We start from the raw sequence: 144,179 nt of genomic DNA on the forward strand, positions 1-144,179 counted from the left end.
TAAAATAAAATTAAAATTAAATAAAAAAATAAAATAAATAAAATTATTATTATTATTATTATTATTATTATTATTATTATTATTATTATTATTATTATTATTATTATTATTAGCTACTTAACAAAATACTAACTGCTTATGACAGATGTACCTACTTAGAAAAATAAACATCTTGCCGATAGTCTCGGCATCTATGGTCGAAGCAGAGAACTTTTCAGACCACCCTTGTACTTTACACTGTGTATGGAATTTTTGTACTGAACAGAAAATGTAATAATATGTTTTCATTGTACAATACTCTATATGATGATTTTAAAAAAATATTATTATTAAAAAAATTCCTAACTTATATAGTATGCGTATTTACATAAGAATGTACTTTGTACTCTACAAAAACTGTTAACATAACATGCGAAGTGTATAAGTGAAAATATTCACTATGATATCACTTCGTCAAAGGTAAACAAAAATAAACTATGTTATCATATTATTTGTCTGTGTAGCTGTAAACTATAACTGCAAACCGATACTGTGATGGTGATTATTATGCTATATGAATTGCACATTGTGCAATTTATAAGGATAATAATTGGAGTCTGACGAGCCTCCATACCTCAGTCAGTATAGACAAAGCCGTTTGGTCGGAAAGGCCTGGGTTCGATTCCCGTTAGTGACGTGAGGACCCTTTATCTTGTCTCTTTTGATGAAAGGTGAGTTAGCCGGTCTCATACTGAGGTAGGGGATTTTTTTCACCCAGAAATTGGGTTTTTCGTCCGTCAGAACAGGCAAATCGGCCTGTGAACACCCGTATCTACAAACATGGGATGGGAGCTGACCACCTTATCTTTGCGATACGAATGCGATTAAATGAATAAAAAATCCTCCTCTTTTACCCACAAGGTAAAAGAGGAAGAAAGAATAATAATAAGAGGTGCAGTCTGACAGAAACACCTGGAAGAAATGACAGTATTGTAGCCTAAATTTTATTGAATATGCATAAAATGTTTAAGAGTTAATAAAGTGTTAAAAATCTGTCATAATTACCATTCATGTAATGACTAACATTAATAAGTATTAGTTACTAATAATAATTATTAATTACCAATATTAATGGTTATTCATATTGGTAATTAATAATTACCAATATGAATAATTACTCTATAGTTTCGTCATATTAAAACTAATATAAATAAAAGTAATTATTGATATTATTTGTTTATATTTATATATATCTCAGTGGAAGTGGCGCTTCCATCCTCTGCGCTAGGTCGCCCGAAGATAGACTTAAGTTGAACTCTAATCGCCGACTTGAGGAACTTTTTCTTCTACCAGTTCCCGAGTTAGTCGATCTCTGGTACGGGCAAGCAGTTTTTTATCCAGAAACTCGGGTTTTTTGGTTTGGGTTTCACATATGCATCTTCTGTTAAAGATGGTAATCTCCGATATTCATAATTACTTAATTAAAGATACAAGTAATTGTTTGTTAAATAGGGATAAGAAGGGTGCTTAAAAGAAGAATCTCAGAAGTCAAATGGCACAGAGTGAAATCCCTTTTTAAGGACCTTTTTTTATTCAACCTACTTAACTGTGTGATCCATGTTTACTTTTGAACAGGAACGTTTTGTCTTTTGTAATGATGTAAAACTAATTAGAATAGCAAGTTATCTAACGCCTCTGTACGTCATTCAGTTCTGACGAAGTTCCTTGGTTCGAAGGGCCTATGTTTCAATCCCGTTTATGGAAGCAAAGAATATTATTTATCAGGAATTTGTAACGGTTAAGTGGGCCTGATAAAATGTGGAATCTCAGGTTTTCATTCCACAACCAATCAAATCGGCATATGGTTTACCTCATATTTAATAGGAAAGATTTTTAAAGAGGTTAATAAATTATTATTATTACAATTTGTCACATGATGGATACTGGATTTAAGTTGAAGAATCATATTGCTACGTCAACAAGTAAATCACAGTAGCTTGTTTGGAAATCCCTCCCCGATTACCTGTGTACGAGACAGGCTACCTCCCATTTAATGAAAAGAACATATCAGGTTTGTTTGAGTCCTATACGGGATTCGAACCCAAGATCTTTTCAAGCAATGGCAAAATATTGCATAATTCTAATGTCTGTGCTGTGGAGATCAGTCGGTTAAAACACACACACCATTTTCTGGTGATTCTATCAGTACATCTTCAAAATTTATATTTTACTCTGAGCGGGACTTTCTACATATTATAAATAGTCGTATTTTATCATAGATTAATCTAATCTCTCATAAATAAAGAAAATCAGAAGAATAACAATTTGCATATATAACAATAATAATAATAGTGTAGATGCATAATACAATTACATTCAGTGATCTAAGACCAACGACCAAATCATTGATTGGAGATTAAATTTCAGCACCTTAGTGGTATTATCGTATCATTGACATCCTTAAATCCTCTCACAAACAGTATTAACACAGAAGTAAGAAATAAATGAGGTGGTATATCCTTATATGGGTTTCGCATAAGCTTGCCCTGAAGGATGTTGAGTAGGTGGATACCTTGTGGGTGGATAGGACGGACCCTGCTGGAACGAGATGTTGCTTTGATAGATTGGTAGCTGAGTCGATGTTCTGATACCTAATACCACACCCGGGATTCTTCTTTTGTAGAAACAACAATAACAGCAAAGGCCAATTAGAAGAGCAACGGAAGTAATGCTTGCTATGAAAATGCCAACAATAACTCGTGCTGCAAGACTAGCACGATAATCTGAAAGAAAATGAGTTTTAGTGTAGTTGAGTATGAATTACATTAATAATAATGAGTCATTAATAAAATTACAATACTTTTTTCAAAAATCTTATGCAAGTAAGTTCTGGATATAATTTCTAAATATATATATAACTTCTGTGTATAGCTCTCTATGTATGTATATCTTCTGTGTCTGACGTATATATATATAACTATGTATGTGTAACTTCTGTGTATGGCGTATATGTATAGCTTCAATATGTATAACTACTGTGTATGACGTATAACTTCTGTGTATGACGTATAACTTCTGTGTATGACGTATATGTATAATTTTCTTCTTCTTTGGCACGACAGCCCCATGTAAGGCCTTGGTCTCCCTTTTTGGATTTCATAACTTCTATGTATGCATGACGTATGATGTATATATAACGTCCGTGTATGAAACATATACAACCAACGTCTCTTAGATACGTTTTATCGACTTTAGGAATCACACTATGATACAAAAAAAGCTCATACCCATGTTCTGAATGCAAATTGTTACTGTCAAGGAAGACAAATTTCTTAACTGTTCTTTGTTGTAATGAGTGAATGATCAACTATTATTAAATGCACTCTCTAGTTTCTGTTACTTATTCTTGGCTTGAAATAGATTTTTTAATGAATGCTCTTATTAAAATACATCTTTACGTGGATAATTCTTTATAAACTTAGAAACCAACTAATTCATCGGATTATTTTTACATCCATTAAAATTCGACCAGTAAATTCTTTCAGTTTGGGTTTCCGTTTGCTTTTGTTTCATAGAACTCCTAAAGCAACTAAAGCTAAAGTACCTCTCTTGATTCTATGTTTTGCCTCTTTCGCTTGAAGAAAAAAGGTTCAGTTTTAGAAAGAAATACTTCTCACTTCCAGGTGAAACTGGATAACTAATCTCAGTTGTATGGAAGCCGTTAAAAAGAGTTTTTCCTCTTGTAATTTTGAAAGGATGCGATTCGAATCCAAGTTCTGTTTAGCAGTGCTATGGAGGTGCGGTTTTTGTGTGTGCGTGAGGGGGGGGGGTGCGTGCGTATACGTACCATAGTTTTCATTTGATAGAAGAGCCTTCAATTTGGCAACAGTCCATGAAAGCATTCACAGATCTTAATTTCTTGTAGTTCCTTGAAGTCAAACCTATTCTACGTTGTGTCAAATGTAAAAGCTTCAGCTCATTACGTCAATGCAGGCACTCTGTCCATCGCTTTCTTAGTCTACGAATTGGTCGTTTTGTATTTGGTTTCTAGTCTCTTGCTAGGTTAACTATCCTTTTTGGGTCAGTCCTATTAACACGTGATTCCATTCCAGTATTGTGTTTATTATCCTTGCATTTTTGGGTTGTAATTGTGATTCTTCTTGGGATTTTTTGCTTTATCAAATTTTGTTTTATTATTTATCCGTATTGTTCCGTATAGTTGAATTTAAATACTCGGATATTTTACTAGTCTTCAGGGATTTAATTGTTCTTTTACTTCATCCTGTGTTATATTTTCACTGTTTACAGTTATTCCTATGTATTTAAATTTCATTATTTAAAGATAACGGGCTTCCCCCTCCCTTCCCCACAGACGAGTTTTAATTTATAATTAAAACCCGATGGATTTCTCCGTAATCGCTATTTTTCGGGCAATTTCCTCTCGTAGAACATAAAGCACTCGAACGAAGGTACTCATTTACAGACCCAGAAAACAATGCTGATCACATGAAAAGTGCTGCCATCGCCAAAAGAATTGAGTAAGCAATATAACATAATTAAGACAGAGGGCGCTCTGAGTAGTTAATGGTAGCAATGACAAACTCCGATTTATACGGTCATGTAAAGAGCTGAATAAGTATGTAGTTGTCAATCAAGTTAGCACAATCTAATCAGTCACAGTTCAAGAGCCGATTCGTTTTAAGTGGTGTTTCCGAATCGATTTGAGTCCACATTTCTACAAAATTCATGCTCATATATGTTGGTTAGAAAGAGAGTGTGTTCTCTCTCTCTCTCTCTCTCTCTCTCCATGACCAACGAAGCCTGTAAAAACTTTGCTAATACAAATTGATATTCTCACATAAACTGAAAGAAAAAGTTTTAAAAATATAAAAAAAAATAAATAGAATCATAAAATTGTTTAAGAAAATTTCTCAGCCCACCCACTATACTGATTTGCTGTAGGTTTACAGTTTTCATGAGTAGAAGACGCATAACATTACTTCATATATTACTGATTACCATTTTACTCAGTTGAATCTATAAGCACTGTATTACAAGTGCTATAATAAGCATTGAAATAATAATAACAACAACAATAGTAATAATAATAGGTTATTTCTGAAGGAAAAAGGAATCATCTTAAATTTAATACAGAACACTTACCGTATTGGCACCACTCTCCGTAGTATGGATAGACACATTCGCATTTATTGAAGAAATTGCTTGTACCTCCATTCAAGCAAGATGGAATACAGCAACCTAAATAACAACATGTGCATATGAAAACGGAGGTAAAGACGGTATGTTTTAAATGGATAAAAAAGCAAAGAAATATAAGAATGGTTTAAAAAATAAGATAAAACATACTGCTAGTAAAAACTGATAAGCAGAAGTGTAGAACATGATGCGTTTTCTACATGTTAAGGAAGCTGCACCGGCAGAAATTGAAAGCTAATTCTTAGATGAGTACACAGCAAAATCAATGTTGGGATTTTGTTCATAGAACAGATCAAGATAATCGGCCAGTTGTTCAAATTCCAGTGGAACATCTGAGAGAATTGAGACCATCTACCGTGTACATGATGATTCCATTCTCTTCTCTTTTTTTTGGGGGGGGGGGGGCATCGGAGGAGCATTGGCTTTGCAAACGATGTGCAACATAATGCTATTTTTACCACCTAAATACACTTTACGCTATTTTGTTTTAAATTATATTTTAATTTTAATATTTTATTATTTGAAACCTCAGCATATGTTAACTAAAATAAATTTAAACGTCAATTTTTTTTAATAGAAAGATAACCTCTGCTGTTAAGAGCAAATGTCTTGATTCAGTAAGTTATTAATAAATTAATTTAAATAAAAAGAAAATTAATGAATATTGTATTGGAATAACATTAAAATAGACTTACCAGATGCCCGCATTATAAGGAGCATTACTTGCAGAAAAAGGCTCAAGCATATCGTCTTATACATCGTTTATCGAATACTTTTCTGGGAAAAAAAAGAGAGAGAGACTAAATCTACACAAATTAGTAGATCATTTCAGGATCACATCATGATAAAACCCATGAATGAAGGCACGTGTTCGTCCAACAGCTATAGCTATTTTTAACTCTGATTATTCGTGTAAAGATTACTAATTGGACAAGCATAGTTCAGCACCCATTCTTGTGATTGTTGAATAGATGAAGTACTAGACATCTGTATATTATTTTAAAAGTCATAAAAATATAAAATTTAATTATTTTATATTTAAATATAATTAATAAAATATAATTTAAAAAATTATAATTTTAAAATCCGATTATTAAATATGAATAAAATTAAGTAATTTATTTTTTATCATATTAATACCCCACATGAAAGATTATAAACCTAATGTATATTAGTATTGTAGATGTACTGCAGATGGGATGATTTGAAATTCTCTTTTCTAGCGATATTGAACTTTGGAAGCTTCTACAGAGCTTCAATTCAATAAAATAAGATAAGATTGGTTGCAACCATGTTTGGTCACTCTCAAACTGTGTTATTTCAATATCATTTCTCAATATCATTGAGAAATGATATTGCTTCGTCCTTCCTTTATCATGACGAAGCATGATAAAGGAAGGATTCATTCCTCTGATTCATCCTTTATAATTTTCAGTGTGCTAACGAATAACACAAGCATCCCTAGCTGCACCATAATAGATAATTTGCTTTTGTCACAATCTCTACTCCAGTACAATGACGTTTTTTTTTTTTTCCATTTCACTATGATAGTTTCCGAACTGCAGGTTGTACCTTCTCTTGTGTTAGAAAATGATTTATTCTATTCTACCTTTTTATAATATAATATTTTTAATAATATGCAAAATATAATAATAATTACTATAAAATAATAAGTAAAATATAATGTGATATTATAATGTTCAGATTTATTATATTACTCTTTAACCATATTTAAAATTTCATTAATAATTTAATATACTAATTTAAATTTACTATGTAGTTTAGATAAGAGTGAAGTTCCAGAAAGAGAGGATATGAGGGATTCATTCAATCCAATACCCTTGGAGGGTAATGGATTACAATGCTGTAGCCAATGAAGTTCTAACTATTGCTGTTACCCTCCTGTTATGATCAGAGCTTTAATAGCTCAATAACACCTTATCCCCACACTGTCCTCTACAGATAACGGGGAAGATGAAAAGCATTCTTGCTTCGCCCCTTTAAGCCAGTCCTTATAAGGACTATATAAGAGGATATGAGTCCTTTTTAGGACTTCCAGGGTAACGAATGGCAATGCTGTAGCCAATGAAGTTTTAACTGAGGTTCGTCTATTGCCGTTACCCAGCCATGACTAGAGCTTTTTTAGCTCAATAACATCCCACCCACACAGATTTTATTCATTCAGATGACGGGATAAAGAGTCAAGGACTCAGTCCATCTCCCAGTTCTTTTAAGAACTTTAAGACATAAGAGGGGAAGAAAGAAGGTAAGATGGCGGCTCGCGTGTTAGTGTTTCGTGTCGTGTTTTTTGATGGTGAATTGTGAATTTGACTGATAAGTTTTTAGAGATTTATGCCTATTCTTTAGTAATATTAGTTATTTGCTGCTGCCATAAACAGGCATTTTATTTTCCATACTGGTTTATCCAGGTAAGTGAACTGACTTCACAAAGGCGATACGCTAGGCCTACTACCATTAGTATCGCCATTGTTGTTGTACTTTAACATCTTATTGCTGGTTGACACGCCTATGCTTGATATTGCAGGCAGTCCTTTGCGGCTGCGGGATATTTTACAAAAATTTTGCTGGCAGGTCTTCAGACCTGCGGGATATTTTATTAACGCACATACGAAGTTAAATCGATATGAGCGTACCTGACCTAGATGTATTCACTACTTTGCTCGATAAAGAGCCAGCTCTTGAACTCATTGATAAACTCCAAAAGAAGTTCAAGCTGACGTGGCCTACTAGTATGATTGACCCCGACACTATTATCGAGTCACTCGATAAAAAGCTAGCACTCAGTTTCATTAAAAAGCTCCTCAAAAAGTTTGAACGGGATTGGCCCGGCTACTTAAATTTGTATTCCTCACCTGAAGTCGATGCTGAGGAAAATGAAGACTCCCTTCAAATGGAGGAAAAACTCAATTTAGTTGTCTCTACCTCTAATCCTTCTGATCAAGAAGAGAAAAATTCTTGCTGCTGAGTCAACAAATGTTGTTGGTATGGACGAGGATGTTCCCATTTCAGATCCCTCTGTTTCCCCCAATGAAAATGTGCCACCGATTATCCTAAGGGAAAAGCAGAGATGGTCATCTCTCAGAACCATCATGGCTAATTCACAGATTCGTTACACGTCTGCTAAAAATTCAGACGAGGGAATACGAATCCAGCCCACCACGGTGGCTGACTATAGAAATCTTACAAAGGAACTGGACACTAGAGGAACCCAATATCACACATTTGCACTTGCCTCCGAAAAAAATCTGAAAGTAGTCTTACGTGGAGTCTCCGAGGATATTGACACAGATGAAATAGTTGCTGACCTTAACCTACAGGAACTACCCCCCATAAAGGTTACTAGAATGTTTAGATCAAATAAGACACCTATGCCTTTAGTTTTAGTAGAAATTCATAACATTTACAAAGACATTTATAATTTAAAATCAATCTGTGGACTCAAAATCACTCCAGAACCATTGAGAAAGAAATCATCTTCTGGGCAGTGCCACCGATGCAAAAAATTTGGCCATGCCCAGAAGCTATGCAAAGCTCAGTTCAAATGCCTAAAATGTGGCGAGAATCACCCCACAAACACCTGCGCCAAGCCAAAATCCACCCTGGCTAAGTGCGCTAATTGTGGGGGTCCTCACCCAGCTAATTATAGAGGGTGTATACTTCACCCCAAAAACAGATGGAATGATACAAGTCATCAATCTACCTCGTCATCTAGTGCGAGAGTTCCTGAAGCTCAGGCTACTCAGTTCTCCAAGAGTGAATACATGACAACAGGTGCTCGCCCATCATTAACTGAGCCCCTTAAGAAAACGAATCTTCAACATCAAGTAAGAACATATGCTGATGTGGCCCGCTCCAATCAGATAGTACAAACCCAGAACCGGAATAATCCACACTCAAATCTATCAGATGTTATCACCTCTTCTCTTGCAAACATGCTGCAGGATTTCAGCAACTCAAATCCATCCTTAAGTGTCACAAAAAGATTCCTACAGCAAACCCAATCCATATTATCGGCACTCTCTGATGCATAGGAAAAAAATCGTCCCAAACTCTCTTAGGATTATCGGTTGGAATGCCAACGGTATAAAAAACAAACTGTTAGAAATCCAGGAATTTAATAATAGATGCAACCCAGATATACTGCTAATTAATGAAACTCACCTGAGGCCTGCTGACACCCTGAAAATCAGAGGGTATCAGATTTACAGAAACGACAGGCTTGGGTATAGAGGTGGAGGTTCAGCCACCCTTATCAAAAACTATATCAATCATCACTCAATAACCAAACCTACTACCACCAACCTCGAAATCACAGGAATCAATGTTCTCACAAACTCAATTGGAAACCTCAAAATTTTTTCTGCATACAACCCTCCATTAAAGACATTATTGACCTCAGATCTGGATGCCATCCTTGGAGTAAAAGGACCGGTCATCATTGCTGGAGACCCCAATGCAAAGCATCCTGCTTGGAACAGTAAATCTACTAACAAAAATGGTCGCATCATTTCTAGCTACACAGGATTAAACCATGCTGTTGTGGCTGGACCTACCGAACCAACTCATCTCAGTACATCTGGCACTGCTGATATCCTGGATATAGCCATTCTGCAAGACATTAAACTACAGTACAGCCTTACATCACTAAATGAGCTGTCGTCGAATCACAACCCAATTCTACTGCAATTGGGAGAACAAGAATGCCTGTCTCCTCCTTCTCGTTCAGGCATATCGTGGGAGAGATTGTCTAAAGCACTTCGGGATCAAATTGGACCCGTTCCTCACATGTGCACACCAGAAGATGTGGAATCTACATTGACTAGCCTCACCGAACAGATTAAGTCCGCTATAATGGTTGCAACCTTCCAGAAACCTGTTCCCAAGCCTGATCGTTTGCCTCAGGACATTATGGACCTGATCGGAGAGAAGAGCAGAGCTAGGAAGAGATTTCATAACACTCGCGCACCTCAGGATAAGACAGTGCTTAACAGATTGAATGGAGCAGTAAGAGGTGCACTTAAAACACATAGAAACGAAGTTTGGGATAAAAAGTTAGCCTCTCACCTATTGATCACTCTATCTGGGGCCCACTGAGAAACATCAAAAATAACAACAGATCCCTCCCCCCTATAATCTCAAACCAGGGCCTAGTCCACACAGATGCAGATAAGGCAGAAGCCATACTTAAAAATCTTGAGGATCAGTGCAAACCTTCTTATAACAACATTGATTTCAATCATCTGTACAAAATCCACAGACAGGTTAGGCATGCACTAAACCTCCCGGACACCAGTGCCGATCATATTGCACCTGCATCACCTGTTGAATTATATGATATTATTAAAAAACTTAAGAACAATAAAGCTCCTGGACCAGACAGCATCTCAAACAGGGTGATCAAGCTGCTGCCTCGAAAAGCTATAGTGCATCTGACCAGTATAATAAATGCAATCTTAAGACTTCACTATTTTCCTTCCACCTGGAAAATGGCTGATGTGATTCCTATACATAAGCCAGGCAAAGACCCACACCTACCGCAGAATTATCGTCCAATCAGTCTCATCTCCAATCTGGGTAAGGTTGCAGAGAAGGTCATCCTCTCACGACTCCAAACCTCAGTAAATGACCTAAACATCCTCCCTAAAGAACAGTTTGGATTTCGACAACACCACAGTACTACCCAGCAAATCCACAGAATTGTGGAATATATCACCACCAGCTACAACTGGCGCCAGTGCACAGGAGCTGTATTCCTAGACCTATCTAAAGCATTTGACAAAATCTGGCATTTTGGACTCCTGCACAAACTTATCTCAGCCGGTATCTCACTAAAAATGGTTCATCTAATCCGTTCATATCTTCCGAATAGATCAATGCAAGTTAATATAAACGGTACTACATCGTCCCAGCGCCATATCTTTGCTGGAGTGCCGCAGGGATCTCTACTGGCTCCATTGCTGTTTTCTGTATACATGTCAGACATCCCGCACAATCCGATGACTTCCATTTTAGCAATGTATGCGGATGATACGGCAATACTAACCAGATCTCTCAAACCCCACTTCGTTACCAGAAAGCTTCAAGAAAATCTTCTAAAGCTGGAGGGTTGGTTCTCCAAGTGGAGATTGGAAGTCAACCCCCTGAAAAGCTCAGCGGTTCTCTTCTCAAAAAGGCCAATGTCTCCTGCAGGAGATGTATTACTATTCAATACTAAAATTCCATGGCAGAAAGAAACAAATTACCTCGTGTGATTCTCGACAAAAAGCTATCTTTCAACCAATATATCAAGTCTGCATGTGCAAAAGCATCTAAAGCCATAGCTCAGATCTACCCGCTAATTAATAGAAATAGCAAACTCAGCAACAGAATCAAATTGCAGCTATACCAGATGTCGATTCGTCTTACAATCACCTATGCCTCTCCAGCCTGGAGCCACACCTCTAATACTAACATTATTAAGATACAGCGAGTGCAGAACAAGTGCTTGAGAATGATTTTGAACGCCCCGTGGTATGTTAGAAACAGCCAACTCCACAGAGACACAAATATTCCCTATATTCTCTCTTATCTACAATCCTTAGCTTCCAAATTTTTTCTAAAGACGTCCACACATCCCAACGATTTGGTTCAACAAGCTGCAGCATACGAGCCAACGGACATATTTAAATATAGAAGACAAAAATCTATATTAGCCTCCTATAGCGATACATAATCTCCATGCCCATTCAGGGCGAGCAAACCGCTCGTAAATTTTACCCTCACTGTAACCACGACAGATAGCGGGGCATATGAAAAGCATTTTGCTTCACCCTTAAAGAATAAATGTCAATTGTCAATTGTCAGACATAAGAGGTGAAGGTGGGAATCAATCGACCGTGAGATGCGGTGACTGATTCATTAATGCCCTTGGGGGGTAATGGATGGCAACAATGCAATGCTGTACCAATGAAGTTTAACTGAGGTTCGGCTGTTGCTGTTACCCCCTTGGGCGATGAGTTTTTGAGTTCGCTCTCTTAAGGTTTTTGCCTTAAGGGAGCACTTTGAGTCTCCGGGGAGAGTGTTCTCCGGCAGGGCCCGCTGAGGGGCTTTGTCGGTGAATTATTTTCTTTGGAATTTGAGCGGTTCCGCTCGGTGGCCGGGAAGCCCGTCACTGAGTGGAACCAACGCTGAGATTAGGACGGTCTTTCGCTCACTACGGAGTGGCCTAGAGATCGTCCGATTTTTTGAGATTTCACCTTTACTTACATAGTCGGTGATTGATTTTATATGAGATGCCCATATAGGGTAACGGATGGCAATGCTGAACCAATGAAGTTTAACTGAGGTTCGGCTGTTGCTGTTATCCTGGGTTAATGAGTTCGCTCTCTTAGGTTTTGCCCTAAGGGAGCACTTTGAGTCTCCGGGGAAAGTGTTCTCCGGCACGGCCCGCTGAGGGGTACTTGCCGGTGAATTATTTTCCTCGGAATATGAGCGGTTCTGCTCAGTGGTCGGGGAGCCCGTCACTGAGTGGCACCAACGCTGAGATTAGAACGGTCTTTCGCCCACTATGGGGTGGCCTAGAGATCGTCCGTATTTTTGAGATTTCACCTTTACTTACATAGTCGGTGATTGATTTTCAATCCAATACCCTTGGAGGGTAATGGATAGCAATGCTGTAGCCAATGAAGTTCTAAGTGAGGCTCGGCTATTGCTGTTACCCTCCTGCCATGATCAGATCTTTAATTAATAGCTCAATAACACCTTATCCCTACACTGTCCTCTACAGATAACGGGGAATATGAAAAGCATTCTTGCTTCGCCCCTTTAAGCCAGTCCTTATAAGGACTATAAGACATAAGAGGTGGATATGAAGATCGAATAGGATCAATCGACCGTGAGATGCGGTGATTGATTCATTCAATCCAATACCCTTGGAGGGTAATGGATGGCAATGCTGTAGCCAATATAGTTCTAACTGAGGCTCGGCTATTGCTGTTACCCTCCTGCCATGATCAGAGCTTTAATAGCCCAATAACACCTTATCCCTACACTGTCCTCTACAGATAACGGGGAAGATGAAAAGCTTCACCCCTCGATGTACATTTTATAGTCCTTATAAGGACTATAAGACATAAGAGGTGTGGATTTTTGATGCATCCAATACCCTTGGATGGTAATGGATGGCAATGCTGTAGCCAATGAAGTTCTAAGTGAGGCTCGACCATTGCTGTTACCCTCCTGTCATGATCAGAGCTTTAATAGCTCAATAACACCTTATCCCCACACTGTCCTCTACAGATAACGGGGAAGATGAAAAGCATTCTTGCTTCGCCCCTTTAAGCCAGTCCTTATAAGGATAAGACATGAGACACTTCAAAGTGAAATGTTTGTGCTTTTATGTTGAGTTCTGTAGCCAAGTTTTCAAACGAATAAATTTCAAATATCCTGTATTAAAAAGTTTAGCGATGCTGAATCCTGAAATCTGCAAATCAGACTGTTTTTACAGTATAATGCCACTTGCTGTAAATTTTCCTGATGTTATTGAAGAAAATAATTATGAAGAACTCGATAGAGAATGGCAACTATTGAAGACTGTAGAAGCATTGAAAAAAGGTTAAGAATTCATGGTTTTTTGGAATAAAGTTTTTGAATTGAAAAATGCCGTAGGAGAAAAAACTGTTTCCTACTTTAACAACATTAGTTAAAGCCGCCGTACTGTGCATCCCTCATTCATCAGCAGCAACTGAAAGAATATTTTCAGCAGTGACAATAAATAAAAATAAAATAAGAAATAAACTACAAACTCCCTTGATGAATGCTTTTGACAAAAGAAAAATTGAAACATTCATCAGCTACAGAATCTACTGTTTCTGAAGAGTTAATTAATTTAGCAAAATCTGTTTAAAATAATGAATAAATACTTCCATTGTTTTTATTGTGAGTTCGAACCCTTGTATATATATATAAATAGCATATTAAATAACTGAAAATTTAATATTACATTATTGACATAAAATGTTACATAAAAATCTACTTTTTTTTTCAGATTTAGTACCTTTTTCCTGCATATGCTGGTACAAATATGTTTTTGCTGGGTGGTCACCCTGATTAGCACATGAACTATATTTTCGATTCTGGAAAGTATGACGCCATCTTTTAAATATTATAAATTGATTGTAGCTTTTAGCTGTCACCTAAGTGATTTTCAGACTCGTTTTTCTTCTTTGCCAGAACAAAAACTGAAACTACAGGAATCAGTTGCCCTACCAGGGTACGACTGATCAAGTATACTGTTAAATTCCTAAGAACAATAAGCCTTACTTTCAGTTTTATAGTTTGATTACCGAATTTTACGATCGCTTAAATACCTGGTATTTAAGCGATCGGAATTATTCTGATGCCATAGACTGTATCCCTGATAAACGTCTACTACTTCCGAGCTTATTCCAAATAGTTCTGTTTTAACGTTTGCAATTATAACAACAAATATACACACTCACATAAAACAAGTTATAGTCCAGCAGCTTCTCCACAGCGCTCCCTTCAATAAATAATTTTTCGTATTGTCCAAGTCCAGATTTTATAATTGTCAGAGGAGACCGAATAAATAAAACAGTGTAGGACATGTTATTTTTTTTATCAGAGATTTTGATATATTAGATAGATGATATATTGAATTCCTATTATTTATTTATTACTAATTTGATAAATCAGCAATAAATAAATTTGACAATTTAGAGGAAATAGAAACAATTAACGTCGAAGGAGGAAATGATACGCCAAATATGCTGTTGTTAATGAGTAAATAAAACGTTAAGTACAAAAAACAGACAGGTCCTTATAGTCCTTATAAGGACTGGCTTAAAGGGGTGAAGCAAGAATGCTTTTCATCTTCCCCGTTATCTGTAGAGGACAATGTAGGGATAAGGTGGTATTGAGCTATTAAAGCCCTGATCATGGCAAGAGGGTAACAGCAATAGAGCCGAGCCTCAAAACTTCACTGGCTGCAGCATTGCCATCCATTACCCTCCAAGGGTATTAACCACCGCATTTCCAGATTTTCTCTTCTTTTTTTTTCAGACAGGTATGCTGAGCATTAATATATCAAGTTTCAGTTTCATTATAATAAAATGGTGTATAAAAATAAATTGTAAAATATTAAAATTATTTAAACTGAAATAAGTTTTAATAAAATTTTGCACTTTATTATACTTGTAGCAATGTACAGTATAAATATTTTTCAATTCTATTTAAAGAATATCTGTATTTCAAGTTTATATCTCAAATCCCTTCAAATTCGCTTTGCCGTTAAGTTTCTTCTGTACATTTATATTAGTTCGTAATGATTTTCTTCCTCTTCCTCAACAGTTTACTGGAGGAGGAGGTAATCTGTTACACCACAAGAAGCTCTTTCAAAAGCTTCTTGTGGTGTAACAGATTCAGATTCATTCAGCTACTTAGGTCCATCATTAGCACATCCATCTATTGTGCTCGTTCGGAGTTTTCCTACAAGATTTTCTTCTCAATTTGTCGATAACTGTTTGACTGTCTGCTCTCTAAACCTGACCAAATCCCTCGGTTCTCTTACTTCTTATAAATGATAGAACATTGGGTCTTTGAAATGGATAATTTTAACTATCTTGTTGACTCCTAGATAGTTAAAAGTATCTATTTTTTCAAAGATATAATTATTAGCCGCCAGGTTCGATCAGTCCCGATGGATCCTTGAAGAATTGAACACATATTTAGACTCTTTCATCTTTGATGACAAAATTCATAAGATAATTTACCTTAATTAAAATAGATGTTGTTTGTTTCTTGTATCCAATAAGCCCGACTAACTATCACAAGTAAGATAAAAATTTCAGCTATAACAGAAATTAAGAGAAAGCAAAAAGGAACTAAACGTACATCCAAATTTACTCTGGTGTTCCTAGAGAAGAGTCCGTTGTGGAATAATGCTTATGTTCCATAATTATTTAAACGACAATATAGAAAACTATATATGTAACAATCAAAGAATATTACAGGCTCGAATACAACTAAATTAAAAATACCTAAATACCAGTTTATGCTATTATTGTTATCCTATTGAAGACAATGAGGAAGAACGTAATGAATTCTACAATATGCTATAAGATCTCTGGAACAAGGCAGATAAAATGATTACATATCCGTTCTTGGAGACCTTAATGCCAGAATTGGAGACATCCCTATTTATGATTGTGTAGGAAACCATGGAGAACATGTATGCAATAGGAACGGAAAAAATTAATTGATTTTTCACTATTTAATAGTTCAAAAATAACAAATTCATTCTCTAAACATAAAGACTGCCATAAATATACTTGGTTAGCATGTGATTCGCAGACAATTATAGATTATGTAATAGCTAATAAAAAAACTTTCAAAATTCATTCTGGGTACAAGAGTATACCGAGGTTGTGAATCAGAAACGGACCAATTTCTTCTTGTTTCAAACCTAAGATTCCAACCTCAGTGGTTAATAAGAAAAGCCCAATCATGTAAACATAAAACCTTTATTAAGATTGGCCTTTTAAATGATCCTAGCATTAAATGCTCTATAAAAAATAATTAATGAAAAAATAGAAAATATAAACTTAGGCGTACCTAAACATATTATTGATTATTCTAAGTCATTTGACATAGCTAACCATAATCAACTTTTTGAGATGTTAATAAATGATTGAGTTCCTCACCACCTAATCAAAGAGATCCATGATACATATAGAAACAACATGATTGCAGTAAAAGTTAATGGAAGAATCTCTGACTGGAAACCTATAAACAGAGGAGTAAGGCAATGCTATAGCCTCTCTTCACACTCTATATGAATTCTATAGTAAGACATTGTAGACTCGCAGTACATGGTTATAACCCAATTAACAAACGCTAAAATATATATAATACTGTTTGAAGACTATCAGACTATACTTTCACCCTCTGAAACTGATCTGCAATACTCTATCCATCATCTTCATTTAATAGTAAAAAATTAATATGGAAATTTGAAAAGAGAAAACAAAAGTACTTGCCTTTAAGGGAAGAGAACCAATAAGAAGTAAAATCTCTTTGGATAATACCATTACAAGAAATAGACATAGAAATAAAAATTACAAATTTCAGTAGAGCTTTAAATATTATAAATCACGTTTTTAAACTCTCGAAGGTGAGAAGAACCGGAGGATCCACCTTGTTAGATCATAGAAAAATAAAGAAATCATAACAGAAATGAATGAACAACCAATAATAGAATATATCCACAACTGTTGATCTTTACATCTATAGAAAACAGCGCAGACAATGGTTGAATCACCAAACAAATCCTTGAATGCAAACCCGTGGGGAAAAGATCAGTTGGAAGACAACATAAAAGATGTTGATAAGATCGTAACAAACCCCGAGGCTTAATACAAGATGAAGAAGAAGAAGATGATGATGTTGTTGTTGTTTGTATGACATCCTAAGGGGGTCTCCAAGTACCCGTTGATTTCCATTCTCTTTATTTAGGTCTGTAGTGACGTTTTGCAATGCTAAGTTGTATAATATAGACAAAGCGATGGAAAAATTCATTACAAATTCACAAAATATATTGCATTGAAGATACGGATAACTTCTTTTCAGATAAGCCTGTTTACTTTTTTATGAAAGTATTTATTGTTTACGAGCCAGGTACGTAAGCGAACATTGTTAGTATACTTGTGTGATATCTTCATAAATGATTCAGATTTAAATATTGAATTAAACTCTCTCTCTGTATCCATCTGTCTATCTACTTATCTAATAGTAAGATTGATACGAATGAAGGGAGACCACACAAACATTCGAAACTCACGTCCAATCTCACTAGAGATGGCAAAATCATTTCCAAAAGATCAGTATATGATAACCTCCATCTAATCGATAGATGAATTCGTTTTATTAAAATTAAAACGAATATAGATTAGTATTATTTGTTTATATTTTTTATCAAACTGTGTTTTAACATACACGGGCGTAAAAATAATCAACTGTATTTAAAAGACAGCATATTTTTAAAAAAGTGAATTGATGTAGTAAAAACTATCGGAGCTATGTTTCTCACTATTTTCTAAACAAATTATCTTGTTATCCAAAGATATCATCTTCTACATCCAGACACACTAAAATTGCAGCTATCACGGAAGTTAATACAACACAATATCCATGATTTCACCTCGATGCTGATCTAAAAGGCGTGATAGCTTTATAAACTATTTGCAAACCAAACTATGAAAACTAATAGACAAACTGTATATAGATTGTATCTTCAAAATGTATTAAGGACATTTCCTACAATGCATTATGTGAGGACATTTTAGTGACGCAGTAAAACACGTGTGTTCTGTACAGACTGCCATGACACATTACAATCGCTGCAATATAAAATGATAAAATTGATTCTCTAAGAACCGTGGGAAGATAGGACATTCATATGGGCGACAAAGATATACACCCAAAGATTTAAGATAAACCACTTTTGCCATTATATAATTAGTGCAGTGGCATCGGTATTCAGGTAGTTTCATCACAACTTTAATCTTGATTGCAGAAGAACTAGAACAGCATAGTTTATAATATAACAACACCGCAATCAACAAATACTTCACTATAGAAAAACTACCAGGAGCTTTTTGGATATCCAATGTAATAAATAAACTGTAATTCGATATGAGGACACCTTATGATCTATAGTAAGCTGAAAAGGGCATTACGGAGATATTTTAGAAAAATTACTACCATCAATGAGTTTCTCCAAGAACAGCAACACAATGCTATATGCCTTTATTCCCACTGTATTTCCTACAGTTGTGTTAGAATACTCTCAGAAAATGTGAAATAAAGGTATTGAAAATAAATGGTTCACATCTATGGTCATGATCATGTACATTATTAGCAAACCATCTCCAAGATGATGCGAAGAATTTTATATTTTTGAAAAGAATGCAATACTGTTAGTAAAGTCAAACAAAAAATTCTTCCCTGTAGTACAGTTTGTGCAATCTTTTCTAACGATCCTCCGATATATCTTTATTTTTTCATGCATAAGCATATAAAAAAAAAACAAAATTTAAACCATTTCTGCATAACGAGATCATGCTAAAATACTTAACGTGTTTACTCATATTTCTCCATACCAAACGCAATAATCTAAAATACAGATCTGAGTTTACAATATCTCTGTACATGTGAATCATCATTGTAATAATGCCTTCTAAAAACATGTGCAGCCTTACCAAACATTTTATCATGCACCTAAAGATATTTGGATGGAAACATCGTAGCAGTTTCAGATCTGTAAAGGAACTTAACAATATCTGGCCACTGTTTTGCTATTGTAAAAGATATTGTTAATTTCCATTGTTAAGTTCTTTTGGTAATACATATGGCTAGATACTGTTAATTTTTTAGATATTGTTAAAGATATTGTTAGTTTCTACTGTTAAGTTCTTTTGGTAATACCTGTGGCCAGGTATGGTTAACTTTTTCGATATTGTGATATTGTTAAATTCTACTGATAACTTATTTTGGTAATACGTGTGGCCAGGTATAGTTAATTTTTTGATATTGTTAAAGATATTGTTAATTTATTCTGTTAAGTTATTTTGGTAATACCTGTGGCCAGGTATAATTAATTTTTTAGATCTTGTCAAAGATATTGTTAGTTTCTACTGTTGTTCTTTTGTTAATACATATAGCCAGATATTGTTACTTTTTTAGATATTGTTAAAGATAATGTTAAGTTCTTTTGGTAATACCTGTGGTCAAATATTGTTATTTTTTTAGATATTGTTAAGTTCTTTTGGTATCTGACTAGATATTGTAAATTTTTTAGATATTGTTAAATTATATAGTTAAGTTCTTTAGTCCAGATACTGCTGTGGCCAGATCTTGTTAATTTTTTGGATATTGTTAAAGATATTGTTAAGTTATTTTGCAGTTGCCAGATATTGTTAATTTTTTAGATATTGTTAAAGCTATTGTTAATTTTTTTAGATATTGTTAAAGATTTTGTTAAATTCTACCGTTAAGTTCTTTTGATAATACCTCTGGCCAGGTATGACTAATTGTTAATAGAAATTAACAATTAATATCGTTAAATTTTATTGTTAGATATTATGATATTAAGTTCTTTCGTTATTACCATTATTATATTTATTAGTAGTTTTTATAATTATTAGTTTCCTCAGATGATGGCCGAATTGCTACCACACATAATAGAAGGAATGTTTGAAATTCATAATCTCCATTTAGTGCCTTTTAATCCGGTTTTATCGTGAAACCTTAATACACCCATGAATATGAATTTTGCAGTTCCGTAAAATCCAATATTGTATGCAAGTATACCAACAAGAGCTCAGACCAAGCTATGTTTTGTTTGCAGAATCTCTACCAAATTGGACGATGCATAAATTACTCTGAAGACTTCTAGCGGATTTTGTCTTTTGAAATTCATGAGCACTATCCAACCGTAGTTCATCTCACAGTTCATCTCGAAAATAACGCACTCAGCATAGTGGACACAATATTAATAGCTTTTTTTAAGCAGTGCATTGAAGATACTTTTCTCCAAACAACGACCTCTAAGGGTGTTTGGGAAAAAGTATCTTTGGGGAAAATAACGTGGACGGTTATCCTTGTGTGAAAAGAACCATGCTCTAGGTCATGTTTATAGTGTACATCCCATTAATGCTGAATGGTTTTATTTACGAATGCTCTTCATGCGTGGGAGAGGACCAAAATCAGTGAGCGACCTGAGAACAGTAAATGTTGTAGTACATACGACATACCGGAATACATGAGGCTTTGAATTTAATGGAAGATGATTCCAATGGTCCGATTGTCTCGTCTATGCAATAATTTCAATCTCACCGTCATCTTTGTGCGTTTTGTTATCTGTAACGCGTTATCTGACTCGCTATCGCTATGATCAACTTACAAAAATCATTTTTCAGAAGATATCTTACACCAAGAATGTTTTACTCATACTCAGGCTCACTTTAATGAAGCAATATATGTAATGAGGCGTTACTGAGACTTGATTCAATTGTTAAGTCAATAAGTGACAAAAGGGTTAAAGATTTCAGTTTTCCGATACCGAACATTCCTTTGCCTCTAGATACAGATTTTTTCCAGGAAACCTCGTACACTTTCAGTGAACTTCGGGATTTATTAAGTCGGCACGAACAATTACTAACTTCCGATCAAGCTGAAAGTTTTCACAATTTTTTAACAAGCTATGAAAATCTTGGATGCTCCAGGTGGTACTGGGAAAATGTTTTTATTGAAAATGTTATTATCGAAGTTGAGAATCCAAGGGAAAATCGCTCTGGCTGCGGCATTCTCGAGTATTGCAGCTACTCTATTGCAAAGTGGTCGAACTGCTCATTCCACTTTCAAAGTACCACTTACCATTTTCCCATAGAATTTTTAAAATATGTGTTCCTATTATGTTACACCGAATATTACCAACCTTGTGAAACTGTGAACTATAATTGCAAACGGTTACTGTGATTATGCTATATGAATTGCCCATTGTGTAAATTATAAGGATATTAATTGGAGTCTGACTGAACTACCTGTAAGAAATTACAGCATTATATCCCTAAGTTTTATAAAATACGCATGTAATTTTAAGAGGTAATAAAATGTTAAAAATCTGTCATAATTACCATTAATATAATTACTCATATTAATAACTACTATTTACTACTAATAATAATGAATAATCACTAATATTAATAGTTATTCATTACTAGTACTAATAATTACCCTATAGTTTCGTAACTTTAGAAATGATATAAATAAAACTAATTATTATTATTTGTTTAGTTCAGTGGAAGTGGCACATACATCCTCTGCGCTAGGTCGCCCGAAGACAGACTTAAGTTCAAGTCTAGTCGCCGACTGGAGGAACTTTTTCTCAGCTTATCTTTGAATGGTTCCCGAGTTAGTCGATCTCTCTCTGACATGAGAAACAAAAGTGGGTTTTTTCTCCAAGGAATTCAAGAAAGTCGACCTCTAGAACCCACATTATTTCAGACAGTAACATATCCTGTTAGGTTTATGTACCAAGAGATCGCAGCACTTGTTTGCTGATCCCTTCATTGGTGGTCGCTTAAAATTAGTGATTGGTCATGGGCCAGCTATCTCTGATTGGCTACCGTTGGAGATGATTGAACTGTCCACTCAGTCTCCAAAAAAAAGCTAGATAAGGTTGAAAGGCCTCACCTACTCCCTATAAGGGAATACAAGGCGTTTGCGGATTTATTATTTTATTTTTATTTATTTTGTTTCTTATATATATATATATAATATATATATATATATATAACTGAAATATAAACAATTCAATTTGTTAACAATTTGTGAACTTTATGTGAATGGCTACTAAGAATATTGTTCGTACATCGGATATGAAGTAGCTTAGTTATATTTCACTAAGTCTTCGACTGGGTTCCACATATGCAGCTGCTGTTAAAGATGAAATTCTTGGGTATCCATAATTATTTAATTAAAGATATAAGTGTTTGATAAGTACAGGTAAGAAGAGTGCTTAAAAGAAGAATCTTGGCAGTCAAATTGCGCAGAGCGAAATCCCAAGATCTTAAGAACCTTTTTACTCAACCTATTTTAACTCAGATCTATGTTCATTCTTTAATAGGAAAAATTTTGTCTTTTGAAATGATGTAAAACTGATTAAAATAGTAAGTTATCTAACGATTCTGTAGATCATTCAGTTCCGATGAAGCTCTTTGATCGAAGGACCTGCCTTTGAATCCCGTTTATGGATGCAAAGAATATTTGACCCGAATTTTCAATAGGTAGGTGGGTCTTATAAAACGTGGAGGAAGGACTTTTCCATCCGAATCCCTGACATTTCATTGCGAAACCAGGCAATGTGGCAAATGATTTACATTATTATTATGGGAAGAGTTTTTGAAGGGGCTAATAAATTAATATTATTAAAATTTGGGACTCATGATGGATCCTCCATTTAAGTTCATTAATCATATGACTAAGTCAACTAGTAAATCACAGTAGCTTGTGACGAAATCCCTCCCCGATTACCTGTGTGCGAGAAAGACTAACTTCCATTCAATGAAAAGAACATATGAGTTTTGTTTGAGTCCTCTAGGCGGTTCGAACCCAGGGTCTTTTCGAGCAAATGCAAAATATTGTATCTTTTAGTGTCTGCGCTGTTGAGATCAGTTAACACACACACACACACATAAATTTTCTGGGAATTCGATCAGTACATTTTCAAAATTTATTTTTTATTCTGAGCAGGAATTTCTACATGTTATAAATAGTCATAGTTTATCATAGATTAATCTAATCTCTCATAAATAAAGAAAATCAGAAGAATAACAATTTGCATATATAACAATAATAATAATAATAGTGCAGATAGATTATGCTCATTCACTCAGTAATCTAAGAATAACCACCAAATTGTTGATTGGCAATTAAGATTCAACACCTTAATGATATTATCGTATCATTGATGTTCTTAAATCCTCTGAGAAAGAGCAGTATTAACATAGAAGTAAGAAATAAATCCAGTGGTATATCCTTATATTGGTTTTGCATAAGCTTGCCCTGAAGGATACTGAGTAGGTGGATACATCGTGGGTGGATACGACGGACCCTGCTGGAAAGAGATGTTACTTTGATGCATTGGTGGCTGAATCGATGTTGTGGTACCTAATACCACACCGGGGCTTCGTTTTTTATATAAACAACAATAACAGCAAAGGCCAATTAGAAGAGCAAAGAACACAATGTTTCCTATGACAATGCCAACAATAGCTCCTACTGCAAGACCAACATCTGTTCCTGAAAGAATAGTGGTTTTCAGTGTAATTGGGATAAAATGACATTAATAATAATGATTAATTAATACAATTAAAATGTTTTTATCATACATCTTACGCAAGTAAATTCTGGATATAATTTCAAAATGTAAATAACTTATACATACTGTATAACTATCTATGTACAGGGTGTTCGGGATAAATTTGACATATTTATAATTAATTATATTTTTCCGTAAGTTACATGTATTAACACACACTTCTCTTCATTTAAAAGTTTGGACCCTTCTTCATTCATATACAAGATGTCAGAAAGGATGGATAGCTGGAACCCACCTGAATCATGGAAGAGAATAACTTGTATCATGATGATTCGTGCCCGCCATCAAAATAAGGATATTACGACTGCTGCCCAATGCTCCCTGAATACAGTAAAAACAATCAGGCATGAACTAGAGACTTGCAATGGTGACTACGAGGATGTAGCAAGAAGAAAGATCCCTAGCAGACGATCTGATTGCGTTCGTACAGCAGAATTCCTCGCAAATCTGCAGGAACAGGTGTTGAAGAACCCTGGCATTGGAATTCGGGCTTTGTTCGTGGAGTTGCTAACTGTAGTCAAGCCCTGGATAACAAGGGTAGCCAATGGTAGGCCGTATGTATGGCAGCAGGATTCGGCCCCTTGCCACACCTCTGGGAAAAGTCAAAAATGGTTGTCTGAAAATTTCTACGACTTCACCAGTCCAAATGTTTGGCCTCCAAACTCCCCAGACCTTAACCCCATGGATTATTTTGTATGGGGAGCAGTTGAAAAAGACACCAATCGCACTTCCAGTAATACAAAAGCCCAGTTAATGGATAAAATTAAAACAGTTTTTGCGGCCCTTCCCAGGGAGACTGTAGCATCAGCTTGTTCGAGGTTCCGAAGCAGAATTGAAGCTGTGATCGATGCTAATGGTGGTTATTTTGAGTAAATCTTGTTGATAGTATTGTAATTAAATCTGCCTGTAATGTTTTTTTGTCAATTCATTAAATTTAATAGATACAAAGAAGATTTTCTTTTTCCTTACGAAAGTGTCAAATTTATCCCGAACATCCTGTATATAACGTCTGTGTATGACGTGTATATACACCTTCTGTCCAAAAAGAAAGCGAACGTTTCGAAAATAGAAGAAATTGGTGGCGCCACCTGTTGTATCTTTTTGTTGTCGAAAGCCAACCTTCATTAGTATTGTGTCAACTGTTTATGACATTTGTTTCATTAGAAGCGGAGTTACAGTGTCAAGAGTGACCGTGTGTTTTGACGAACGGTCGGAAAATGAGTTTCAAACAAAGAGCTGCGATTGACTTTTGTGTGAAAGTTGGTAAAGGTTTTACCGAAACGAATCAAATGCTTAAAAAAGCATACGTTGATGAATGCTTATCCCGTACTCAAGTTTACGAGTAGTTTAATCGAGTTCAAAGTGGTCCTGAGACACTTGAGGACGACGAAAAGCCAGGCAGTCCAAAAACTGGACTGAGCGAAGTTATCATCTAAAAAGTGCGTGATTTCTTCAAAGAAAACCTAAAATCATCCGTGAGATTGATTGAAGATGAATTGGGGATTCCAAAATCAACTGTGCACAACATTTTGACCGAGAGTTTGGGTCTTCGTAAATTGAATTCGCGATTTGTTCCCCACAAGTTGACTGACGACCAAAAATGTATTATCGAATTGAACACTGCAAGGACCTCATTAAAACCGCTCGTAAGGACTCATACTTCGTTGAAACGATCGTTACTGGTGACGAAACGTAGTTTAGAGTATGAGCCCGAAATAAAGCGCCAGGGTGCTGAGTGGAGACCACCAGAAGAGGGACATCCTAAAAAAAGTCGCTTGGAGAAGTCAAAAGTAAAGACAATGCTGATTTGTTTCTACGATTCCAAGGGCATTATCCACAATGAATTCATTCCGCTTGGCCAAAAGGTCAATGGTGAGTTTTATCTTGAAGTTTTGAAACAATTGATATATCGTGACGACCGACCGTTCGTCAAAACACAGTGTCACTCTTGACACTATAACTCGAATTCTAATGAAACAAATGTCATAAACAGTTGATACAACACTTATGAAGGTAGTCCCTATCGACAATGAAAGATACAACAAGTGGCCTCAATAATTTCTTCTATTTTCTAAAAGTTCGGTTTCTTTTTGGACAGAGGGTGCAGTTTAACTATTATTTTTGGCTCACAACATGTTGATTCCATTCCAATATTGTGTTTTTTATCCTTGAATTTATCGGTTGTAATTGTCATTCTTCTTAAATCTTTGGATTTTTTATTTTATCAAATTTTGTTTTATTATTTATCCGTATTTTTCCATATAGTTGAATTTAAACCTTCGGATATTTTGCTAACTGTTTACAATTATTCCTATGCATTTAAATTTCAATACTTAAAGATAACGAGTTTCATCCTCCCCTCCCCAAGACACACAAGAGTTTTCATTTATGTAATCGCTGTTTTTCGGGCGATTTCTTCTCGTAAAGCATAGCACTCGAACGAAGGTACTTATTAACAGACCCAGAAAACTATGCAGATCACATGGAAAGTGCTGTCATTGCCAAAAGAATTCAGTAAGTAGTATAACGTAATTAAGACAGAGGGCGCTCTGAGTTGTTCGCGCTAGTAATGACAAACTCCGATTTATACGGTCATGTAAAGAGCTGAATAAGTATGTAGTTGTCAATCAAGTTAGCACAATCTAATCAATCACAGTTCAAGAGCCGAAAGGCGAATTACCAGTGTAAACAAGTAATTCACTTTCATTTTAGAGAATTTTTTTTTTCCGTGTGTGAACTACAGAAAATGTAAGAGAATACATATGAATAATTAAAATCATACATTTAAAGAAATAGCTATTAAAAAGAATAGGGATTAAGAAAATCTATTAAGAGACAAAAATTCCACTTGCAAAAGCATAAAATATCAGATTTCATTCACGTCAGTTTTTACTGTAACAAAAAAGATCTGAATGAAATAATGTTTCTTTACTGTCATCTTAAATAGAATATAGCTATGATGTAGTTATTTTATTTCCTTACTTATTGTAATTTTATTTTATTTTTTATTTTTTTCTCTAGAGGAATAACCATTGATCAAATCATTGTATCTGTAGCTTACTGTGTGAAATCCAGATGATAACCTTAATATGAAGAGCGAAACGTAGGGAAATTAAAATAGTTATTTATAACACGGTTGTAGAGTCCATAATTTGTCTAAAATGAATGCTGATCATCGTGTAACACTAAAGGAAAGATTATTCACCTTTAGTTATAAAACCCTTCTAAAATATTTGAAGTCATTTCACGACTCCATCAAGCTGACTGATGATCTCACATTAGACACCAAAACATAATCTCCACCTAAAGGCTCGCTAAAAACATTCATGCTCATATATATTGGTTAGAGAGTGTGTATTCTCTCTCTCTCTCTCTCTCTCTCTCCATTTGAGCAACGATGGCGGTAAAACAACTTTGCTAATACAACTTGTTATTCTCACATAGACTGAAATAAAAAAGTTTGAAAATTTTTATTAAATAAAATAAAATAACAAAAATGTCCAAGAAAAAATGTTAGGCCACCCACTGTACTGATGTTCTATAGATTTGCAATTTTCATGAGTAGAATACGCATAACATTACTTCATACAGTACTGCTTTTCATTTTATTCAGTATTATCTATAAGACTAATATAGACAATATATTATAAATACTAAAATAATAATAATATTAATAATTACAACAACAATAATAATAGGCAATTTCAGAAGGAAAAGAGGATCATCTTAAATTTAAGAGAGAATACTTACTATATTGGCATTTATATCCGTAGTATGGGTAGACACATTCGCAGTCATTGAATAAAGTGCATCTACCTCCATTCAGGCAAGGAGGACTACAGAGACCTAAATAACAAGATGTGTATATGAAAAGATTAAAGACCGTATGTTTTAAATGGATAAAAAAGAGAGAGAAATATAAGAATGGTTTTAAAAATAAGATAAAACATACTGCTAGTAAAAACTGTAAGCTGGGATGATTTCGGGAATTTAATAGATCAAAAATATTATATGGCCATCAGTTACACGATGGAAAGTTCGATGATTGGAAATGATGCTAAGTAGAAGTGTACAACATGATGCGTTTTCTACATGTTAAGGAAGCTGCACCGGCAGAAATTGAAAGCTAATTCTTAGAAGAGTACACAGCAAAATCAATGTTGGGATTTTGCTGGTAGAACAGATCAAGATAATCAGCGAGTTGTTCCAATTCCAGTGGAACATCTGTGAGATTTGAGCACATCCACCGTGTACATGAAGATTCCATTCCCTTATTTTATTTTTTTGGGGGGGGGGGACATCGGAGGAGCATTGACTTTGCAAACGATGTGCAACATAATGCTATTTACCAGCTAAATACGCTTGACGCTATTTTTTTTAAATTATTTCAATCTTAATATTTGAAACACCTCGGGATATGTTCACTAAAATAAATTTAAACGCCAAATTTTTAAGTTTATTTATTTTTTAATGTAAACCTAACCTCTGCTGTTAAGAGCAAATGTCTTGATTCAGTAAGTTATTAATAAAGTAATTAAAATAAAAAGAAAATTAATGAATATTGTATTGGGATAACATTAAAATAGACTTACCAGATGCCTGCGAAATAAGGAACATTAGCTGCAGAAAAAGGCTCAAGCATATCGTCTTATACATCGTTTATCGAATACTTTTCTGGAAAACAAAAAGACTAAATCTACGCAAATCAGATCATTACAAGATCACATAATGATAAAATCCATGAATAAAGCACGTTAACGTTAGCCCTACAGCTATAATTATATTTTTGTTTCTCTGATTATTCGTGTAAAGGTACTAATTGGACATGCGTAGTTCTGCATCCATTCTTGTTATTGTTGAATAGATGAAGTTCTAGACACCCAGATACTATTTTAAAAATCTTCAAAAATACAAACAATACAAGAAAATATAAACAAATAAAATACAATTACAAAATATATGATTATATATAATTAAATAACAACAAATGTTTTTCTTTAAATAAATATATACACACCGTACATCATACATTATAAATCTAATATATATTGGTATTGTACATGTGCTATGAATGGGACAGAAAATAGTTTTTTTTAGGACTTCCAGGGATAATGGATTGATTAGAGTCCTTTTTAGGACTTCCAGGGTAACAATTAGCAATGCTGAACCAAGGAAGTAAACTGAGGTTCGGCTGTTGCTGTTATCCTGGGTGTGAGTTTTTGAGTTCGCTCCCTTAGGGTTTTTGCCTTAAGGGAGCACCTTGAGTCTCCGGGGAAGGTGTTCTCCGGCAGGGCCCGCTGAGGGGTTCTTGTCGGTGAATTATGAATTATTTTCCTCGGAATTTGAGTGGTTCTGCTCAGGAGTCGGGGAGCCCATCGGGGTGCTAGGATGGGGCGGCCGACACTGAGTGGAACCAACGCTGAGACATGGACGGTCTTTCGCCCACTATGGAGTGGCCTAGAGATCGTCCGATTTTTTGAGATTTTACCCTTTACTTACTAATCAGGGTAACAAATGGCAATGCTGTAGCCAATGAAGTTTCAACTGAGGCTCGGCTATTGCCGTTACCCAGCCATGACTAGAGCTTTTTAGCTCAATAACACTCCATCCACACAGATTATTTTCATTCAGATGACGGGATAAAGAGTCAAAGACTCGGTCCATCGCCCAATTCTTTTAAGAACTACGAATGGGAAAAAGTCCTTTTTAGGACTTCCAGGGTAACAAATGGCAATGCTGTAGCCAATGAAGTTTTAACTGAGGCTCGGCTATTGCCGTTACCCAGCCATGACTAGAGCTTTTTAGCTCAACAACACTCCCACTCCATCCACACAGATTTTCTTCATTCAGATGACGGGATAAAGAGTCAAGGACTCAGTCCATCGCCCAGTTCTTTTAAGAACTGTGATACGAATGGGATAATTTGAAATCATTATTCTACCTTTAAAAGTTTCTGCAGAGCTCCAACAAGATTGGTTGCAGTCAATATTTGTCAATTTCAAACTCTGTTATCTGAATATCAATTACGTTTTGTCATGATGAAAAATAAAGGAAGGTTTCATTCCTCTGATTCATTCATTTTCACTGTGCTAACGAATAACATAAGCATCCCTGCCTGTATCATAATAGATAATTTGCTCTTGTCATAATCTCTCCTCCAGTCACGTCCCTGAACATAAACAGAAGTCACCTTATCACACTTTCGTTTCTTTTTCCTTTCACTATGATAGTTTACGAACTTCAGATAGTATCTTCTCTTGTTAGAAAATGTTTCATTCTATTCTCTCTTTCTTATGAAATTTTTAAAAAATAAGTAAAATTATTATTATTATTACCCCAAGACCTCACGGAGTCAAAGACTAATCTGGGAAATATAATGACAATTACTATAAAATAATAAGTAAAATATAATATGATATGAAAATTTGAAGATCAATTAGTTTAATCTTTTACATTATTTAAAATTTAACTGAGGCTCGGATTGCCTTTACCCTGGGATGTAGAGTTTTGCTCCCTTAGGTTTCTTCCGAAATTTTGCTCTCGGTGATGAGGACTTAGATTTCGGGGAATTTGCCCTGAGAGAGCATTTTGAGTCTCTGGGAAGGGTGTTCTCCGGAGAGGACCTTTGGTGGATGCTTTTCCCAGGAATATGAGCGGTTCAACTGAGTGGTGGGGAAGCCCGTTACTGAGTGGAACAAAAGCTGAGTTGGACTTGTCTTTCGGCCACTTGTTGGGAGTGGTCCGGGGGTTCGCCTAATTTTGAGAGATGGCTTTACTTATTCAGTAGCCAATGAAGTTTTAACTGAGGCTCGGCTATTGCTGTTACCCTTGGACATAGAGTTTCGCTCTCTTAGGTTTCTTCTAAAATTTTGCTCCCAGTGAGGATGGGGGGAGCTTGGATTTCTGGGGATTTGCCCTGAGAGAGCATTATGAGTCTCTGGGGAGGGTGATCTCCGGTGCAGCCCGTGAGGGGCCGTGTCGGTGGATGCCTGGAATATGAGCGGTTCTGCTCAGTGGTGGGGGGGGGGCGTCTCTGAGTGGAACAAACGCTGAGTTGGAACGATCAGTTGGAACGCTGAGTTGGAGTGGTCTAGGGATCGTTCTAATTTTTAGACAGGGCTTTACTTACATACTAGCCCCCACTGTAGTCCATGCATGTCGTACGAGGCAACTAAAATGGGTACCCAGGGAGGGTAACGGATGGTACTGCCATGATCTGAGCTTATAGCTCAATAACACTCTATCCATACGTTTTCTTTTTCAGATAACGGGGAATATGAAAAGCATTCTTGCTTCACCCATCTAGCCAAAAAAAAAAAAAAAGTATATTTATGTTGAGCTGTAATTCATGTAGTTAGGGTTAGTTATCCAAAAACATCCGTCCTTCACAAACACTGTATTAGCACATAAGTTGTATTTTCGATTGTGGAAGGTATGACACCATCTTTTCTATTTTACGTTATAAATTGATTGAAGTATATTTTAGCTGAAACCTAAGTGGTTTTCAGGCTTGTTTTTCTTCTTTGCGAGAACAAATACTGATACAGGAATCAGTCGTCCTGCTTGATCAAGTACTGTTAAATTCCTGAGAACAATAAGCGTTACTTTCAGTTTATTAGTTTGATTACGAATTTTTCGATCGCTTAAATACCTGGTATTTATTTTGAAAACGGGATTATGATGCCACAGGCTGTGTCACTGATAATATTTTGCTGCTTCTGAACTCATTCCAAATAATTCTGTTTTAAAGTTGTTGCAATAACAACAATAAATATAGACACTGACATAAAAAAGTTATAGGCCAGCAGCTTCGTCCACAGTGCTCCCTAGAATAAATAATTTTTCGTATTGTTATGTAATAAATTAACTTATATTTTATAATTGTATCAGAAGAGACCGAATAAGTAAAACATTGGGGACATGTTATTTTTTATAGGAGATTTTGATAAATTATATCGATGATTCATTGAATTCTTATTTGGAATAGGGTTTTGGAAGGGTATGAAGCATATTTAAGCATGTCTGTACAACGAAGCGTACGCATTGTTAACAGGAGACATTAATATGGAAGATATTGACTTGTAAATTGAAACAGATGGTAATATTGTCTTTTTCAATTAACTATCATAATAGTACCATTGAAAGTGAACTTAATATAAAGTAATCTTGCTGATTTCATAAATCAGCAATTCTTCTGTAAAGCAAAATTTGAATTGCAAACAGATGCCAATGTTAACAATAATCTGAAAACATTTTAAGAAGTTTGGAGAATAGTGTAGGATTAATAAAAACAGATTATGCATTGATGGTAATAATTGTGAATGACCTAATTTGCTACAGCAGTAATTAATAATAATAATAATAAAAAAACAATGTCATTTTTACCCGGATGTCTTAAATCATAACTTTTTTCACAATGATAAGTTTATTATCATACAGAATATTTACGTATATGTACAATGAGACATATTATTATATTTTCTGTAGAGTACAAAGATTCAGTACAAAATGCAGGCTACTTAATTCTTTATAAATATATTTATACATTTCTTTAAAAAAAAAAAAGAACTAAATATTTATTCACCGCATTTGCATATGGATTGGCATGAATGTCCATACCATTCACTATACAATGCAGTAATACAACACACACACATATATATGTTTTTTTTTTCAGTTAACCTGTAGAGGCGAATACACGCGCCCAAGAACTAGCATTGCTTGAGCACGGTTTAACCTTTCTGCAAGGAGGAGGGTTCGAATTTGAATATGGATGTTTGTGTCCTTGTAATGGTGTTTGAGAGGGGTTTGTTATAGATTGTGTGTGTGTGTGTGTGTGTGTGTGTGTGTGTGTGTGTGTGTGTGTGTGTGTGTGTGTGTGTGTGTGTGTGTGTGTGTGTGTGTGTGTGTGTGTGTGTGTGTGTGTGTGTGTGTGTGTGTGTGTGTGTGTGTGTCATTTTTCCCTAATTTTCTGTCTCACTAATATCAATATAGTGCCTGTTTCAGTTCTCTGTATCTGGAGGTCCCTACGTTTCTGTCGCTGAATGGCAATTTGTTGATCATGTAAGGTATGTAGGAGCTTCGGGCAGATTTTATGTAGTGATTATTGTACTTATATGTTATGTAGTTTGTTGACTGTGGTCTTGTTATTTGATATGTTGTTCTGGTTTTTTTTTTACCGACCGATTAGCATATCAGGAATCATTGTCAAGGTCTTAGAGAAAATAATCAAGAGGAAAATACAAGATTGGATAGAAGAAAATGGGATACTGTATCGGGGACAGCATGGTTTTGTGAAGGGTAGGTCATGCCTCAGTAACTTGCTCACGTATTATAACACAGTGACGGCTGAACTGGATAAGGGTAATGGGTTTACGGTGATTCTACTGGACCTTGCCAAGGCCTTTGACAGGATTCCACATGGAATTCTAATCAGTAAATTGCAGCATATGGGAATGGACATAGGGTTGGTGAGATGGATAGGAGGGTGGTTGACGGAGAGATATCAGAGAGTGGTTTACTCGGGAGTAGAGTCCACAAGACGGTATGTGACTAGTGGTGTGCCACAAGGATCTGTTCTTGGACCACTGCTGTTTAATTTGTTCATAAATGATATAGGAAATGATCTGAGAGGAACAGTTCATTTGTTTGTGGATGATGCGAAATTGGGTAGGGCAATAGTGAATGCAGATGACGTCAAAATTTTGCAGGATGATTTGGATAGATTGGAGGTCTGGGCTAAGGAGAATGGATGTCAGTTTAATGTGGCAAAATGTAAGGTTATGCATTTTGGGGTGAAAAGATTGGCGGCAGTTTACTGCATTGGTGGAACCGTGCTCCAGGAAATTGATGAGGCACGAGATTTAGGAGTGTTGGTAGATAAGGAATTGAAATTTAGGGGACACATTGCAAAAGTGACCAAAACAGCTCATCAAATCACTTGGTTGCTGAAGAATACGTTGACAAGCAGAGACAAGCAGGTTATTGTTCCTCTGTATCGAGCCTTGATAAGACCCCATCTAGACTACTGTGCTCAGATTTGGTCACCTAGGTTTCTTCTTGATGGGGAGGAGGTGGAGAGGATCCAGAGGCGAGTGACCAAGATGATAGCAGGTCTGTGGAATGAACCGTATGAGAACAGGTTGAGGATTTGTGGGTTGCAAAAATTGGTTGATAGGCGAAGGAGGGGAGATATGATTGAGACATTCAAATTACTGAAGGGTTTCTATAAAATTAATTCAGAAGATATTTTTGAGAACAGGGCTGGTTGTGGGAGGACTAGGGGACATCCATGGAAACTGGGTAAAAGTGTGGTTAGTAAAGGTGTTAGAGCTGGGTTCTTTACTTTTAGAGTAGTGAATGAGTGGAATGCGCTCCCTGAGTCTGTGGTGGATGCTGTGACAGTGAATGAGTTTAAGGCGAGGTATGATAGATACTGTATGAATGTCAAATAATTGTGATGAATATGATTTGGGGCCTCCCTCGATGAGTCTAATGACTCCCTGGAGTTGCCCGTAATAATAGTAATAATAATAGTAATATGTTGTTCTGGTTACTCTGTAGGGTGGACTGAAGTAATGTTTTAACATGACTGTGTAGTGGCATAAGTGTTTCACCTTAAATATTTTGTGGTCTGTCCTTGCTGCCCGCATAAGAGTGGGTTGTTCCCAGAATATCAGTTTTACCCAAAATTAATTGGATATTGAATACCACATTAATTCTTAGCCGAATAAGAAACTGAAAGATAGGAAATCTAATCAAAGAGTTTCATGTCGAATATAGAAAACTATATAAAGATCGGCGGGTCCAAGCCTAAACCAACACCTGGTAGTGCAATGCTAGGGCGACTCGTAGTAAAGGTGGAGTAAGCTCCGATCATTGTTTTTAGTATTTTCCCATAATGTAAAACACAGCTCCTAGAAGATGTATTACTGTTCTAGATTATGAGAGAAGGTCACTACCCAGATTGGTTTCGACCTTTTTTGAGTTCTCATCAGTGAGTAGGTAGACCTAGATGTAATACAAAAGTTTCAATAGTCAGAACTTAGATCTTTACTGTACTTTATGGGAAAATAGTAAGAACAATGATCGAAGCTTACTCCACCTTTACTACGAGTCGCCCTAGCATTGCACTACCAGGTGTTGGCTTACGCTTGGACTCGCCGATCTTTATATAGTTTTCTATATTCGGCATGAAACTCTTTGATTAGAGTTCCTATCTTTGAGTTTCTTATTCGGCTAAGAAATAATGTGGTATTCAATATCCATTTAATTTTGAATAATATTACTTCGCCGAAGTGAAGCCTGTTGGCCCTTATTTCAGTAATCAGTTTACCATTTTATTTTGCAACGATTGTAATCTGTTAAGTTTGTAGTCTGCACGATGCGCATGATATAAGTGCCTGTCTTAAATTTTTTCGCATAATCCTTTATAGATTAGTATTTTTTGTTTGTGTCGGAGCAATGTCTTTTAATCAATATAGTTTGTTTGCAGTCATCCTGAGTTTGTTGGGTAGATATTTTGTATGGCTATTCCAAGTCTAATCAGCATCGAAGTGTAGTCCGAGATAACGTGTTGTTTTCACCTGTGTGATGGTTGTGGTTTTAGCATCAGAGCTTTATGTGTAGGAGGATGGATGTCAGATAGTGAGATATTTAGTTTCTATGGGTAGGGTTTGGAGGTTTTCGAATATCATTAGCTTGTTTTTTCAGGATTTATGTATATGCCGTTTTCAGTTAGCCAATCAGTGATTTGATTGACGTCGTTCTGCATATTTTTGTAAACAATATTTGCGTTGTTGTGAATGGATACTATTGCCGTGTCGTCTGCATATTGGAAGATTTTACTTTTTAGGGAAAGATGGCTACTGTCGTCTGTATGTGTGTATATATACAGTATTAAACAGAATGGAAGAAAGAACAGCTTCTTGTGGTACTCCACAGTTTACTGATACTTCTTTGCTCTGCGCTGATCCTATACGTGTGATGTGCTTCCTGTTTTTCGTGTATGCTTTAAACCACTGGATTAGACGACCTCCGATTCCAATATGTGTTAGTTTGTTCAACAAGGTTTTGTGTATTAGTGTGTCAAATGCTTTCGTTAGGTCAATAAAAACGACTAATACTCTTCTGTTTTAATCTAATGCAGCGTAGGAAATTGATTGCGAGATAGACAACAGGAAGTAGTAATTAGTGAGAGAATGTATAAGAGTCAGGTATATCAGCGTCTTTTAAAAAAAAAAAAACAGTGTGAATAATGATCATCTGTTACTCTCATGTAAATAGATAATGTTGTCCTATAGCAACTGTTATGTTCTTATACAATATCATGTCAGAATAACTGTTAATGGCATGAAAAAATGTAATTCACCTTAAACAACTGATATTCCTATGTAACACACCTCAACAAAGAATGAGCATGTAAGCTGTCTGCAGAGAATCAAAAACCGGTTAATCCTGTACATAAGATTGGAATGTTTAAAAAAAAAAAAATCAGTCTGTCTGTCTATATATCTACCTCAGCAGCACGAACACATACATTCGAAACTCGGCCAATCTCACTAATCAATACAGATCACAAAATCACTTCCAAAGTTATTGAAAACCGACTAAAGCCAACACTGCTTGAAGTTTTTGGTAACATCAAACTTATTCTGTTGCAGGAATATCAATGCATGATAACTTCCATCTAATAAGAGATCTCATCCACATCGAAAATAGCCGAAATGAAAACCTAGCACTCGCCATCCTTCATCAGGAGAAGGCTTTCGACAGAGCAAAGCACGAGTACCTTTACGAAGGTTTAAAGGCATTCGTCGACTATGGCCCTCTCAGTCAAAAGTTAAAAATCAACAACAGATTCACCTGCACTTTGGCATACTCTCGTGGGATCAAGTAAGGATGTCCTCCCCCCCCCTCTCTCTCTCTCTCTCTCTCTCTCTCTCTCAGGACCACTATACACACTAGCCGTAGAACCTTGCTTGAAAAGATTACACAATACCATCACCAAACGAACCAGAATAACAGAACCACATCTAAAAATAAGCCTATCAGAAAATTATGATGATGAGATCGCCATAATAATACGTAATGACGAAGAAAGGAAAATAACCAATGAAGCACACAGATTATATGCACCAGCCTCAGGGCCAAATTAAATTCTGGGACAACCACGGGCTTGTGGTCGGGCAAATGGAAGGGTAGAACTGATTCTCCTATTGAATGTGCTGGTCAAATGACAACCAAATATATTAGGCGTACACCAAATCTAGTGGCCAAAATTGTTGAAACCTTTCGAAAAAAGTGTATTTATGAGGTTTGATGGCTCATAAACACCACTTTTGTTTGGAGTAATACCACAAAATTATATATCAATGGAAAGATAATTTAATCAAGAATGTAACGCAATAACTTTTATGAAGGATTTTTTATTAGAACAGCAGTTATAAAGAAGAAACATAAAACATAGAAAAAATTAGATGCACAAAAATTCTCACAATGTGAGTTAATACTTTGTTAGGTAACCTTCAGCGTTAATGACGGCCTTACAACGCCTTCCCATGGAATCAACCAAAGTTTTTAGTTCTGCAGCTGTTATAATACGAAACCAAGATTGAATTATTGCTTCTATTAATTGTTTTTTATTGCTGTGTAGCTTCTGATTAACAAGTTTCTTTAGTTGGCTCCATAGATTTTCTATTGGGTTAACGTCTGGGCTATTCTCAGGCCATTCCAGCAGTGGAATATGATTATCTTGAAACCACGTTTTGCACACAGCAGCAACATGACATGGAGCTGAATCCTGTTGAAATATAAATGCTTCATTATCTTGGAAAATATCACGTGCGAAAGGCTTCAGTTTGGGATCAAGTATTTCATTTATGTATTTTTGGGCATTTATATTCCCATTAATCACGCAAATTCTGCCCACACATTTTGATGTCATAACACTAAGTGGGTGTTTCACAGTGGGTGTAATGTAATCAGGATGCAAATCTTCTCCTTGCGTATTTTATTCCATCACTACCAAACAGGGAGATTTTGGTCTCATCACTCCAAATAGCACTGTCTCATTGGTTCCGCTGTCCAGTTAACATGGGTTTTAGCTCAGTTTAATCTTTTCAACCTTTGTTGGAGAGATAAAAATGGCTTTTTTCGTGGAATTCTAGCATTTTGACCAAATTCCTGTAGTCTGCGCCGAACTGTCCTTGCGCTCAACTTCACATTGTATTGCACCATTTCATCTTGTATACACCCAGATAATTTTTTTCTGTCACGTGGGCATAGTCTCTCAATTCTTCTATCATCACTTGCTGTTGTGCACATTTTCCTGCCTTTAACAGTCTGGTTTTGTAGTGACTGAGTTTCCTTACACCTCTTCAAAAATTTAGAAATGACACCTTTGGTTAAGTTTCCACCAATTTTTCTTCTAATTTCTTCATAACTGTAGCCTTGTTCACTTAACAGTACTATTTTACATCGCTTTCTGGGTGAGCAGTCAACTCTTTGCGCTATTTTGTTAATTTTATTACGTTTTACAAGCTCACTAAATGAAAGAACACACAAAAAAAAAAACAACTTGGTAGCACAATCACATAACACACTGACAAATGTTCTCCTCTCAGCTCCAATACATGACATCAATAACTGAATCCTACTGTGACCTTACTGGCTCATTGCCAAAACAAGATAATACCTAATTGGCTCTCTAAACACTCATGCTCGTTGGATACATTCAAATGAAGGAAAGCTACTTCATATCAACCTAAGCAAGTTGTGCTTCTTTTTTCTGGCTATACCTTTTAATAGAATACAGATAATTGAACAAACATTGTTGCATTACATTCTTGATTAAATTATCTTTCCATTGATGTATACTTTTATGGTATTACACCAAAGACAAATGGTGTTATGAGCCATCAAATCTCAAAAATACACTTTATCCAAAAGGTTTCCACAATTTTGGCCATTAATGTATATAATAAGCTTAACTGGACACAACCACCACTTTAAATAGTTGCTAGTGAAATGAAAGACCATACGAGCATACATAACGTCTTCACTTAGAGGAAGAGTCCTAATCATCTACCAGATGGTTGCGAGTGGGCTATGGCATACCCTCAAAAGGCAATCACACCTTTACTCTGGAACAATATTAACTGGACAACTTACTCTGCGCTTTGCAAAGCACTCAGTAATGTATATCAAGGCATGATTTCCCATGAAAACAAGATTATATTTTTCAAGATCATCTTTCTCCTAAAGACATTTCAGTCCAATCTTACTTATGTAACGATCCTCGATTACATTGTGAAAATCATCCGCCAGAGGACTTACTCTGTTTACAATCGTCAGAATTGCCAGTTCTGCTCCATAACCTCCTAAACTACTTAATTTTTACAGAGATGTTCTACAGCGGTGGAAAAATACAGAACTTCATCGCACACCGACAGGATCAACAGTCAGCTGTACTAACAGAACCACTGTTTTCGAACAGAAACATAACGAGTCTCATAACCGGCCAGCCCTTCCTTTTCCCTACTTGGAACTGGTAATGAATAAGAATCATAGGGGACCACCTGACTCAGATCCAAAAGTGGAAAACATTCACATGCCTACCATTGAAAAGCCCAAAACCCGAAAAGCAATATCAACAGATGCAAGTTGCTATTATAAAAGCCCTTCCAGATTTCGCTACGTCTCAGGGAATCAAAATTCTTCCTAGAAACTGCGGGGAGCCTACCGTTCATCTCGTATCATTGAAGCCTCACTTCCAATTCTTCCTTCCAACTACAAGAAAATATACCACTGCCTCATGTCAGTGCCACCAACTTTGCCCTTCGTATATTCATCCTTAACCCTGTTATCCACAAGGCGGCATATGCCACCCAGTTTTCAGTGGAATCTTCCATATAAATCGAAGTGTGCCAAACCAGATTCTGACATACAGTGGAAACTATGGCATAATATCTTGCCAACTCCTACTAAGCTCCACAAATTTCTAGAGAATCGGATCTGTGTCTCTTCTGCGACGTTTCAGGTACCTTGAATCGCATATATATAACCTGTCCCGCAAACAAAGCGATGATCACCTATGCCCTGAATACTGCCTCTAGCACCTGTAACTACGCACACAGCCAAGAAGACTACTGGAATTTAGTCAATACCGAAGAAAAAAGACAGAGAATATGCAATTTCCTCTTCATCTGCGCTAAGGCGTCAGCTACAGATTCTACCTTAAGTGCACAAGAAATAACCAGCACCCATTCGGCACAAACCCTCATGTGTAGCCTACGTCGGAAACTACAAAAGTAGACTTTCACTGGAACTTGATTACTACAAAGAAACAAGAACTGTCGCTAGATTCATAGGGGAGTGGAATCCAACCGATACTCTGTTCTGGATTACCGACGACGATAGATTTAAAGTAGTCGGATTTAATTCCTTACACCCCCCCCCCCACACACACCTCACTTGCACTAATACATTAAGATATTTTAATGGTTACTTTCACTCGCATTCAATTATTTAACATTTATTAAATTTTATTTATTTAATTTAGTTATTTTATTTTATTACTAAATCTTATTTTAAATTATTTAACTCCGTATGTTTAATGATCCAGTCATACGAGACATTAGTAAATTCTGTTTTCTGAGCTGCGCAACTAAACCGATAATTTGAACCGCAATTTTAATTGTTTAAGCAGTTATATTTTATCAAAATAAGAAATGATTTTAGTTCTGCACTGTTAGTTTTTATTTTCTAAAATTTATAAAATTATTGATTTAATCGCAAAGTTACGTTTTGCATTTTTAAGGTGCATTGTTATCTTGATAACCATTGAATGTAATATTGTGGCTTTCTTTTTTTAATTGCGTTTCAAAACAGAAAATTTCAGACATATCATATGAATTTCAAGAAACAAGGTGTCTCTGACAACAATGGTAGCGTCTGGCCAAAGCGGTGATGAGAAAATTCTTTACCAAATATTAATATGTATTTAATCCCGAAATTTTAAGTCTAAATAATCATCACATAACAAATAATAATAATAACTCGTGAAGTAATAAATATCTACTTACTAAATTCCAAATGGTGTAATTATTGGCATAAACTCTTCTTCTTATTCACACTAACAAATACCAGTGCATGCGTATGAGTTCTGGATCAACATCTATCATAAAACAGCAGCTCAAAGGTGTACAATAATCAGAAAGGACAAAGGCAAAAGATAATACTCCAAATGGAACCAGATAAAGGTTGGCTGATAGGGTATCGTTTCTTTCATTACATTGAAGAAACCCTTGCAGTTGTTTTTATCATTTGCTTTAATTGTTTTACTATGAAAAACTACTGAAAAGGATTTAATTGTTTTACTATGAAATAATACTGAAATGGATATTATTAATTTTCATGAAGAATGATGACAGTTCATAACAATGGCCTAGACGTATCTTCCTTATTTAAAAAAAGTCCTTAAAAGGACTTTTTTTTTAATAAGGAAGATACGTCTAGGCTTATATGTTATCAACTGTCATCATTCTTCATGAAAATTAATTTCAGTATTCTTTCAGTATTCGGTATGCTCTCATAATAATATTTTTTCATAATAAAGTCCTTATAAGGACTGTCTTAAAGGGGAGAAGCAAGAATGCTTTTCATCTTCCCCGTTATCTGTAGAGGACAGTGTAGGGATAAGGTGTTATTGAGAAATTAAAGCTCTGATCATGTCATGGCAGGAGGGTAACAGCAATAGCCGAGCCTCAATTAGAGCTTCACTGGCTTCAGCATTGCCATCCAAGGGTATTGGATTGAATGAATCAATCACCGCATCTCACGGTCGATTGATTTATTCAATCACCCAAAGTCCGGACAGTTCTTTCATAATAAAGTTCTTAGTTCTTAAAAGAACTGGGCGATGGACTGAGTCCTTGACTCTTTATCCCGTCATCTGAATGAAGAAAATCTGTGTGGATGGACTGTTATTGAGCTAGAAAGCTCTAGTCATGGCTGGGTAACGGCAATAGCCGAACCTCAGTTAAAACTTCATTGGCTACAGCATTGCCATTTGTTACCCTGGAAGTCCTAAAAAGGACTAAAGGCCTGTCTCTTTCATAATAAAAGTTCTTATAGTTCTTATAAGAACTGGGCGATGGACTGAGTCCTTGACTCTTTATCCCGTCATCTGAATGAAGTAAATCTGTGCGGATGGAGTGTTATTGAGCTAAAAAGCTCTAGTCATGGCTGGGTAACGGCAATAGCCGAGCCTCAGTTAAAACTTCATTGGCTACAGCATTGCCACCTGTTATCCTGGAAGTCCTAAAAAGGACTTCTCGTAAATTAATAATCCGGCCTTTCATAATAAATAGTCCTTATAAGGACTGGATTAAAGGGGCGAAGCAAGAATGCTTTTCATATTCCCCGTTATCTGTAGAGGACAGTGTAGGGATAAGGTATTATTGAGCAATTAAAGCTCTGATCATGGCAGGAGGGTAACAGCAATAGCCGAGCCTCAGTTAGAACTTCACTGGCTACAGCATTGCCATCCATTACCCTCCAAGAGTATTGGATTGAATGAATCAATCACCGCATCTCACCTTCATAATAAAAGAATGGTGAAATACTATTTATAGTATTTTTTATAAAAAATAGAAAGGTTTATGAATATACTCTAACTTATCTATGAATTTTTAGAAAAAAGAAAATATTTTACCTAATCTTTTTAGTGTAGTATTATGTTTTACATAAATTTATATTACTAATTAATTTAAATTTGAAATAACTTAAAGTCATATTAACATTTTAATATGACTATTTTAAAGAATATGTATACATTTGATTCGACATCTGAATTGATAATGTTGTTCGGATCTCAAAAATCAACACATTTGGTTTAAATTTTTTTATTTATTTTAACTATATATTAGAAAATATTTTAACTTCTTTGAGTACTCACATACGCATAAGAATAGCAGTAAAAATACTTGGAACTATTCCTAAAACAGTCTGTTATAATTTTAGTTTCAATTAATGCGCAGTAGATTTCTGCGCAGTGCAGTATACTGCATTGCACATGCGTGTTGAGAAACTTCATTTTACACATAACCGGTTTACTGCTATCACTTCTTTCAAATTATCTTTTCTCGTCTGAATCGGAATAAGATAAAGATAGATCATCGTTATTTATTTGCATAGACAACAGAGTTGACGTCCCATATCCTCGATACGGAAGTGTACTGATCGAAGACGATTCTGTAGACTGGGAGTTCGATTGGGAAGTGATCTCGGTGACTACAGTCGGAGGATCTGGTGATGCACTTGGAGATACAACAAATCCAGCTTGTTTGCTTTTCCTACAAAGTCCCCTTTGCTTGCTAATATACCAAATAGCTCCTACGGGAAAAGACACAGCACAAATACTGCCAAATATTGCTAGTATGACGTTGGTTACGCCTATCTTTGGAGATACATTAGGATCTCCTGTAATAAGAAAAAATAAAATAAAATAAATAAATAAATAATCCTGTAAATATATTAGCAGCATTTTGTTAGTGTTTAGTATGTTTAATTCCTATTCAATATTTACTGTGAAACATTTTTGTTAGTGTTTTGTAATCCATTTCTTTGATTTGGAGAATGATTTTGGTTAATCAAAAACAATATAGATTAGTATTATTTGTTTATATTTTTATCAACTGTGTTTAACATATACAGGCATGAAAATAATTAGCTCTATTTAAACTATAACATTATTATTATTATTATTATTATTATTATTATTATTATTATTATTATTATTATTATTATTATTATTATTATTATTATTATTATTATTATTAATTGATTTTCCAATACGCAGACGATACAGCAATAATATCCATCCATAATAACACAAACATAGCCCAAACAAATATGGAACATCACATAAATCTGAACACAGACTGCCTCACGAAAAACTCAGATAAGACAAAATTAATGATATTCAGAAATCTACTGACTCGACCAGTTCATAACAAATATATAACCATCCAACATCCACTCTCCAACATAAAAAACACAGAACAGCGAAACCACTACAATCACTCAGACTGGAACGATACGATACCTTGGAGTTTACTTCGATGCAGATAGGAACTGGAATAGCCACATAAACCATCTACACAACAAACTCCGAACAGTAAATGGCAAACTCAGCAGGTTAAAAGACATAGTTCCCATACGCCTAAAAACACTAATATACAAAGCACTACGCCAAAATACACTAAGATACGCTATAACAACGTATGCTTTCTGTGCACCCTACAAACTAAATAGATTAATGTCGCTACAATACAAAATGATCAAACTGATCTTTTGGGAACAAAGAGAAAATCACGACCTTATAAACATTGCAATGTCAGAACACAAAATACTGATAGCAAAACATTTATGTCACTATGCAGCTTGGCTAAAACATTATTTCGATGCCAACTGCAGGACAGTCAGAAATACATACCGTATAACAAGACCTCAGACTACTAATTATATCACATATAAATACAATAATCACTACGGAAAGGCCACGCGAAAATTCTACATCCCAGACATGATAAACAAATTACCTTTTGAATACAGAAACCTTACAAACTACAACAGCCTGAAAAGAGCTCTAAGGACATACTACGAACAAGAAACACACCCCTAAACTTAATGAAACACAATACATTCGTTCAGGCTTCCAGTTCAGCGACGCATCAACACATTCCAAGTTTGTGTGTGTGTGTGTGTGTGTGTGTGTGTGTGTGTGTGTGTGTGTGTGTGTGTGTGTGTGTGTGTGTGTGTGTGTGTGTGTGTGTGTGTGTGTGTGTGTGTGTGTGTGTGTGTGTGTGTGTGTGTGTGTGTGTGTGTGTGTGTGTGTGTGTGTGTGTGTGATAAAATAAAAAAGTATGTATCATATGTAACCAACTGCATGTAATGTACGTACTACATATAAATCACTGTATGTAATGTATGTATCATATGTAATCAAATGTACGTAATCTATGTAGTAACTGTAACAAATGTATGTAATGTAATAAAAAAAATATAAATAATTAGTTTACACTGTATGTTTGTGAGAATCAGGAAATATAATATTTTGATTGCATATGTGTAAATACTGTTGTATAATCATACCTTTTCAAACTTTGAAACAAAAAAAATAGTAAACTACAACATGTAATATTATACAACTTATGTAACTGTGAACAATATAATTGTAAATTATTATTATGATTATTATTTAAAAAATGTTATTATCATTGCTATTGAAATCTCATTATTTGTAGCACAAAGTGCTGAACCTTGTAAAATAATACTGAATAGATGATCATTGTACATATGTAAATATTTGAAAGAACAAAAATAAAATAAAAATAAAAATAAATGGAGAGACCTGCAGGTAGTCAGCGACTCATCGAGGGAGGCCACATATTACACACGTTCTATACTTACGAGGTGGTATCAAAAAGTTTCTCGACCAGCTCTGTTTAGGAGAAATTATTTTATTTATCTACGTTTACACACTATCACCTTCAAAATACTCCCCTGGCATAGCAATACAGCGCTCCCAGAGTTCCTGCCACTTCTGGAATGTGTCCTGGAAGGCTTCTTTTCGAAGCTTGTGAAACACCTTCTGCGATTCGCGCTGGATCTCCGCAATGGTGTCAAAACGGCGACCATTGAGCTGGATCTTCATCTTCGGGAAGAGGGCGAAGTCCGCAGGAGCCAAATCTGGCGAGTAGGGTGGGTGCGGAAGTGAGATCATGTCGTTTCCGGCTAGAAACTCACGTGTGAGGAGAGCTCGGTGACAGGGTGCGTTGTCGTTGTGGATCATGCAGTTTTTCGTGCGCCACAGATCCGGTCGCTTTCGCTGAATGTCCTTCCTCAGAAGACTTAAAACCTGGCAGTAGAACTCGCTATTGGCGGTCTGGCCCCGGGGACGAATTCTCGATGCACAATGCCGCAAATGTCGAAAACGACGATCAGCATGCACTTGGTCGAGCTGCTGACCTGCCTCGCATTTTTCGGTCTTGCAGATGATGGGCTCGTCCACTGTAGAGACCGTTGCTTTATCTCAGGGTCGTACCCATACATCCAAGTTTCGTCACCGGTAATGATCCTCGACATGAAGGACGGGTCATCCACGGCACGCTGATGGAATTCTTGGCGGACTTCGATGCGGTGTTCCTTCTGCTCCTGGGTCAGCAGCCTGGGGACGAACTTGGCAGCAACACGGTGCATGTTCAAATCACACGTGAGGATTGCCTGGACTGTTCCGTATGACACACCGACAATGGTAGCAATGTTCTGGAGTATTCTCCGATGATCCTCATTAATTCATTACGTATTCTTGAATTCATTCATAGTGCTTGCACTCACAACATCCAATGGCAATCCATTCCAATCACCCACTACCCTGTGAGAGAAAAATCTAGCCTCACACCCTAACCCTTCTTGGCGGTCTTCATTCTCAGCTTCCAAAGATGCCCTCTCTTCCTTTCCCTACCCTCCATAAATTGAAAAATGCCATCAATTGAAATCCTGTATGACCCTTTCAGAAGTTTGTAATATCACCCCTCTTTCTCCTGTTTACTAAAGTCTGCAGTCTACAAATTCTCAATCTCTCTTCAAAATCGGTATTCCACAATCCTGATATTATTTTTATTTTAACACTCTCCTCTGTACTCTCCCCAATATATCAGAATCACAAGGAAATTAGGCAACCAGACCTGCGCACAGTAGTCCAAGTGAAGTCTTATCAAGGCCTTGTAAAGAGACAAAATCACATCCATATCTTTATATGTGAACGTTCATTTCAGCATTGCAATTATCTTTTGAGTTGTATTTGCGATCTTTATTAAATGGCCCCTGAACTTCAACTTCCTATCTACTAACACTCCAAGATCCATAGCCTCATCAGTTTATTCTAGCCTAATCCCACCAATATAATACGACATTGGATATCTAATCACCCCGAAAAATTGAAAAATTGAACAGATATTGCTACCAATATCAGTTCAATGACAGTAAATACATTTACTGACATTGAACTGATACCCATATTCCCATGCCCACAATTCTGCCATATTCAAATCATTCTGCAAGTTCTGCATATCAACAGCATTCCTTATTACCTTAACTTATCTTTGCATCATCAACAAATAGCTGTTTTCGAATATCATTAATGTACAGATTGAATAACAGTGGACCAAGCACTGATCCTTGTGGTACACCACTTGTTATTATTTATTTATTTATTATTTTTTTATTAATCTCTGTACTGGTTATGGGCAGTACTACCCTTACATCAGGTCCAGACTTGATATAGGCCTAAGTCTTTACGAGTGTTTTACCCTATGCCTGTTCTAGTTATCATTGTAGTCATTCTCTGGTGGCAACGCCAGGCCACCAGTGTGCCCTCAAGGAAAGAACTTTTATATCCTTCTGGGTAAACCCAAGCTGTTTTAAGTCGTTATAACTACCTGCACTCCATACGCCATGTATAAGATCCCCCATATACCACTTTTTGATATCTGTCAGTCAGCTATCCTCTTATCCATGCTAATGTTGTATAACCCAAACCCATTTTCTCCAATTTATGCAACAGTCTGTTATGCTGTATTCTGTCAAAAGCCTTACCAAAATCCAAAAGTATCATGCTGTATCCCATTCCCCTTGTCTAGTTCAATGGTAGCATTGTTATAGAATGTGAGCAAGTTGCTAAAACATGACTTTCCCCTTAGTAAGCCCATGCTGTTCATTGCAAAGTAGATATTCACTGTCAACCCATTTCTGAATGCGGGCCCTAACCAGTTTTTCCAAAATCTTCACCACCACCCCTGAGACACAAATCGTCGATAGTCGATAGTTGGTAATTCCAGTCTTTGCATGGAATTACCATACATTCCTTGCATTCCTGCGGAATCTACCCTGTTCTGAGACTCATATTAAACATCCTGGTCAAAGGAATTATCAATTCAGCTGAACACTCTTTTAGCTCACGTGCTGATATTCCATCAGTACCTATTGCTAAATTCTTATTCAGTTTGTGCAACAGCTCTAATACCTCGGCCTCACACACTGCGTTTCTTCATCTAGTGAAGAGGTAACAGGGAGCTCAATGTTGCGTACACCAGTTTCATAGCTTTTAACAAAATCGGCAAATCATTAATTGAACAACCTCTTCTGCATCTGCAATCCTCATACCATTTGGATTTATAAGAGTTAATCTTTCATATTCATTCTTTCTTTTACTTGCAGCATATCGATAGAATTCTTGTGGGTTGTCTTTAGCACGCAAAGCCAGTTTCATTGCATAACACATTTAAAAAAAAAATTAATTGATGTAGTAAAATCTATCGGAGCTATGTTTCTCACTATTTTCCTAAACTAAGTATCTTGTTATCCAAAAACATGATCTTCTACATCAGACACTGACCTCACTAAACCACAGCTATCAAGGAAGTCAATCCAACGTCATGATCATGTACATCATTAGCAAACCATCTCCGAAATGATGAGAAGCATTTTGTGTTTCTGAAAAGAATGCAATACTGTTAGAAAACTCGTACAAAAAAAAAAAAACATTCTTACCTGTAGTACAGTTTGTGCAATCTGTTCTAACACTGTAGAGTACAACACACAAGACGACAACGAACAACCAGATGATCCTCCGATATATCTTTATTTTTAGATGCATAAACATAGGAAAGAAATCAAAATTTTAAAAGAAATTCCTACATGACTTAAGAGATCACGATAATATACTTATCGTGTTTTTTTCTCCATTCAAAACACAGTAATCTAAAATACAGATGAGTTTACAATATCTGTGTACATGTGAATCATCATTGTAATAATGCCATCCAAAAATGCGTGCAGCATTACCAGTTTTTTTAACATGTAACCTAAAGATATTTGAATGGAAGCAGCGTAGATAGACAACTGTGGAGGCACTTAACGTTAGAGAACATGCAACTCAACTTTTTTATTCCATCGTTCAGTGTTTGTTAATTAACACATTCGAAGAAATTACAAATTCACAAACTTATTTTTGATTGAAATAATACTTCAATGAAACAAATGCGAATTTATGCAATCAATTGTTCCGAATTGAATAAACTCTCTCTCTCTCTCTCTCTCTATATATATATATATATATATATATATATATACAGGGTGTTCGGGATAAATTTGACAGTTTCGTAAGGAAAAAGAAAATCTTCTTTGTATCTATTAAATTTAATGAATTGACAAAAAAACATTACAGGCAGAGTTAATTACAATACTATCAACAAGATTTACTCAAAATAACCACCATTAGCATCGATCACAGCTTCAATTCTGCTTCGGAACCTCGAACAAGCTGATGCTACAGTCTCCCTGGGAAGGGCCGCAAAAACTGTTTTAATTTTATCCATTAACTGGGCTTTTGTATTACTGGAAGTGCGATTGGTGTCTTTTTCAACTGCGCCCCATACAAAATAATCCATGAGGTTAAGGTCTGGGGAGTTTGGAGGCCAAACATTTGGACTGGTGAAGTCGTAGAAATTTTCAGACAACCATTTTTGACTTTTCCCAGAGGTGTGGCAAGGGGCCGAATCCTGCTGCCATACATACGGCCTACCATTGGCTACCCTTGTTATCCAGGGCTTGACTACAGTTAGCAACTCCACGAACAAAGCCCGAATTCCAATGCCAGGGTTCTTCAACACCTGTTCCTGCAGATTTGCGAGGAATTCTGCTGTACGAACGCAATCAGATCGTCTGCTAGGGATCTTTCTTCTTGCTACATCCTCGTAGTCACCATTGCAAGTCTCTAGTTCATGCCTGATTGTTTTTACTGTATTCAGGGAGCATTGGGCAGCAGTCGTAATATCCTTATTTTGATGGCGGGCACGAATCATCATGATACAAGTTATTCTCTTCCATGATTCAGGTGGGTTCCAGCTATCCATCCTTTCTGACATCTTGTATATGAATGAAGAAGGGTCCAAACTTTTAAATGAAGAGAAGTGTGTGTTAATACATGTAACTTACGGAAAAATATAATTAATTATAAATATGTCAAATTTATCCCGAACACCCTGTATATATAGGAGATTTGCAGAAAAAAAATTTTGATCTCTCTGATCGTCCTCGATCTGGAAGACCTCTTACTCTACATGACGATGCTCTTAAGACTCTCGTTGAATCAGATCCAAAATAAACCATACAATAATTAGCAGAGAAACTTAATTCATCATGGTCAACTGTCCAAGAGCACTTACATAAGAGTGGCAAGGTTCTTAAACAGGGTGTATAGGTACCGCATGAACTGTCAGAAAACAATAAAGCACAGAGACGGGCGATTTGCAATTCATTGTTGACCAGACAACAAAATGACCCCTTTTTGGAACGAGTCGTAACTGGTGGCGAAAAATAGGTGCTGTATAAGAATAATAAACGTAAAAAACAGTGGCTTTCTCCAAATCAAACTCTAATTCCAACACCTAAAGATGGACTTCATCCACAAAAAGTTCTGTTGTGCGTTTGGTGGGATATTCATGGAATTATTCATTACGAACTCATTGAACAAGGTAAGACTATTACAGCAGCCATCTACTGTGAACAATTAGAGCGACTACATCAAGCATTGTTAATCAAATGTCCTGCGCTAGTCAATCGAAAGGGGTAATTTTGCAGCAAGATAATGCAAAACTAAATTCTGCAAGAATGACTCAAGAAAAAATTAGGCAGTTAGTATGGGAACTTCTACCACATCCTCCATATTCGCCAGATATTGCCCCTAGTGACTATCGCTTATTCAGGTAGAACACAGCATAAGAAATAAAACTTTCCGTTCGCAAGATGATGTCCAAAGGCGTTTGATATCATTTTTTGCCTCCAAAGAAAAAATGTTTTTCAAAAAAGGAATTCTAAACTTAGTAAATCGTTGGAATAAGGTTATAATTAACGATGGCGATTATATAATTGGATAATGTTAATTTGTTCTTTCATAAAATTTATATTGAAAATGTAGTTCAAAAAATTGATTACTTCTGGTCCCCCTTATATATATATATATATATATATAAAGTCTGGTTTCGATGTTCGCTTATAAGTGGAAACGAATTGACCGATTTTGATGCTATCTTCACCAATAGATAGAAGATCTTACAGATATGGTTTTTGTACATTTTTATCGATGTTCACCACCAAAAGTATGGAGCAGTGATTAATTTTTTTTTACCTTCCTCCACAGTCCATGCTATAGTTTAACAATATTTGACCACTATTTTGTGGCTAGATATTGTTAAATTTTATTCTTAGATATTGTGATAGTAACTTCTTTTGTTATAACCATTATTATGTTTACTAGCAGTTTTTATAATAATTAGTTCCTTCAGGTGGTGGCCGAATTGCTACCATGCATTAACAGCCAACGAATTTTAAAATTGATAACCGCCATATAGTGCATTTAAATCCGGTTTTACCGCGAACCTTTAATGCACACACACAAATTTTGAAATTTGCAGATTTTTTTGCAGAAATTTGATAGAAATTTGCATGAAATCCATCAAATATGTATGCAAGTATATCAACAAGGAATCAGATTATTATTATTATTATTATTATTGTTATTATTATTATTATTATTATTATTATTAGATTAAGAAGATCTCAAAACAACAAAAATGAATGTGAACCATCAGATAGATGTAATTACACCAGAATACATCAGTAATTGTACTTTCGAATCGCTTGATTCATGGAAACAACACACAGTACAAGCGAGAGGTCTCTCAATCTTGCATATTAACATCGGAAGCATCCGAAAACATTGGTTATTGTTACAGGCTTATCTGAGGAATTACACTGATATTATTGATATATTGATTCTTACAGAATTATCCATAACTAATGACGAAGCGGCTGTTTTCCAAATTCCAGGTTTCCAACAATATAGATCATGCCGCCAAACAAAAAAAGGGGGTGGAATACTAATATTTATCAAACATAAATTAATAATAAAAGAAACGGCCTGTCAGTTTGAGCATGCTGAAACCCTTTGCCTCGAAATCACTAATACCACCAATAGACAGCATCCCATAATACTAAATGCTATTTACAGGCCAACAAACCTAAACATGATAAAATTCTTGCAGGAACTCAATTGCGCTTTCACGCCAAGAAATATGCTCAACCGAATACCTAATGATAATCGGCGACATAAACATAAATATTGTAAACGAAAACCAGAACAACACTGTACAATACCTAGACACGCTGTCCATGTATAATCTAATACCAACAATAACATCATGTACTAGAGAAGAAATATTCGGAAATACTATCACTGCCTCCTGTCTAGACCATATAAACGTCCAAGCACCACCAAACAGTTACACTGCATCAGTCATAAAGTGAAAAGTAGCAGACTATTACTTCACCGCTCTAAACCTGCACACCAAGACAATATCAATGCAATGTCCCAAAGAAGAAAAGCGACAAAAAACAACAATAGACAAAGAAATAGTCAACCACGAAATACGAAAAACAGACTGGGAACACCTGACATCAGATTCAGCAGATATCTTATACAACAACATTAAACTCACACTGGAGGAAATATATAAGAAAGCCGAAGAAAGTCAGAATTCGTTCAAAAACAACACAAAATCCTTGGATAACACAAAACTTAATCCTAGAAATACACAGAAAGGACGCTTTATGGAAAAAATTAAAGCGATATCCAAATAACACAGCTTTAAAAACTGAATATAAGATAACAAGGAATCGTCTTACAACACAAATCAGAAATGCAAAAAGAAGCTACTACAGAGACAAACTAATCTCCGCACAAAACAACATGAAACAAACCTGGCATCTGATCAATGAGATGCTTGATTTTGTTCCCAACACCACCGCCTCCGAAACCATAAAACACAGCTTCATGAAAGACGCAAAACCTATCCAACAACTAGCAAATGACTTTAACCAATACTTTGCAGACTCCATCCAAGAACTGCACAGAAATATTCCCCAATCACAAAACGTGACCCTCCACTTGGATCATAATCAAAACAGACATTATGGTTCCCAACCATAAAAGAAGCAGAACTTCTCTCAGCAATACATCAAATCAAACCAAAGAAGGGCCCAGGAATTGATGGTGTCAGACCTAAGGATATCAAGCAACATGCAACTAGCTTAAGTCCTATCCTATTAAAATTAATAAATAAAATATTTAAATCAGGACAGATACCAAGTATGCTAAAGACAGCCATAATCACGCCCATATAGAAACATGGAAAAAGAAATTTAATCAGCAATTACAGACCCATAGCAACATTACCGATTATCAATCAAATTATGGAGCGGATCATACTGAAGAAACTCACAGCATACACAGAGACCTTTTGTATTATCCCCAAAACACAATATGGTTTTCAGAAAAATAAGGGAATAACATCTTTCTTTGAAGACTTTACAGACGTAATTAATACCGCCTTAGACAAAAACAAAATTGCTATGGTAGTTTTCCTAGAGCTAACTAAAGCATTCGATACACTCACATATCAAACCTTGTTAGAAAAGCTGAGGCAATTTGGAATAGTTTGTAAACCACCTGTGCAGAGGTGGTTTACAAACTACCTTCAAAATAGAAAGCATATCACATGTATCGGGTCAAACCGAAGCAGAGAGCTACCAGTAACCGGTGGAGTACCACAGGGAGCTGCACTCTCCCCAATTCTATTCAACATTTACACGCACGATATTAATCAGCTACCTCTCAAAGGTAAGCTATTGCAATGCGCAAACGATACAGTATAATATCCATTCATAATAACGTAAGCATAGCCAAAACAAATATGCAACATCACATAAATCTGATCACAGACTGGCTCACGAAAAACTCCATACACCTAAACTCAGTAAAGGCAAAATTAATGATATTCAGAAATCCACTGACTCGACCAGTTCATAACAAATATATAACCATCCAACATTCACTTTCCAACACAAAAAACACACAGAACAGCAAAACCACTACAATCACTCAGGTTGAAACAATACGATACCTTGGAATTTACTTCGATGCAGATATGAACTGGAATAGCCATATAAAACATCTACACAACAAACTCCGAACAATAAGTGGCAAACTCTACAGGTTAAAAGACATAGTTCCAATACGCCTAAAAACACTAATATACAAAGCACTATGCCAAAATACACTACGATACGCTATAACAACGTATGCTTTCTGTGCATCCTACAAACTAAATAGATTAATGTCGCTACAGTACAAAATGATAAAACTGATCTTTTGGGATCAAAGAGACAATAACGACTGTATATACACTGCAATGTCAGAAACACAAAATACTGACAGCAAAACATTTATGTCACTATGCAGCTTTGCTAAAACATTATTTCGATGCCAACTACAGGACAGTCAGAAATACATACCGTATATAACAACACCTCAGACAACTGATTATATCATATATAAATACAATAATCACTACGGAAAGGCCACGCGAAAATTCTATATCCCAGACTTGATAAACAAATTACCTTTTGAATACAGAAACCTTACGAACTACAATAGCCTGAAAAGAGCTCTAAGGACATACTACGAACAAGAAACACGCACCCAAAATACAATACAAACTCAATGAAGCAATATATTCGTTCAGGCTTCCAGTTCAGCGACGCATCAACACATTCCAAGTTTGTGTGTGTGTGTGTGTGTGTGTGTGTGTGTGTGTGTGTGTGTGTGTGTGTGTGTGTGTGTGTGTGTGTGTGTGTGTGTGTGTGTGTGTGTGTGTGTGTGTGTGTGTGTGTGTGTGTGTGTGTGTGTGTGTGTGTGTGTGTGTGTGTGTGTGTGTGTGTGTGTGTGTGTGTGTGTGTGTGTGTGTGTGTGTGTGTGTGTGTGTGTGTGTCGCTGAACTGAAAGCCTGAGCGAATATATAGTGTTTCATTAAATTTGTATGGTATTTTGGGTGCGTGTTTCTTGTTCACAGTATGTCCTTAGAGCTCTTTTCAGGCTATTGTAGTTTGCGAATTTCTCAATCAACGGCTGCAGTGGAAATCAAGCCACTTAAACATAGATTTGATTTCATAGCTTCCCAGCACAGCAAATAAACCAATAAATAATAACTGGTGTCATCTTCAGATAAGCTCACAAATAAGCTTCGAGGATGAAAGCTGAGAAAATACATCTCATCCAAGATAAAATAAATAAATTAATTAATTAATTAATTAAATAAAAATAAATGTATCATATATAATCAAATGCATGTAATGTACGTATTTGTAAACAAATGTATGTAATGTTGTATCATGTAATGTTGTAATGATAAGTATGTAATGTATGTATCATATGTTATAAATTATTATAATTATTATTGCGAAAAAATATTATTATTATTATCAGAATACATGAAGGTATCAAACGTAAAGAAATGTATGTAATGTTGTATCATACGTAAACAAATGTAAGTAATGTTGTTTGGTATGTAAACAAATGTATGTAATATTGTATCATACGTAATCAAAACTATGTAATGTATATATCATATGTAATAAATTGTTATTATTATTTTTAAAAAATTATTAAAAAAAATATTATTACGTACACTTCCCAGGAGTCCAAAGACTCATCAAACGAAGCCACCTACTCTATAACTCTTCGTCTCCACCATTTAATCAACCAAATGCAGCGAACAGCAGCTATCATCACCATCTACACCAACGCCATCTACTGCCCACCACCACTAGTATTTTTACGGACAATCACAAACATCCATGCCCATGGCGGGATGCGAAACCCGTAGCCTTTGGGCTGAAGAGCGGATACGCCAACTAGGCGGGCAATAGTGGAATCACCATAGTGAAGTCCGCCTTTTTTAAGCTATGCATCGAAGTAGTAGTAGGTACTTACCTCATACAGTTGGCATCAACGAAGAAGACAGGGTGGCAACGCGACCTGGTATGAAAATGAGCAATGTTCTAGGTTGTGTTTAGAGTGCACATCCCAATAATGATGAATGCTTTTATTTACGAAGCTCTTGATGCGTGTGAAAGGAACCTCATTCGGCGACCTAAGAACAGCAAATGGTGTAGCACATCCGACATACCGGATTCATGTAAGGCTTTGAATTTGATGGAAGATGATTCTCACTGGTCCGATTGTCTCGGCGATGTTATAAATTCAAACTGACCATCATCTTTGAACCTTTTGTTACAAAAATCATGTTTCGGAAGATATCGTACACCAAGAACGTTCTACACCTTCTCAGGCTCAGTTTAATGAAGCAATATATAATGAAATATTACTGAGACTTGAATCAATTGGTAATTAATTAATTAATGGTCAAGTCAATAAGTGACAAAAGTGTTAAAGATTTCGATCTTCCGATACCGAACAATCCTTTACCTCGAGATTTAATCCGGGAAATCTCATACAATTTCAATGAACTTCAGGATTTATTAAGTCGGCACGAACAGTCACTAACTTCAGATCAAGCTGAAGTCAGTGATTGTTCTCAATGTTTAAACAAGTTGTGAAAATTAATTAGGGAAACTGTTGTCTTGGATGCTGCAGGTGGCAATGGGAAAACGATTTATTAAATTTGTTATTAGATAAGTTGAGAAGCCAAGGTAAAATCTCTCTAGTTGTGGCACCTCAAGTATAGCAGCTACTCTATTGCAAAGTGGTCGAACTGCTCATTCTACTTTCACAGTACCCCTTACAAATGTGACTAATGATACATCTATGTGCAATATATCGAAACAAAGGAATTTGTCGAAACTACTAAGAAAGGTTTTTTGATTGTTTGGGATGAATGTCCCATAAAATATCTGTAGAAGCGGTGGACAGAACACTGAGATATATCAGATCAGACGATCGAAGAATGAGTGTGATAACTGTTTTATCTGCCAGTGATTTTCGACAAGCATTGCCCGTCGTATCCTCGGGAAACAAGGCAATTAAGAAATCGTCACTATGGCATGATATATAGAAGTTTTATCTCAAAACCAATATGCGTATTCACCTCCATTGAGTATCTAATGCACATTCCTTCCTTTCAAAATTGCTAAAAATTGGCGATGGTGAAGTACAACAAAGAGACCGGAAAATTATATTAACCCACCTAAATATTGGGAAAATTGTCCGAAGTGTTGTGCAGTGTCTACCCATCTATTCAGAACATAACAGAAAAGTCACCTTCTTGGTTCAGGGAAAGAGTTATTCTCACACCTCGAAATGACTGTATCAATAATGAACGAGTTGGTTCTTAATAGGGTTAATGAATCTGTTGGTGTTTGCAAATCAGTAGATACTCCTGTGGATGTAGATGTTGCAGTTTATTTTCCCATGGAATTTTTAAATTCCGTTAATCCACCAGGATTGCCTGGTCATTAAATTGAAAATAGGTGTTCCTATTATGTTTTTCCGAAATCTGCACCCTTCCCCCAATCCTTACAATGGAACTAGGATTCAAGTAAAATCGTTGACACCGAATACGATAGAAGCTATAATATTCACAGGTCCTGGTATCGGAGAAATTATGTTCATTCCTCGGATATCCCTCATTCCTTCAGACTATCCATTGACATTCTAAAGGTTACAATTGCCAGTAAGAGTTTGCTTTGTAATGGCAATTAGACATTACAGGTTTAGATTTAAGAGGTGAATATTTTTAAACCTGTAGTTATACATGGCATGTTCTCGAGTTAGCACTCCTGAGAATTTAATTATTTTTGCGAGGATGATGAAACTTCTAGTGATGTTTACAAAGAAATGTTATAACTCACAAATCTATACCATGACGAAAGCACCAGCATAAATACTCGAATAAATAACCTGAAGTTGACTACTGTTAGTAATAAGTTCACCTCGGCAAAGCGGGAGTACTCAGCTGGTCAACAAATAAATCAGCCATCAGAGGCAGCTGAAGACTCTACCTGGTTTGTCTGTTGAATCCGACTGTTATTCAGTATTTAAATATATATTTAATTTGATACTTCATCCTAGTCTCTCAGTATAATTTTCCAAGTAATTGTAAGTGTAGTTTAGCTTATTCATTTATTCAGAATATTAAATGAATATGCTTCGAGCGAACTGTCAAGAAATAGAGCCGATGAAATTTTAGACAGATTATATCATAAAGAGTGATCCTTCCGGAATCATGTCCGCGTCCTAAGGAAACTTTGAGAATAAATAGGAAAAAAAACTATGACGTAGTTTCCTGGAAGATTTTTATAGCAGTTTTTAAAGCCAGTCAGTCAAAATATAAATGAATCTTTCACAGTTTACGGTAAGCTATTGTGAGTGTAGAACTTCCTTTGCAGGTTTTTCAAAACGGTGATAAGAACTCTCTGCCAAGATGCAAATTTGTAACAAGAAATATCTCGAAATGATGTGCAGTTAGTAATGACCCCAATTCGCTATTCTCTTAGTGGAATGCAAACGTCAGTTGTGTGAATTTGAAAAATTAAAACTATCATCAGGCTAAAACTAACTGGAGCAGATACTCACGCTCATCCAAATAAGATCTCGTGTATTCTAAATGCCATAAATTACAAATATAATTAGTCTTGTAATTAACAGTAAGTCCTCTACTTATGCCGTGGATCCATTTTGAAGATTTCTGAGATGTAAACAAGGAAGATTCGAATGATGCTTAAATACGAAATATATTTTTAAATTCATGTTGCAAATGACAATTAAAGTTAAACAGACTCTACTTATAAAAAGAAAACTCTGAAAAAATATTCATTATAAACGTATATGTGTGTGTGTGTGTGTGTGTGTGTGTGTGTGTGTTCTACCAATACATCAATACATTCTACTAACTATTGTTACTAGGAAAGCCATCTATTATGTTCAATGGTTCTTTGACAGATGGTCTTGTTAGTCGTCGAAGTGCCACTACAGCATAAACGAATTATAAGTCGAGGACTTACTGTATTATATTATTTCAAATATGTTATTAAATTGTATACATATAAGTAGTCACTTAAATTTAAATTTACGTTAAATTTAAAAATAAAATTAAACTTTATACATTAAGTAGTCATTTTTTAAATAACAAAAAGTTTCATGAGATGAGATATCTAAGATCTTAAAAGAACTGGGAGATGGACTGAGTCCTTGACTCTTTATCCGTCATCAGAATGAAGAAAATCTGTGTGGATGGGGTGTTATGGTTCTAAAAGCTCTAGTCATGGCTGGGTAACGGCAATAGCCAAATCTCACTTAAAACTTCATTGGCTGCAGCATTGCCATTCGTTACCCTGGAAGTCCTAAAAAGAACTCTTCCTCTCATGAGATGAGTTATCTAAGTCCTTATAAGGACTGGCTTAAAGGGGCGAAGCAAGAATGCTTTTCATCTTCCCCGTTATCTGTAGAGTGTAGGGATAACGTGTTATTGAGCTATTAAATAAAAACTCTGATCATGGCAGGAGTGTAACAGCAATAGCCGAGCCTCAGTTAGAACTTCATTGGCTACAGCATTGCCATCCATTGCCCTCCAAGGGTATGGTATCATTCTCATCTTCTCATCGACCCCAATTTATTGACAATTGACAATTGACATTTATGTCTTTAGGGGTGAAGCAAGATGCTTTTCATATTCCCCGCTATCTGTTGTGGTTACAGTGAAGGTAAAATTTATGAGCAGAATGCTCGCCCTGATTGGGCATGGAGATTATGCGTCACTGAAGGAGGCCAATATAACTTTTGGTCTTCTATATTTGAATATGTCCGTTGGATCGTATGCTGTAGCTTGTTGAACCAAATCGTTGGGATTTATGTCTTTAGGGGTGAAGCAAGATGCTTTTCATATTCCCCGCTATCTGTTGTGGTTACAGTGAAGGTAAAATTTATGAGCAGAATGCTCGCCCTGATTGGGCATGGAGATTATGCGTCACTGAAGGAGGCCAATATAACTTTTGGTCTTCTATATTTGAATATGTCCGTTGGATCGTATGCTGTAGCTTGTTGAACCAAATCGTTGGGATGTGTGGACGTCTTTAGGAAAAACTTGGTGGCTAAGGATCGTAGAAAAGAGAAAATATAGGGAATATTTGTGTCTCTGTGGAGTTGAATGTTTCTAACATACCACGGGGCGTTCAAAATCATTCTCAGGCACTTGTTCTGCACTCGCTGTATTTTGATGATGTTAGCATTAGAGGTGTGGCTCCAGGCCGGAGAGGCATAGGTGATTATAGGACGAATCGTCATCTGGTATAGCTGCAATTTCATTCTGTTGCTGAGCTTGCTATCTCTATTAATTGGCGGATAGATCTGATGTATGGCTTTAGATGCCTTTCTGCATGCAGACTTGGTGTGTTGATTGAAAGATAGCTTTTTGTCGAGAATTACACCCAGGTAATTTGTTTCTGACTGCCAGGGAATTTTAGTATTGAATAGTAACAAATCTCCTACAGGAGACATTGGCCTTTTTGAGAAAAGAACGGCTGAGCTTTTCTGGGGGTTGACTTCCAATCTCCACTTAGAGAACCAACCCTCCAGCTTTAGAATGTTTTCTTGAAGCTTTCTGGTAATGAAAAGGGGTCTGAGAGATCTGGTTAGTATTGCCGTATCGTCCGCATATAGGGCCAAAATGGAAGTCATCGGATTGTGCGGGATGTCTGACATGTATATAGAGAACAGTAATGGAGCTAGTAGAGATCTCTGCGGCACTCCAGCAAAGATGTGGCGCTGGGAGGATGTAGAACCGTTGATTTTTACTTGCATTGATCTATTTTGAAGATATGAGTGGATTAAATGAACCATCTTAGGTGAGATGCCGGCTGAGATAAGCTTGTGCAGGAGTCCAAAATGCCAGATTTTGTCAAATGCTTTGGATAAGTATAGGAAAACAGCGCCTGTGCACTGGCGCCATTTGTAGCTGGTTGTGATGTATTCAAAAATTCTGTGGATTTGCTGGGTAGTACTATGGTGTTGTGTAAAACCAAACTGTTCTTTTGGAAGGATGTTTAGGTCATTTATTGAGGTCTGAAGTCGTGAGAGGATGACCTTCTCTGCAACCTTACCCAGATTTGAGATGAGACTGATTGGACGATAATTTTGGGGTAGGTGTGAGTCTTTGCCTGGCTTATGTATGGGAATTACGTCAGCCAGTTTCCAGGTGGAAGGAAAATAGTGAAATCTTAAAATTGCATTTATTATACTGGTCAGGTACACTACTGCCCTCCGGGGCAGAAGTTTAATCACACGATTAGTAATGCCGTCTGGTCCAGGAGCTTTTTTGTTCTTTAAATTTTTAATAATGTCATATATCTCAGCAGGTGATGTTGATGCAATATGGTCAGTGCTGGTGATAGGAAGTTTAAGTGAGTGTCTGACCTTGCTGTGAATCTTATGTATGTGGTCAAAGTTAAGGTTTCCGTACGAAGGCCTGCATTGCTCTTCCAAGCTGTGCGCTATAACCTCTGCTTTGTCCACATCTGTGTGAGCAAGGCACTGATCAGTTAATATTGGGGGAAGGGATCTGCCTTTGTTTTTTTGGTATTTTTCAGTAGTCCCCAGATGGAGTGATCACTAGGTGAAATGGAGGATAACTTTTCATCCCGTACATAGTCTCTATGAGCTTTCAGTGCCTCTCTAGAGTCCAATTTAAAAATAAAATTAACATATTTATAATTTGGGTATGCGAAAAACAAAAAGGTTGACTGGTATTTTTTAATTAAACTTTAAATTTTGGGCAGTTTTTCGGTAGATTTTTGTAATGCTTAACACACATTACTGTATATGAGAATTTATATTCTTATTTTTTTTTTTCATATATTATCTGATTTAAGGTCTAGAGATGTTGTGATGATAACTTCTTAATGTCTAAAAAAGGGCATATCTCTCTTTTAGAATAACACGATAATTAATCGTGTTATTCTAACATATATCGCGATTTATACATCACTTCGTGATGTATAAATCGCCCGAAAAGCCTTTTTTGTGAAAACACTTAACATATCTTGGAACCAAATACTTATAAGTTAGATTATTCATTTAAATACACCTCCTAATAAAAAAATTAGAATAATCAAAGAAAACGTATTGAATGATTTGCAATTCTAATTTATTGCATAGAAAATAATTATTATCAAATGTGAATTAGCATCAACTAAATCTACGTACTTTATAGATTTATATAACCATGCATGTAAACATATAAAAATGTAATCTAAATTGCAAGAAATATTTTATTTGAAAATATTTACAAAATTATAATAATTTTAAAAGTGGTTCAAAATATTAGAATAATGGAAAATAAATGCACAAAATTACAGTCAAAGGGACATAATATGATAATTAGTACTTTGTTACATTCCCATTAGCATTTAAGAAATCGTTTTTTTCTCTTGGGACAACTTCTTGAAGACGTTTCTTCATAATTCTCCACAAATTCTCATCGGGGTTTAAATCTAGTGAGTTTGCCGGCCTGACAAGTGATTCCGTTGATTTGCCTTTCTTTCACCATCTAGTAGTGGTCTTGGAAGTGTGAAAAGAAGCTGAATCTTGCTGAAAAAGGAAATCACCATCACATAAATCTTCCGAAGCCGGTAACATAAAGTGCTCAAGAATTTCTTGGTGCATTTCGGAATTGACTCTTTCGTACATAATACACAGCCTAGACCGCAGAGGAGTCCTACCTGGACCCTCTGTGATCATACAAGCCCATACCATGGTAGAGGTTGCAGATTTCACTAACGTTTCCTGCATTCGCTATCAAATAATTCTTGCTTAAGACACCAAACACGTATCCATTGATGACCGATGTGTCCAATGGTCATTAAGGACAAAGCATACCTTCATCGCTAAAAAGTACCTTTTCCCAGTCCTCTTCAGTCCACAATAGTCTGCTTACACCATGGCACTGTAGCCACCTTTTGCTTGGAAGTCATAAGCGCTTCGTTTTAGGCACACGTGATTTAAAATCCAATTTGTTAAGTTGTCGCAACGTCGTAGATTTGGATTCATTCGCACCTAGTTCTTTCCATCTCCTGTGAAAATAGCTTACACTTCCAAAGTGGTTTTTCTTCAATCTCATCTCTTGATGTGGTTATTCCCTTTCGACTGCTATTGCAGCGATTATTTTGAAAACTCCGAATTAAAATACTGTCTCAATACTCTACTCACGTTCGCTTGCTTGAGAACACTTCAATTCCTTAGCTATAAACTGTTGAGTTTGGCCTTCTTTGTGTAGAGACACCATGCCAAACTTCTTAACTTCCAATATGTCACTCGTTCGACCCATGATTAACTGAAATTCCCACGCAAACGATTCCTCACACGCGAATCAGTCCCGCAGCTACTGAAATATATTTCTATGTTCTCCTCAAAACTAATCGGAGAAATTTAGAATATTCTAATATTTTCGACCACGTTAAAATTATTCTAATTTCGTGAATGTTTTCAAATAAAATATTTCTTACAATTCAGATTACATTTTTATGTGTTTACATGGTTATATAAATCTACAAAGTACGTAGATTTAGGTGATACTAATTCATATTTGGAAATAATTATTTTCTATGCAATAAATTAGAAATAAAAAATAAAAAATAGTCCTTAAAAGGACTGGCTTAAAAGGGCGAAGCAAGAATGCTTTCATCTTCCCCATTATCTGTAGAAGACAGTGTAGGGATAAGGGTGTTATTGAGCTATTAAAGCTCTGGTCATAGCAGGAGGGTAACAGCAATATCCAAGCCTCAGTTAGAACTTCATTGGCTACAGCATTGCCATCCATTACCCTCCAAGGATATTAATCACCGCATCTCAGGGTCGATTTCTTTTACATAAAAATATTATAGAATAATTAACTACTTTTCCTGTAATGGTGTATAAGTTTTCTAATGAAATAGCAATTTATTTTTGCTTTAATTTTATAAATTTACATTATATTATATTGCTTTTAATAATAGGCATATTATTAAAAGCAAAATAATGACAATTAATTGATTAATTATATAAACACTATTATACAAAATTTCTCGAAATTAATGGTATAGTGACACTTTAATATGTAAACCAAAATTTATGTATTTTCAAATATATTAGTGATATAATATGCGAAAATATATATCACAGAAATGTACAATGACACGACAAATAATCGAATCCATAAATATTGGTTAATCGAATATTATTTATGTAGTACTTATATAATTTTTTGGCTACTTTGAATGTAAAATATTAAATTATAAATTATAAACATAAACAAGCTATTTAGTGAAATTAGTTTCAACTTACCTCCATATAACTAAAGCTAAGTATTATGCTAAATGAGTCGATGAGGATATCTGGTCACGAAAAGAAGGAATCAGAAGTCGACTGACAGTTTTAATTGTACAGATTGATTCGTATCTTGTCAGTTGATAGAAGCAACAAATTGGTGTTTCTGTTCTTGTTTTCATTATTATTATTATTATTATTATTATCAGAAAAGTGCATGGTCCTAAAGTACGCCTCGCCAAGATAAGGGGAAGCATTCAATCTCATTAAAGATAAACCACAACTAATTTTTAAAATATCCTAGCGACACCAAAGATAAAATAAAAGCCTGATAGCGTGTAATGAGAGCTTTCTTGGTATTGCTGTTTTTGGATCAACAATCAGTGTAATAATGCGAACTACAAAAAGATTCTACAGGTTATATCAAGAATGCTATTTTGTTATAAAGAGACTTTGAAAAGTTTCCCAAAATCACTTTAGTAAGACTGTGGGGAATATATAAATAAATGCAGAGTTTTCGAAGACAGTGAATGTTTTTATTTTATTTTATTTTATTTTATTTTTATACAGTAGTAATACTAGATCTTTTTTGTTGTTGTTATTAATTCAGGGCAACAACAAACCTTTATACAAGGAAGACAGTGATATATTTACAATCTTTAATCATCAATGAATGATATTTACTAGATTTTAAGTAATAAACTCTATAATATTCTTACATCTATAAATATATTAAGCATTTATTACTTTTTTTAATGTTTTTAGATTTATTTAGCATATAACTGATGATCACTTATATACACCATTTTTAATAATTTTTAAGTTAATTATACATTATTTTATACATAAGTTTTGAACTTAAAACAAAATCGTCCTACGTGCAGACTGATTATCATTATCATGGAGCAAAACAGTCTGGGACTAATTTTCATGTTGTTCTTCTAACTTTCTTGTTGTATGGTATAAGCAGGTGGTGCAGGTTGATCTACGTTCGTAAAGAGGGGGTTTTCTTTTCCATGATCAACTCTGTTTTCTACGAGATAAGGAGGCGGAAGCTGTCCTAAGTAGACGGTATTTAGAGCGGTTGCTTGGATCATTACTGGCTCTGCTGCCCTCACAATAAACCCTCTTCTTTCGTATGCACCAGTTTTAATCTTATACAGATACACGCACAGACCTATGAGAAAGGAAATGGCATATATACCACCGACTACTCCAAGTACGATTAAAGGCCATTGCTCAGAACGCATTGTACGTTTCTGAAAGAAAAAAAAGAAAAGGTAGGAAAAGCAGAATATCTCATAAGTTCATTTGTATTCATATATTTCAGATGTTCATTAACTATAACTTTTAGAATCATAGTTTTTATTTTCTAACATTATTGGGGTTATGATAATAGATTTTATTTGTAAGTAATTTTGAATTATACCAAACTGCGTAATTTTATCGATAATAAACAATATTTTTTCAAATTTAATTTTTTTTTTAATTTTTACCCTAATTTTGATTTTTTATCCAAACACGTATACACTGTACTTACAGTTGTATGTATATTTCAAATGTTGCAGCACCCCCACGATTTCGAGCCGCCACTGACTGTAACACTAGTGTATCATGACGTAACGAAATCAACTAGCGATAACCGACAAAAGGTCTCCATGTAAACTACGTTCTGAGAGGACGGCATTTAGTATAAAAAAGAGAGATAAAAAGCAACCATGTGGTTATTTAATAACTATGGAAAGATGGACACACAGAATTACAGTTATAATTCTAAACTTACCTTAGTTCAATGCGAAGTTTTAGTATCTTAACTACGTCAACGAAAAGCGAACACCTTGATACAATGAGACAGAGTTAAAAGAGCAATAGTTGATGGTCTGTATGGAATAGAAAGTTACCCAGTTAGTCATGTGATAATTCCGCAGCGTTATCACACAACGAAGTATCTGGAGAACGTTTACCCAACTGACGCAATCGCAGATTACGCAGATAATTTTAAACAGTAATTTCGAAAGGGTACACTTTGTCGTTTTTTTTTTTATATATAATTTTCTATTTCATACGGTGTTTACCGGAAGGGATTGGTTTAACAGTGAGGTAAAATATGCCTAAAATATAAATAATACTTTGTCCATCCGGTTTATTTCTCTGTCTTGGTTGTAAGCCTCGGTGGATGTGGCCTCTCCACGTTAACTAATTCTTTGGAGTGTAATCATACTGAATTTACACCTTCTGTTCAAAAAGAAACCGAACTTTTCGAAAAATATAAGAAGCTAGTGGCGCCACCTGTCGTATCTTTTTGTTGTCGAAATCGGCGACCTTCATTAGTGTTGTGTCAACTGTTTGTAACATTTGTTTCATTAGAAGCCGAGTTACAGTGCTAAGAGTGATAGTGTGTTTTGACGAACGGTCGTCACGATATTCATGCCGTACGCGACGAATCCTCGCTATAAATCGCTTCAAAACTTCGAAATAAAACTTACCATTGACCGTTTGGCCAGGCTAAACGAATTCTTTGTGGATAATTTCCTTGGAATCGTAGAAACATCAGCATTGTCTTTACTTTTGACTTCTCCAAGTGACATTTTCGGATGCCCCTCTTCTGATGGTCTCCACTCAGCACTCTGGCACTTTGTTTTAGGCTCATACTCAAAACCTCACGTTCCGTTACCAGTAACGATCGTTTATTGGAAGTTTGAGTGCTTGCGAGCGGTTTTAATGAGGTCCTTGCAGTGTTCAATTCGATACATTTTTTGGTCGTCATTCAACTTGTGCGGACAAATCGCGAATTCAATTTACGAAGGCCCAAACTCTCGATGAAAATGTTGTGCACAGTTGATTTTGGAATCCCCAATTCATTTTCAATCAATATCGCGGACGATTTCGGGTTTTCTTTGATGAAATCACGCACTTTTTGGATATTAACTTCACTGAGTCCAGTTTTTGGATGGACCGGCTTTTCGTAGTCATCAAGCGTCTCATGACCACTTTGAAATCGCTTAAACCACTCGTAAACTTGATTAAGGGATAAGCAATCATCACCATATGCTTTTTGAAGCATTTGATGCGTTTCGGTAAAACGTTTACCAAGTTTAAAAACAAAACTCAATCCCACTCTCTGTTTGAAACTCATTTTCCGACCGTTCGTTCAAACACACTGTCACTCTTGGGACTGTAACCTCGGCTTCTAATGAAACAAATGTCATAAACAGTTGACACAACACTAACGAATTGACGCTTTCGACAATAAAAAGATACAATAGGTGGCGATACTAGTTTCTTTTATTTTCGAACAGTTCGGTTTCTTTTTAGACACAGGGTGTATTTGGAATCCAGCAATGCAGTCCTATTCAGATACTAAAGCTTCAAAGACATGAATACTTTGTATATTTTTCTAACAACTTTTATTCCCAAAGTACGCAGGAGTAGGCAAAGCGCTTTTATTCTGTCTTTGTAAATTAGAGGCAATTCAGCTCCACCCCATAACTGACAACGAAAACTTCATACATACGTATCGATGCATCAGAAAGAGAGACAGACAGACAGACAGAGGATGTGTAAAGCAAACAACTACTGCCATCCTAATGATCCTACACCCTGACGCTTATATTATTGTCTGAAATAGTGTGCGTTTTATGGTAATTTTTTTCCGAGATGCGTTTTTTTTCGGATGCCCCTCTTCTGGAAGTCTCCACTCAGAACGCTAGCACTTTGTTTCGGGCTCATACTCAAAACACCACGTTTCGTCATCAGCAGCGATCGTTTCAAGAACGTTTGAGTCATTACTAGCTGTTTTAATGAGGTCCTTGCAGTGTTCAATTCGATACATTTTTTGGTCTTCGGTCAACTTGTGGGGAACAAATCGCGAATTCAATTTACGAAGGCACAAACTTGTGCACAGTTGATTTTGGAATCCACAGTTCATCTTCAATCAATCTCTCGGACGATTTCGGGTTTTCTTTAATGAATTCACGCACTTTTTGGACAGTAAGTTCGCTCAGTTCAGTTTTTGGTCCGCCCCGGTCAGTTCGCTCAGTTCAGTTTTTGGTCCGCCCCGGTCAGTTCGCTCAGTTCAGTTTTTGGTCCTCAATTGTCTCACGACCACTTTGAAATCGAATAAACCACTCGTAAACGTAAGTACGGGATAAGCATTCATCAACGTATGCTTTTTGAAGCATTTGATGCGTTTCGGTAAAACGTTTACCAAGTTTAACACAAATGTCATAAACAGTTGACACAACACTAATGAAGGTTGCTGCTTTCAGCAACAAAAAGATACAACAGGTGGCGTCACTAGTTTCTCCTATTTTCGAAAAGTTCGGTTTCTTTTTGGAAGGAGGGTGTATAAAAGAATGCTCTAATCAATATTGGAGATTAAGATAGGTCTCCAACTGGTTATTTATTTATTAGGAGACAAGCTAAATGTCCGTCTCTTTTGAAAAGCTCTCATGAAAGTTCCTCATATTTTAAAGTGGACGCTAACCCAGATCTTTGTAACCAAGGAATATCGTCGATAAAACTTAGCAAGAGGGCTCTGAGTGACCACAAGAAATATCGCAAGAAATATCTCTGATAGTGATATTTAATAATAACTTTTTAGGAATGAAAGATTTTATCCCCACTTACCCAGACGTTCGACGAATTTGAATAGCGCGTGCGAACCAGTTGTAGTAAGCCTTCTGCCGCTATAAGGAACGATCAGTAATCTTTGTGAATCAGTTTGCCAACAACCAGCTAGCTGAGAAGCTGCTATCTTGGATTACGCGTGTTTTTGTAACGTTGTGTTTTAGTGGTTCCGCGAGTTTCTTCTCCAACTGAAATGGTGGATTTTAGGAAGAAGAGAATCTGCCTCAAATTTTGCTCGTTGCCCGACAGTTCCTGACTTCCAAAAACACGACAGTCATTCTCCATCCTTCCTATTCGCCTGACCTCTCCCACTGCGTTTTTTTGCTGTTCCCCTAAGATGCCATTCCGGTTGTAAGGACGTTCGGTTCTACATGCCTTTTCAGCCTGTCCCAAAGTTAGTCGATCTTTAATGTAAACAAATAATGTTTTTCCTCCCTAAAACTTTGAATTTTCACTCTGGAACTTAAGAAAATCGACCGTACAATTTCAGACAGTAATAAGAGATAGGGTTTAGAATCACAAGATGGCGGCAGGTATATACAAAGCACTCCAAGGCCTACAGAATCATCACTTTGGCATGAACTCAAAGGATAAAGCACTAAAAGCGTTCCTCCTGTTGGCTTTCGGAAATGAAGTTTCAGGGGATTTATGCTACTTATTACGAATTGAAAAAAAAAAAAAAAGAAATAGAAACCTTTATCAGTTGAAGAATGAATCATATAGAAGAGACAATTACCTAAAGATAATGTTAAAAAATGCAAGAAAAAGACTTAAAAATCAATAAAAAAACTACCAAAGTTAGAATAATTCAGTGACTTCAAAATATTCGCTAAAAAATTTAAAATTCAATATAAAAATTTAACATAAATTAAAAAATCAACGAAGAAATATGATAAAGTGAGAACATATAAAAATAAAATATGATTAACTGAAAAATCTAAATACACCTAAATTTTTCGAATATATACTTTATTAATAAAAAACGATAGATAGTGCGTACTTCATCACGATTCAGAAGGCGATTGGTGATGTCACGAATTTAGTAATTGATATAATTCGGATATATTATTAATTAATGAAACTCACCTGAAAGCTGCTGACAATCCTAAATTTAAAGGATATCAATGTCTGAATTACAGAGATAGTGATGCAGCCATTCTCATCAAAAATCACATCAACCATCATGCTGCAGCCATTCCTACAACCACTAATCTCGAAGTCACAGGTATCAATATCATCACAAACTCTGTCGGAAACATAAAAATCTATGCTGCTTATAACCCACCATCAAAAACATTGCTGACCACAGATCTGGATGCTATCCTCGGAGTTAAACTGCCGGTTATTATCGCCGGAGATTTAAACGCAAAACATCACGCCTGGAAAAGGTCTATAAATAGGAATCGCCGCATCATCTTTAACTACACAAGCTCAAATTGCGCAGCTGTGGCTAGCCCCTCAGTGCCAACTCACCACAGTCCGGCTGGCTCATCCGACGTCTTGGATATAGCTGTCCTTCAGAATGTCAACCTGCAGTACACCCTGGAATCATTGAATGAATTATCATCAGACCACAATCCTATTCTACTCCAACTGGGTTATCAGAGGGGGACTTCACCCTTCGCCTCACACCTTCCCTCCCTGGGAAAAACTATCCAAAATGCTTCCAAACTACATTGATCCCATCCTTCATATTAATTCCAAGGAAGAAATTGATTCTGCAGTCAATAAACTTACTGATCAAATCAACACAGTCACAGCATCTATCACCTCAAATTCAATTGCTTTCAAGTCTAAACGACTACCAGATGACATAATGAACTTAATCAGGGGAAAAAATAAAGCAAGAAAAAGATACCACAACACCAGAACACCCCAAGACAAAAACTATCTCAACAAAATGAACAGTGCAGTGAGAGATGAACTTAAAAGTCCATAGAAACAAACTATGGGAAGACAAATTAGCCTCCATATCACCTGGTGATCCAACCGTCTGGAAGTTCCTGATAAACATCAAAAAACAAAAACAAATCTCTTCCTCCTCTCAAATCTGACCTGAACATTGTTCACACAGATGCAGAAAAAGCCGAACCTATAGCTAAAAATTTAGAAAAACAGTGTAGCCCTTCATACAATAATCTAAATTTCAATCATAATTACAAAGTCCACCGCCACGTCAGACACGTGTTAAAACGGCCTGATACCTGTACCAGCCAACTCACACCTACTTCTCCAGCTGAAATTTATGACATTATAAAAAATTTAAAGAATAAAAAAGCTCCAGGGACTGACGGCATATCCAACAAAGTTAGTAAACTGTTACCCCGAAAGGCCATCGTATATCTCACAACAATAATAAATGCTTGCAGGCGTAGACTTCTGTAGCTAATTGTTTCAAAAGATATATTTCGGCGATTACACCACATTTTTTATTCTGTTATATAAAACACTGAAATAATAGTTCCCGACAAGTTTCGTAAATCGTAGGATTTACAACTTCAGGGGGTAAATAGTATAACTTAAAGTTTACACAAGAGAATTAATAAATACAATTCATAACCGTCTGGCTATTCATAAACTCAAATAACAGAATGCAGATATATAACGTTATTGACGTTGAACAATACTGGACGATGTCACGTGTTCTTGTTCTCGTTCATACAGTCCGAGCTCAGATTGAGGTAGATTTTTTATTAGAGCTGACCACACTTGATGGAGAATTAAACCTTGATTTTTATTGCATTGCGTTGGGTTTATTAGCATATTAGCAGCTTCTTTAAATTTTCTTATATAACTGTTGTTTTTTATGTATGGCATCGTGGTTTTTTGCCAGAGTACATCGTGTCCAGTGGAAGTGGTATGGAAAGCAAGACCTGTTTTTTGTTCTCTTTTGTATTGTACGTCTTTTTGGTGTTCAGCCATGCGTATTTCTCCAGATCTTCCTGTCTGTCCAACGTAGCAAATCCCGCAAGAGCAATGGATTTTGTAGACTCCTCGTTTTTAAGAGGATGATGAGGTGGTTTTGGTGGATGTAAGAATCTTGAGATTTTTTCCATAGGAAGGAAGGCTACTTTTATGTTGTGTTTGTTCATTAATTTGGCTAGCTTATCTGTAACGTTTCTGATATAAGGAAGCGAGATTGCGTTTTTGTAATCCTGTTTTATTGTGTTGTTAGCTGGAGGCATTTTGAGGATTCTCTTGATGGGTTTTGTTTCATATCCATTCTGTTGGAGGATTTGTGTCAAGTATTTTAGTTCTTCATTACATCTTTCTTGTGTGCTGGAGATATTGTATGCTCTGTCTCGAAGAGTTTTAATTAAGCTTATTTTTTGTGAAGGATGGTGGTGTGAGGTTGCATTTAGAAATCTTTCAGCGTTTGTCGGCTTGCTATATACTGAGAAGGAGAGTTTACTTTCTTCATTAACTTCTAATAAAATATCCAGAAAAGGAAGTTTTTTATTTTTTTCTTGTTCCAAAGTGAATTTTATGGTGTTGTGCAAATTGTTGAGATAATCTTTGAAATTGATAAGTTCATCTGTTGTTCCACTGAATATGATGAAAATATCGTCCACATAGCGTAGCCATATTTTTGGTTTTTTATGGTAATTCTTAAGAGCATTGTTTTCAAAATTTTCCATAAATAGGTTTGCTAATACCGGTGATAATGATGAACCCATGGCCAGTCCTTCTTTTTGTTCCCAGATTCTATCTTTATAGGCGAAAAAACAAGTATTGTTTATACAATGTTTAAAAAGATTCAAGATGTCCGGAGGGAAGAGGTCTTCTAGGAGATTTAAAATTTCTTGTCGCGTGACGTTTGTAAACAAGCTGTAAACCTCATCATCCTCTTAAAAACCAGGAGCCTACAAAATCCATTGCTCTTGCGGGATTTGCTACGTTGGACAGACAGGAAGATCTGGAGAAATACGCATGGCTGAACACCAAAAAGACGTACAATACAAAAGAGAACAAAAAACAGGTCTTGCTTTCCATACTACTTCCACTGGACACGATGTACTCTGGCAAAAAACCACGATGTCATACATAAAAAACAACAGTTATATAAGAAAATTTAAAGAAGCTGCTAATATGCTAATAAACCCAACGCAATGCAATAAAAATCAAGGTTTAATTCTCCATCAAGTGTGGTCAGCTCTAATAAAAAATCTACCTCAATCTGAGCTCAGACTGTATGAACGAGAACAAGAACACGTGACATCGTCCAGTATTGTTCAACGTCAATAACGTTATATATCTGCATCTGTTATTTGAGTTTTATGAATAGCCAGACGGTTATGATTTGTATTTATTAATTCTCTTGTGTAAACTTTACGTTATACTATTTACCCCCTGAAGATGTAAATCCTACGATTTACGAAACTTGTCTGAAACTATTATTTCAGTGTTTTATATAACTGAATAAAAAATGGTGTAATCGCCGAAATATAATATCTTTTGAAATAATAAATGCTATTTTCAGGTTTAAGTACTTTCGCTCTGCATGGAAGTTGGCAGACGTAGTTCCTATATTCAAGCCTGGAAAGGATCCTCACCAGCTTCAAAGTTATCGTCCCCAAAGTGATTTCTAATTTGGGTAAAATAGCAGAAAGAGCTAGCCTTTCCAGAATTCAACATTCAGTAAAAAAATTAAACATCCTTCCTTCAGAACAGTTGGGTTTTCGCCAGTTTCACAGTACCACCCAACAAATTCATAGACTAATCGAATTCATTACCACAAGTTACAATTGGCACCAATACACCGGAGCAGTTTTTCTTGACTTAGAAAAGGCGTTCGACAAATTATGGCACTTTGGACTACTATACAAGTTGATTTTAGCTGGCATTCCATTAGATCTAGTCCAAATAATAAAGTCATTTCTTAGTGACAGACGAATGCAAGTCAAACTAAATGATATATTATCTACCCAGCGACGCATCTTGGCAGGAGTTCCTCAATGGTCCCTACTGGCACCGATACTTTTCACGATCTACCTGGCGGACATTCCGCACAATCCAATGTCATCTATCATTGCCCTATACGCAGACGACACAGCTATACTAGCCAGATCTATTAAACCGCACCTTGTCACCAAGAAACTGCAAGAAAACCTGCAGAGATTAGAGCACTGGTTCTCGGAATGGAGATTGCAAGTAAACCCTCAGAAGAGTATCGCCATGCTCTTCACTAAAAACTCAATATGTCCCAAAGATGATATCTTCCTATTTAATATCAAGATTCCCTGAAAGCAGAAGCCAAATATCTGGTGTACTGATGGACAGAAAACATATAAAAGCCTCATGTACAAAAAGCATCAAGAGTCATTGCGCAGCTTTACCCTCTTATCAATAGGAATAGCAAGCTGGATACCAAAATAAAACTGCTCATTTATCAGTTGATGATTCGACATATTATTATTTATGCATCCCCAGCCTGAAGCCACACTTCAAGTACAAATATCCTCAAACTACAGAGAGTGCAAAACAAATGTCTCCGCATGATCTTAAACGCACCATATCAGAAATGTCCAACTCCACCGGGTACAAATATCCCCTACATCTACTCTTTCCTGCAGTCTTCAGCAGTAAAGTTCTTCTCAGCATCCTCTTCACATCCAAATGAATTAGTGCAACAAGCAGCAAATTATGATGAAACAGACTTCTCCAAATATAGGAGACCCAAGGCCGTCCTACTTCCAAATGAAGACCTTTAAATCACACCCACTCAGGCAGACCACTTAGCTCATAAACTTTTCCTCACACAGCAACCTTATCAGATAGCAGAGATTATAAAAGCGTTTTGCTTCATCCTTATAGTCAGAAACGTCTTGCGTGTGCACAGATTTCTGATTCAGTGATATCTACCATCTACCGTTTGGTATGTCATCAGTGTTGATTAACCACGCTACCGGCCAAGACATCAAGGTTATCATGGATGCGAAAACTAATGGATAAGAAGCGTATGGGAATGTGTATATTTCATCCATAATGGCCGGTAAGGTGGTTAACAAATATCCTAGATTGCAGTCTTCTTGTAGGATAGCAAAACAAAACAAACAAAAAAAAAACAGCTAAAAATCTTATCACTATCAGGCAATATAGTTAACAAATAATGACAATTTGTTTTTCTTGAATGGTTATCACCATTTTAATATATGAAGCTAGATGAATCATGCCATGTAAGGAGTCACGTGTTCTAGCCTGTATAAATTGGAAGAATATGATGCTACCAATTCAGTGCAACTGTGTCTGGGGTAAATGGCTGGAGAAGGGAACTGACGGAGTGTGAAAGATGCATTGTGATAGGATGTCATGTTGCACGCCTATCTGCTCGCAAATTGTTGACAAAGTGGGCCATCCCAGGGAAAGAATCAATGATACCATACTGAGATGGAAGCGCAGGGAGTCAACTATAAATGCAACCCACAATGGACGACCCACCACAGTCACTGAACATGACTGAAGGGTGCTATAAAAAAAAAAATCAGCTAACGCCTTTTTATTCCCGTATACGGGGAGTAGGCGAGGCCATTTAGCCCTATCTAACTTTTGAAGACTGAGTGGGCAGTTCAATCTCCACTGGTACCAATCAGAGATAGATGGCCCAAGGCCATCACTAATTAAGCAGTACACTGTGAAGAGAGACGGCTCAAATGTGCCGCCATCTCGTGGTCCCTAACCCTAACACAATATATTTAATGTCTGAAATAATGTGGGGTCTACGGTCGATTTTCTTGAGTTTACAGGACGAAAAACCCGAGTTTCCGGGAGGTAAAACCTGCTTGCCCGTGCCAGAGATCGACTAACTCGGGAACCGGTCGAAAAAAGGCTTAGAAAAATTTCCTCTAGTCGCCGACTAGACTCGAAACCAAGTCTTCCTTCGTGCGGCCAAGCGCCGTGGTTGGCAAACGCCACATCCACTGAGCTACACATGCTCTGAAGGGTGCTATGAAGGTTAAATTATATAAAAGCTGCTATTCGTCGGCCAACACGTTGCACCGACTTGAACACTAATGGGCACAAAAATATTCAGAACTGAAGCTCACAACACGGGTTTCCATGGTAGGACAGCGATATGCAAGCTCCACATTTCCCCAACCAGCATGCAGCATCGTCTTCGGCGGTACAAAGAGCGAGTACAATGGACGTGGAAGCTTGGAAGGCTGTGTTATGGAGCAGGCGAATCACTGTACATCTTCCAAAAAGCAGATGGACTGGAGTGGTGGATGCTTCGTGACAATCTATCGGAGTGCGTAACCCCATATATGAAATTCGGAGGTGGCGGTGTAACGTGATAGGTCCTGTTGTTCCTGGTTTGTCCTCACACTTCTGTTTGTGCTGCCAAGAACATTGAACTCCGAGAGCTATCTTAACATTCTGGACAATGCAATGCTTCTTACTTTGTGGCTTTTCTTAGGAACTGACCATCGTCTCTTTCAGCAAGACAATGCCCGTCATAAGACTGCTGCTTTAACTGCGTGATTTGTGAACACGAAAGCCAACACACTTGACTGGTCTCCACAGAGGCCTAATCGCAATTGCATTGAACATCTGTGCGAGGAACTCGAATGTCGCGTGAAGTGAAGGTACACTTCCCCACAACAGTGCAGGACCTCATTTCATGCCTATAGGAAAAATTCCCATTGATAGCTATCGTACGCTTGTGGAAAGTATGCCTCGCTTGATTGCTGCAGTTAATCGCAGCGAAAGGAGGTCTTGCATCTTATTAAGTGGGCGTGTGGCTGTTTGTTCCTCTCACTGTGGTGTCCATTGACTTCTTTCCAAGCAGTGCACTTAATGTCCCTTCAACACCTAGCTAAATAGAGCGTGAGTGAACGTTGGATATTTCTAACGTTACTGATATTATATATGTTCACTGGACATCCACAGATGCCGTATGGTCACTCCGATGCTCAGTGATGTCCCACACAAGGCCTCACCATGTTGTCCTCTTGTTTGCTTTTCTGGAGATTTCAACTCTCTGATGATTAGTTGCTCCACACACACCATCCATCCATCCATCTCATTGATGGTCTACCCCTTTCTCTTTTTCCAGGAACTTTATCTTCTGTTACTGTTCAGAGAACTCCTCCTTCCATCCTTTCAATGTGTCCAAAATATTTTAACTTTCTTTTGTCAATATCATTAAGTAGCTTTAACGTTCTACTGATCTTTTCTAACCTCTTCATTTGTACGCCTTTTAGTACATGATATCGTCAGCAGCATTCTGTAGCACCACATCTCAAAAGCAGATATCCTTTTCTTATCTGACTTCTTTAGGTTCCAAGTCTCACATCCATGAGTCGCTGTTGGAAAAACAGCCGCATCCAAAATCCTCAACTTTGTTCCCATGGAGATAGATCCATCCTTCCAGATTTTAGACAGGTCACTGACTGCTGTTGTATTCATTCCTAACTTCCTTCTGATGTCTTCTGAACAGCAATTCTTCACATTAATAATGGATTCCAGGTACTGAAACTTGCTGACTTCAATTCTTTTTCCATTAAGGCAAACTTGTTTCTCAAGAGCTTCCCTGTTTGAATTTCCTTTGAGAACCATAATCTTTGTCTTGCTAGGATTTAGTTGAAGTCCTCTGTTATTACTGATCTTGTTACATTTGTCAAGAATTTGTCCTAGTTCTTTCATTTCATTACAAAAGGAGTATTGTATCATCAGCATACCTCAGATTACTGATCAAATACGAGTAAGCCAATATTAAAGTTCAACGACTAGTGTACTAATTTTTCTAACTTTGGATGTCTTTTTCTTCACTTAGCTGTTCATTCATAATCATATAAATTCCTTCGAAAGTCTAATATTGTACGGTAATGATATAGCCCTCACACGTTAAGTAATCACCACAGAGTTGCTTATATAAGCTTTGTGAGAGAAAAACTTCTTTTGGAGTATTACGATGGTACACACTTGGAGAATCGTATTGAGCTTGCATATTCTATCAAGCGAAATATCAAAATCCTTCTTTCGGATTCCTTTTGACAATAGGAAGATTGGTACAGTTCAGGAGACTTAAGCATAAAATAATGGATTGTACCAAAGTTCACAAAACTGGACTAGATATCTTTTAGGCACTTTTAGCATTATGTAATTGAAGTGTATCAAATGGTAAAACAGTATCCCAGTGTTATGGTGCAATTATTCTCTCGAGTGCCATCTTTTACATAGGTTGAAAATTCCTATAATATAATATTTAATTAAAATATACAGAAAGAACATGGAATGCATATTTGGAAAATGTTGTCAGTTAAACACTCAATTTGATCGGTTTCTACCAAACGTAATTAGAATTAATGCATTTTTCAAATTTTGTACAACACATTCGTTTTTACTTTGTTTATATCCATAAATAAATGTTGATTTTAGAATTGGTTGTTTGCGTGGCTGTATATGCGTGATAACGTCAAGGACATCAGGTGTGCAAAAGAAAAACGCTTGGGTTTGAGTTTAGCCATTCTCTACAAACCTTTCCTCCCAACATTTTTAAAATTAGCTGACTTTAGTGGAAGTAAAAAGGTTTTATTCATCTGGAAGAAATTTGGATAAGAATCTTAATAGCAAACAAAATCATCTGTAAAAAATGAGTGCAAACAAATACAAATTGAGATTTCGAAGCATTGCCTAAAGGTATGTCTATTACTTTCATTATGGGAAGGGAAGCGTTACAGTATGTATTTAACTATCTTCTGAATACAAACATTATGTTCTTACAGATTCCTCTTCGCACTTTATTATGTGCATATCTTAAATGATCCGTTTGCATCTATATATAGAGGCAAACGGATCATCTATATATAGAGACAAACCAATTTATGAGCCCAGATAGTCTAGGCTCATAAATAGTGTGTTGGACTTATACTGAGCTAATTGGGAAGTTGCTACTTGGTCCAATTTTGTTTCGTTATTTTTTTTCTAAATTTAATAACGTATCTCCCTAATTTTCAATATGCACCACCTTTTTTGCATAGACTAACGGTGGCTTCAAATCCTGTCGACTGCGCCATTTTGTTGGATCCTACTTCTTCTCAATACTTTGGATCCGACATTTAGTTATTACGATGTTCTTAACCTAAAATTAAGTTGCTAGTTGATTTCTGATACAAATATAGAGAAAATTTATATTTATAGACTGTGCCACTCTATATCTGAATTAATTCAAGAATTGAAGATAAACCAACTCTCAACTACCCTTCCTTTATATGTTGTTATTATATATACTGGCCGAGTATATTTAACTTATTTACCTGCTTTGGTCCGAATAGTTTATGAATGGTGCAGTAAAAGAGATTCAGGCAAAATACAACTTTTGATTATCAAAAACAAACATTTAATTTCAAAATCACAAATTTTACACTTAAGTTTAAATCAGTAATTAAGATATCACAAACATTTTACCTTCTCTGATAAGTACAATCATACAAACTCAGACAATGGTAAATCTGTTATCTCTAGTACAGTCTCCTTGCAGTTCCTTAAGTTCCAAATACAATAAAATTTTCAGTAACACACCTCTTCACAAACAAACACTTTTAATTTTATACTTCAGTTAATTCTCACCAATAATTACTGTTAATATAAGGAAATTCTAGGATGAAACTCACACACTTCTCTGTATAGGAATATACAGAGAAGTGTGCGAGTTTAATGGTTGGAATAATCTTACTGATAATCTTCTTTCTTCGTCAACTTACACATAAACACTTCTTATAACTGTAAACACTTAAACAGTATACGGCACTCATTAAAATAAATCTTCTAAGCAATAACTGAATTAATCGTCGGTCACAATACACATAAACAAACGTTCTTGCATGAAATACTACTGATCACTTACGAATTAAGGCAATACACAATAATTCCTTAACTTGAGGTTTTATATGCACAGTTGTTCATTCTTTCTGCATTCATTTAATTCTTTAGGCAATATATTTCTAAGCACAGCTAACAGTAAACTTCAGTTTTACAGCCTCTACTATTCTAGTAACTCCATGCTTTATTTCAAGATTCTGTGTCCTTGACAGGTCGGCCCTGAAATTATATCTCAAGTATCGCTAGTCTGATTAATAGTCTCCCAACTGTTTTCCGTAGCTATAATTGCTATTCTACAACTTATTAGCTAACTGCTTCTCGACTAGGAGACTTTCTTAACTGCTTGAGTGACTTGCCGACTCGCTGTTATCGCACTGTGATTCCCGAATGCTCTGATTCCAACCTAATGCCAATTCTCTCCTTTTTCTCTCTCTTAATTCATCTAATCTCCCCTTAATTCATTAATAATTTCAGCGTTCATCGCTTATATATCTGTTCTTCCAGCCTAAATTGTTCTCGTGATTTCTTTCTAAAACTCTTTTCAATAAACCTTCTCCTCACGTGGTGTTCCAAAACGTGCTCACTCACTTACATACGTCTCCATGACAACAAAACAAAACATAATAAAATTAAGGTATTGAATAACGCTAAACTTCTACAAATAGGAATAAATAAAGAATATTTACATTTAAATTAATGCGCAGTTAAATTACCAAATACAAGTTCTTATAATATTAACATAATAATTAAAATAGCTTAATATTTAATAATCTTTTCATTATTAATACATATATCTTTGATTAAATAATTAAATATTAGACAAATTAAGTAGTTATATGAATATTAAATTGTAAAATAAGTTGTTTACATTAAATAATATTTACACAAGTCTTGCTTGGTATATGGTATATTGTTAAATGTGAATGAAAAAAAATATATATATACACAAAACAATTTCATTCACAGTTTAACAGTGTCTTTTAATATGTTGTTTATTTTCCTGAGTATGTCTGGTGCTGTTTCACTTCCACAAATTTTGTCGCATCTGTATGTCCGTATCGAGTACATGGTTGTTATAATGATTGTTTTAGTTGTGTTAATGGTACTTTTGTTTAACCAGAATAATGTGTGTTCTGTTATGGGTTCTTTGTGTTTTATGAATGTTTGAACAGTGTTCCATATTCGGGAGGTGTGTGGGCAAAACATCATGAAGTGATAAAGTGTTTCTGGTTGGGAGAAAAACTGACATGTGGCAGAGCCTTGAAGCGGTATCCCTTTCGCTGTGCATCATATTTTTGTGGGCAAACAAGTGTGGTGTTTTGTAGTAGAAGTTTTTAATTTGGGGTTTATGGGCAGACTGAAAGCTTTTTTTAAGTGCGTTTGATAGTCTTAATATGCCTCTTTCAATCTCCTGGTGTTGTGGTGGGGGTATAACTGTGTGCGTGAGTTTGATATGTGCAGCTTTAGGTCTCATCTTCAAAAATTCGTTTATTCCTATGTATTTATTAATGAAGTTGTATCCTTCCGCGAGCGCGTGGAACATTGTTGGTGTTTTACCACTAATGCAGAAGGAACCATATTACTTTGTCGGGCATTATCTTTTGCATATAGTATAGTATATATATGCGCTCCATGCTTTTTCCTCTGTGTAAGCGCTCTCCATGATTTTCGATCTCGCACATAGTTTTTAGGTGGACGTTTATTAAGCCGAGTCCTCCAACCTCAATGTCGTGGAATATTATGGTTCTTCTAATGGGATCGTATCAGGATCCCCAAATGAAATCTGTGCACTCTCTGTATATTCTGTCTACTTCTTTACAATTGTAGTTGATGTTGTTTATGAGGTACCATATCTTTGAGAGTAAGTATTGATTGCAAATTTTAGTTTTACTTTGTAGTGATACTTGTCTATGTCTCATCTGTGTGATCTTATTGATTATTTTTGTATGCACAAGCTCCCACTGTGTGTTGTGTTGGATTTGTTCCCCTCCAACATGATCCCCAAAAGTGGTAAGTGGTCGTTTATTTTTATGCCGTTCAGCATGGGTGGCCTGTTTGCCCACCTGCCAACGAACATTGCATGGCATTTTTGCAAGTTTACTTTAAGTGCTGATGCTGTTTCAAATTTTTTAAGTATGTTGTAAGCGAGTGTGAAGGACTCGGCTGTAGTTACGGTTAGTGTCACATCGTCGGCGTAAGCAAGCACTTTTGTTTTTCCTTCACCTCCTATGTGAGTGCCCATTATGCCAGAATGTTTTGATATTTCTTGTAAAACCGGTTCTAAGGCAAGGCCAAAGAGAATCATGGAGAGGCTGTCTCCTTGTCTGACCGAGCATTTAAGTTTGACCGGTGCAGACAGTTTTTTGTTTATGATCAGGCGTGACTTTGCTGTGGCATAGATATTTGAGATCAGATTTTAAAATTTTTTCCCAAACCCTATGGCTTTGACTTCATTTAAGTACTGATGATTTACTGAGTCAAAGGCGTTTTCAATGTCGAGACCTACCAGTAGGCATGGCTGTGTTACCTGGTAGTGCTCGTATATACATCGAATTTGTAGGATAGTATCCTCTATTTTTCGGGCTTTTATTTGGGATTTGGATATGATCTTGTGTATGTGTCTCTGCACTCTTTCAGATATTTCAGTTAAAAATTTTTGGTCCGTATTGATTGAGGAGTGTGATTCCTTTCCTTGTGGCTCTTCGTTGTTTATTGTCTCTTTTTTTTTGTTATTAATGCTATGTAGCCGACGTTGAAATATTCTGGGATGCGCTCCGAATTGTGTATTTCGGACAGCATTTTTACAAATAGTGTCTCAAACAGTGCGTAGTAGGCTTTGTAAAATTCTGCAGTGAGCCCGTCGGGTTCTGGGGATTTGTGTAATGATAGGGATTTTATAATTTTCTTGCATGCTGATCGCGTGATTAGTGAGTATGTTTTCGGCTTCTTGGTCTGTGAGTCTTGGTATTTGTTTCAAGAAGTGTTGTGTTTCTGTTTCGTCATATTCTTTTTCAGAGAATGTATTTGTGTACTGTGAGTGGAAGAATCGAAGGAGGTTTGCATCTCCTTCGATTCCCTTCCCCTCCTGTGTTATTTTATTAAATGTTGCTTTTTTTTTTTTTTTTTTTTTTTGTTCTTCAAAGAGCCACGCAGCTTTGGTTCTTCCTTCATCTTGTTCCATTGTTTTGATTCTAGCGCAAACCCAGGCCCCTTCAGCCTCTTTTGTTTCAATTTGTGTTAGTTTCGCTTTGTATGCTTTAATTGCTATTTTATTTTCTGGAAGTGTTGTAGCTCTGTATTAGTTCTTTGATTATGTTTAGTTTTTCTTTGTGTTGTATTTTTTGTGTTTCCCTATCTTAATGGCGGCTTTTTTTACTTGCGTTCTGAATTTGTTGCATGCCTCCATTGAATTTATTATTTTTTTTTTTTTATATAATCTAGTATTTGTTTAATTTCCAATGTAAATTGTTCTGTGTTAATAATACTGTTATTTAGTTTCCACAGCGGGTAATTTCTGTTTGTGTATGTGTTGCTGTCTAAGGTCTCACGGGACAGTTTGGCCTTGACCAAGTGGTGGTCACTATTGGTGTTTGGCAGACTTCCTTTATAGTGGACTTTAGATGCTGGCTTATGTGTATTCTGTCTAGTCGCAGGATTTGGTGTGTGTGTGTGGGGGGAGTATGTATATTCCTTCCGTGTAGGATATAGTATGCGAAATGTGTCCTTTATAAGACATCGCTGGATTATGCGTGTGAAGTTATTTTTTTTTTTGAAATGTTTTTAATATATGATATCAGTTGGGCCGTATATTGATTAGCGATACTATTTGGTCTCCCCAGGCTATTTCAACCTCGAGCGCTCTGTGTTCTATTATGGTGCTGTGTGATATTATTTGTATGTTGCTTCTTTTTCTGATGAGTGTTGATAAACCTGCAATCCCATCATTACCTTGTGCTGGCTCGCCAACGATGTAGTAATACTGAGCTACACAGGCTTTCTTGTGAAAGAACATTTAAATCGGCTAATTCCATGTGCAATTTTTTATTAATTTTGCTCACTACATAATGTGCGGGACATTATTTCGTATTAAATATTTATTTTGGGGAAATTTTTTTCTCGAAAATCTTTTAAGCACAACTTCGTACAATGTACCAGTTCCTGCAAAAGTTGTGAATCAGCATTCAGCAATATGCTCGAAACTATTGCATTTATAACGCTTCTAACGGTAGAGAATGGAATGAAACTGGCATCAGTTCGGTTTAAAACTTAATGAAGGCAAATTTTCAACATCGCTCAATAATTCACCAAGGTGATGAATACTGTGTTTTACCTTATTCCATAACGTTATAGTCCAAGAGAATATATTTGTGCCACAACTCAAAACCTAGAAAGTAATAAAATACATGAATAAAAGAAATGATAAAAATACAAAACAATAGATTCATAAAAAAGGACGCCCTATTTCCAACGTCTCCGGACAGATTAGAAAAATGAAATAAAATTTTATAAAACAAAGAATGACCTAACAGAAAATATCACAATGTTAGAACTGAAAAATACAATAAAGAAGATGAAAAATAGGAAACCACCAGGAGAAGACAATATAAATATAGAACTATACAAAAATGCAGGTGAAAAATTAATGAAAGATTTCTGCATATATATGCAGGAATATTAAAAGAGAAGCCAAGTAGTATTGTAGAGGACAATACTACTAGAACAAACTTTTTTACTCTAAAATTATTGATAGAAAAGAGAAGAGAATTTGAAACACACGAAGTCTACATTGATTATGAAAAAGCCTTTGACAAAATTAGTAAGCAAACATTGTTTAAAATATTAACCGATTTGAATATACCAAACTAACTTTTTACAATCCATTCAAGAAATCACACACACACACACACACACACACACACACACACAGGGAATAAAATAACAGTAAAGTTAGAACACATTTCAGAATGGAAAGATATATCAAGAGGAGTATGACAAGGATGTATCCTCTCACCTCTGCTTTTCAATATATATAAAATTATAAACAGTCTATATAAAACTAAACAATATAACCATTTGGTATACAAATAACTCCTGAAATGAAAATAGATACACTACTATTTGCAGATGATCAAATAGCATTAGCTACATCGGAAGATGATTTACAAAGATCATTAAATTATATCTCAAAACAATATAATATGAAAATATCTTAAGAAAAAACAAAACGGCATTCAAAGGAGAAACCCCAATAAGAAGTAAAATAGTGATAGATATAAAATATTAGAAAAGTAGATAGTTTTCAAATACTTGGGGTGTGATTTATCATACGAAGAAGAAAAGGATACACTAAAATATCAAACTTTGTCAGAGTAAATGACGTAATAAATAATATATTTAAGCCCATCCCTAGTACAAAAACACTAGAATCAGACTATATAATGCAGTGGTTCTCAAACTTCTTGAAGTCGGGGCGCATTTAAAATCCTACAAATAATTGTAGGCGCACAATATAAACATTTCTGAGAAATATGTTATAATAATTAAGTCAAATATTACAGAAAAAAAATAATGCGATAAAAATAAATAAAATGAAACGTACCTTAAGTTTATTCATTCTTGTGTTTATGAGAAAAAACACGAGCCTGATGTGTCCTAGCGATTGCTTCAATGTTTGGGCATATGTTTGAAAGGCAAACTCTCATTTCCTCGTCAATACATTGAAGAGTTCCTCTCTTTTTACACTTAATTGTGGTGAGGGTAGAAAATCCTAATTCACATAAATATGATGTTGAAAATTGTAGGAAAATGTTCAAAGCTTTTTTTTTTTAGATATTGACACATATTCTTCTTTTATAGAAATCCAAAAGGCTTCAAGAGACAATTCCTTATGTTTAATCATCAATCCACGATCAGTGGATCTAGCTGCCAGTTCTTCTTCTGTTAATGTTAAACCAAAATCACTTGAAGTTTCCATAAATGGGTTTCTAATCCAGTCGTATTGTTCAGTGTTAAGTGATGGAAAATAAGAACTCAATTTTTCTTCTAAACTTGTTAAATGTTCAACTATTATTGGAAGTGTTTCATTTATGCAAGTACTTACCAATGGAAACATTTCCAAATTACCTTCAACAGCTTTTCTTTTCCAAATCTGTAGTTTTTTTGAAACAATTACAAATGCCGATATATTTCAGCAGCTCAATATTTTCTTCTTTCCCTTGCATGCTAGTATTCAAAATATTGAGCTGCTGAAATATATCCGCCAAATACTGTAACCTGGCAATCCAAAATTCTCACCGAATGAGGTTACAAAAATGTAATTGTTTCATCTCTTCAAAAAACGCAAGAAGTTCTTGTCGTAGCTCGTGTACACGGGTAAGTACTTTCCCCCTTGACAGCCACCTCACCTCAGTGTGTAAAAGCAGCCGTCTGTGTTGTGAATCCATATCGATACAAAGCTTTTCGAATAAACGCGATTTGACAGGTCTTGTTTTAATAAAGCTTACCATCTGAACAACTTGATCTAAAACTTCTCTTAATTTTTCTCCCAATGCTTTTGCCATCAAGGCCTCCCTATGAAGAAAGCAGTGAGTTACGAAAACATTCTCATTTTTTTTTTTTTTTTAACAAAATATGTAAGGCCCTTAACAGTCTACCATGGAATGGACTCCATCTGTACAAATGCCTACACACGACTTCCATGTTAACTGTCATTTATCAAGATAGCTATTCAAAATGTTAAAAACGTCCTCACCTTTTGTAGACACACTTAATTCTTTGCAAAAAAGAAACTGATTTACTATTTGATCTTCATTAATAAAACGGACGAATGCTAAGAGTTGCGCCTTGTTGGTAATGTCTGTTGACTCATCAACCTGCAATGCAAAATTTGAATACTGAAGTTTATTACTGCATACAGTTTTCTCGATATCAGAAGACATTTCTATAATACGCCTGACCTGTATCGTTGGACAGAGGAATCCTGCTTATTTTCATTGCTGTATCATTTCCTAGCATTGTCATGGCCATTTTTTGCATGCAGGCAAAATAAGTGACTCACCTAAAGTATGATCTTTCATATTTTTTGCTATCAGTTCTGAGACTTGATAAGAAGCGATTGGAGCTTTATCAGAAACAGTTATTATACTTTTAAAAGAATTTGCCGCTTTTGTTTGCTGTTCAGACAATCTCTTGAAAAAACTTACAGATTTATCTTGTAAATTAGAGTGTATAGTTTTAAAATATTTACTCAATTTACTAGGAAGCAATGATTCATTTGCCATTTTACATCCACATACTAAACATAGCGGCAAAGGATGATCTTCACTTCCGGTCCAAGTGAAACCAAAGCTTAAATAACTTTCATTATATTTGCGAGTAAATGACTTACTCGCAAATATAATGAAAGTTATTGCACTTAACTTTTGCTCACTTCCAGAATCTGATTCTTCAATATCACGTTTCTTTTTGAGAAATCTATCCATTTTATTTCGATGTATTTATCTGAAAATAAGTAATATGCACATAACATCCATTTCCAACATTTTTAAAATAAGTAATATACACAACAAGAATAAACCATATTCTTGTTCTCTTTGCAAGAAAAACTGCTGTTAATTAACATAATAATGATGTGTTGACAAAAAGAGCGGTATATATCCGTAATGAAAAGGTATAATAGAGTAACTATATTTATTTTTATATCTGGACACATTTCTCTGGAATACCACAGGCGCACCCTTTGAAAACTACTGATATAATGTCTTGTCAAAACCAACTCTACTATACGGAAGCGAAACATGGACCATAAAAAGGAAAGATGAAAAACGAATTCACACAGCAGAAATGAAGTTCCTCAGAAAAACAGCTGGATATACCAAGTGGGACCATAAAACTAATGAAGAAATTTTACAATCCCTTGAATAAAAAACCAATTAATTACTACATATGACAATATAAACGAAAATAGATAGAACATTTAAATCGAATGGACAACAGCAGACTACCGAAAATATTATATAGATATGAAATAAGAGGAAAAGGAAGAATCGGAAGACCAAGAAAGAGATGGCATGAGATCGGAAGAGGCCACTTGGCCTAAAATCCATGTTAGGAAGAAGAGGACCTTATTCCATTTAGAAAATGTAGTTCAAACTTCATCTCTATTCTACGTTTACTCATGATATATTTCACTTCAATTTCCTGACAGCATAAATAGGATAATATTTTCATTACTGCTCTCCTTGAGGTAATATCGTCACTCTCATACGTTCTATGACGGCCAGCATGTGTTTTTTTTTAAAGGAAGATTTATCAATTATTACGAAGTATGGAATGGTATACTTAGATTTCGAGCTGACTATTGATGGATTACTACACGATAAGTTGGTAACTAAATTGGAATTGATGAGATTAGATACTAGATCGAGTCGAACGACTGATTAGCTGTCAGCGATCAGTACATTGTATGTATGAGGGGGGGGGGGGGGTGAGTGATATTCCAAAATACTGAAGTGCTCCTATTCTTAATTTAATCCAATATTAATTGAATTTGGCATTTTGTTCTAGTTTTACTTTCTTTGATAAATAATAAACTGAACAAAAATTGGAGGTCTTACTTTACAGGATTCGAATTCTATTGAGAAACCTTTAAGCAGACAAAAATGGATTTCTCTTTAGAAGTAAGACTTTCCTAAAGCACATACACAAAATCTCCCAACGAAAACAGTGGTTTTCACCCTCCCTTAATGAACAACCATGAGCTGTTAGGCATGCAATAAAATGCAGTCAAGTCATCAGCAATTTATTTCAGTACACAATACATTCTGTACAAAATTCAAATAGATTAAAATCTCATTAATAAATGCTCAACTTCATAAATGCATGATAATACATAACATTAAACAAACTCGTAAATTTACGAATACAAGAACTGGTATTAGCAGTCGAAAGCATGGATTCGCCAGCTCGCCATAAACTAATTTGCTAACACAGCAAGTTTACTAATAAAGTTTTTTTTTTAATTATCAAACTCGATCTTACCCAGTATAATATTTATTATTCAGTAATGATACTGTATCGAGAACTGACAATATAATCACAGAATAAATTTGAGATTGTTAGTTCAAACTTTCGACAAGAGATGGCACTGAAAGCGGTATTATAATAAGATGGCTTCTATTCGACCGCTAGAGCGCTTGGAGATATCACATTTAAATAGCAATGTAACATTACAAACTCTTTTCAAATTTACATTTCGTTTACTTCTTATTTACACTTCAATTTGCTAAACTTAAATGCTTTTTAATCAACTTAAAGTAAATTTTTAGTTCATTGTACTTTAATGCATGTTTTTTTTCATAATTAAGTCTAAATTATTTTTAAATTAACTAAATAAATATCTTTACTCAAAAATATAATTGAATTTTTCCATTAGGACATACTCGATAAGTGAATTATAGTTTAATTCAGAACAAAATCTAAAACGCTCAAACACAGCAATGACATACTGTAGTTCTTGAAACTTCGTGCGAATAAGATGGAAGGGCATACCATTCTTCCAAGAGTTCCAAAAAATAAACTTTTCTTTGGAGGGAAATTCAGTACAAATTGGAGATAGTATTAGAAATATTTGGTGGATTCTAATAGTAGAAAATACTATCATATCAAAAGTTCGTATTACAAAATTAGAAACGTTTTCTATAAATTAAAGAGAGAATTGATATAAACATGGGCACTTCAAATTGTGCATAAAATCTAACGCTTATTGCTCTGTGAGAGGAAAGGAGAGAAGTGTGCAGTTTTTACATATATTCCTTCTTCAGTATATTAAAAAAGGTCAATATGCAATCCTTATATAAAAATATGCTGGTTAATGCTCTCCAGGTTGCATTAGGTAGGCGAGTGTCGGGAGCTCTGTTTATGAATTATAACAAAATCAAATTCAAAACAGCAGAGTCAAATACTTCAAAAGATGAAAGGTTTAAACACACTAATTATAAACAAAAGTAGCGATTATTTTCTTTGTTTAAATGCAAGTCTTATGAATATATACAGGACTTCTGTAATGAACACGAGGTCCCTTTTGAATATTTTTCACCTCAAACTCACTATTACCAAAGTTACATACAACAAAATCGTGTACCCTAGTGTCAAGGAGGGATTTTCTTTTCTCCATTAAACATAGAAAAACTTGTGAACAGCAGCCAAAATAACCCAGCCTACTTTAAGTTATAACTATTTCACAGGACAATTGTCAACCAAGTCTACAAATGAAGAATGAAATAGAAAATGCAGGTTATTACATTCACCGTTTCTTTTTCGGGTTGCAAGAGATTAAATAATAAATTGAGATGTTTGAATATAAGATGATACAAATCTATAGATATACAAATCATAAATATAAAGGGGAAAAAAAAACAAGAATAAAAATAAGAAATTTAATAAACAAAAATAGTAAATAAACATATTTGAACAAAACATCTTAGCACACATCTAGGTATTTGAGACTAAGGAAGTGTAATTCGATTCGAATAGTCTTAATCTAGGATTAATCTAGGATCTTAATCTTAAGCTAAGAAGCGTGCAGTCGATTACCTGAAATGTGATAACATTTAGATGCATATAACTGAACTGAAAACTATGTACCGTGTTTGGTCTAGGAGGAAAGGATCCTGGAATTTAATCCTTGGTAAACCTACGGTAGTAAGTTGTATGTACCAGCCTCATGGGCGAGATTCACATATAATTAAAAAAAAAAAAGCTCAAACATTCCTTGAGGGAAGTAATATACTTTTCATCCGGTATATACGCAAGCAAAACAGTGTTACATACATAGGAACATACATTTGTAAATAATTCGGATGTCGTGTGCTTTTAATAGCATTCGTATGAAAGTTTGCCATTGGAAAAGACACTGCATGAAAAAGAAAAAAAATCTGACTTAACGTAATAACAAATTGCAAAATAAAATTATAAGCAGATTTGAAGAACTATCTGGTAATATACTTGTACTAAAGATTCAATACAAAAAAAAAAATACTCCATGTCTTGGGAAGTATTAATCCTTAGTGGTCAACATTAAAAAATATAAACATTTAACTGTTAATTATATTAATCATGAGAAGATAATTGTAAATCATTTGAAAACCATAAACCTCGCTGCAATACACTTGTAGGATATACAAATATGACGCACTTAAGTTTTAAAAAAATGTAATATTAATTCCAAAAACTATACCTACAGTCTGAAAAGTAACTATTTTCATTAACAAAATGTTTTAAGCAAATATACACCGACTAGTCTGTCTTAATATAGCACATATTTCTGCTCCCACGTTGAGTGATCCTGGATTTGGATAACAACACTTTCATCTCTTTTCATCGGTAGGATAAGGTGGTGGTGGAGACCCTTGTTCTTTCATTGAAATCAGAGGTTCCATCCCATAGCTTGGAGCAGGTTGGACACCAGGGGCTGGAACATGGGTTGTTGGCAGGATTCCTCCCACGAATGTAATATTTTGAGGAGCCACCTGAGGATCATTTGCTGCACACACAACATATCCCATGCGTGTAGGATTCATTTTCCCATTCATAACCTTGTACAGATACACACATAATCCAATAAGTAGAAATAGTCCATAAACGGCAGCTAAAACTCCATATACGATGATCATTGTATGACCAACCTCACTCGACAAGATTTTATCTAAAAGAAAAAATATATAATTTCAAATGATTATGAAAACCTGATATTTCCATAGTTTTTATAAAATGATTTAAAAATAAGTTTAATGACATATATAATATATATTTCATTCGTGGTTTTAAGTTTTTCTTAAACCTCTCAGATAAAACTATTTCGTTCTATCCATTCGGCAAACATCCATGCCAACAATGAGATTCTAAATCTTTGTTGAGTCAAGATTTGGAATCTCTTTTGCGAGTTGCAGAGCGCATACTCTAACCGTTAGGCCAACGTGTAATAGACAATTGTTTTCCCTAATTCTGCTACTAAATCAAAATGGTTAAAAGTGAACTGAGTTGATATAACGATCCTGGTGATATCAAATTAAATTTGCACCTCCAATTACCTATATAGGTACCGCATCTAAAAGGGAAGATATAATCAAACGTATATCATTGTAGCACGGAGAGTGTGGGGGGGGGAGAGATAATCAGACGATAAATGTAGAGAATTACAGTAGCATATAAATTGGACCTCTGATTTTTTTTTTTTTAATCTCCATGCTCTCAATGCTGTTGAGACCAGAATGCCCATCGTTGCTTGGCAGAAGACTAAAATATAAGTTAGAGATCGCATCATACATGATTCAGCAAACTAGAACAGAAAATAGTCTGAGCTTTCTCATTATATTTCAAAACAAGCCAGCCTGGCTGATTGGCCGAGTGGTTAGCGTGTCCGCTCTCCAGTCAAGAGGCTCCGGGTTCGAATCCCGTCGTGGGCATGGATGTTTGCGATTGTCTGGGGAAATGCTGGTGGAGGTGGTCGGCGTAGATGGCGTTGGTGTAGTTGCGGTCAGTTGGTGGATTGCGAGTGGTGGAAGTAGAGTTGTAGAGTATATGCCCTCCCTCAATGAGTCTTTGGACTCCCTGGAGGTGACAAATAATAAAAATAAAAAATAAAAGAAATATCCGACTCAATCGCACTAAAAACGTTTCTTCTTTGTGTGAGCCGTGTTTGTTTTCGTCAATTTTCTCTTCATTTCGTGACATCAGTCACGCCTAGCTAGCAAGGGACGCTTATTATCCATAATCCAACATTTTTTTCTTGTATTTTTAATTTGTGTGCATATGGTACAAAACATTTTACTATAGGATTACTTGAAACAAGATTATTATTCTTCCTGAGGCATCCCCTGCACACAGCCTAGCTGGGCTAAACAGGCCAATTATGACAGCTGAAATTAGAGCCACTCAGAAGCAACGTCGCAACCCAACACCTGGACCGGGCACATTACGGAGTTCTATCGCGAAGCATGGGATTTTGTTTCCGTGCTCTCATGGCACTCTAAACATCTTCCTTTCCACAGGGAAAAGTGCATGGAATGTCATACTGCATTTATCCCAAAACACCAACAGGGGTCTCTCCGTAATCAAGTAAATTTCACTGTCATCCGAACTATAAGATTCCTACTCGATTACTCAACAAATGGCTAACATAAGCATCATCTCGATACACACTTTTATGGCATATAAGGACAAGCCAGTTTCTATCCTACGTCTTGACAGTATGAAAGATCTTTCAATGACATTGTTCTCATCAGATCTGAATCGAGCTTTTGGTGGAGTCCAGTCTTCCACGAAAGAAAATGTCATCGCTATTATATGCCGTGATGGTAGCACCTTTAATGAATACACCTTGTCTTTCCCTGACAGCCGAGTCGCTGGGTTTAATATCTAACATCAATAAAAACAACTCACGCTGTACGGTAACTGGAACCACCTCTCCTTATCTCTAAAGAAGGATCTTGATTATATTATGGTGCAGCAGACGCAGAGCTTAGATCGAACTAAAGAAAATAAACGAAAGACTAGGTTTGGTAAACAAGACTGCTTTCCTCATGTGATAACGACCGTTCTGTTTCCTGTATGTAACGTCATTAACGTGTCACCTTCGTACCCACCTCCTGAAATTTGGGTAGGAAACATTTCGATAACCTACTGAAGAACAATGGATATCCAACAGTGTTCTGGTTTGGTGGATTCATGTGAACAGATGGAAGTTTAATGCCATATTCCTATTATGTGAAATAGGCCGCAGCTTCCATACTATATCTCACATAACTAGAAGCAGTATGCTTAGTGTTGCATAACAGCTTCCAATTTTTGCATTATCCTCCTCCAGAAAGAGAACCCTAATCATTAACGATTTAAAAAAAAAAAAAAAATCATATCTCGAAGGTAAGAAATAATACGTCCTCATCCTCGTAATACATGCCCTTTGTATTAGTTTTTACATGTAGTGCATCATTCTTATGTGGCTTTAAAGTTGAAGGTAAAAAATCCCATGGCGGCACCTAGAGGAATAGGATCATCAAAACTAGCCTGTGATGCCTAGTGTTCCTCTGAGAGGACACTAGGCAGCACAGGCGAACTCAAAGGCAGCCATCCCGATAACGGATGATCACTTGGGTAGCGGTGACCTCAGGTTGAGATCGTTCTTTTCTCTCAAGCTGTGCTGAAAATGTGAAGCGACCTTGACCTGGAAAAATTGAACTGTTGAAGCCTATTTTTCACTCTCGTGTTCGTCACCATTCTCTTTTTATTATACTGTACTCCCACCCCTCTTCCTGTGTCATTTTTTCCATTCTGCCATATTGCCCACTTTTATTGAGTAAGCCAAGGTTATGCCTAACAGTGTAAATATAGTAATTGTAGACATAAATCAGTCTGGCGACTGTGGTCTTAAATTCAAACTGAAGGCGATGACGTTTGGAAGAATATTCTATAAACATTTCCAGGCGAGAGACAACGTTTGAAGCTATCTCCTCACACACTGCCCAGATGATGCTCGTAGTTCCATAGAATTCTCCAAACTGCTATTCAAATAAGTTGCTTACTTTCTTTCTTTCTTTATATATACTGGGGGCAGAGCTCCCCCCTAGTATAAAGATCAGGAATTGTCTCCCTAACCCACACTCGAGCTTGCAACCTACCTGGGGAGTAAAAGTCCTAATTTTCCATATGTACACGTATATTTTTCAATTACAAAATTTCATTAAAGACTCACAGAATACCAAGGAAAAGCACAGCATCTGACAATCATCAAGGCTCACTGCTATAAACTATAAACGCAAGAGTGGGTCATTCGTTTATTATGCGCGTATGTGAACCGGTTTATTAACATCTACACAGAAGCGAAAGTAGGGCATTGAAAAACGACTGCTGTAAGTGGGAAGAAAGAGCTTAGGCACAGCTCAAAGAAAGCGCAACCTAAGAAGACGTACATTAACACTCTGAATGGAAAAAGTAAGAGTGATTAAAACGTATTCCAGCAGGCAAAACTCTAGCTTGGTTTTTTAAATGAATAACAGGAAATATTTGATTGAGGTTATTAATCATCAGAACGTCGTCAATCTACGCCCAATCCAGTATCATCGACAGTCTGCGAGTGTTACAAAATTGTCTAATGACGTTATATAATGACGTCATAGTTATCAAGGAAGGCATCTCAAAATGAGTAGAACTGTACAAAGAGCCATAAACTTAAGTCAGGATGAAGACACTTAGTTGAAGTATCTATCGTATTTTAAATATACAATTATTTTACAGATCACAAGCCCGAATTTTCCCTTTCGACCAAGCTAATATCAAGGAAAGTGACGTAAGAGCACCATTGAGGTTCAAACATTTTAATAGCACTCCCTATAATTATTTACTCACTTCATAATTAACACTATTATTGAGAGAACCACGAATTATGTTGCTAACATGCAAAGTGACTTTCAAAGTTCGTTTCAATAATTTATAGATCGGAACGATTTTGATGTGAACATTTGTGTCTTATTGGAGGTTTGAAGTGGCATGAAATAAGTTCCATGTTTAGTCTCTGGAGCAGTTTGTTTTTAATCGAAACTAAGTCTAGAATAAATTTTAAAATACTATACTTGCCATCGTCAGCAGAAACCGGCGACGTAACCAGGAACAAAATACAGATGAGGATATCCGTAGTAGGCATCTATAGAAAAGAAATTAAAAAGAAATAAAAATGGCAAAAATAAAACATGAAAAGAAAATAAAGATAAGTTACTTTGTATTACATTAAACATAAAATTAAAGAATAAACTAATAGTGCAATTAAATATGAATTAATTTCATGAATGCATTTTAAAAACACATCCAAACGAAATTCATAAACTTTTAAATGTAAATAAACGTATACAGGAATATGCATATCCATGGAAATGAAGGCAAGTTGGTCTATTATGCGTCATCTGATCAATATCAGACGGTTCACGAGTCTCACGAGAATAGTTATCAGTTACGCGAAAAGCTCTTCTGAATACAATCAGGCATTCTGATGGAAGTTTTAAATGTACCACTCCACATGTAAAAACAATATTCATGAGAATTTGATACTATCAAGTGTCAAGCAAAAAAGAGAAGTATTGCTCAGAAAAAAAGGAATACCAAGGTTTTGAGACTAAAACTGTGCAAGCGATTTGTTTGTGCCAGGATAGGCTAGATGTGAAAGTCAGTCCAGGAAGAGAGGACTGATCTTAGTTGGCAAGCAGAATATTGTCCATCGCGAGACGATAGAGGATGGCTTTACTTCGCGGAAATTACAAAACTGTGTTTTGGTGGCATTAAAACTCAGATTATTCTTGCCCCACTTGAGAATGGCAAAACGATCTTGAAACCTTAATTTTTTTTTTCAAATGAAGATGAATGGAGAGTACTGCTAACAGAAAAACGCTGTGAATAGGATTTGAATGTGGTGAGAGAGAGAACTATCCACTATGACCTGCAATAAACAATGAAAGAGAAAGCTGGAGATAACAAACGGTAGGAAGACCACGATGCTAGACTCGATCAAATTGCTTTGGAAATATCAAAACATGACTACTTGCGTTTCTCCAAACATTTTTTATAGATTGTGTCCAAAGGTGGGAAAAAAGATCAGGAATATGCTGCGTAGTGAGAATGACCTAATCCATATTGGTGATCACTAAGTAATTGACGAATCTCCAAGTAGTGAAGCTGTTGGTAATTTCATTGTTTTCGAGAGTAGATAGAGAGGACGATAAAACTGATCTCTTCCTCCCTCCATTCTGAAAAAGTTGGATGAAATTCTCTTTCCAAGTTCTCGACACCAAATGGGTATTTCAGCTTGTAGAGGAGATAAAGGATGGTGTTATTTCTGGAACACAACTCGTTCTTTTAATACAACCAGAGGGATACCATCACGCCAAGGAGACCTGTATCAAAGACTACTCAGTCTTCTTCTGTCCTGGTAAAAGATCAGAAAAGGAGTACTGCGGCTAGTTTGTGAAATATAGGATCAGATTTGATTGTCGTGTAAACAAGAGTGAGAAAAGCCTGATGCAAAGAGCTCGACCTTCTCTTTGGATGTTAGTATTGTACCATCAGGATGTGAGAGATGGAAATATGGAAGTACAAATTGAGCCTTCAGCCTTGGTGAAGGACTAGAAGTTTCAAATGCCATTTGGGCAGGAGGCAATTTTAGTATATTTGCCCGTTATAAAAGTGTTTGGATTTGTCGAATTTTTGTTTTCAATTGTTATGGGCTATAAGTGTAAGATGGGTGAGAACAGGAATTTTATTTCGGCCATTGGACTCATACTAAATGTTTGGCTTGAAATACTTTACTGGAGAACGAGGGCTTGGGTAATTTTCGAGACGTTTCAGTGGAATGGGAGATAAAAGCACTCATTCCAACTAGAATAGTTCATTACATGGAAATGCTAGGTTCAGAAGAAATAAATCAGATCTTGGGAATTAAGCATAGAAATACTGAACATCATTCTAACTGGCACTACGTAGAAGGATAATCTGTAGAAAAGGAAAAATGGAAAACGTTATGGTTAGACTCGCCAAGAAGAACTAACATCAACGGTGTATTTTGAGGGAGAGCTGATGGGAAAAGGTCTTGGGAGAATGAGGACTGTCTGGAATTGTGGTTGGTTGAACAAATCTGCCCTCTTCTAGCTTCGTCTGTGAAGTTGGAGAAGGGAAGCCAGTTTGGATTATTGACGTTGAAATCTCCAAGGAAGGTTAGATCACTGTTAAGGTGATTGGAATGTACTGCATATATTGATCGTCAAGAGTAGGCTATTTGAATACTTGTCGCCGACTCATACAAGCTATGAGTCAGTGATAAATAGTCAAATAGATTAAAGTGATCTGTTAGGATAGCAATAAAGGAATCAGATAAAAGCAAAGTGAAGCAATGAAATCTTGAGTCTAAGGAGATCATAAAAAAGGAGATTCCAGGTCTGATAATCTTAGCCAAGGGATATCAGAAATGATAAATGTAAAAGTGCTGCCTTTCTTGAGCAAGTAATGTGCAGAATTTAAGTAAGATGTAATCAATCAGAGGATGTCAGTTGTGGTTCAATGATGAATAACAAATGGGGTGCATGGATTTCGAAGTCAATCTAACTTACTTTTTTTTTTTACACGGAATTTGTTGGATTTCGATATAATTTTATTCATTTTTTTTTTTTTTTGCAATTTGATTTGTATCTATATTTGATTTCAATCATTGTTGTGAATGATTTTTTTTTTTTTTTTAACTACGACACTATTATTTATTAATCTTTCATGGCAATAAGTGGAAATTTAGTTGTATGTAAAAAAGATTTAAATCCCAAGCCGTTTCTAGATGGTTTTGTTTATTAATGGTTTTAACTTTGATCTGATCTGAGGCAACCAAATCATTATTTTCAGGATTTGCAATTTTGTAATAAACTAAACTTAATTTCCTTTAAAGAAACCAACTAAAGTATGGAAGTAAGTAACCTACATTTCTCTTGAGAAATGCAAGAACTTGAAACACATTAAGATAAACTAATTCAATCACTAATTCATTTTTCTTACATGATAATTGACTTTTCCGGGGACCCTTAACTGCAAGCTTTTCCGCTACGCCATTGACTATCGATAGTTTAAAATGTTCTGAATTTTAAAATTAACTTTAAAGTTCAGAACAGAATAATTGTATTATTGATTTTCCCCCTTTTTTTCTGCAAAACTAAAAGGGCCGCATTTGTATAACTGATAAAAACTTTTGTTACGATCAAATTTATAAATATTATAAAAAAAGTGAAGCTATCTTTAATCTAAGAATATTGACAATTGCCTTAATAACTGAACGAGATACCAAATTTCAGATGTACTTAAAAAAAAAAAAAAAAAAAAAAAAAAAAAAAAAAAAAAAAAAAAAACAGTGCAGTTGAGGAGCATGTAATATTTGTTCTTATTCTAATGTGATAACATGGACCTAATGACCTTTTTTCAAATCAGAATTACGTTTCTATCACACATTTTCCACACAAATGAATAACAGGCGTTCTTTTCGAATTTCTTTGTTAAAAAAAAAAAAAAAAAAGTTACAATATAAAAATACAGTACTGTACTACAAAGTAGGCATATCCTCAAATATATATCGAGTTAGCAAGAGATTGAAGTAATCAAATACAGATGAATCATTTATTGAATTTCGAATGCCAGTATTTTCAAAATTTCTGTGATAAACTTGCATACTTCATAGGATGTACTTTGCTAAAAGTCCGTTGCGTGTTAAGCAGAAGGTTATGAAAGTCTTTAAGTACACCATTCGTTTTTCCTAATTTTTCCATTAAAAAAAAGTCAAACGTATGTTAAAAAAATTGGTACGTATTTATTCTCTAAGACAAAAGGGCAGAAACATTAAAATACCAAATGTCATTCAATTCTATACGCCAAATTCTGAATCAATGTCGGAAGTAAGCCACAGAAGTGTAACCAATCTGCTATTCATTGATTTTTACATTTTTTTTTTTTTTGCTGGCATTTCATAATGTAAACTTGTATACCTAAGACTGTATACAGTCATTTAATTCCTAGCAAAACGAGAACTTGGAGATTAAAAATAATGCCATCACAGCGATAGGAATACCCTACGCTTTAGAGATCATCGCTTGGAGACTTGCCAAGAATAGTCGATTCATGCTGAAGGGGAGGAAGAAATGAAGGACGTACGAATTGGTCGCCAACACACGAAATCACGTGCTTTATAGGTAACATTTTCCAACTGTTATACAAGCAACATAGTTAACTACAATGATCATGAAAGAGAAGTTAATTTTCCAGCCGGTAATAATAAACAACTCATCCCACAATACTGATTGATTTCCCTATTATCGGAATGGATTCTCCTCCTGTTGACATGCGCAGAAGTGTCGAAGGGTCTCAATCTGTGGGCGTACTTATAGCAGCACAGGGTAAAAGAAGATATGTGGCTCACGAATCTAAATCCTAGTAATTAAACAAAAAAGGGAATCGCGCGTGGTAAAGTACGATTACCATATGTATACTGAAGAGAATGTGCAGAAAGAGGAAAAAGCAAACGAATTACCATACTTACCAGTTGTCTCTTGCCGAAAATCATCAACGGGCGAAATCGACTGCCACAAGGTCAAAGGAAATAGAGGAGTTTCTTTGAAGTAGAATGATTCCATCGAAGATTTCGACAAGCAACAGTGAGGGTAATGAAGCCAGTTTGTGATAATGCACATGTTCCTAAGCCTTATATGTCAATATAAGGATGAGTGTTCGCTAATCTTTTTGCAAAGAGGTATAATCGCACAACTCACCAAGTTCGCTCTCTGAGGAGGCCTGCCGTCTCCGAAATGGACTAATCAATTGACTCTCGGTCGAAACTGAGTGTACGGCTCAAGCCCAGAACCGTTGAGAACAGAAGAATAAAAAGGCAGTCTCCACAAGATCTATAGAGAAAGGAAGTTCCAGTAAGGAATTTCTCTTCCTATTTTAATCCATTAACAGCTACAGACTGTGATTGGCCATTAATGGACTGGTAATACACTTGACATACTGGACTTGACCAGTATGTCAAGTCCATCCCACCATCCCGTGTTATGGCCTTTTTCTCTAAAATGAAGCCCTGGATAAGCGAGTCTTGCCAGTTTATAAGCCAGTTTTCCCTAGATGGAAGAAAGACCTACTAGTTATCTAACCAAAATGGCTTTTACTATTTTGTCTCCAGCTCCCCCCCCCCTCGTCCACATGCAGTAATAGTAATCCCTTGCTGACCATGTTGAAGGCCGTTAATGAATCAAGGAGTTGAGGGCACAGCAGCACATGGTGATAACGCATCTGGAAGCTTAACGATCAGCATAGCAAGCAGTCAAGCTACTGCATATTTCGCCAGGCCGTAGCTGTAGAGTCCGAGTACAACTTGCAGAGGACATTGTCGAAACCATAGGTGGATTGGGATCTGCGCACGCTCTGTAGAAGCTATGTGCGAAAGTCCACCTGTGTAGGTGCCGGTTTTGACCATGAAAGAAACATATTGGTATCACTGCGGTTATAAAAATCTCAGAAAAACTGTAATTGCAAGAAGAAATTCAAAATAAAAAATATACCACAAAAAAGCCAAAATATCATAGAATAAACACCTTTCAAATCCTTATTTGATCAGCATCCATTCAACGATACGCACCACCACTTACAAGTATCAAAAGACCATCTTCCATTCCTCACCAAAACCCAAATGGCACCTACAGTTGCAGTTCATTGCCTCGGTTAACCAACATAACACCTTCCGAAAGGGCGGAGCATGAGCTTTTGTAGAGCAAAACGGTTGTTACACCTTCCAGGTGTAATAACCTTCGGACAAATCGCTTCCTACTCTACGACGAACGGTTGACAGCATGCATCCTGTGATCTTTTGATAGGACAGAACATCATCTAATGATTTTTCTATCCTATTAAAAAATCAGAGCCAGTAACCTTATTAACAAAAAGAAAGTCTTGTACGTCTTGCTTATACTAATAAGGTTTAGATGGCAATCCTCCAGTTGTGTTCAAACTTTAGAATTAAACACCCATCGAGTACGTAAGATATTTATCTGGCTCCTACCCAACATCACACAAGTAAACTAGCCTTGGCATTTATCCAGCCTGGCGCAACATAGTATATAAAATTAAGCTATTAAACATCGTCACAGTCACATAAAAAGGGAGGTAGAAGGTCATTAACATCTACTTTCTCCACTACCTGGAGAAGCATCAGCTACTATCACCAATTTGGATTCCAACATGCTTTTCTACAGCAGACCACCTCGCTTCCCTGACTACCTTTGGACACAGGCCATGGAAACATTTCAAGAAACTAATGTGGTTTCTTGATATTCAAGGTATCTGATCATGTCTAGCATGGAGGTCTTCTTACCAAGTTACCATCTTATCGTTCTCCTGCCATTCTTGATCAGATCGCATTTCCTCTCTCATCATTGATCGCGTGGATGGCATCCTTTCATCTTTATTTATGCTACAGTAACTCAGTATCTGTGCTCCAGCCCACGTTCTACTTTCTGTACATTAATGACGTTTCGCAAAAATCCTCAAATTACATTTGAGGATTGGGCGCCCAAAACCTCCCTAAGAATTCAACTATTTGTTCACACACAGTTTTTCGACACTACAGCTCCCATATGTTCAACACGTTAAGTTTTTTTTTTCACCTTAAGCCACTTAGATCACACGAGATACTATTGGGTTACAGATCATATATTTGGGACTTCACACGTGTGGGGTTAATATAAAATAAATCTCATTTCACATTGCAAAAGAAATATGAGCTTCTTTATATTAACTGTTCAAGTAAGAGGAACAATGCTTACGTATGTCACTAAATAAATGAAAGGCTATATGAAGTCTTTGATATTAGACCTAGGACGGAAACAATGCCAATAATTGAACACCACTGTGATAAAAACAACATGAATTATTTGTTTTATATCCGCTCCATATATCGTTAAAATTTCTTTGATTTGTAAGTTATATTTATCCTCTATTAAGTGCCAGGTTTTCCAATAATAGTTAAGGTTATACAGTTAAAAGGAACAGGTTGAAAGAGGGTGAAACACACGTTAGCCTTGTAACGCATACAAAATACGAAGGAGAACAAGATGTGTTAAGATAGGGGGCGTTCCGACAACAGAACCTTGAAAAATATTGGAAATTATCTAATATATCGTGCTTATTTTGGAAATCCACAATCCACGCAGGGTATCTCTGAAAATAAGTAGATCGAATCTTCCGTTGTGCCAGTCATACAGGAAAAGAAATGCGATATTGAATGAAGCAACGTCTACCACAGCCATTCGAGAGAGAGTATGTAAATACTGCTTGTGCAATGCTGGGAGAAGGGAGCGCTGGATGTAGCAATGCAAGGAGAAATATTTACCACGCGCGCGCGCACACACACACACGCAATGTTACAGTAGAAAAACAAAACAAAGTTCAACCTAAGATAGCAAAAACGTTTGTAAAATTTATTAAGGTACTGTGACTGAAGAAATGACTAAAAAATTGGGTTATCCTTGGAAAGGAGGACAAGAAATAGGATTGCATTCCGTTCCCAAAAATTTGGAGGCGGTACATGATTAGCATTTTTCTGGGGATACAAAAATATTTAAGCATTGCTCAAATTCCAATGAAAGACCTTCCCAAATGATCAGGAAACAGGTGGCTACTGATACATACGTGGGCCGTGTGAGGATGGTTTCGATCCAGTTCAGTATTTATTCCAATTCCCAAACATGGGAATAGTGCCATCCACTCAAAATATTTCTTAATTATATCAAATCTTTTCCTCCTATATTATCATTGGATAAATCTTGTCCATCAAGCGATGAATGTTATCCCCCCCCCTTTTTAATATAATTTTACACTCATATACTAAAATCTTCCACAACCACAGATGGATATGTTAAATTTGTTTCTTTTTAGACACATGAAGATATTTTTAAACATTCTGTCATTTCACGAAAAGCTAGAGAAAATAAAAATATATAAAATGAAAATATTACTTCGACCTATTTTAAGTAATCGGTAATAATATTTTATGTTCGGAAATAGAAGACCAGCAGGTTACAAAAATTAATTCATTTCGGGTGATCATCTACCAGCTTAGAAAGGCCAAGTTAAATATCTGTCAGTTAATATTTGGAAAGGATCCAAATAAGCTTAAATAATGTAGACGTTGCTAAAATAATTGTTCGCTACTTAACACAACTATTTCGAAACAGCTGTGTGAAGGCTACGCCAAGAGATCACTGCAGCAGAGGGAAAATTTCACAAGCTCTGACGGCTTTTCCCGGAAAGGGAGGTGCGATGGAAGAGGTCACGAAAAGAACTCAATTCGGAATTCCACTTATGTTTGGCGTTTTTGTCTAATTGCATGAAATAAACTACATTTCGACATCAATTAATATCGTTTTATTAATTCATTTGAAATAAAACGACTCAAAAGCCCACACAAGGTTTCTATTCGTTATAGGCCTTGTAGCGTCTCGTGCGAGTGATTATAAATGTGTCTTTAAAAATAAACTTAAAAATTTTCAGCAGTCAAGAGTGTTTAAGAAATGTGTAATATAATTATAGGAAATGCACTCGTGTCTGTAAAATTTAGAATCTAGTAGTACAAATTCTATAAACCCGGACGCAAATCAGTCTGGAAATGGAGATTTTTTGGGGGGGGACACTGGTTTGATATTTCGGTTCTTTATTCGAAAGGAACGAGCCTCAGTGGCTCACTCAGTATAGACGAAGCCCTTTGGTCGGAAAGACCTGGGTTCGATTCCCGTCCATGACAAGAGGAACCTTTATCTGGTCTCTTTCGACCAAAGGTGAGTTAGCCGGTCTCATAGGGAGTTCTTTCACCCGGAAACTCGGGTTTTTCGTCCTCCAGAACAGGGTAAACCGACCCCGTGAACACACTACTAACAGACATAGGACACCTCCAGGAATAAGGAGTAGCCAACCTATTCCGTAGGATTTCGGCTCCGAATGCCTACACGATAAAAAGTGGTCTACGCGTGAGCGTAAATTACAATAGGATTCTAAGGGATTAGAAGCTCCCCCCCCCCCAGGTAACCTCTAATGAAGGGCATCAGCCATAACGGAAAGATCGCAAAAGACAATCGAAATGATTTCACACGACAGCTTTGAGTTTCCTCGGTTCAATTTCCGTCTGTTTGTAGGGAGATCTGGATTAAAACTGGTGCATTTCATTACAATTTTGATAAGGGTGAAGGGTGCCGGCCGGTCGATTATTGAAATTGGTCACGTGACTGTGGTAACATGCGAGCTTCTCCCCCTCCCCCACCGAAAAAAAAAAAACAAAAAAACGAGGTCACCGAAGCCAATCCCTAAAGGTGTGGTTAAGTCATAATTGCAAGGTGGCAGTGCTCCAATCTAAGGTTAATAATGAAATTCACGCGCCATTTGGGCATTGTTTCCATAAAACAGTGAAGGTCATTTCTTTTCGAACAGTCAACAGTTGTCATTTTCCAGAGAGATTGCGTCATCTTTATTTCAATTTCTCCGCATAAAGACGAATGAAAAGAAAGAGAATATCGCTACCTAAGAAACCTTTTGCACCTACGCATCTAAGGACGCATCGCCGAAGGGATCTCTGCATCATACACCCTCTGTCCAAAACGAAACCGAACTTTTCGAAAATAGAAGAAACTAGTGACGCCACCTGTTGTATCTTTTTTGTTGTCGAAAGCGGCAATCTTCATTAGTGTTGTGTCAACTGTTTATGACATTTGTTTCCTTAGAAGCCTAGTTATAGTGCCAAGAGTGACAGCGTGTTTTAACGAACTGTCGGAAATGAGTTTCAAAGAGAGAGCTGCGATTGACTTTTGTGTTAAACTTGGTAAAAGTTTTACCGAAACGCATCAAATGCTTCAAAAAGCATACGGTGATGAATCTTTATCCCGTACCTACGTTTACGAGTGATTTAAGCGATTTAAAAAGGTCGTGAGACGCTTGAGGAAGAGAAAAGCCGGACTGTTCAAAAAATGGTCTGAGCGAAGTTAACATCCAAAAAGTGCGTGATTTCATCAAAGAAAACCCGAAATCGTCCGTGAGATTGATTGAAGATGAATTGGGGGTTCGAAAATTAACTGTGCGCAACATTTTAACCCAGAGTTTGGACCTTAGTAAATTGAATTCGCGATTTGTTCCGCACAAGTTGACCGACCACCAAAAAATGTATCGAATTGAACACTGCAAGGATCTCATTAAAACCGCTCGTAAGGATTCAAACTCGCCATATTCACCTGATTTAGCACCCTGTGACTTCTTTCTCCCCCACCCCCTACTTCATTTCACGGTGAAAGGAAAGCGATGCGACACCATTGAAAACGTTCAAGCGGCAGTAACCACAACCCTCAACAGTATCCCAAAAACCGATATAAAAAAACTAATTTAACGAATTAATTGATCGTGCCAAACGCTGTACCGAAGCCGAGGGAGAGTATAGTGATTGAAATAAATGATTCGAATAATTATAATTAGCCTGTGTTTTATTTTCTATCAAAAGTTCGGTTTCTTTTTTGGACAGACGGTGCATAGTCCATCTACATATTTTACTTAATACTGCAATCTTCACATTAAGCCATCAATCAATCACTAACACGAGCTCCCTTCAACGTGTTTGTATGCAGAATTAAAGCTGAGTCTCAGGAGAAAAATTCCTGCTACCTCCGTAATGATAGCGTCAAACTATTCCTCAATTGAAAAATAGTCCATACAAAGATTTCTTTCGTCACGATGAGAACCGAACTCGAGTCTTTTCCAGCAGAAAGGCGTAACGTCCTGTTGTTCTCCTTCTACGTTAATGAACCCTTTTATCTCAGAGAAACAACTCATGCGAACCTTTTACGTTCCTAAAAAGAATAGAACATCAAACTCTAAAAGAAAATGTAGCTTCAAATCAGTCTAACATTCGGTTAAAAACTCATGCGAAGTGGTTTCATGAATTCAGAATTGACAAACAATTAAAAAATGATATCAAAATACGCCTCAACATTTCCACAAGTAATGGATGTGGCCTGGTTGACCGAGTGAATAGCACTTCTTTTCTAGCCTGTATCCATCCTTCAGGCATGGATGTTTGCGACTGTCTTCACTTAATAGATTTTCATTGACCGATGTGACAACTCATACAGAAGGCTAGAGGTGACTTGAGAAAGAGTTCTGTTTCGTCTTCGGACTAGGGATGCAACATCATCTTAACTCACAGCACCACCACCTTTCCGAGGTGGAATTCACATGAGACCACATCCGTAGGAGAGTTCAATGTCGTTTTTAGAGAAGGTTTTCTATTAAGACTTTGTGCAGCAGTCACTTGACTCGTGACTGAACTCATGACTAAACAAACACACGTAATAACCACAGTAATAAGTTTTAATATGTAAATATTTTATCCTAAGTATCTCAGGACATCGTCGGTACAGTTAATTCAAACAATACTAGGAATAACATACATTTAAGGCGCACGATTACAGTGGAATCCCAATATGCGTGCAGTATCGTGTTATAGAATTAAATTAAAATATATCTGAAGGAAAGAAAAAAATATAGATCACATTAAAATAAGATAACATATATAAAACTTATTCGACACAATTTTGTATGACAATTTCCCATACTTTAGGAATAGTAAGAACGTCATGACGGTTTAGATTTGGTCTGTGAAGTAGGGCTTTAGCACTTTCTTAACATAAACGTTCATGTTTATATAAAGATCTATGTAAAAGGTTTGTCTTTTCCCAATGAATCCTATGATTTGGGTTTTCAACTCCGTGTTGAGCGAGGCCAGATTTCTGCGGTCTGATAAGACGCATATGGTGTTGATGTTCCGAAATGCGTTTATGGACAGATCTGCTTGTCTGTCCATAGTAAGACAATCCACAGGAGCATGGAACCTCGTACACGCCAGGTAGCATCAGAGGTGAGAGTATGTCTTTACGAGAAGGTAAAAAGTTATAGATCTGATTGATTGGTTTGTGGGTAGTAGCAAGTTAGTATTTCTTCATAATTTTTGAAAGACGTTCGGAGATACCTTTGACATAAGGTATGGGAATCCTATGGGTTTTGTCTAGGTTGACGTGTGGAGGAAGTCACTGATGATTTCTTGAGTTGTTTTAAGATTGTATCCATTTAGTATGGCTGTATTTTTGATTATTTCCAATTCTTGCTTTAGAGATTCTGTTCATAAAGGCATTTCGGAACATCAACACCATATCCGACCAAATCTAAACCGTAATGACGTTCTTGCTATTCCTAAAGTATGGGAAATTGTCATACAAAATTGTGTAAAATAATTTTTATATATGTTATTTTATTTTAATGTATTTTTCCTCTCCAGTTATATTTTAATTTAATTCTATAACAACACGCTACTTCACGCATATTGGGATTCCATTGTAATCATGCGCCCTAACTGTATGTTATTCCTAGTATTGTTTGAATTTACTGTACTGACGATGTCCTAAGATACTTAGGATAAAATATTTACTTATTAAAAATTATTAGTGTGGTTATTACGTGTGTTTGTTTAGTCATGAATTCTCCACAGGTTTCATTGTACAATAACTAAGCCCATGTTTCTGTTCGTTCTTTCGCATGATGTCATGCGAAAATGAATGGAATTTAAAACTAAAGGGAAAAAACTGTCCACGAATTTTAATTCAATTCAGGACAATAGCTAGTGACAATTACGTCGATGTTAGTGTTGAATTTGCCCATGGCGGTGAAATACTAAAGGCTTGATTGCAATTACGGTATAGGCAACAAACACCAAGAGTTGGTGTTCTTCAGCGTCTCAGGGAAATCTTTTTTTTTTCTTTCGCCTTCACGTCCTGATAGTATGTGAACCAGGTTATCTTTTCTATGAAGGCAAAATGTTGCATCGTCCCCGACATTGCGCTACTGATGCTTAATTTGCAGCTATTAATACTATCAGCCCATGACACCAGAATTCGCGTCACCACGCGACAAAATTCCCTGGTGGATTCAAAAGGCGCCCACATTTATGTCACGCAGCTCTCATTCTAAAAAGGAGAAGAGCATGCAATAATCATGTATAACACGTTAAAAGAAAACCCACCCATTAGAGGCATTCTGTATTTTTCGCAATTTTTAATACGAAAACATTTTGTTCGAAAGGATAGTCCGTGTCTAAGTAGGCACTGGTCTAGTTACTCTCGTATTCAGTTTTGACACCTATTCTAGTCCCTGCATATTCGACAGAGAAATAGGTCCGCATCCCTGAAAATTCAGAACAGATTCTACTTCCTAATTTGCACATTTTCTTAACTGCTGGAGAATGTATTTTATGCATAATTGTTACACGGTAATTTAATGCTTTTTTTTTCTTTACATAATTTTCTCTGAAGTTGAGTTAAAGAATCTGTTTCTGTGACGTATGATCACGTGTTTGCCTCAGTAACACGAGTGTAAGATAACCTGACACCTACAAGAAACATGCGATGTGGGCTGGCGTCACCAAATGCGTCCAGACACCAATATATATATATATATATATATATGTTAAAGATATATATAAAAGAAAGCGTATCCAACATTAAAGTGAATGAAAACATAATCCAGTCCAATCAAAACGTCTTGAACCCTCAAAAACTCTAAAAGATTGAAAGGTTTAAAAAAAATAATATTTCGTAATGTTCGCTTGCTTTGTTTTAAATTTACAGAATTTAACAGCCTGCTATTCATCAGATTACACATTAATCTCTTAAATTCTGCCAAACATATTCAAATTTCGATAAACGATCTTTTAAAATAACGTTAGTGTGAAAACTTGCATTCTACAAAAAGGCATGGAATGATTGGAAAACACTGGTTACTATGTAAATATTTTCATTGTTAGTTTCGTGTGCTCTTTCAAACATTTAATATGCATACCAAGCAATAAAGCAGAGTAGCTAAGCATTAGCAAAATTAATGCATCACATCAATATTACAGAATGTATTTTTGCAGTAATAACAGGTGTACTCGCTGCTGTGGTCGTGCACATTACTGTTGGAGGGTGAAATCAGGTTTACAAACGAGGCTAAATAGGCTCTGTCTGATCACACTACATAGTTTGCGATTCAATCAATTCCGGTCAGAATTCAAAAAATAAAGGCCTACTAGAGATACATACTGAACATTATAAGGATCGCTACATATTCTGGAATGTTTGCGGTTGGACATCCGTTATTTAATTTTCTGAACAACTATTAAAATCTTCTTACATAAATAAATTTCAGAATGTCGAAATAGAACATCTCTTCACTGAACTTAAATAGGTCGAATTAATTAGTGGGAAAGAATACTTTATTTTTTATTTGGCTTCATAATGCTTCTCTTCCTAAAATCAAAATCCGCTGTTCCATTTTACAAAACGAAGGACTTGACGTCGCCTCATTCAAGGTCGCAGCGCTTTTATGACACACGTTTGTGGGGGAGGTAAACGTGTTTCCTGTTCGCCCAACAACAGCTGCAAAAATTGGCGTCAACACTGCGTTTAAAAAAGTCCTAATATTTAAGAAAAAAGGGAATATTAAATACATCACAAGTAACTTTATATTAAGCTACCATTAATGCTAATTTGGAATATCGGTTGTTGTTAGATTATAATTTCTTCTAATTTATCGCTTGGTAATAAACTATTCCTTATTTTCTCTCGCTTCTTTGATAAATAGGCGTAGTCAATTTTAATTCTGTAAACGTAACCTGAATATTAAGCTTTGAATTAATATGGGGGGGGGGGTAAAGAAGAGAGTTTATTTGCTGTATCTAAAAAAGGTATTTCCCAGAATCAAGTGTGAATGTCTGCTAAACGGCGCTGTGAGATAAAAAGCGAGATATTGCCAACTTTCCGAAGGTCTTTATAATTTTATTTTTGCCTCTTTATCTGTACTACCTCAAAGCGTAAAGAAGTTTACTTTCTGCGGGATGCCATACAAAGAGGGCGCTAAATAGCGTCCTTCACTTGCTGGGCACGAGCCAAACGATATCCAGAAACTAAACCCGACAACTCTTCAGTACAAATGTACGTTAATGAAGAAGCAAACAGATTACCATTTTTTATCTAAGTTTCACTTCTAAATTCAAAGAATAGTTTTTACTTACCTTGTACCTATTTAAATTCCCAAAAAGAATTGAATTACCAGCGATGGTCGATGAGAAACAATCACTACACGCGACAGCCGACTTTGAAAAGTTCAAAGCGAACGCAGAGACATCTAGTGTGGAAAATAATCAAATTAAACACTTCGTACAGTTTGCATAGAGTTGCGTACTATTGCGCAAGCGAAATAACACGAAATGCTAGTAACGGATATGACGTTAAAATACCCGCCTCAGTGATGGCAGGCGAGTGTAAAATCAACAACAGTTAATACAGTAAGCCATACGCTGTAATATTTTAGTTCGAAAATATTACACGCACGAATATGCTAGCAAAGAAGCACTGCAAATTGGATTAAATACATTATTTAAAGGGGGAAAAAAACGCATTACTTACACTGAAAAAACTACTGGCCAAATAAAAGATAGTTACAATTTATTAGCAATATCCTATTTACCTTATCACAGGTACATAACATTTAAAAACGATATTATCACATTACCATTAACCCTTACTGATGATTCATATTTCTAATATTAAGCGCCATCTACCGGAGTGTATAATGAAATCCAAATAAATCAGATGAAATCAAATTAAACATAAAACTGAAAATTAAAAATAAATTTAACAAGAAAATATAAAATAATACTAGTAAAGCAATATTATCATTAATATTAATACTGTATAACCATAATAAGAGAAATTTAAATTGAAATTACAGAATTAAAATGTACCCGATCAAAAACATGTTGAAACATTTTGATCAATGCTCTAAAGCCAAACACCACATCACACTACGTGGTTGTTGAAGAGCACACTGACTAGCAGAGACAGCAGGCTTGTCGTTTCCCTTTATTAGATATTAATAATGCTACATCTGGACTACTGTTCACAGATCTGGTCGCCTGGATTCCTTGGTAATAAAGAGGTAGTGGAGAGGATCCAGAGGCGGGTAACAAAGATTGTGGTAGGTCTATGGAATGCTTCCTATAAGAATAGATTGAAGGTCCTTGGGCTTCAAAAACTAGCCAATAGGCGTAAGAGAAAGAGAGAGAGAGAGAGAGGGAGGGAGAGAGAGCAGATATGATAGAATCATATAGGTTATTAAAGGGGGTTTTCTAGGATTGACACCGATGACTTTTTCGGTAAATTGCAGGAAGGTTGAGAACCTGAACCTGGAAAGTATGCAAGAGTATAGTTAATAAAGATGCTAGGCCTAGATTTTTTTTTTGTTTGTTTGTTTGTGGGGTGATGAATGGGTGGAGTAGGTTGCCAGAGGTGGTTGTGAGCGCTCATCAGTGAATGAGTTTAAGGAGAGATATTACAGGTATTGTGTGAATAAGGGCCTCAATAGTGATATACAGTTGTTTGAGATATCAAAGTTGGGAAGCACTATGAGGAGTAGAACGAATATTTTAGACTTGCAAGAGGACTTGAATAGACTAGGTGAATATAGAGATTGAGTGCGACTCAGTGTGACAAGTGTAAGGAATCTTTCAAGTTTGAGAAGCGAGGATGGGATTCAGAGTATACCTATGTAGAATTGGAGACGATATCTTGGAAGAGGTGGAGGAGAAGACACTTGGGGTGATGGTGGATAGAGCCTTGAAATTTCAGCGCTATTTTGCTAAGATTGTGACGCTAGTGCACCGGATTATTTCAGTGATGCTCAGAAACTGTCATGTAGAAGTAAGTCTAAATCCATTGTATATAAGACTTTGATAATATCCCACAGGAATTACTGTGCATAGATTGGGCTATCTAGTTTTCAAAAGGATTATGGGATGTTAGAAGGGATTCAGAGACAATTGATAAAGATTTGTCTGCTCTCTACAATGTTCAATATGAAGAGAGAGAGATTGAAAAAATGCACTACTGATTCTAGTGGAAAGAAGGAGTAGGACATATTTGGTAAGGCGATATTATCGGATTAATATGGATGAAATATTTTGCAGAATGGATAGAGATAGAGGAGAACAAGAGGTCATCCTTGAAAACTCTATAAGGAGAGGATTACGAGTAGGTTTTTTTTAAAAAAAAAATATTGAGCTCATACACGAGAGGTTGGTTAATCAACCTATAGTACGTTAGTACAATGTATGGGTAGTGAGTTGAGAAAGGAGAAACTGGTTTACATTTGATTTAAAAGACTATATTGTATTCCTTGGGAAATACATCGGGGGAAGACTGTTCCAGAGTACAGCAGTAACAGGGATGAAGGAGGAGGAAGAGAACCTTGTTCTGTGGGTTTCAAGGTGCTCTGTGAAAGGATGTTGAGCAGTAGCTGCACGTGTTCCAACCTACTTAGTACTGAGTGGGAAAATATTGATGCTATTTCATATAAGCATTTGCCATGAAATTTATTAAATACGCATATTACAGAAACCAAACTACTGTGCTAAAGTGGGAGGAGTGGGTTGGTAAGAGATGGATTATTAATCAATCTGTTTGCTCTCCTCTGTATTGAGTCAAGTATTTTGAGGGAACTATTCTGGGGCCCGCCCCAAATGTGAACAATATACAATTTGTGCTGTTCAGAGGTGAAGTAACGTCGTCAGCGAAAGAAAGAAAAATCCTATTTTTTAGAAGCTGAGGAGACAATGGTTGTGATTGTTCCAGGAGAGGCTTGATGTGACGGTGATTCCAAGAAGAGAGAGATCTCATCTTGTCTCTAAATTTGAGTGTTGTCAAAAATATTACTGGGAGAAAATGATTCTTTTTTTGTGAGAAATAAGACAGAAGTGGGTTTTGTTAGCATTAAAATTGATGAGGTTATTCGAACTCCATTCGAGGATAGCTTGGAGATCAGAATTGAGGGCAGTGGTGGTCGATGTTGTGTAGGTTTAGATGATTTGCTTAGACTAAGGTTTATGAAATGAAAGGGAGGTGTGCAATGTGCTGTCAGCTGAAAACCTGTGTATGGGGTTGAAGATCTATTGACGTAGGTCATTGATAAATGGAAAGAAGAGGGTTGGTGGGAGAACAGAACCTTGTAGAACCCTGGCATTAATTGAAGGGTGAGAGGATAAGAACCATCCAAAATCACACAGTGTGCATCACAGAAAGCGAAGAGAGGTAGGTGATCGGAAGAGAGTGAGAGAGAGAGAGGGACCCCCAATAAGTATTTTGACTATATAGGTTGTTTGATGACAATAATCAAACTGTTGATGATAATATTTATTATTATTGTTATTATTATTATTCAGAACCGTCAAGGAGTTACAAGACTTATCGTGGGATGTCCGTCTTAGACAACATAATCTATCATATTAGTTAATTAGATACATTCACTATTACCAAACTCAAGTAACACATCCCTACCACTCTAGGCAGAAATGCTACTTCTCAATCCCTACGTCATTTCGTAATTTCCAGAAATGGCTCGTGGTTTTTGTTCCCCTTGTTCCGCATGAATAAAAATTAAGTAAAATATATATAATACTGAAAACAAAATGTAATTAAAACTAATTGGATTTATTCGAATGTTCAGAATGTTTTCAATTACATTTCGTCAGTTGCATCAGTTTTGGGACTGGTAGCTTAGCAGCAATTTCCTCCATTCCGCTCTGTCATTGACTTTCTTCTTAATCTCTTGGTAACTTCTCAGACCCGTGCTTTCTTTGACTTGGTCAACAAAGTTTTTCCATGGTCTGTCCCTTCTTCTTTTCACCTCTATTTTGTCTTCAGTTATTCTTTTCAGAAGTCCATCATGACGAAGTATATGGCCATACCACCGATCCCCTCTAATTTTTATTGATCTAATTAGACTTCTTGTTTCACTTATCTCTCTCAGTGCTTGTACGTTTGATTTTTTTTCTGTCCATTTTATTTTGCTCATGCGGCGCCAGCACCACATTTCAAAAGTCTCCAATCTTTTTAAGTCTTTTCGCCTAGAATCCAGGTTTTACATTCATGCAATGCGATACTCTATATCAATGTCTTTATTATTTTTCTTTTCAACTGGAGGTTGATGTTTCTTCTTAAATGATTTTCATCTTAGAGAATTGGGCTTTTGCAGTGTTTATTCTTGACTATATGTCTTTTTTTGTTCTGTCATCTTCTGTTATTAGGCCTTCTAAGTATTTAGAGATCTATATTTTGATTTCTGTATGCTCTATATTGATAGGGGTAACTGTGTAATAAGAATTTTAGTCTCATCTCTGTTGATTTTCATTTTATATTTTTCGAGGTTATTATTTAATAGTTCTAGTATTGTTTTAGTGTTCATGTCATCACTATGTCATCAGCAACTCTGAAACGCATGACTGGCTCACCATTTTTCTTTATGCCGCTTTTTATCTTCAGTTTCCTGAATGGCATTTTCAATATATAAATTAAATAAAATTAAAATTAAATAAAATTATTTTAATCTGTCCATTTTGATTTTTATATATTTGATAAGTGATTTTCCTGTCCCTCAAGTATTTATCGATATTAGACAATTTTGGAGTATTTGCTGGTTACTTTATCAAACGCTTTCTCTAAATCAAGGAAGAAAATGTAAGTATTTTTGCTAAGGTCTATTCTTCTCTATAATATTGTTCTTAAACTGAGTATTCCCTCTCTTGTTCCTTTATTCTTTCTGAATCCAAATTGGTCTTCATCCAGTAGACAATCTATTTTTGAATAAATTCAATTTTGAATAATTTTTAGCAGAATTTTGCTGACATGTGGGATTAAAGCTATTGTTCTAAATTAGCTGGATTTATTAGCATTATTATATTTTATTATCTTTTGATATTAAAGTTGATTTAATTAACTCCTTTGGTATTTCTCCTCGATTAGATTTGGGCTATTAATTAATAGAGTAAAGTTTTTGTCTCTTCAACTAAATTTTGTAGTAGTTCTATAGGAATATTGTCTACACCTGGACTTTTTTCCTTATTCATTTCTGATAGTGCTTTATCAAATTCTTCTCGCATTATTGGGGGTCCTAGATTATCTTCCTCTTGGTTTTCTGTGTTAATATCGACATGTAATTTGTGGCGATTTTAGAGATTTTCAAGATATTTCTTCCATTTCATTAGTTGTCCTCAGATTCTATGAGTAATTTTCCATTTTCTTCTTTAATTGCATTGTTTTTTGCTATTCGTATTCAATTTGAAAGTCAATTTGTTAATTTCTTTATAGGCTCTTTCAATGCTTTCTTTTTTAAATAATTCATCTATGTTATTACCTTGTTCTTTCAGATATTCGTTTTCAGCTTGTCTACATTTTCTTGTAATTTGATTTTTAAGATATTTGTATTTGGCCACATCTTCTTCTTTAGCAGAAGATGTGGCCAAAAATTTTTATAAAAAAAAAAAAAAATTTCTAGAGAAGAAAAACCCTTGGAGGGTAATGGATGGCAATGCTGTAGCCAATGAAGTTCTAACTGAGGCTCGGCTATTGCTGTTACCCTCCTGCCATGATAAGAGCTTTAATAGCTCAATAACACCTTATCCCTACACTGTCCTCTACAGATAACGGGGAAGATGAAAAGCATTATTGCTTCGCCCCTTTAAGCCAGTCCTTATAAGGACTATAAGAAAGATAGTGTCAAGCCTGATCGTTTGCCTGAGGACATTATGGACCTGATCAGAGAGAAGAGAAGAGCTAGGAAGAGATTTCATAAAACTCGCGCTCCTCAGGACAAGACAGTGCTTAATAGATTGAATGGAGCAGTAAGAGATGCACTTAAAACTCATAGAAACCAAGTTTGGAATAAAAGGTTAGCCTCTATCTCACCTACTGATCACTCTATCAGATCCCTCCCCCCAATAATCTCAAACCAGGGCCTAGTCCACACAGATGCAGATAAGGCAGAAACCATACTAAAAAATCTTGAGGATCACTGCAAACCTTCTTATAACAACTTAGATTTCAATCATCTGTACAAACTCCACAGACATGCATTGCATTAAATCTCCCAGATACCAGTGCTAACCATATTGCACCCGCATCACCTGTTGAATTATATGATATTATTAAAAAACTTAAGAACAATAAAGCTCCTGGACCAGACAAGATCTGAAACAGGATCAAACTGCTGCCTCGAAAAGCTGTAGTGCACCTGACCAGTATAATAAATGCAATCTTAAGACTTCACTATTTTCCTTCCACCTGGAAACTGGCTGATGTGATTCCTATACATAAGCCAGCAAAGACCCACACTTACCGCAGAATTATCGTCCAATCAGTCTCATCTCCAATCTGGGTAAGGTTGCGGAGAAGGTCATCCTCTCACGGCTCCAAACCTCAATAAATGACCTAAACATCCTCCCTAAAGAACAGTTTGGTTTTCTACAACACCATAGTACTACCCAACAAATCCACAGAATTGTCGAATACATCACCACCAGTTACAACTGGAGCCAGTGCACAGGAGCTGTTTTCCTAGACCTATCCAAAGCATTTGACAAAATCTGGCATTTTGGACTCCTGCACAAACTTATCTCAGCCGGTACCTCACTAAAAATGGTTCATCTAATCCATTCATATCTTCAGAATAGATCAATGCAAGTTAAAATTAACGGTTCTACATCGTCCCAGCGCCATATCTTTGCTGTAGTGCCGCAGGGATCTCTACTGGCTCCATTGCTGTTTTCTGTATACATGTCAGACATCCCACACAATCCGATGACTTCCATTTTGGCCCTATATGCGGACGATACAGCAATACTAACCAGAACTCTCAGACCCCATTTCATTACCAGAAAGCTTTAAGAAAACCTTCTAAAGCTGGAGGATTGAGTCTCCAAGTGGAGATTGGAAGTCAACCCCCTGAAAAGCTCAGCCGTTCTTTTCTCAAAATGGCCAATGTCTCCTGCAGGAGATGTGTTACTATTCAATACTAAAATTCCCTGACAGACAGAAACAAATTATCTGGGTGTGATTCTCAACAAAAAAGCTATCTTTCAACCAACACATCAAGTCTACGTGCGTACAGGCATCTAAAGCCATAGCTCAGATCTATCCGCTAATTAATAGAAATAGCAAGCTCAGCAAAAGAATTTAATTGCAACTATACCAGATGACGATTCGTCCTATAATCACCTATGCCATTCCGGCCTGGAGCCACACCTCTAATGCTAACATTGTCAAAATACAGCGAGTGCAGAATAAGTGCTTGAGAATGATTCTGAACGCCCCGTGGTATGTTAGAAACAATCAACTCCACAGAGACACAAATAATCCCTATATTCTCGCTTTTCTACAATCCTTAGCATCAAGTTTTTCCTAAAGACGTCCACACATCCCAACGATTTGGTTCAACAAGCTGCAGCATACGATCCAACGGACATATTCAAATATAGAAGACCAAAAGCTATATTAGCCTTCTTTAGTGATGCATAATCTCCATGCCCATTCAGGGCGAGCAATCTGCTCATAAATTTTACCCTCACTGTAGCCACAACAGATAGCAGGGAATATGAAAAGCATTTTGCTTCACCCCTAAAGACATAAATGTCAATTGAAAGCTGGTGTCAATTTGAATGAAATTAGACCTGTTGGTTGTCTCGAATCTCACATTGCACTGGCGCTAACACAGTCTGAAACCTACGTCCCACTCTGCATGAAAAATGAACGTAAGGTCTGATGGTCGTGTAGGCCTCACCCACAACGAGAACCAGTGGTGGATCAATGGTACTTTAGGGAGGTAGGTTTCCGCACTGTGGCCAAGTGAGTACTTAAAATTCCTTTCCCCTGTTTTTAGGGCATTTTGAACTATAATATATAATATATTGTTTTGCTGGTAGACACCTCTGTGTGTATCAACGAGATTTGTCAGTGGACCCTCAAAAGTCCACAGGATTATCTGTAATTTGCTCGCGACACCTGAGTAATCTTTATTCTTTTTCTATCTGTGTCTTTACACATTTCTCACTTATTACTATCATGGCAAAACCTCTGAATGAGGCCATATTTGAGGAGGTGCATAAGGAATTCCTCACACTGGGAAAGCTACTGAGTGACAACTGGCAGGGAAAAGTTAAGTTTTTTTATACATCCCCCCCCCCTCAGCAGACATGGTAAACAAAATGGATGACATAAGTGACGAATTCATTACACAGACGCAATCAGACTTTGTACACTCCCCAAATCTAGAAGGACCTTGTAAACACATACAGAATTCCAAATGATCAAAAAGAAGAGAAAAATCTCTACCACCACAGAAGACCCCAAAACAAGAGATGAAATCTGTCAATGTACCTAAAGAAAAGGTACCATCAGTCATCTTAAGGGATAAATAAAAATGGATTCCAGTCTCATCAGCCCTCGGGGAACATAACATCACATTCTCATGGGCCAAAAACTCCGATTATGGAGTTAAAATTCAACCTGCTACAGTCATGGACTATAGACAAATGACTAGATTTGCGGACAATACAAATCTCTCATGCCTCATCTTCGCTTTACCCAGCGAAAAGAACCTGAAGGTGGTTCTTCGTGGGGTTGTTGAAGGTATCACCCCTGAAGATCACCGAACTCTACAGACAGGGCCTGTCCCCAGTTAAAGTGAGCAGGATGTTCAGGTCTGATAAAAAACCAATGCCTTTGCTGCTGGTGAAAATCAGAAATACACAAAAGCAAATTTCTGAATTGACAGTTGTATGTAGGCTCAAAATATCAACTGAGCAGCAAAGGAAGAAGGGACGAGCAGGACAGTTTCTTAGGCGGCAAAGGTTCGGCACGCCCAAAAATTATGTAAGGCAGCCTACAGGTGCCTAAGTGCAGCGAGGGACACCAGACCAACACCTGCACCAAGCCATGATCTACTCCTGCCTGCTGTGTTAACTGGAGTGGACCTCACCCCGCCAACTACAAGGGATGCCTTTTCAGTCCAAAAAATCGAAGGTCAGCAAGAGCCAATCTTGCTCTTCCTCGCAACGACACCATACGAAACCGAGAAGGACGCCCCAGCAGTCCGAAACACCTCATCTTCAACCACACCGGAAGGAACACGATCCACAACCACGACGAAAACATATGCTGAGGCTGCACGAACTCAGATTCCTACATCTCAAGCACAAGTAAGCCCCAACCTAACATCAGTTTTAACTGCTTCGCTTGCAACCATGCTGCAGGAATTCAGCTAAACAAGCCCTTCACCTTCTTCCAGAAAGAGATTCCTGAAGGCACTCAAACCACTAATAACAGCCATCTGTCATGAGTAAAAAATTCAAACCAAAGTCACTCATGATAGTAGCATGGAATGCAAATAGATTGATTAACAAAGGTCCTGGAACTTCAAGAATTTGCGACTTGTCTCAGTGCTGATATCATCTCGATTGGTGAAACACACCTAAGACCATCTAATAACCCTAGAATCTGTGGCTACACTACGTATAGAAATGATAGACTTGCCGAAAGAGGTGGAGGCACAGTCATATATATCAAGAGTTAGCTAAATCATAATACAATACCCAACCCCCCCAAACCATAAACCTGGAGGTGACCGGCGTGGAGGCGCATACCATCTACGCTGTCAGTCTGAAGATCTATGCTGCTTATAATCCTCCGAGCATTCCTCTGCTAACAACAGATCTGGACTCCATCCTCGGATCAAATGACTCCATAATAATAGCAGGAGACCTAAATTCAAAACACGCAGCTTGGTACAGCTCTTCAATTAACACCAAAGGCTACACGCTATTCAACCACACATTGCTCAACTCTGCTGTTGCGGCCGGACCTACCGACCCCACCCACTTCAGCCCATCAGGCAGCTCAGAAGTGCTAGACATCGTAATTTTTAAAAATATAAGATACCAATACAAATTGGAAACAATTAATGAATTACCTTCTGACCATGGGACAAGTTAGCCAAGGTTCTTCCGGATTATATTGGTCGGTGCCCAACATCAGCTAAAAGGAAGAGAGAGACTCAGCAGTAAATAACTTAACCAAAAAGCAATAGAATCAGTCAGGAACATCAGTCTTCCACCCAACCAACCGTATCCCAGAAGAAATCATGGACCTAATTAGAGCAAAAAACAAAGCCAGGAAGAGATTCTATAATACAAGAGCCCCACAAAACAAAAACGTACTGAACAACCTAAACAGACAAGTTCGTTAAGCTCTTCAAAAACACAGAAAACATTAATGGGAAGCCAAATTGGCTAACATCAATGCTGAAGATCACTCCGTCTGGAAATTCTTAAGAGCCATCCGCAACAAACAGCAACTCATACCCCTATACAAACCAAGAAAGGGATTGTTCATACAGATAAAGAGAAAGCTGAAGCCCTAATAAATAACCTTGAATCACAGTGCAATCCATCTTATGCAAATCTAAACATTAACCTTGTATACAAGATTTACCGTCATGTTAGGACAACTTTACGACAGCATATTGATAATTCAGAACATATCACTCACAATACTCCGACAGAAATAATAAATATCCTAACAGTAAAAAGGCTCCAGGCCCAGATGGCATAACCAACCGCATAATAAAACTACCTCCAAGAAAGGCCATAGTCCATCTCGTCAACTTTACCAATGGCATTTTTAGATATCAGCATTTTCCCACTGCTTCCTGGGAACTACAGCTAACATCATGCCTTTGAAGAAGCAAGAGAAAAACCCTCAACTCCCCGAAAGCTACAGACCTATCAGCCTGTTATCCAACCTCGGAAAGGGGACAGAGAAAGTGATCCTCACAAGGCTTCAAGCAGAAACAGATGAGTTAGGAATTTTACCAACGAGCAGGTTGGCTTCAGCAAGGCCCATAGCACAGTTCAACAAGTACACCATCTAGTGGAAATCATCATAAAAGGCTATAATTGGAAACCATACAGCTGCCATCTACTTCGATGCTGAGAAGGCTAAGGAAGTCCTTAAGTCTTTAAAAGGACTGACTTAAAGAGAAGCAAGAATGCTTTTCATAAATCCCCGTTATCTGTAGAGGATGGTGTAAGGATAAGGTATTTTTGAGCTATAAAGCTCTGATCATGGCAAGAGGGTAACAGCAATAGCCGTACCTCAGTTAGAACTTCATTGGCTACAGCATTGCCATCCATTATCCTCCAAGCGTATTAATCACCGTTGTTTAAGTAAAGGTGAACTCAAAAAATTCGGACGATCTCTAGGCCACCCCATAGTGGGCGAAAGACCGTCCATATCTCAGCGTTGGTTCCACTCAGTGACGGGCTGCCCCACCACCGAGCAGAACCGCTCTTATTCCGAAGAAAAGCATTCACCGACAAAGCCCCTCACCAGGCCGGAAAACACTTTCCCTGGAGACTCAAATTGCTCCCAAACTCAAAACTCTCAAATCTCAGCGCCCAAGGGGGTAACAGCAACAGCCGAACTTCAGTTAAACTTCATTGGTGCAGCATTCCCATCCATTACCCTCCAAGGATATTAATCACCGCATCTCACGGCCGATTCCATATTCATCCCTTCAAGGTTAAGGAACTAGAAGCATCGGAGAGGTGTATTTTCCGAAAGCGAACTCTCGGTCGGTGTATGAAGTATTTACTAAAATAAAGAGCCAAAATTTCAATTCCGCGATGCAAAATTATATAAATCAATTACATATTAAATCCAACATAATTTCAAAGATGAATACAGAAACAATAAAGTTTAATGTTGAAACTAGAACAGTTTCGTACTGAAAATGCTCACGCTCTCTGGTCAATTTTCAATACAAAACGTTTATAGTTCGGCATTGAAATTATGTTGGATTTAATATCCTTCTAGGAATTACTGTGCTGTGCAAATGAACTTCAAAGTATCAGAAATTAAATACCAGATAACAACAACAGCGACAGTATAATTCAATGTCCACTATCTCATGTCAAATCTTTGTCGATCACCCCACCATCATGTTCTATGACGAACTTTCCTTCCTTCTCTTGGTATCCATTTAGTGTTTAATTTGATTAACCTTTGATCTAGTAACCTATTAATATGGTCAGTCCATCTCCATTTTCATGCATTACAATACTTCGCAATATCTTCTACTCCAGTAATCTCTCTAATTCTAGTATTTCTTATTCTGTCTGCAATGTTTAATTAATTACTTATAATGTGCAGTGTATGATCCACACAGTAAATGGTCATAGATTACATGTTTTAAAAGTCCTTTTTTTTTGCAAACTTCAGTGCACTATTAGCTGGCATTACGCACACTACTTTTTTGGGTAAACATTCTCCTAAATATTAGTAAGCAGGCATAAGTAATTTTGCTCCTTCCTTCACAAATTGGCAGTCATTTCTTACATTAAAGTCCAACTGAAGCCAGATTGGACATATCAGATAATGATGTCTAGGAGTCGTTTTGTTTTGAATTTTTTATATCACGCAATCCGATGTCAAATTTGAAATAACTGACAGCAGAATGCAAGACACAAAATAATCAAATCGATGTAGTTTTGAATCCTCAAGATTTAGTAATTTGTTTAAGGGCCTTAACCTAGAGAAATCTGTTTACTTTCCTAACATCAATGGTCCCTATACAGTGGTGACATTTGGCACAGGAATGTAAAGTCAACTTTTATTATTATTTATTCACATAATTGATACGCAGTCAAAACAAGATTTAAACATTATATAAACATGAAATATTATTTAAACAACAATTTGACTGGTAATACAGAGCAATTCAGATTTTATCCAAGAATCTGAGAATAGTCTGTCAGGAAGAGTCGTAAAATATGGAATGTTCTACAGGGTGTTCGGGATAAATTTGACAGTTTCGTAAGGAAAAAGAAAATCTTCTTTGTATCTATTAAATTTAATGAATTGACAAAAAAACATTACAGGCAGAGTTAATTACAATACTATCAACAAGATTTACTCAAAATAACCACCATTAGCATCGATCACAGCTTCAATTCTGCTTCGGAACCTCGAACAAGCTGATGCTACAGTCTCCCTGGGAAGGGCCGCAAAAACTGTTTTAATTTTATCCATTAACTGGGCTTTTTTTGTATTACTGGAAGTGCGATTGGTGTCTTTTTCAACTGCGCCCCATGCAAAATAATCCATGGGGTTAAGGTCTGGGGAGTTTGGAGGCCAAACATTTGGACTGGTGAAGTCGTAGAAATTTTCAGACAACCATTTTTGACTTTTCCCAGAGGTGTGGCAAGGGGCCGAATCCTGCTGCCATACATACAGCCTACCATTGGCTACCCTTGTTATCCAGGGCTTGACTACAGTTAGCAACTCCACGAACAAAGCCCGAATTCCAATGCCAGGGTTCTTCAACACCTGTTCCTGCAGATTTGCGAGGAATTCTGCTGTACGAACGCAATCAGATCGTCTGCTAGGGATCTTTCTTCTTGCTACATCCTCGTAGTCACCATTGCAAGTCTCTAGTTCATGCCTGATTGTTTTTACTGTATTCAGGGAGCATTGGGCAGCAGTCGTAATATCCTTATTTTGATGGCGGGCACGAATCATCATGATACAAGTTATTCTCTTCCATGATTCAGGTGGGTTCCAGCTATCCATCCTTTCTGACATCTTGTATATGAATGAAGAAGGGTCCAAACTTTTAAATGAAGAGAAGTGTGTGTTAATACATGTAACTTACGGAAAAATATAATTAATTATAAATATGTCAAATTTATCCCGAACACCCTGTAAGTAATGCTGTTTTTTGTAGGTCATATGGGGTCACTTCGTTGATGTTTAATGCTGTTAATAGTTGGATAGCTTCTTTGAAGTTGCACCAAGTGCACCGATAACTATTATTATTATTATTATTATTATTATTATTATTATTATTATTATTATTATTATTATTATTATTATTATTAAACTACTTAAAACTATTACGAAAATAATTTAAGGAGAGATAAGCCTTCAAATAGGCTCCTAGAGAAGCAGAATAAGCGCATATATTAATAAGTAGGTTCGAAAACATTACATAAAGCTACATTTTTATGTGACTTTCACTCCAAAAGGTTGAAATCCTCTATTACATGGACAGGATATGTTTTTCTATTTTTGTTATTTTTTTTTCACTGAATATTTCAATGAATATTTATTTTAATTCAATTATTTCTCTACAAAATAAATTACACGTAAACATAGTGGCAAAATAAATAACACAGATATATAAACAAGGATTTACACACATTCTACAGTGATACTTACCTAATATTTCTAGCATTACTAACCGTAATAGACACGTGCCACCATCCCATCACCATTCTTGAAGTCACTGTTACGTAACTTGTAACACGAAGAAAAAAACAGCATTATGGCCACTTTGAATTAAAGAAAAATGGAATTACTCCTGTTTCCGCTCTCTGATCTGTTTGTTTTCGCACATCAAGACCAGATATCACCACATCAAACAAATAAACCAATTTGGAGACGTAAATCATGGGTTTTCGTTAATTTGCAGTTTTCCCATAAACAACAATGGAAGTTTCTGTACAATGGATGTTTCTGAATGTCTGTCACACCTATCATACCTATTCTTGTAGTAGATTGTGATCATTTTTACCTCCAGATGTGCCACTACACTGCGCACCAAAAAAAATAACATCAAACAACTGGAAAAATGTGATAAAATCATCTTCCTCTCTCGACGCCATTTCTTTTTATCCTTCGAGATTTCTTTGTTGTATGATTGATCTGAAAATGGACGCCAATCTCCGACAGGATGATATGACCTGAGCATTTTGTTCCGTGCAGACTGCTGTCAAGGTTAAAATAATTGACGAGAGGGTGCACGGTCCAAAATGATCAAATCGAAGTATTCTGCTTCCAGTTACCTCAGTAGAGAGCTTTGTTAAAGTGGAACTCGTATCTTATTCAAGTCACATATTTTCTTCTTAATTATATGGAGAAGGCGATACATTGTTACACATTTAGCCGGGTGGTCAGTGCTTCTTCTCTCTCTCTCTCTCTTTTTTTTTTTTTTTTTTTTTGTATACTGTATAAATACTAGTATAATACATTGCAGTAATTGTACAACGCGCAAAAATTGATTCCTCACTCTTCAAATCGGTGTGTTTTATCATTTGAGTAAAGTATATGAAACAAATTCATTTTAGCATCAGGGTTGATTAAAATGGTATTAAAAAAATAGAAAGAGCGACACATTTTGAGGCAAAGAATTCAGAAAAAAATTACTTTTTTATGCAGGTGTTTGTAAGATACCAAACTACCGTATATTTGCAATTTCTTCATATTCCTAAAAGGGCTTACTTCAATATTTCATTATTTATTTATATTCTTGGATTTAGATTCTCACAAAACACAGAACAATGTTATGCGCATGTAGAATAATATTTACAGACATTACATACAAAACCAAATAACTACATATTTTTTCTATTTTTAGTGCTATCTTTTCGTGTGATAAGATGCTACTACAAACACTAAAGCCGTCTTCTTCCATCGTTCCCCAAGAGGCTTTACACTGCTTACACAAAAATAGACAACAAAAATGAAAGGCATGTTCGTTCCCTTTGTACTAAATATAGCACCCACTTTGAAATGGCTGGTGTTATGGAGTGCATGAAACTTTTTTTTTCTTTATGAGGTTGGGGAAAGTACCTCGTCCACAGCTTTCATAGAGATGTATTGCTTATAACCTCTCATCAAAATTTCATAGATAAAAAAAAAATCAAATTTCTGAAAACTGAGTCAGTTTAAATTTCTTATCTCAAATGTAATAAGGCTAGTTGCACGTGATCACATATGAATTTCATTTGTTATGATAACCGTACTCACAAAAGCCATACTCCTATAGAACATTTAGTATTGTATGTGGTTGGTGGGTGGGTAGGTGACTAAAAGATTAGGTAATGTGGAAGGGGCCAAACAAGCAAATAATCATGGTTATTAACATCATATGGGATTGACATAATCTGGCGTTAACTTCATTTGACCAAACTTATAAAGAGTTGACATAATAGGAAACTATAGCAGAGGAAATGTCCAATCAGTGCAACTTCCTGCAGTTCTGAGATTACGCAATACTTGAAGGAGAATGCTTATTATATTTCCAAACATCTTGGACAGACAAACATTCCTATTGAAATTGATAAGGATTTTTTTTAACAAAAAAACAATTTTAAAATTAAAATCTGAATTAAGTAAAAAAAAAAAAAAATCAGATAACGCCTTTTATTACCGTATAGGGATAGGGTTTTAGCCCTATCTAACTTTTGGAAACTGAGTGGACTGTTTAATCTCCACTGGAAGTAGCTGGCCCAAGGCTATCACTAATTAAGTAGCTCGCAGTGAAAACACGGATCAGCAAGTACCGTGGTCCCTAATCCTAACACGATATTTTAATATCTGGAATAATGTGGAGTCTACGGTCGATTTTCTTGAGTTTACAGGGCGAAAAACCAGAGTTTCCAGGGGAAAAAAAAATAGATTAAATTTCTTCTAGTTTACGACTAGACTTGAACTAAAAGTCTATCTTTGAGCAGATTTGTGAAAACTGCCGCTTCCACTGAGCTACAAAAGCTCTTGTTAATTGAGAGCTACATTTATAATTTTGTTTCTAATATAATCACATGACTCTCGCTCAATTATAGTTGCTATCGTCACTATTCTTAAGCAAGTATTGAATTTCTTCATTCCTTAATTCCCAATTCACGGAGCAAATATTGCTCGAACCTGTTCCACCTTCAAATACAGCCCTTACTGGTTTGTAGAAATTTCTTTAGCCATTTCCACTGCAGTGGATCAAATCTGACATAAATAAGACGCTTGATTCGATACACACCAATCTCTTTGTCCGAGATGTTCTGTTTCTGCCATCTATCTTTAATTTAAGTATTTTAATGGGAGCTGTTAAAATGGCTTCTGTTATTTTTCCGCTTTCATGTATGTGAAAAAATGTCTAGATCTGGTCGACATTTGCTCATAGCACCGGTTTCAAATGTACTGTACTATATGTTATCCTTCTCTTTCATCCATCTCTCTCTCTCTCTCTCCAAAAAGTATTTACTGAGAAAGAGTGTAACAACCTCCAACCCCTCAAGAAAAAAAAAAAACACATCAGCAGGTTTCTTCTTTATTTTTAGTTACTTTACAATGCATGCAATGGGGCATATGCATTACAAGGTTTTCAGCAGTTAGTTTCTAGATAAAAACCTTTAATTCCAATTCATCTTCCAGAAAAATAAATCACCAGAAACAAAAGAAAATTCCTTATTTAAAGGAAAGTAAACAAGACCACTGCAAAAATCTAAAAAATAATAATTAATCAAAAATAAACCTCTGACTTCTCCCAGTTCCCAATATACGCCATCCCCCCAACACACATATAATATGATGAGACTACTTAGGTCCGTTTGGAAGATGATGTAATGGCTTATGTTAGAAAATGTTTTTTTTTTTATATATATGAGTGGAGATAAATTATTAAAAGGATTATTTATAATAACTAACTATTATTATGCCTATTTTTTGCGGAACGATTTGACATCTACGCACAATTCGGCTAACAGGGCTTCTATTCAAATTCTTCTCTGGCACAGATTTTTAATGTGTTATAAGTGAGACCACATCCTATTTAATGGAAGATATAAGTTGTTTAAAATGCACGGTTTTTGCTCTTTAGCATCCCAGGAATTCCACCATATCGAATACCTTTCAAACAGTGTTTACAAGGGTGGAATTCCTGGATTATTGAACTGTCTACCCATTGTACACATATGCTGTAGGTCATCAACCTTTACTGTGTGGGTTTGACATAAAAAAAAAGTAAGTCAACAGTGTTTGTCCTTGAAACTTAAAACCTTTAAGAAGTAAACTGCCTACGAAAATACACCTCGCTACGACAGTCGCATTTTCATTGTACTCGTCATAATACGAGTATGTGGAGTCTAGCTATGCCCCAATGTTTGCATTTTGCTTGTATTTAATTAAAACGGTTTATTAACTCGACAACTGCTTTGAACCAGTAATTTCCTTTTTTTTTTAATTTTTGTCAACTAACGTTCGAACTTTTTATATTTTAAAGGTAAAAATTGTTTGAGTCATTCATACCGACCACTGAATTAGACATTTTTTATTTTATTCAGTGGTTTCCGTATAGATATGAGACTTCCAATACCGATCAATTTTTCTGCGCCTAGTTCGGCGAGATGTCGGTCGGGAAGAGCCTTCATTAAATGCTTCAGTCAATTGCTGCACACAAGAAGCTCTGTTTCTCCATACAAGACCTCTCAGACGACGACGATCTCATACCACAGTTACTCCTCTTAGGCAAGATGTGGGTTATTTTTCTACTGATTAAACACTCGGGATATCCCAAATGTTGAGAACCCAGCGAGCCCTGCTGTTCTCAAAATCGTGGCTCTAGCCGAAGGGCATCCACAATAAGTCCTTTATCAAGCTCCGAAAGATCCTTTGTTTTTCCCATTGTGATCAACACTATTGACTATTATTGGCCATCATTCTTAAATAGTTGCCTAGAAATAGAACGCATGGATGCACGTAACCTAGTATTTTGTATATACGCTGCGTAAATGACGTTTGCGTATATGCATAAAGGTTTTTATACGAAGGTATAAAAAGCTCATATTTCGATTTACTGACTTTGTTCTTAATCGATCAAAGCTCATGTAATTATAATGTAAGGGACAGCAACGTCGATAAATATCTGAAAATAACAGTGAAATAAGGAATTCCCTTTCATTCATGTTGGACTATTCGGTGAGGAAAGACATACAGTGTGTAAAATATTTCTATCTTGTATTCTCTCAATTATATAGACCTTATGTAATAATAATTAAATTGGTGGGACCATTAATATAATGAAAGTTAATAAAAAATAAACTATTTCAGAAGCTGAGTATTTATATTGGATAATATCGGTCTTTGGTATTTCGAAACTTGAATCCGTTAATCCAAAGTGTTCACAGAGCTCATGGTAGTGGCTATCACTCAAGATTCGCAGATTCAACTATAGGAAGTAATTTAAGCCTTTTTTTTAAAAAACTGACAAAGACATCACCAAGCAGCAGAGTAACCATACGGCATCTGATTAAGTCCAATGAATCTATGGACGAGTGGTTTCCTAGTTAGCTGATCACAGATGCAAGTAAGCAATTTTCTTCTTTGAGGAAACTTTCCTTTAATGCAGTAAGAGTTAAAAATAGTGAGGGATATTTTTAACAAATGTCAGGAAGCCTTGCATTTCCGAGATGCAGTCATTTGTAGTAGATGCAGCATGAACATCGGAAACATGCCAAGGACAGAATCAGCTGGATGAATCACGTGATTGTAAAGAACAGAGTCACTTGCAAGACATCGAGCAGGTTTGCCCTAAGCAAACCAGCTCGACGCAGTTGTTATTTCTTTCAGTGTTTTTACGTCATACTGTCGATGTTTTACAATGGATAGCAAGTCACGTTTATTGATATTAGAAATGCATATGAAGTGCTTTCCATACTCGTCGAATTTCACACTCTCGAATGTTTACTCATCCTTATCAGCACACACCTTTATGAGCTCAGTGTGGCACAGTTTCTGAAGGAGAAGGAACCAAGAGAACCATGAATTACTGATAACCACTACAGGGGGGATAATGGCGCTGGAATAAATGTATTAGTCTTAAGGCAGATTATGTTGAAAAATAAAAATAATTTTGAAATTATAAATTCGTTTTTTCATTGTCAGCCGATAACATTTCAAACCACCCTCGTATAACCTTGAAATAAAAAAGAGAGATATATACCTTCTCTGATGGAATGCATTATAACTGAATAACTGAGTAGCGAAATCGTTTTGTATAAACAGAGATAAACTTCAATGTTCCATCATTAGAGGTAATTGTGTTTGAGTCTTTTTTATGAATTTCCAGAATACTTCAATGAATACTTGTGATGAACCAAAAATAGTTGAGAGATCTAAACTTTCTCTAAGAATATTACAGAAACTGGAAGTTCTTTGATTTGGGTTAGAAGTAATGTCCAGAAAATTCTGCTCATTGCACAATGTCCTCATAGTCGAAATAACAGATATCACAATGCAAGAAACAAAATGATCAAATCGAGGTAGACGGGTACTACCTTCAAATATCCACACAAGTGTGTTTTTTGTTTCACTAAGCCAGTGGTCGCCAAAGGGGTCGATATGACATTGTTAGGGATCGATTTGGGCTCAGGGATCGACAGAAAAATATAAGACATCATTGTATGGGTAATATTTAATTCGGTAACTTGGATTACCTCCATGACAAAAGACATGGAGGTAATGACAAATAAATTAAGAGTGAATCGTGGGATCAGTACCTCCATCTTACAGGTCCTATTCATGGACCTGTAAGATGGAGTAAGGTCTTGAAAATAGTTACTGAGGCCAATCAAGTAGGCCAAAATGACGTATTTACCAATAAACGGATGTCGTGCTTCCTGCCGGCCGGCGCAGTGGGAGCGAGATTGCAACACGTGCGTGGTTCTTATTTACTGATACTTACAAGTATTCGATCCCAGTCTCATTTTTGCGCATCGACATACAAGTGAGCGTTAATGTTCTAAAATTCATCAACATACATATTATAATTCAATCGTTATTCATTCACGAACTAAACTTCTGTGTGTTGAAGAGTTGAGCAGCGCTGGTAGTAATACCAGTGATATTAATACCAGTAGTTTATTAATATCACTAGTAATACCAGTGATAGTAATAGTAATATAATAATATATACTATATTATACATACAATAAACACTGTAACTATAAAATAAACAAATCTAAAACTCACATACGCGTCTTTTTTTGCTTGTCCTATTATAATTACGTAATAGTAAAATATAGGGCGTCGATAAAAAGTCAAGAAACTCTTGAAGGGGTCGAGGGGCAAATAACTTTCGCGACCCCTGAACTAAGCGAACGCGCAGGTTTTTTTCTCAAGATTGGTATATTGTCTCTACAGCTATAATTATCTTCAAAGGTATGGAAAATATTCTAGATTATTATATCCAGAAACCTGGATACACTAATTCAATGCTTCAAGAAAACACTAGGAAAATCTTCTGCATTACGAGCCACAGGCTAAATTTTAATTTTAATAATAATGTTTTATAGTGTAAGCAGTATATCACTGAATAATGCTTTGGAAATAAGACTTAATGACCGTAGAAGAGGATAATCTCGAAGTTTTTCTGTTCTTTTTTGGGTGAGGAAAAGAGAATAGGCTAGTGCAAGCATCTTCCAGGTGTTACAAAACACTTCATTGTACGGTGGCATTATAGAGGTAGAGATGTGTGTTTGTGTCGTTGAAATCATTTTTTTATTAAACCTCCTCCCAAATTTGGTCATCAGTAGATAATGTACGAAATGAAAAATTGCCTATTACGAAGAAATGCCAGAAATGGATGCAACCATTCCAAGCACTAACAATAACAATAACAATACACTTATAGTTCTTAGAAAACTGGGCGATGGACTGAGTCCTTGACTCTTTATCCCGTCATCTGAATGAAGTAAATCTGTGTGGATGGAGTGTTATTGAGCTAAGTAGCTCTAGTCATGGCTGGGTAACGGCAATAGCTAAGCCTCAGTTAAAACTTCATTGGCTACAACATTGCCATTTGTTACCCTCTGAATTTTCTATAACAATACACGGACAACTATCCCTTTTTAATAATTAATAGGATACAAAAAAAAAGGTGTTCAAATTTTGAGTGGTTTCTTTTGCCATTCTAGAAATATATAAGAATATATTTGTATGCGTTAAAATATATTTTATAGATAAAACATTTTTCTATATAAAAACTTACTTATATTGTACACCTAAAGGTCGAGTAATAGTAGAACCAGTTAAAAGATCATTACCTGTTTATACTTACGTATGGTATGAACAGGTTTACACAACTTTTATTTATACAATACTTCAATGATAATTTAAGATTTATGGGAATCTAAATTGACGGTGAGAAGATTTTTGAGTTTGGTTGCCTTTACCTTTTGGGAATACTTATGTAAGCACTTAAGAATGTCACTTTTCATCGATAACATTGGATTTGTCTTAATGAGGTGGAAGGTCATCGATCTCCATCAAAGATTATGAGGTGAGCATTCTGCTTAATGCAAGCTGGTATCAAAGCATAACTCACTGATGCTAGAATGCAAGAAACAAAATAATCACTTTAGGAATATCATTTCGTAAAGGAATACCACCTCGATGTTATCACCACGCAGGTACACGATTTGCTTCAAGTGGATGATACATCCGTATCTTGTACATCGATGTATTTTCTCTACTATTGTGACCACATGCAAAAGCAAGAATAATCTAGAAAAAAATACGAGAAGTTATACATTGGAATCAAAACATATCACTAAGTCACCAACGATCAGAAAGAATTACAAAGATAATCGTAGAAACAAATACAGTTCAACGTTATATTCCAACTAAACCTAAAAACCCTTATACCCTACACCACAAGAGGGTTATTAAAGGATTGATTCAACATATATTCAATCTCCTTCCATCAAGAGTTATTTAAATGGTTTGATGAGTAACAGTTTTGTTACTTTGTGATTTTTAATACCCGTTAATACTGTCGGTTTGACCTTAAGCTAACTGAAACACATTATGAAGATAACATGTGATCATTCTGCTCCATCCAATTTACTGTCAAAATTTAAACCGACAATAGAAAGCAAGTAAAACACAACAATCCAATTAATGTTTATAAAATTTTGGTTATTATTAATTCAGTAATAATAAATAATAATTTGAAATATAAAATAAAAATCGATGGTTGTATTCGAAGTAGCTGAAGTACATTGAACTAAGAGATAATAAAAGTGCATTGAAATACAAACATGGAAAACCTTCTGGAATATCAAATGGAACCTGATGATCTGTTATGAACTAATGATGTACTTTGCAAAGATTTTTTGAGCCCTGTGAGAAGGAATTATCTGAACATGATAATCCAGTATAGTCTACTATCAATGCTAAAGTAACATAACAGACTGTACTGGACAAAGATGGTCAAATGAAGATCTTCTTCTTCTTCTTCTTCTTCTTCACCTTCTCCCACTTAAGTGGGGTCACTGTTTTGTAATGAGTCTCCTCCACACCTTCCTGTCTTGGGCTGTCACCACATCCAAGTTCTTCATCTTCAAGTCCTCTTCTACCAGCTCCCTCCATCTCTTCTTTGGCCGCTCACGCTTCCTCCTTTCTTACACATCCATCTGCATGACCCTTCTTCCCACATATTCGACCTGCCTCCTCATCACATGACCAAACGATCTCAACCTTGCCTCCTGTATTTTCGTTCCTAAGTTTATAACTTTCACTGTTCCCCTGACATAGTCATTTCTCAGACGATCATTTCTGGTCACACCGCACATCCACCTAAGCATTCTCATCTCTGCTACTTCCATCCTGCTGATGTTATTTTTCATCAGCGCCACAGTTTCTATAGCATATGTCATAGCTGGTCTCACTACTGTCCTATAAATTTTGCCTTTCAGATTGATCGGCACCCTCTTATCGCATGACACTCCAGTTCCCTCCAGTTCATGACCCTCCAGTTCCTCTAACCCGCTTGTATCCTGCATCCCACTTCCTTCTCAGCTCCTCCATCTTCTTCCACTGTTGAACCGAAGTATCTAAAGTCTCTCACCTTCCTGATGACATTTCCTTCCAGCTCCAGATCTGTCTCCTGTCCGCCGCCCACTGTGCAACATATATACTCTGTCTTACTTCTGCTCAGTCTCATACCTCTCTTCCAGTACTTTTCTCCATCTTTCCAGTTTAGTTCCCGCTTCTTCTCTTGAATCTGCACACAGCAAGATGTTATCTGCATTCAACATTGTCCAAGGCGCATCTTCTCTGACCTCCTCTGTTACCAGCTCCATCAGAACATTAAACAGAAACGGACTTAATGCTGACCCTTGATGCAAGCCAACTGTTACTTGAAAACTTTCTGTCTGTCCCAGACAGGTCAGAGCACTTGTCTTCACATTTCTGTACATTTCCTGTAACAACCTGACATATTTCTCCTGCACCTTCTTCTCCTTGAGACACCTCCAGACTTCTTGCCTTGGCATTCTATCGTATACTTTCTCCAGATCAATAAATGCCAGATGTAGCTCCCTTTGTTTCCCTCGATACTTTACCATCATCTGCCGTAACCCAAAGATAGCATCTGTTGTTGATCTACTAGGCATGAAGCCAAATTGTTCCTTTGCAATCTCCACCTCCTTCCTCAATCAACCATCAAGAACCCTCTCTAGGATTTTCATTGTGTGGGATATCAACTTTATTCCTCTGTAATTTTTACAGTCTTGTGCATCGCCTTTACCCTTGTAGATAGGAACAAGAGTACTCTCCCTTCATTCCTCGGATATATTTTCCTGTTGGCAAACTTTCATGAACAGGTCCCACAGCAGGTCAATTCCCTCTTCCCCCAGTGCCTTCCATGCCTCCACTGGAATTCTGTCGGGGCCCACCGATTTTCCATTCCTCATTCTCTTCATGGCCTCCGTCACTTCCACTCTACTGATGTTCTGCACCATTCCCTCAGAAGGCTGCCCATCTCCTCTGTGAGTCCTTGCATTTTCCTCATTCAAAAGTCCCTCAAAGTATATTTTCCATCTGTTTCTTATGTCCACATCCCTCCATAATACTCCTCCTTCAGCATCTTTGATCTGCCTCACATGTAAGATGTCCTTTGCTGCTTTATTTCTACATTTCGCTAGTTGGTAAATTTTTCTCTGTCCTTCCTTTGTTTCTAATTGATCATACAGATCTTGATATGCCATGGCCTTCGCCTGTGCCACAATTCTCTTGGCTTCTCGCTTTCTCTCTCTGTGCACCTCTCTGTCCTCTCCCGCTCTTGACTCATCCCACTTCTGCTTTGCCTTCCTCTTAGCTGTCACTGCCACTTGTACATCATTATTCCACCACCAACCCTCCTTCTGCTCTCTAATATTTCCAGATGTCTCACCAAGCACCTCGATTGCACAGCTCAGGATTACTTTTGAATTATGTTTCCGCCAATCTTGTACACTTTCCAGTCCATCCGAAATCCTCTCTAACACCCTCTCCCTAAAACGATTCCTCACACTCTCCTCTTTTAAGCGAAACCCCTTGTCTTCATCCCATGGCATCCAGAGGTTCTTATCTTCGATCTTATTTTATAGTCTGCGCACAGCAGTCGGTGTTGCTGTGCTACTTGATCTGTTGGAATTACTTTGCAATTTGTCACAACCTTAAGATGTTTTCTTCTAGTCAAAATGTAGTCAATTTGTGAACTGTTGTTACCACTCCTAAATGTTATCAAATGTTCTTCCCTCTTGTAGAAAAACGAGTTCACAATTGCCAGATCAAACGCAAAGTCCACAACCCTCTCTCCTTCCTGGTTCATCATTCCCACTCCGCGGCCACCATGCACCCTTTCACAGTTTCTATTCTGTCTTCCTATGTGTCCGTTCAAGTCTCCTCCGACAATCACCATCTCGTTTTCTTCCAATTCCCTCATTTCTTCATCTAACACGTTCCAGAACTCATCTTTTTCCTCTGCTGTACAACCAACTTGCGGGGAATATACACATAATACGACCACCCGCTCTTCTCCAAGACCCGATTTCATTCGCATGATCCTGTCGTTCCTTCTACCCACGTCCAGTACTTCACCCTTCAATCTGCCACACACCACAATTCCTACACCATTTCTTCCTTCGTTATTCGCTCCAGAGTAGAACAATTTATATCCATCTCCCAGTTCCTTTGCCTTCCCCCCCTTCCACCTTGTTTCCTGCACACATAAAATGTCCAACTTCCTCTTCCTCATCATGTCTGCCACCCCTCTTCCCCTTCCAGTCATGCTTCCAACATTCAGTGTTCCCACTCGCAACATCCTCTCCACCTGCTGGGCTCGCTTCCTTAACCGCACCCGCCCTTGATGCGGTAGCCCTCGTCCACTTTTCGCAGCTATAGGGCATTGTGGCTGCGCGTCGCATAAGGGATACGCCCTAGCCCTTATGTCATTTTCTCTTTGACTCATATCATAGTTTGAGCTGGCATTGAAGTTTTTCGACCGGATGCCCTTCCTGACATCAACATCGCATTTATCCGGGCTTGGGACCGGCACCTATTGAGGCTAGCTTGTCTCCTTCGGTGGCTGCATAAGACGAAATGACTTAGCAAGATAGGAAAGACTCACCCCTAGCCCTCGAATATTCTAATAGCATCAGGGGGAAGGAGCAAGGGGAGGAGAAAGAAGCAAAGAAAGAAGAGGAGGGACCAGCCTACAGAATAATATAGCATATATATATTACATGAAGTAAGGCATGGTTCAGCATCTGGTACCTCGGGTTTGCCATGCCCGTACTCACTAAAGTGAGCCCTTGAGGTAATGGTCAAATGAAGATACAGGAGTACAATTAGAATTAATTTGTTACTTTTTCACCCACCCGTTTGCAATACTGCAAAATAACTGGTGGGTGAGGTATCAGTGGGAGAAGGAAGTCATATGGGATTGAAGCTATAACCAGATGCTGGTTAAATTGCTGAGGAATGAACTTAAGAAAAGTATAAAATTTAATTTCAATTATCGCTTACGGAATCCTATTAATTAAAAACTGAACTCCGTAACAGCAGGTTTTTTAGATTCACAGTTCTATCTTTTGGAAACAGCTTATGCGTTCTTTTAATCTGAAGATCCGAATTGGACTGCAACCACTTCGTTCTCACAAAAGTTATGCGACGAAACATTCTGTTTTACGCAGCCTAGTATCAATTTAAATAACCAATAAAAGGCTGAAGAAAACCAAAATGCTTACCCCGAGGTAGAGAACTACTAGATTGAATCACCTAATAAATCAGATACATTGATGAAGAGAATAAATCTCATGTTCAGAGAGAGATTCATTATACCTATAAATAAAAGAACATCTTTGAAAGGGATTAATAATGTCCACGTATGTAACGTCTGGAACAGGATTTCAGGCGAATCCACTAACAGTTTTGAATGTTCATTCTTCCATCAATACTTCAAATTATTATTAGTGGCAAACGTATGCAGCAAATAAGATAGCAGACAAAATATATTTCATCTTCTTAAATCATTGGTAATTATCTGATTAATCTAAAAATAATACTGTTTATTTTAACTTAGATTCATTGGCTGCAGGGTTCATGAGGTTAACAATTTATATCATTTAAGAATAGTTTCTTTATAAGAATGTTCTTTTCCTCCTTGAACTGTGGAGTTCTTTATGACTGAACTTGAATTTTAGTGTCCATTGTTCTCGATGAGAAGTTATGAGATGAAAATTTGGTTTGTTGCAGACTACTATCCATTGAGAATATCAGATAATAGGCTGCAAAATCCAAAATGGTCACCTCTCGGTAGAGGTGCCTATCGTCATATTAATAAGATGCATTTCGTGTTCAGAATGCCATGTGCCCTGTACCTTTATAACAACGTCTAAAGACCAGAAAATATACAGGGTGGCCATAAAATAACTTTCCCTCTTTGGAGGCATCAGTAGCCAAAACCGATAAACGGAATGAGACCAAATTTTATATTGAGACTTTTAAAGGCATGGGGAGATGACTTCCGCGAAAAAAAGATTTAGTACCAAAAGTCGCCGATAGGGGAATTTTTGGCGCTGGAGGAGCCAAAAACAAGCGGATAATTACATTAAAGGCAGATAAAATGAAATAATAACATTTCGACGGTGTAAGCGACAGCCGACGCGACTGTTGCTTACACCGGACTGTACCATCAGCCATACCAAGTTTGCGAGCTATGGCACGAGCGCTTGGACCAGTACTGGACCCTGTGTTGTCGAACACCGCAGTAGCAACGTCTGTTACTGTCTCTTCTTGCACTGCTTTCTGTCCTCTGCCAGGTCTAACTCCTAGTGATCCAGTTTCTTCAAACGTACGCAGGTTATGAAGCCTTCTAAATTCCCGAAAGGCCGCTACGGCATTGCACTGTTTAAGGTAAAACAACTTAACAAGTAAAGCATGAAAGTAGGACGCATGTTGAGTACAATTCGTCAGTCATTCGAATAACTGTCTGAACGTTCCCAATCCCTTTTTAAGTGGAATTGGTGGCGCTGCTGTCACGTACGCACAGTAAATGCATAATCCTTTTTACCTGAGTTTACTGCAAATATTTGGCTGCTTTTGTCTCCGCCAGCGCCAAAATTTCCGCTATCGGCGAATTTTGGTATTAAATAATTTATTTGAAAATTATGCATTAGAAAAACACGTGCTATTAAAACTACAGATGGTAGCAACTAAAATAAACCTCCTTCCTGAATATTCGAAGTCGTCATAGGAATAAACATTGCTTGCTAAACTCTTTCCAACACCAAAGTTCCGTAATATCACTTGTGTAAATGTATAAGAGCACCATGATTGAACTTTGAACGTATAGAACGTATAAAGGAAGCTATAAATGTTTCTTTATGAACGTTAGAGTTTTTAGACAGAAATATCTTCCTAAATATTAAAAAGAAAGAAAGTTCATATTACACATGGAAACAAAAAACAGATTCACACAAACAAGTAACGTATAAAATAATTATGAAAAAACAGATGAAATTATGAAACAGATAGAAAAATATATTGATTCGAAATATTCACCAATTATATACTTATCCCAAAAAGGAAGATATTTCTTGCATTTTTCTTTCGTCTTTTTCTGGTCCTCGTTTAGTAGATTCATACCCAAAGTTAACTAAGGATTATTTTCTATTATTAAATTAATTGAATATATTGTTTTAGTCATTTTTATTTATTTTTATGTAATGCATCCTTCAGTCCTCCAATAAGCGGGGGGATGTAGTTTCACACCGGTCGGTGAAAATCGTCTTCCACCTAAAGACAATCACATACATCCATGTCCGCAGCGGAATTTGAACATGCTTCCTGAAGCCGTAGGATCATTCCAATATCTCATTGGTCTCATGGGATTGAATCTTCTGCTAATAGAAGTAGTAGGATCGCAGATGCCCTTTCAACAAAGAATTAGTAGGACAATCAAAAACATCCCTGCCTTTGGTAAGATTCGAAGCTTTAGCCTCTTAATTGGAGAGCAGATACACTAATCATTCGGTCTATCAGTCCGGAGATGAATCAGGATAAGATCGAAATTACAGGAAGAATAGGGAGAGAAAAGATAGGTGAATAATAAATTAGAAGAGGAATCGAACTCATAAAAGAATATTAATAACCCTATTTTCTAAAATAAAGATGCGCCAAAAGTATCACTGGCTATATTTTTGTTTTCAACAATATCTTCGTGGTGATTTTCAGGATGTAAGAGTATACGTGAGATTGAAAATAGAAAATGATTACTATTTCTTTTTAATCGAAATGATATCAATTTCCAAGGAAAAACACGAGAGAAATTTTTTAAAATCAACAAATTCATTCGAGCAGGTTTTACAGGTATACAAATATTATTCCATAAAAACTGAAAAGCTTAAAAGCGACGACAAGCCCTTGGAAACTCAGCAGCACACTATGAAGAAGGTTTATTGGTTCAGATAGAACTCAAGAAATTAAATAAGAATTCCTGAAAAAGAAATCGTACATTAAAAGTCACTTAGCAGGTAGAGGAGACACGGAAAAAGAGATGACACAAAAAATATAAGAAAGAAAAGCAATATAAAAGTAACGAAGCAAATGTCAAAAGAAGACTTCGATAAAAATATAGAAGACAATATCAGGAAGATGGTAAAATGTTTTGAATTATTGAAAAGGCTTGGAAATGGAGTAAAGAGCACTATCAAAGATGACAACAATGACACGAAAATTGGATATAAATATATTCTAGATGTCTAGTAGTAATTACTTCGAAAAAGAAAAAAAAAGTCACAGAACCGGGTTCCATTGCAAACAGGATTTCATATCAGTACTCCATGTTGAAAAAGGCTTTGACAGTATTATTGCATAATTGTGAGTTTGACACTATTATTACATATTTTCTCAAAACGATGCAAAGTAGATGACATGTCACACACTTTACTCCCTGGCCTCTCAATGAATAGTGAATAATAGATTATTACATATTTTATTCGCTATTTTCTTGCTCGGTTACTAACTGAGAAAGAAAAAAAAAAGTAATGGAAAGGCAAAATAAATAAAATAAAATAAAATAAAAACCGAAACAACACGAAACATTGTCTCCATTCAATGGAGAACGTAACTATTAAGACACAATTTAGTGAAGATTGAAAAATTGAATATTGAAATAGACAATAGAATCAGCAAAGGTGGTGTGAGAAGCCAGAGGAATTACATTCATATGAAAAAAAAAAAAAAGAGAGAGCGAAATTAGCCAAAACACGTGACTTAACAGAATACACGATATTTAACTTATTTTACACGAATTTTAACTTATTGATCTCTGGTTAGCTCATGGACTAGAGATAACAGTTACAAGTCTGGAAAAATTGGGACTTAAACGTATGTCATCAATGGCAGAATCACACAAAAAATGAAAATAATTGGAAGAAATTTGATATTATTTGCATTTCAGGAATATGTGTGAGTAGAGTTAATCTGGGGTTAACGGAAATTGGAGAGAAAGGTTAGCAAAATATCAGGAGAAATACCAAGTGAAAAACGAAAATCTCGACCGACTGATGCGGTTAAAAGTATTTTCAAAAGTCCTACTATGAAATATGACATGTTGGAGTTCTTAATAATCTTATCGTCCTTATTTTCAGAAGAAAGATGTGAAAAAGATACGAAGTGAGGATTTTACACAAATTCCTCACTTCGTATCGTTCCTTTCCACATATTTTTGAACAGGGGTTGGCAACCTTTTCAGATTCCCGGGTCACATTCAACTTTTATTTTTAATAATCGGGCCGCAAGTGTTTAATTAATAGAAAATAGTGAGTGCGAAAAATACTTAAGGTATCAATTTTTATTATATCAATCTTAAAAAAAACACAGAAATATTTAAAGTACGAAATATGAAACAAGCATGAAAATGAAACTCAATGAAAAATTATTACGAAAAAACAAAGTAATAGAGTTTATGCATCACAACATGTTTACTGTTGTTCTTAATGCTAAAACCTCATACATAATGTTACTTTTGGGATTGTTTTCCCTTAGCCAAATTATCTAGATCCACTTTATAACCTGAGATGTAAATTCGAATCGAAGCACGCAAATGTTCTTCAGTCAGTTGAGAAGAAAATTTATTTTTTCTAAAACTCATGGCAGAAAATGCTTGTTCGCAAATGCATGTGCTTCCGAATGCGACTGTCATCTTCCTTCAAATTTTTTGGTAAGCATCCACAAATTGTTTGGATATTTTCAAACGAAAATATTAATACTTCATCGTGTTGCAATTCCAAAACTTCCATCAGTAGTCGGTTTGGTAAATCATCAATGTCGCATTAAAATTGCTTGGTTATCCTAATATACAATATACCCAAGTTAAAAATTTATTCCCATATATATATATATATATATATATATATATATATATATATATATATATATATATATATATATATATATATATATATATATATATATATATATATATATATATATATATATATATATATATATATATATATATATAATATTGTTTGTTAATAACAAATCACGGCCACTTCACGAGGAAAAAATCCAATAAATCTTATAGTCCTTATAAGGACTGGCTTAAAGGGGCGAAGCAAGAATGCTTTTCATCTTCCCCGTTATCTGTAGAGGACAGTGTAGGGATAAGGTGTTATTGAGCAATTAAAGCTCTGATCATGGCAGGAGGGTAACAGCAATAGCCGAGCCTCAGTTAGAACGTCATTGGCTACTGCATTGCCATCCATTACCCTCCAAGGGTATTGGATTGAATGAATCAATCACCGCATCTCACGGTCGATTGTTCACCCAGCCATCCAATAAATATTATATTAAAGCTCTGATCATGGCAAGAGGGTAACAGCATTAGCCGAGCCTCAGTTAGAGCTTCATTGGCTACAGCATTGCCATCCATTACCCTCCAAGGGTCCTTATAAGGACTGGCTTAAAGGGGCGAAGCAAGAATGCTTTTCATCTTCCCCGTTATCTGTAGAGGACAGTGTAGGGATAAGGTGTTATTGAGCTATTAAAGCTCTGATCATGGCAGGAGGGTAACAGCAATAGCCGAGCCTCAGTTGGAACTTCATTGGCTACAGCATTGCCATCCATTACACTCCAAGGGTATTGGATTGAGCGAAGGGTATTCTCTCCAATCCAATAAATATGATCAGTATAGAAATCATATTTTTTCATATACAAATAGAAAAATGGTGTATAATATATTGTTAAACTTTTCTTAATAAGCTTCATAAATTTTTCTTCTGTTAAATAATTGAATTAAGCTTTAAATGAAATTATACTATTATTCATAACATATTATTATTACAAAAATAGTTTACTGTCATTTATTGCAAATGCTCAAGTAAAAAGATTTAATAATTGAATATAATCGTATAAAAAAAAGGCAACACAGAAACGTCAAGAAATGGATGAGTACACTTTAAATTCGAGAAAGAATTTGAAATTCCATATGAGTATATATTGATAATTTAAATAAAAATTAAAAATCTCACTTATTGGAGGCTCGAAGAGGACAGTGTAGGGATAAGGTGTTATTGAGCTATTAAAGCTCTGATCATGGCAGGAGGGTAACAGCAATAGCCGAGCCTCAGTTGGAACTTCATTGGCTACAGCATTGCCATCCATTACACTCCAAGGGTATTGGATTGAGCGAAGGGTATTCTCTCCAATCCAATAAATATGATCAGTATAGAAATCATATTTTTTCATATACAAATAGAAAAATGGTGTATAATATATTGTTAAACTTTTCTTAATAAGCTTCATAAATTTTTCTTCTGTTAAATAATTGAATTAAGCTTTAAATGAAATTATACTATTATTCATAACATATTATTATTACAAAAATAGTTTACTGTCATTTATTGCAAATGCTCAAGTAAAAAGATTTAATAATTGAATATAATCGTATAAAAAAAAGGCAACACAGAAACGTCAAGAAATGGATGAGTACACTTTAAATTCGAGAAAGAATTTGAAATTCCATATGAGTATATATTGATAATTTAAATAAAAATTAAAAATCTCACTTATTGGAGGCTCGAAGTGGTTTGCAAAAATTCCGTGTTTGGTCACTAGAGCAGGGTTTACGTAGTATGCAAAAGTAAATAAAAAATTATTAAAAATATATAAAATCGATAAAAATGAGAAAAAAAATTCCTTAGCCCACCCACGGCATAAATGTACTATATGTTTACTAATATGTTTACTAACTTTACGTGGATGAGAGCCACATATTCTACCACACTTTAAATAGTCCTTAAAAGGACTGGCTTAAAGGGGCGAAGCAAGAATGCTTTTCATCTTCCCCGTTATCTGTAGAGGACAGTGTAGGAATAAGGTGTTATTGAGCTAATAAAGCTCTGATCATGGCAGAAGGGTAACAGCAATAGCCGAGCATCAGTTAGAACTTCATTGGCTACAGGACAGTGTAGGGATAAGGTGTTATTGAGCTATTAAAGCTCTGATCATGGCAGAAGGGTAACAGCAATAGCCGACCATCAGTTAGAACTTCATTGGCTACAGGACAGTGTAGGGATAAGGTGTTATTGAGCTATTAAAGCTCTGATCATGGCAGAGGGGTAACAGC

General features: G+C 36.2%; 3 protein-coding genes and 1 long non-coding RNA gene across 4 annotated transcripts; all 4 read right to left on the bottom strand.

The window, feature by feature from the left end:
* Nucleotides 1-23,492: 23,492 nt before the first annotated feature.
* Nucleotides 23,493-41,340, bottom strand: LOC150103563 (uncharacterized). Its single transcript, XM_090398335.1, has 4 exons — nucleotides 41,239-41,340; nucleotides 28,747-28,828; nucleotides 27,905-28,000; nucleotides 23,493-24,075 (listed from the first exon to the last, which is right to left on the bottom strand). Exons 2-4 carry the CDS (start codon nucleotides 28,808-28,810, stop codon nucleotides 23,813-23,815), a joined length of 423 nt encoding a protein of 140 aa, XP_090254461.1. The 5' UTR covers nucleotides 28,811-28,828; nucleotides 41,239-41,340; the 3' UTR covers nucleotides 23,493-23,812.
* A 1,717-nt stretch (nucleotides 41,341-43,057) lies between these two features.
* LOC150103564 (uncharacterized) lies at nucleotides 43,058-64,493 on the bottom strand. The gene is made up of 3 exons (XM_090398392.1): nucleotides 64,449-64,493; nucleotides 48,770-48,857; nucleotides 43,058-43,636 (listed from the first exon to the last, which is right to left on the bottom strand). Exons 1-3 carry the CDS (start codon nucleotides 64,452-64,454, stop codon nucleotides 43,290-43,292), a joined length of 441 nt encoding a protein of 146 aa, XP_090254518.1. The 5' UTR covers nucleotides 64,455-64,493; the 3' UTR covers nucleotides 43,058-43,289.
* Nucleotides 64,494-64,952: 459 nt separating this feature from the next.
* LOC150103565 (uncharacterized) lies at nucleotides 64,953-66,323 on the bottom strand. The gene is made up of 2 exons (XR_016548851.1): nucleotides 66,214-66,323; nucleotides 64,953-65,689 (listed from the first exon to the last, which is right to left on the bottom strand). It is a non-coding gene; the product is annotated as an uncharacterized LOC150103565 (long non-coding RNA).
* Nucleotides 66,324-88,659: 22,336 nt separating this feature from the next.
* On the bottom strand, nucleotides 88,660-110,690 carry LOC150103566 (uncharacterized). Its single transcript, XM_090397702.1, has 3 exons — nucleotides 110,578-110,690; nucleotides 95,511-95,577; nucleotides 88,660-91,584 (listed from the first exon to the last, which is right to left on the bottom strand). Exons 2-3 carry the CDS (start codon nucleotides 95,575-95,577, stop codon nucleotides 91,247-91,249), a joined length of 405 nt encoding a protein of 134 aa, XP_090253828.1. The 5' UTR covers nucleotides 110,578-110,690; the 3' UTR covers nucleotides 88,660-91,246.
* Between the last annotated feature and the right edge of the window lie 33,489 nt (nucleotides 110,691-144,179).

Source organism: Typopeltis vanoorti, chromosome 9 (genome assembly GCF_054136105.1).
Source record: "Typopeltis vanoorti isolate ZY-2024b chromosome 9, IOZ_Tvanoo_1.0, whole genome shotgun sequence".
Classification (NCBI taxonomy): Eukaryota; Metazoa; Arthropoda; class Arachnida; order Uropygi; family Thelyphonidae; genus Typopeltis; species Typopeltis vanoorti.

Bases quoted from the DNA above. Each gene is read 5' to 3' on its own strand.
- LOC150103563 (XM_090398335.1), bottom strand. From the start codon at position 28,810: ATGTATAAGACGATATGCTTGAGCCTTTTTCTGCAGCTAATGTTCCTT. The intron at 28,001-28,746 runs GTAAGTCTATTT...CTTGTTATTTAG, and splicing joins CCTTATTTCGCAGGCATCTG to GTCTCTGTAGTCCTCCTTGC. The intron at 24,076-27,904 runs GTAAGTATTCTC...CTATTCTTTCAG, and splicing joins CGGATATAAATGCCAATATA to GAACAGATGTTGGTCTTGCA.
- LOC150103564 (XM_090398392.1), bottom strand. The intron at 43,637-48,769 runs GTAAGAATGTTT...TTCTTATTACAG, and splicing joins TTGCACAAACTGTACTACAG to GAGATCCTAATGTATCTCCA.
- LOC150103566 (XM_090397702.1), bottom strand. From the start codon at position 95,577: ATGCCTACTACGGATATCCTCATCTGTATTTTGTTCCTGGTTACGTCG. The intron at 91,585-95,510 runs GCAAGTATAGTA...TTTTTCTTTTAG, and splicing joins GCCGGTTTCTGCTGACGATG to ATAAAATCTTGTCGAGTGAG.